Source organism: Rhinolophus sinicus, chromosome 1 (assembly GCF_057876585.1).
Source record: "Rhinolophus sinicus isolate RSI-liver-muscle chromosome 1, RSI-T2T, whole genome shotgun sequence".
Classification (NCBI taxonomy): Eukaryota; Metazoa; Chordata; class Mammalia; order Chiroptera; family Rhinolophidae; genus Rhinolophus; species Rhinolophus sinicus.
The window spans coordinates 29,469,964-29,576,531 of NC_142501.1; the positions used below are offsets into that span (position 1 = coordinate 29,469,964).

General features: G+C 41.7%; 3 protein-coding genes and 1 long non-coding RNA gene across 6 annotated transcripts; 3 read left to right on the forward strand and 1 right to left on the reverse strand.

The window, feature by feature from the left end:
- The first annotated feature begins 341 nt into the window (after positions 1-341).
- On the forward strand, positions 342-5,875 carry CDKN1B (cyclin dependent kinase inhibitor 1B). The gene is made up of 3 exons (XM_019744772.3): positions 342-1,712; positions 2,247-2,376; positions 4,542-5,875. Exons 1-2 carry the CDS (start codon positions 1,238-1,240, stop codon positions 2,366-2,368), a joined length of 597 nt encoding a protein of 198 aa, XP_019600331.2. The 5' UTR covers positions 342-1,237; the 3' UTR covers positions 2,369-2,376; positions 4,542-5,875.
- A 3,484-nt stretch (positions 5,876-9,359) lies between these two features.
- On the forward strand, positions 9,360-49,835 carry APOLD1 (apolipoprotein L domain containing 1). Of its 2 annotated transcripts, none has more exons than XM_019744790.3 (8): positions 9,360-9,591; positions 11,245-11,321; positions 13,089-13,156; positions 34,191-34,357; positions 39,166-39,300; positions 43,078-43,145; positions 44,544-44,726; positions 46,043-49,835. In XM_019744790.3, exon 8 carries the CDS (start codon positions 46,046-46,048, stop codon positions 46,784-46,786), a length of 741 nt encoding a protein of 246 aa, XP_019600349.3. In that variant the 5' UTR covers positions 9,360-9,591; positions 11,245-11,321; positions 13,089-13,156; positions 34,191-34,357; positions 39,166-39,300; positions 43,078-43,145; positions 44,544-44,726; positions 46,043-46,045; the 3' UTR covers positions 46,787-49,835. The 2 variants fall into 2 exon arrangements, with proteins under 2 accessions (XP_019600349.3, XP_019600354.3); XM_019744795.3 differs by having other exon boundaries at positions 44,544-44,719.
- Positions 22,586-28,657, reverse strand: LOC109454298 (uncharacterized). Of its 2 annotated transcripts, none has more exons than XR_016021223.1 (3): positions 28,371-28,657; positions 27,080-27,158; positions 22,586-24,110 (listed from the first exon to the last, which is right to left on the reverse strand). It is a non-coding gene; the product is annotated as an uncharacterized LOC109454298 (long non-coding RNA). The 2 variants fall into 2 exon arrangements; XR_002138456.3 differs by lacking the exon at positions 22,586-24,110 and adding an exon at positions 25,276-25,718 and having other exon boundaries at positions 28,371-28,655.
- Positions 49,836-61,409: 11,574 nt separating the features above from the next.
- DDX47 (DEAD-box helicase 47) lies at positions 61,410-73,987 on the forward strand. Its single transcript, XM_019744770.3, has 12 exons — positions 61,410-61,552; positions 62,242-62,335; positions 65,885-66,073; positions 66,328-66,399; positions 66,605-66,723; positions 67,328-67,399; positions 67,546-67,662; positions 68,209-68,355; positions 69,164-69,301; positions 71,282-71,352; positions 71,872-72,001; positions 73,417-73,987. Exons 1-12 carry the CDS (start codon positions 61,469-61,471, stop codon positions 73,546-73,548), a joined length of 1,365 nt encoding a protein of 454 aa, XP_019600329.1. The 5' UTR covers positions 61,410-61,468; the 3' UTR covers positions 73,549-73,987.
- The last annotated feature ends 32,581 nt before the right edge of the window (positions 73,988-106,568 follow it).

Consider the following 106,568-nt stretch of genomic DNA (forward strand, 5'->3'; position numbering starts at 1 on the left):
AGGGAGAGCTTGGGTTCAGAATATACAGTATTATAAATGCTGAGCCTACTCCAGGCTAATTTGTAGAAAGACGTTCGCCCTGGCTTCTTCCCTAAGCCCCTGTGCATCCCCTAGAGCAGCAGAGATCCCAAGGTTCGGGGTGAGCTAACCACTGCTCACCCGGGGCTCTCAGCCCCTCAGCCAATACTTCTCCGCCTCCCCCGCAGTGCGAGAAGTTTGTGCAGCGGGTGAGAAACCAGCTGCGGGCAGAGCTCCCACCGTCAGCCTCCGCCCCCCAGCTGCCCGCAGTGCGGAGCAAACTAGATCGCCACCGAGGCACACATCGAGGGGCCAGCAACCTTCGAGATCTTCTGCTCCAGCCCGTTCGCTTCCCTGGCGAGGAACGCGAGGGAGGTCGGGGCTTCGGGACCGTCGCGCGCCCGCCAGCGCCGCGCGGGGACCAGAACCCAAGGCCCCGCCACCCAGGCCCCTCCCCAGCTTCCCAGCCGTTTGGCTAGCTTGTTTGTCTTATTTTTAATTTCTCCGAGGCCAGCTAGAGCAGGTTTGTTGGCAGCAGTATACCTCCAGCAATCACGCGACCAGCCAATCTCCGGGCGGCGCTCTCGGAGTCGGCGCGCTCGGGGAGGCGGGGAGGCGGCGGGACCGCGCCGGGGCCACCTTAAGGCCGCGCTCGCCAGCCTCGGCTGGGCGGCTCCCGGCGCCGCGACCAATGGATCTCCTCCTCTGTTTAAATAGACTTGCAGTGTCAATCATTTTCTTCTTCGTCAGCCTCCCTTCCACCGCCATATTGGGCAACTAAGAAAAGGGGGCTCGTCTTTTCAGGGTGTTTTTCTTCCCCTCCCCTCTCCCCACTTTCTCGCCGCCCGGAGACTCCGACGCCGGCAAGGTTTGGAGAGCCGCTCGGTTCGCGGGACCGCGGGCTTGCACCAGCCTGGACTTGGACGGGCTTTGCCACCCCCGCCTCTTGCCTCTCCCCTCCCCTCCCCGCCCTCTCGCTCGCCGGTACACTTGATCCGCGGAGACTTTCGGCTGCCGAGTCCGGGCTTCCTCTCACCCCCTCTCCAGACCCAGCGCGCTCCTGGCGCTCGCCAGTTACTTGTTGGGGTTTGTTTTTGTTGGCTCCTAGGGCAGTCGCAGGACTTATAAGAGGGGTTCGGGCTGGGTCGGGGCGTTTTGTTTTGTTCGGTTTTGTTTTCCGAGAGCGCGCGAGAGGCGGTCGTAAAGACTCAGGAGGAAGATGTCAAACGTGCGAGTGTCTAACGGGAGCCCTAGCCTGGAGCGGATGGACGCCAGACAGGCGGAGTACCCCAAACCCTCCGCCTGCAGAAACCTCTTCGGCCCGGTGAATCACGAAGAGTTAACCCGGGACTTGGAGAAGCACTGCCGAGACATGGAAGAGGCAAGCCAGCGAAAGTGGAATTTTGATTTTCAGAATCACAAACCCCTGCCGGGCAGATACGAATGGCAGGAGGTGGAAAAGAGCAGCGTGCCCGAGTTCTACTCCAGACCCCCGCGGCCACCCAAAGACGCCTGCAAGGTGCCAGCGCAGGAGAGTCAGGATGTCAGCGGGAACCGCCAGGCGGTGTCTTTAATTGGGTCTCAGGCAAACTCAGAGGACACACACTTGGTAGACCAAAAGACTGATGCATCGGACGGCCAGACAGGCTTAGCCGAGCCGTGCACTGGGATAAGGAAGCGACCTGCAAATGACGGTAATGACCCTCTCAAAACCATAAAATGTCTGTCTGGGGCACCGCCTTGCCTGCTTGGGGGTCTTAATCTCTCAGTTTGCAGCGTATTCTGATGTAGCTTTTTGGGAACCCAGTTTCGTAATCTTAGGTTGTGAGTGCTATCTGACTGCTTGTCTGTCTATGATTTGTAAGTCAGAGGCCTGAGATTGTATTATCTGATAATTTCACTAAGCGAAAACATCGCTGTCCCCTCCCCCCCCCCCCCCCCCCCCCGCCCCGTCTACACGGCAGTAGGTTTGGACAACGTTGGGATGTTTATCAGCGGCCTCCCTCTTCGCTATGGAGAGAGAGAGCTTTGGGGCGTAGCAAACACTGTTCTGTGAAAACAACCTCATTTTGTGCCCTTAAAGGCCACTCAGAGTGATGGGTCCAGGATTGTGGGTGGAGGTGGTGGGTTTTTCATCCCCTGACTACTGGGCCAACTTTTGTTAGCCATTGTTTTTTTGATAAAGATTACTTGTGTGTGTTCTTTTGAAAATTCCCTCTTGTCCTTAGATGCCTCTCCTCAAAACAAAAGAGCCAACAGAACAGAAGAAAATGTTTCAGATGCTTCCCCGAACGCGGGGTCGGTGGAGCAGACGCCAAAGAAGCCAGGCCTCAGAAGACGTCAAACGTAAACTGCTCGGTGGGTTGATTACTAAGAGCAAATTACTGACACCCGAATTGGGCTGCTGGAACTCGTGGCCTTTCAAACCTCAAGATACCCATCTTAGTTGCTGGCGGATGAGAGCTGTGGGTTGTTATTTTGTTTATATTTTGTGAAGTCGAAAAAGTAGGAATGGCTAGGAGTCACCGTGGGGATACTGTATTTCTAAACAGTTTCCACGTCCTGAGATCATTTTCCCCTGAAACACGAAAGGACTAGAGCAAGTGTTCCAGGCAAGTACTTGTAATCAGGACCCTGTGGATAGTAGGACGGTCAGTTCCTGTGAGCCCCACCAAAACATGTTGGGAACAATAGGGTCTTTCCCCATCTGAACAAGAGCTGGGCTGTGGTCTCAGTTCCTCTTCATGAGAATTCATTTCCCAGAGGTTTAAGTGGAGTAACACATTTTTGGGCCATACATGGAAAAAATGGCAACTGAATGATTACATTTAAATTTTGAGGGCATTGTTAGGTACACATGGCTCATATTTGGTTAATCAAATGGTTAGAAATGTGAAAAGAGAGCTATGTTGTGTTCTTTTATCTTTATCATTTTCATAAAAGGTCATTTTCCCTGTGTTCTTATAAGTTCTGGGGACAGAGAAGGAACCTTTGTATTTAAAAAAAAAAGCCAAAATAGAAAGTTTCAAAATACTAAGGTTCCTACAGAATTTCTGATAACACTAAAGTTTCAAAGCAGAAGTTAAATTAACTCTGCCAAAGTAAGCAATCCAGGAACACGTCAGCATGTGTATGCTAATCTTACTATAACAGGATGATTTGGATATTTGTAGGGGAAATGAATAGTAGATATCAGGGCTGGCAGGATAGGTCTGCCCCGCACAAGGGAAGTGGAGATTTTTCCATCTACTAAAATCTGATCAACACGAATAGCTAATTTGAATAATTCAGCCGCCAACTTTACGTGGATTGGCTATCCATAAAGATCAAAGTACATATTTTTTTCCCCCCAAAGTACGTGTATTAATAGTCTGTAAACATCTTATAGACAGAGACTGGGACTTCTTTTTTTTTTTTTTTCCCCCAAAACACACTCATAGCCTAGCATATAAAGAGATCTTAATACATATTGATAGTAACTTTTCAAATCCTCATTTATAAACATCTAAAAAGAAATGAAAGGACATAGGGATTAAGGTGGGATTCAAATTTGTTGTGTTTTTAAATCACATATGTAACTTCTTTACATACATCTGATATTTTCAGAGCTTATACAAAATGGCATTATAGAACTTCTGTATTATAGCTATATATGTAGTGGGAAAATTGAATAAATTGAATAAAAAATTGTTCTGACGCAACCTTACCATCTGCAGGCGTTGTTGGTTTGAAACTTGTGGCCTGGCTCATCAGATGAGCCAGAGTGAATCAGACCTACTGGATTTTGACCTGGTCCCATTCTGATTTAGAGAGGCATTTGTTAGTAAATATTGCCAGTTCAAAGAATACTAGAAATAGTAGTAAGGCCCTATGCAGAAGCATTCATGTGTATATTCTGCATATGACTAAGAAACTAGAATATTTTGAAAAAAAAAAGTGTTAATAGAATTTTCTTTGGAGAGCCTTTATAAGTTATATTTTCAATTGTTTTTCAAATATAGAAATTTTGCTACTCTTAAGTATTACAGTTTCTTAATTTTCCTATCTCTGTTTTTTTCTACCATGTTTGAGACCGGTTCTCTAGACCAAGTTTTCTCAACCTGTGCACTATTGACATTTTGGGCCAAATAATTCTTTGTTGTGAGAGGCTGTCCTGTGCATTGTCGAATGTTTGGCAGCACCTCTGGCCTCTCCAATTAGATGCAAGTACCCTTTTTCCCCAGTATGACAAGCAAAAATGTCTCTAAACATTTCCAAATCTCCCGGGGCGGGGTGGGTGGTGGGTGGGGGGGCGCAGTATTGGGAACCACTGCTGTAGACAAAAGTACACAACACAGAGGAGAGCAAAAATCCAGTGAAGGAAACGTTGGATGGAGAAGACTACAACCATCAACTATTAGTACATACATTTCTGTCACTCACGTATTTCCCAACCAAGACAGTGACAAAATAATTCCTGAACTTTATTGGTAATGTTATTTTAGTGGCATTCTCCTAATTCTTTCTTCTTGTTTCTTTTGCAGAATTGAGAGTATGTTTCCTTGTTTATCAGATACATCATTGCTTGATGAAGCAAGGAAGATATAAATTAAAAATTTTAAATACATATCCCTGACTCCATGGAATGGACGTCCTGTATAAGCACTGAAAAGAACAACATAACACTAAAATTTTAGGCACTCTTAAATGATCTGCCTCTAAAAGCGTTGGATGTAGCATTGTGCAATTAGGTTTTTCCTTATTTGCTTCATTGTACTACCTGTGTATATAGTTTTTACCTTTTATGTAGCACATAAATTTTGGGGAAGGGAGGGCAGGGTGGGGCTGAGGAATTGGCATGGGGGTATGAAGAGCTCGCTTCAATTTAGAGCAAGGAGAAAAATATTAGACTTGCATGAAGAGAAGCAGTTTGTGGGGAGGGGTTGAATTGTTTTCTTTAAAGATGTAATGTCCCTTTCAGTGAGAACTGATACTTCATTGTAAAAATCCTCCAAATTTGAACACTGGCTACAAATAATTGCTGTTTATTTTTACATGAAGCTATGTCTCATTTGGGAGCTCTGATGATTCCGTTATGTAGCAGCAAATGGCTTTTTTAAAAAAAATAACAAAACTATCCTTCTTCGTGCTCCCCACTAAACCCCTTTAAAATTTGAATTTACCAGTTAATTATTTAGCAGATAGGTAATCACTGCAGGTAATTCTGGGCAAAAATCTGGGAGGTGTATGGGGGTAGTTCTGAATGCTCGGACTCGACCATTTAATTTTTATCAGATGTGCTGAGAAAATTTCTGAATTTTCTTTTCACTTTGGGCTGTTTAGACACGGTCAAAATAATTCTAAATCATTGGATATTTAAAAAAAAAATCTGTTAAGTAATTTAACATAAAAAATAATGAAATAATTTTAAATTTAAAACTTTTCATTCTATTTGTTAATTTGTCCAAAGAACATTGTTTTTACAAAAGTGTATAGAAAAGAGTCCATATGTTATAAGTGAAATGGATACTACATCTTTAAACAGTATTTTTACATTGCCTGTGTATGTGTATGAAACAAAACCATTTGAAGTGTACCTGTGTACATAACTCTGTAAAGACACTGAAAATTATACTAACTTATTTATGTTAAAAAGAGATTTTTTTTTTAATCTAGGCAATATACAAGCCAAAGTGGCATGTTTTGTGCATTTGTAAATGCTGTATTGGGTAGAATAGATTTTTCCCCCTTCTGTTAAATAATATGGCTATGCTTAAAAGATTGCATACTGAGCCAAGTATAATTTTTTGTAATGTGTGAAAAAGATAGCAATTATTGTTACACATCAAACAATCAATAAAGAAAACTTCCATAGCTATTCATTGAGTTGAACTATGCTGTACTTTACTAAGCTTGAGGCATTCGACCTGGCATTCTACTCATATTTACAGTAATATAATATGAAGTGACAAATGTCGAGATAATTTAGGCCCACAACTCAGATGATGTTTATATGGCTCTGGATATAGTAGTCACTGTTTTCCACATACTTCTGTATGGGTGGACAAAGCTTTAGAAGTACAAAGTGGAAAAGCCCCATATTCATAGAAATAAGATTGTCAAAGTCTCCATTAGTTTAAATATTTATGTCTTCTAGGATATGAATGTCAGAACCAGAAATTCTTGCATAAGTGTACACTGATCACACATTTGCAAGATTGAAAATGAAAGTAACATTGATGACTTCTCTAAATTCTGTATTTACACATGCAAAGTGTTGTGAGGAGTTAGAGCAATTGTTCAGACCATCTAATCCACACCTCTTGTCCAAAATATTTAAATATATAAGTCCTTTAGAAATTGGCATGCATTCCACACTAATTTAGATAAAAACGGTATTCTTCAAACCAAACTGGTCATCACACACAAATTCCTCAGTGTCTAAATTCCCTGCTAGGTAATCTACCCAACCAAAAACATTAAATAACAAATCTGAGGGTTTTGAGTCCCTGTATCCCCATAGCAGAGAGAGATATTTTTTTACTTAAATAATAATAATTAAAAAAAATTTTTTAAGTCAGATTTACTAAAATGATTCCTGTAATTTCACACTTCAAAAATGTGGTTAAGGTGTAAAAGTAAATTATTTTCTCTAGGAATCTGCAAATGGTTAAATCGAAAAAATCTGAATTTGGGTTAAATTGTTTCCCTCAAATAGTTACATTTACATTGTTGCACCCCAAAAGGAGCTCTAAACAAGATAATTTCAGCGTATTTTGACTCGAAGTTACTTTTTTTTTTTTTTTTTTTTTACAGCAGGGTTGACCTTACAGCTGCCGGGAAGAGAAAAGTAGGTCCTTTGCTGGGCTACATCTTCCAAGTAGACATTATTTTAATTAAAGACTAAAGGGTGTTTTTGTGATTCTATTCAAAACACGCATACAGAGTGTTTTTCAGAAGACACTGAGAAATCAAGAAAAACAATTCAAAACAGGGAGGAAGGAGTTGAGTCAGGAAATAATGAAATAAGATTAAAGTTTCTCTGAGCCAAAATGGGTATTTTTTAAAAAAGTGTCTCTAACAAAAGGGAAAAAATCCTCTTAATATTTTCATGTACCCTATTTTCCTTTAATAAAGAGGCATCTTTAATGTGAATTTTTAGAGATTGCATTTTAGGAGTGCTGGGCCAGGAAGTGGTGGATGCTCGCTGCGCCAGGCACGTTCACCGGAACGCAGTCCCTAAGTCGCCGGGTCGATCCATTACACTCTGTGTCAAGTCTCCAAGTGCGTCCCCGCGATTCCGAGTCCGCTACCCGAGCCAATGCGCCGTCGTCTCCCCAAATGGCCCCGCAGCCCGGCGCCCGCTCCCCGCCGCAGTTGCGGGGTCAGGCTGGCCGGCGCCTCGAGACGAAAAGGCCATCAAATCTGGCTCCTGGTCTGAAACTTGCAGCTCCCGCACGGCCTGGGTCGCTGCGCGCAGTTCCCGCGCCGGGGGCGCCAGAAGGCCATGGAGGGCGGCTGCGCCTAGGCCAGCGCAGACGGGCTGGACGGTTTCTCAGAAACTTGCCTCCCTCATCCTCTCTCCTCTGGGCTAAGAAAGAAGCGAAAGCCCCCATTCCTCTCCACAGACCCTCCGCATCAGTATCCTGCCAGCTCCAGAGCGGTGGGAGGAAATGAGTGAAGGGGAGAATCTTTCTGAATTCGTGGACCCTCCAGGGCAGCAGCCCGCTCCCACCCCCACCCCCACCCCGGGCTCCAATGATCCACAGCCCCGCGCATTTCGAAAGGCTTCCCCGCTCGCTGGCGGCAAGAAGGGCCGCAGCGTCTCGCAGGAGGGCCAAGCGCCACCGCCGCTTGCGGGGGTCGCTTCCTCCTTTTCACTCGCTTTGCGAAGTTTCCCCATCGCATCCCTCGCTGACCAGCGCGGGGGACTGGAGCAGGAAAGAACTAGGAAAATGTGGGTCCGGGGGCATAATTGGGGGACGGAGGGGAGCGTGGAAATCAACAGGAGCGGAGTGGGGTGGGCGGCCTTTCGGGCCACGGTGCGCCCACCGCCTCGGCCCCGCGGAACGACCTTTTCTGGCGGCCGTGTAGTGCTGCCTTCGCCATTTCATCTTCATCATCATTAGTGTCGACACTTGCTCTTCATAAGGTTTTTTAGATTGAAAAGGGTGTTTTAAGAGCTCAACTAGGCTCTCCGATCTGTTTTACAGATTATGAATTTTGTTTAAAAATTTCATCTCTTTCACCTGAGCCACACCCTACGCTCGCTCCCCTCCCTCCCCGCCACATTTAAGGTAAAAATCCTGCAAGCGAAGTGGTGTGGGGAGACGGGAACGAGGGCCCACGGTCATGCTAGAACCCCCCGCCCCCCGCCGGGGAGGAGAATCTCGGGGATCTCGGCTCGCGTGGGGGTGGGGTGGGGTCATCCTCAGTCAGACCCCGAAAATGTGTTTACAGGTAAACTGAAGTCCCTGTGTATATCCCCACTCGCGTACCAGGCCTGTCTCGCGTGGGGGCAAACAGAGTAGGCACAAATCAGAAACTAAAAGATACGAAAAGAAATCGCTGCGTGTTGGGCGCGAAACTTCGACGCGCCTCAAAGGAACGTGAAGAAAAGGCAGGGAGAAGGCGAGCGGCCGGACCCGAGGCCGGAGGATTGCATCATTGCAGCTCCCCCGCCAGAAAATGGGCTCCGAACCGCAGCCACCATCATGGCGCTCGCGCTGGGCTGCGCTTCCCGCGCGCCTTCCCGGAGCGCTCGGGCCACGGGCACCGAGCCTCCAGCCAGCATTTTGCAAACATTTCCTCTCGCGCGCGCTGTAGCGCGCGCGCGCGCCTATTCCCCCCACCCCCTCCTTCCTTTTGTGTGCTTGTGTAAGTGCGTGCGTCCGTGTGAGTGTGGGGACTGGAGAACTTGAGGGTTGTTTTTTTCCTCTCTTTTTTTTCCCTCCCGTGCTGGTGGTTGTAAACTTGATTGGCATTGGCTGCGCCCACTGACCCCTGCGCCGAGTCCACTGAAGATTTAAGGTGGATCCGAGAGGCTGCAACTACAGGCGGAGTCTCGCACTAGAGCTGGTTTTGGAGGAAAAAAAAAAAAGCCCAAACCGAGCGCCCGCCGCGTTTTTACGCATCCCCTGCGGTACCAGCCCCAGCCCGCCCCTCCCGCCCCGCACTTCCTCCGCCCACCGCCCGCTTCTTCCCCATTGGCCGGTGAGTGCAGTTTGAATTTTTTTTTTTTTTTTTTGATACTTGTTTTCTTGTGAAAAGTACACTACTCAGCTCTTGTGACGAAACCCGTTTCGGCGGCCCAAGGTGTGGTGTTTAGCTGGTTTTGTGGAAGCCGGAGGGAGGCGGGTGGGCGGAGCTTCTGTTTCAAAAATTTCTCCCCGAGTGCGGTTGACAGTGTGCAGGCGGGTAGGGGATCGTGGGGCCGCGGACAACAACCAGGAGAAGCCTCGGCAGGGACAGAGATGTAGTATAAAACGTTAATGGATGTCCAAGGTGCGCCGTTTCGCCGGTTGCTGGCCAGAGGTACTAGGGAGGCGCTGGCAAGAGCCCTGGCGAGGATGCACCTTCCCCTGCCTTGGCAAGGTAGAATTGGGGAGGACGGGAGGCCGACGGTGCCTGGAAAAGAACACCTCACTACCAACAGGGGGAAAAAGAAACAGAAGAAATGCAAATACAGCACAAATGTATTATTTCAGGAGACACCCAGTCAGAATGCATCATATGGCAGTTGATGTCATTTTTACTCAATTTGAAACTAAGTTTTCTGTCTCTGATTTCCAGTAAGGAAAAGGTTAAAAGAAAATCAAGAGGGAATAAGACTTTGAAAGTGTCTTTCATTTCTGGGCCTGAAAATTAATTCTTTTGATAAAGTAGTTTAAGATTGAGGATAATGTTATTTGTATTGCAGCCTAATGCACAGAATATCATTCATTAAGTATGACCCAATTATGTTTTATTTTACCGTGAAAAAAATTTTAAGTTTTACCATAATTCAAATTATTCTCCAAATTACTCTATCTCCAGATTAGTGAAGTTAGCATATATACATAGTTTGTTTTTGTCTGTTACTCTTGCTGTGTAGCTGAGGATTTGAACCAGATGTCAGCCTCAGCCTCCAGTCTAACAGTTCCTATGCCCACCTCACCGTCCATTTTTTAGTTCTTAACTCCCCCAATACTTCCTAACTCAACGAACCCCTTAAGATTGGCTAAACCCAACTAAGCTCTTCAAACCACTATAAACCAACCTGTTTGTACTCTTAGCAAGGAATTTTTGAGTTAAGATTGTCCCCCAATAGACTGGCTAGCCTCAGGAAGCAGTGAACTCATCATCCCTGGAAATGTGAGTCAAGCACTAGTCTGGGTGAGGCCTTGATTTGTAGAAAAGATTCAAATGCAGATGAATATTAGGACTCGTGATTTTTAAAGTCTGTTACAGGCCCTTGAGATACTATATTTCCAATCTTGGAGTTTCTGGGTTTTGATTAAATTAAGCAGTTTTCCTTGCTCATTACCATTTTCTAGAATTGTCCTGTCCAGTATGGTAGCCAGAAGCCATAGTTGGCTACTGAGCACTTGAATTTGGCTAATCCAAATTGAGATGTGCTGTAAGTGTGACATACTCATATAGGCCAGGTTTCCAAGAATTAGTATGAAAAATAATGTTGAATATCTCAATTTTTATGTTGATTACATATTGAAATGATCATACTTTTGATATATTGAATTAAATAAAAATATTATTAAATTTAATTTCACCTGTTTCTTTTTACTTTTTTTTTAGTGTGGGTATTAAACAATTTCAATTTATAGATGTGGCTCGCATTATATTTTTCTTGGACATTGCTGTTTTAGACCAACACCCATGGTAACTCAAAGCCCTATCTTTGAGATTGGGCGGGTAATAATACCGAGTAGATGGTAAGTTCCAGCTGCCATCCTGGTTAAATCAAGGCCTAAGTTAAATCAAGGCCCAAACTCAGCCTCTGGAACCTTTAAAAAGAATTCTGCCAACACCTAACACCTGCTATTTAATCTTTAACACTTAGCATTGAGTTTGAGCCCAGACTATGGAAATATGGTACAGATATGTCTGATTAAGTCAGACTTGATCACAGCTTTCATATTTTGTAAATAGAGTGACTAGGAAGTCCAATATGTTAGGAATAACTTTGGAAAAAAAATTAGATCCCAAACAAAGCCTCCCCAGGTAACTTTTTACTAACTTCTTCAGCAGACAGGAAGGTGGTGGAGAGATGGGACAGTGTTCTCATTTTAAGATTGTATATCTAACAGAAGACTTCAAATGAAAAGGTGCGTCATATTCTTGGATAAACATGATAAAGATGGCAGTAAATTTATACCTTTTAAATTAAATTTACACCTTTACACTAAATTCTGATAAGTTCTGATCATCCTATTTCATTCCATTGTTCTATCAGTTTCAGCATTCAGGACCAAATTATGTTAATAACTGTAAATTAGAATGTTTTCATTTCTAGTAGCACTAATTCTCCACACCCCAACCAGTCTCCTTTTCAGAATTTTCCTGGCTTCTTTTGCTTGCCTTCCCCCCCCCCATATGAATTTAAAATGAATTTGTCTAGTTGCAAATATAATTTCTATTGGCATTAAAAAAATAATAAAGAGGCATCCTTATCTCACACTTCATGCCAGGATAAATTCCTGAAGGATTTAAGAGTGAAGTGTAAAAAAAATGAAACCATAGACATACCAGAAGAAACTGCAGAAGATTTAAAACTATATAATCTCAGAGTGGGCAAGGTCTTTCTAAGCGTGACACAAAACATAGAATCCATAAAATATAACATTGATCAATTTGATGACAAAAATAAAAATGTTTTGCATGGCAAAACTTGCCATAGCAAAGTGACAAGACAATGACATGGCGGTGACGTTGCACAACCACATGAGTGTCCTTGATGCCACTGAACTGTATACTTAAACATGGTTCAAATGGTAAATTTTACATTATGCCTAACTACAATAGTGAAAAAATAAATAAATACACAACTACTGGCAAAATTTTAAAGTTCGTCCATTTTCTATCCAAAACAATCTCAGACAGTGTTCTGGGTCCCATCCTTTTGAGATAGACGTTGGGACAGTGGTTTGACTTCAGGCTCTGGAGTCAGACTGCTGGGGTTTGAGTCCCAGTTACCTAATTTATTGCCTGTGAGACCTTTGGCAAGTTACTTCATCATTTCAAGTTTCTGTTTCTTTGGCTATATGTTATATAATGAGGATGCTTATAGCTCTCTCATAGGATTATTAAAGCTATTGAGCAGGATAATGTATGTGCAGTACTTAGCGTAGTACCTGGTATATAATAAATAATTATCAGTATATATTTATAAACAATACAATTAACAGAGACATCCAGTTCTTATTTTGGATTCTCAAGTAACTACAACCAACACTATATTAACCTTGTAAATACGTTTTCTCATTTTTAAATACTGCTGTTATTACCCTTAAGAAGAACAAATGATTTTTTATTGGGCATTTAATAAAGATAATATATTGCAAAAAGTGGCTGAAATGGTAAATTTTATGACATGTATATTTTACCACATTTTTTTTTTAAAAAAAAAAGCTTTAGAAAATAAGGCATTTGTTGAGTTTAGGGCCATCTCTAATTATCTCAGTAAGGCCCTGGTATAGATTTGTTTGTGGTACTAAATCAGTAATACTCACAACCGAAACATATACAAAGACAATGGCAAACTAGGAAAAATGTTTGCAATCCATATATCAAAAGGCTAATTTCCCTGATAAATAGTGTCTACAAATCAATGAGGAAAAGCAAACAAACCAATAGAAAAATAAGCAAAAGCTATGAACACCGTTTTCATAAGAGGAAATACAAAAGGCTTCTAAAATGTGAAAACATGTTCAGGTGTAGTTTGAAACTTTGGGGATACAAATTATATACAGAATACGTACATTTAAGTAACTAGAGTTACATTCGGATACAAAGGTGGCCATTATTCTTTCTTGATAGTTTAACTTTTACTTCCCTCCTTTCTATCCAACCCTGACTGATTTTTTTTTTTCCAGCTTCATTGGCGACCGGAGAAGCAAGGAGTTTGCATGTGTGGAAGCCATGACCACCTTTCGAGTTCAATGTAAAATCCTTCTTATCCAAATTGATTGTTGGCTTACTGGTATCACTGTGCTTTACCCTTAGAAGTCCCCTAAATCAGCTTCTTCCTGCAGATACAATGACCTTTTTCCACACATCTTCTCCATTCCTAGTCTTACTGGCCTGTATATAGGCCTACAATCTGACTCTCCCAAATCATTACTTCTGGCTTTGCCTTCAAGTTCTCTATTCTCTTAAAAGCTTCAAGCAGAATTTATTATATGATAAATATGAAATGTCAAAGCAGTAGAGTGAGAGTATATGATGCAATAAATGGTGTTAAGTTATAGCTAACCATGTGGGAAAATGTTAAATCCCTCCTACACACGCATACACACATACGAGTACATATTGTGTTTTATATTATATGCTGTAGGTTGATCCTGATTTAGCAGTTCCTCTTCTACAAATTTACTTTTGGGAAATGATCAGATGTGTGACTAAAGAAATATTCACCAGCATGATCATTGTAAAGTTATACATTAGACTTTACAAAGAAACAAAAAAGTAAACAACCAAGCAACATCCTCTTAGATATAGGATTAAAGGATTGATTATTTAATTGAACCAACCGTAGTATATCCAAGAATGATGCAGATGGCAGCCATTAAAACACCCCAGGTAGCTTTATATATATTAATATGAAAAGTTGTCCATAATATTAAACCAGGCACAACAACATTTATGGTATGACCCCATTTTTGTAAAAAAAAATAGTAAATTCATGTAGATATGCATAGAACCAGCTTGAAAGGTAACCCCTCACATTAATAGTTTCAATTTCTCAGCATAGAATCATGAAGAAACTTTCATTTTATTAAGTATTGATTGCATTTTTAGTAACAGATTTTAAAAAGAAAAAAACCAAAGATATTTCAAATTAAAAAAAATTATCCTTACAATTCTTTAACACAGTAAGTTTCTTTTTGTGTCTCACATACAGTCTTTCTCCTCAGACATCAGCAGAGAACAAGGCATTTCTGTAATTCATTTCCCCTCCATTTTCCTGTCTAGATAGTTTCAGATATCATTCAATCCATGTATGAATTATGAGGAGTGTATGTGTTTAGGTATATGGTTTTTCTTCCAGGGCACATAAGCAAGGTATAAATATCACCCCATTAACTCAGGGATATCTTAACAAACCATGGAAAATTGAGCCTATTCCATCTTTTTGCCTCATGGGATCCTGTTGGTAACATTATCCCAAACCTCACATTCCTTGATCTTTGGCATTTGGCACACCCCAGGATTTGGCCAGGAATTCAACAGCTCAACTCCCTGCCCATCGTTTAGTAACTTAGGACTCAGTGCGGGGGAGATTGTTTTAAATTTCAAGTTAGCAGACCAATCTTGAGCTGTCACTCTCCATGGGACTGACCTGGGCAAATCTTAGCATCTCAGAAAACCAGGTATGGGAGATCACTACACCCAGTTTTCATTTTACAGAAGAGAAAATTCTAATCCTTGATTTTCTGTGAAGTGGGGAAGTTAAACAAGATGATTTATAGGTTCCTTTTGGCTCACAAGTCTGTGATTCCTAGTCGAGATCACGCAGTCCATCCTTGTAGATCAGGCGTTTTTCCCAGAGAAGCTATATTCCTGATTTTTGGCCACAAGCCACGTATTCACAGGAGTCAAAGGAAGATAATACTACAATCGTGTAGGCTGAAGAGTGAACATTTGTTATCTTACTAGAAAAAAGCACGTGAATGTATAACTGAATGTGTGCTTAGTGATACTACACACTGCTTTGCTGTTGCATGCATACTCCTCGCGGAAGCCCCGCGAAGGGCCAGGCTCCGTGTCTGCAACATGACAAACAGGAGCCTTGCCCTCATGGAGCTATGGGCTGGGCTGTTGGAGGAGATAGACAAGGACTTACAGCTGGAATTATGTAATGGAATTTAGGTGGGCGTTCTGAAGGATAAGTGCTGGGAAGGGACCTTGGAGCTTCTGCTTTATGCGCCTACAAAAGGGTCCAGCTGAGGGGGCAAGCAGGCTCCTGAAATCCAAACTCTTTCCCCAGGCCAGGCTGTGTTTACCCAAGAGAAAAACCTATAAAAATCCATCCCCGTGCAGTGCCTTCTGCAGATTGTTGAAAGTCCCCTATTGTAGTGGCCATCATGCAGGATGCCAAAAAAGTTTGAAAAGGGGGGGGGGGGCTCACCTGGTAATGGAGGCTGGTAGGCCCCTCTTAAGGAAATGACCTTCAAGCTAAGAGCTGGAGGCTGAGGAGGAATTAACCAGTTGAAGGCAGGAGAGAAAGAAGAGTGATCCGGGCAAAGTACGTACAGTACAAGTGAAAGAAGGTGTTTGTGGCTGGGATGCCAAGAATCGAAGGCAGCAGGAATGGGTGCTATGATTGGCGTGCTGGGAATGTTCAAATGGGGATGGGCGTTTTACGCCATGATAAGAATTTTGGACTTTACTTCAAAGCAATGGGGAGCCTTTGGATAATTGAAGAGAGTGACTTGAGCAGCTTCAATTAAACCTGCTTATTTCCTCATTTTATCTTATTCTAGTCAAAAACCTTAGTCTTGTATTGGGATCATTCCCATAGTATGTGGCAAAGAAAGTTGAGGCTTTTATATTTCCTGGTGAACATACACAATATATATATAAAAAAATGTTTTAAAACCCTGGGTGTATGGCTTTTCAGTAAATGAAGGACATGTGAAGTTTTTGGACCATCAGAACAGATACTGAGCACAATTGATATATTTCAGGTTTTAAAGGAGGACCCAGGCAAGCATCATGGCTGGGTGTCAGGCTGCTGAAGCAGCAGGCTGAACAAGCCGGTGTCACCACCATGCTCCTCCACACCACAGGCTTAGCTTGCAGTCTTTTTTCATTGTCATAAGGAGCCAGTTGCTTGTGTCATTTTAGGAGCCAGCTCATGTTTTCAAAAGAGGGATAATAAAAATGAAAACCCACAGGGACTTTTGTTGGTTTTTTTAAATGGAAGATTAGTAAAAGAGCGACCTCTGCTGGCTAAACTGGTATAACACCCTAGATAGAGTTGGTCTGTGACCCAGCGAGAAGCTAGCTGTCCTTCACATTTCCATAGGTGTTAGCAAATTGATTACTTGCTGTTCATTTCCTCACCTCTCAACTCAGGTTCTTTGGAGCTAATCTAAGTGACCTATAATTCCCAGCTCCAATCACAGTTGTTTCTGTTTCTGTCTTTAGGAAAAGTCTTAGTCTTTCATAGCTCTCAAAAATGATAGCTCTCAATATCAGCCTCAGCCAAAACCCAGACCTGAAATAACTCCTGCATTCTATTTTCTTTGTCTCCTTTCTCTCTTCTGCCCTTCACCTCCCCTCATCCCTTCCACGAGTAAAACCAAATAAAACAAACCTTCACTCAAAAGAGTATTGCTGATGGAAAGTGAGAAGGAGGGAACTTATCTCTAGCGTATCCTCTCAACTGAGTGTCCAGGCTTGGGGCCCAGGGTTGGGGTTATACACCTGAGTAGAGTTGTGAAATCCATTAGTATCTTCTGCTGCATTTGCTCAGCCATGGGAATGTGGGTGCACAGCGGTGGAGTGAGGTTCCGAGAATGAGAGACCCAACACTGGAGAATGTAGAGGGTGGTTAGGTAGGAGGAGAAAGGGGAACGTCTCCCTGAGACCTTTGGTTTGTCAACAATGAATGACGAGGATGAGTGCCTACTATGTGCCAGACCCTGGGCCCAGTCCTTTCCGTACCTTTACTCTGTTTCTTGCGTTGCCTCTCACTTCATAATCTTAAGAACATCTTTGTCTGGAAAATATATTTAATATATGGTAAGAATTTAGAACAAGACCTGTGTAAAAATAGTAGTAATGTGTGTGTGTGTTTGCTATGTTATTATATTTTTACTCTGGAATATGCTCCAACTCCTATACATGAGAAGAAGCCTTCCTCAGGCTTGCTAGAGTAAGTCCTAAAGTTACTTCTAAAATGACACCTCCAGCTCTCTGGGGCAGAGCAGCAGAGAGATATCTTTGGTTTGGCATGTTGTTGCTACACAGTGGCTCCCATGCCCTGTCTTCCCATGCCTAATGGGCTCTTACTCCTTAAATAGTCATTCTCATACTTTCAACAACCTCTTGCAGATTGTCTAAAGCATGAGCATACTAGTATCAAGGGATATCATTTTAATGCTGTTAAAGGACCTGAAATTATTAACCTCTCCTTTAAGAAAACTGAAGCCCAGAGAGGTTGTCGGTTGTCCGAGGTTACCCACCTAGTGGGCAGCAAAGGCAGGACTGGAACCCAGAGCTCCCAAATCCTTGATGTAACACCTCCTGTATGACACCCTTACTGTCCTTGGTCTACATTGTGCAACAGATGGTTTTTCCTTATCCTTTCTGCTGCTTTTCTCAGGTTGCCTGTCACCCCCCTTTTCTATGCTCTCCACCTCTTCCTGCTGCACACAGGCAACCCGGAACCATTAGTGCAGACAGCAGGCAGCTTCTCTGACCAGCCTGAGCAGATTTCCCTCCCACTCCTAAACTTATTTATTCCGTTTGGGCCTTGTTAGGGCACTAACAAATCACTTGACTCACAAATTTATCAAAAGATGTTCATAGATTTTTATCCTTCTCTGAGATGACTATTGATCTCGGTATTTTTGTGCTGCTTAATAGTGTTGAGTATTTTTGCATCTGCCTTACGTTTGTACGTGCCTTATACTTATTTGAACTCTCCCTGTTCCCTCAGCATAATACAGTGCCTTTTATTGGAAATACAGTTTATTAGCCCAACAGAATAAATCTCTAATTCTGGGAGTTCCAGCACTGTGGCAAGTCAATTGTATAGATATTTTAAAGGAAAGTTTCCTTTTAAGACTTTCAAACAATACCCTGTAGTTTCTAATATGGTACCCTGAGTACACTGTTTACTCAAATTTAATGAATGTTAAATTGCCCTACTTCAGTACAGCCACAGAATTAATTCATTCATGGATCTGGCAGTTATTTTAGGAGTGCTCACGAAGTATGTTGGACTGTGTTGGACCCTGAAGGCATTTGCAGAGAAGTTTGACATCTGCCTGTCTGTCCCCTTCTGTCTGCCTAGAAGGTAGATAAGATGGATGCAACTTGAGGAGGCATCCTTTGTTCCTAAGGATAGAAGGTGCATTGTGGAGCAGAAAGATACAGGAACTATAGGCGATGCCACACCAGCTTTGCATTGCTTATCTCCAGAATTCCTTTACAGAAAAGAAAAATAAACTTTTATCTTGCTCAAGCCACTATTATTTCTGGGCTCTGTTACTAGCTGCCAAATGCAAATCTTAACTGATACAGAAGTCCTTGAGGATTTTTGAGCAAGGCACTGATTCTGATTGGTAGCTATGCAAGAGACAGTTTCAGGGAGGGCAGGTGTTCCGGGGAATACAAAGAGATAAAGTTGGCTTGGCAGGTGGGGACAGATAGTGTGGGGAGACTCTGAATGAGGAGAATACACATCTTGCACAGGGTCATTGATTTTGGTTTTTTTCCCAGGACACCTCTGCTAAACTCCTATTATACAGTGGTCATGTAAATATGTAGTTGTTGAGTAATTTGCACTCTGCTATTGTCAAGTTGCCTGAAAGCTAGGAAGATTGAGAAGATGGGTACTCTTTGTGTCTTAAAAAGAGGCAGGCAAAAGCTGGAACAGGAAGAGTATCAGTGTTACAGAAAAGTGAAGTTATTATGTATTCTGAACTCTTGCAGACATTTTCAAGGAAAGGAACTTTTGTTACATGTGATTGTCTAATCGAGATACATTTGAAATGTATCCTTTACTGGATTGCAACTGTAAATAATATTTTAAAATTATATTTTGGAGTGACTTGCAGGGTAAAGATCATTTTGTATGCTAAAAATTTCGAAAAGGGGAAAAATATCTATTTTGTTAGCTTACGCTAAGCTTCATGTGATCACAGTGAGTAATAGCTGTCTCTTCATAGTGAACTTTTCATCTTGAGGTTGGGCAGGTAATTTCACACCTCTTAGATTAGAAGACATTTAATTATTGTTTACATGGGTTATAAAATATGATAATATAGCTATAACATAGCATAGCTTTCCTCTGAACTAGGTGTGTTAACTCAATATCCCAGTCTCTGTTTCCATAAGAATGGGTTGGCAATTCTAAAGTTCCTCCCAAACCTGTCTCGAACAGGTAATTAGAAGCCTTAACACAACCGCAAATTTCAAGGTCCCTCAAGGCAGTGGCCTTCAGCCTTTCTCCCTTTGCACATGGAAAGGCAGATGCGCCCTGTATTACCTGAAAATTCTCACTCATTAATTATGTCTCCCCACTCTTTCCCCTCATTTAGATAAAATATATACTGGTATGCTACTGAATATTACGTTGTAACCTGGACTGTCTTGCACATTTCCATGCTTTTTCTACCAACTCCATTTTAAAGTCATATATGATTGATTGCCCTCTGTTAATAGTGGGAAGAAATATTTTTTAAATGATTCTAAATATTAGGTTTTTGAATTGCACCTCCCTGAAGTGCCAAGTTTACATTTTCCTACAATTTTTTCCCCGGGGGGGGGGGGGGGGCAAACACCCACTAGTCTGATAAGCAGATGTTCTCTTTCTACAGTTAAGTAAATAATAACAGTAGCCAACATTTATGATGTGTGTTAAGCCACTTATCTACATTGTTTCTTTTAATCCTGATGAAAATTCTGAGAAGTTTCTGTATCGATGAGGAAACGGAGCCTTGGAACTATTGCTCCAGGTCACATTAAACAGCTGAACAAGGGCTCAAATTTAGGTCCTGCTGACTCTCAGCCTCTCAGGATGGAGAGCCTGCCCTGTTATTCTTGTAAATAATCTCAATGAGAAGAAGGCCAACTGGCTCAGTCTGACACTTGATCATTCTCTTTCACTTTCTGCCAGATTGGAAGACGGTATAGTGATTAAATATTTCTGGCCAGCAATATCTTGCCATTTATGGAAAAACGATACTCCCAAATCTTTAATAATTGTTTCATTAGGAACAAAAACAAAGCCCCTGCTAAACTTTGGAATGAGTGCAGTAAGGTCTCTGTACTCCACACCTTAGACTCTCCTCAGGCAAGATGGAAAGAACAGTATCACTTTCCAAGTGGCTTTGGGAAGGAGATAAACAGTGGGTGCTACTTAGTTATCATGAGTAGACATTTTTTTGTGGCAGACTACAACTAACATTTTAAGGTTAGGAAACTCCTTCTCAAGGGATGAGGGCCTTTTTATGGCAGAGAAACTCCGAAGGCTCAAGGAGGGAGTTTCTAAAAATATGTATGGGCGTGCCTCTCAATCTCTTTTTGCTTTTTTAGCTCCACGTAGATTCAGGGGTCTCTCAGAGGCCAACTTCTTGCAAGGTGGGTGAGAAGACTCCTCCAAAGCTTTATATTTGCTAAACTTGTTTGTGTTGGTTTCCTACATGATTTGATTGGGGCGGGCGGAGCGGTCCAGCTTACTTTCGGGGGACATGAGAGCCCAGTGATGTTTGCTAAATTGTTTATTAAGTGAGGGGGTCTCATTTTTAAAAGGTCATTTCTTTTGTGTGATTAAAGAGCTTCCAGGGAAGTTTTCTCATTTATTTGCTTTTCAGTTGCCATTTTGGAGGTAATTCTGTAAAGAATGTTTGAGTCCTAGGTCTTCTTTTCAGCCGTCAGACCCTGGAAAGGCCACTTGCTTTTTCGGTGGGACTACACCCAAAGCTGGGGGTGGGTGGGAGGAAGATCAGTCTCATTAGTTGAATTCAAAGGCAGTGTTCCAGAGTGGGACATCTGCAATGTCACCATCAGCTGGACCACAACAAACGCATAGGTTGGGTCATTATTTTTGTGTAGGATGCCTAGCCTAACCTGTCTAAGCTTTTGAGGGAAACTGATAACCTCCTCAAAGGTTGTTATTGTCAACTGAAATATTTTATCTGAAAGTGCTTTCTAAATATATTATTATAATGTATGAAAATGGTGGCTAACGGAAGTGCTTCAAAATGTCCGCCATTATTGATAGGAGTGCAAGTCACTAGAATGCCTAACTGGAGGAAGCTGGTGTATACACACATGTGGCAACTTTTCAAAACATATTCCTCTCCTACCCGTTCACTGATACTCTTCAGCATCCAGTGCCATCACTCCCTGTTCTCTGTCAATTTGCATAGTGTGTTCACAGAAACACGTCCTCCCATTCAGTTTTAGCAGCTGGAGCATTGCATTTGTTTTCCTTGGCCGTTCTATTCTGTATGACGTGAACATTGATGACACATTATTCTTTACTTTGGGAACACTGAGAACAATTCAAAGCCAAGGCCATGTTGTACCGCTCCTTAATAATCTGATGTAACATGGCCCATGCTGGGAATAATAGGTATGTTTTCTTCAGGGCTGGTGGGTGAGACCTGCTTCCTAGGGCCAGTGCCTCATTCCTAAGCTCAGTATCTCTTGATCAATCCAATGAGAAGCAGGCCCTGTGGGTCTGGTGGAACTGCATTTGTGCTTGGCACAGTCTGCGGCACGATTCTGGGGTCACCTGGTGGAGTCATTAAGACAGCTCCAGTAAGTGTGTGGGCTGTGGCTCTCATACCTGGTGTGAGGTAGAAGTGCCTAATGTAGCTCTGAGGACGCACGTTTGTGCTGAGTTCAGGTAAATATCTAGCTGGGAAGGAGTTCCGTATCAGTCGATTTTCTTCCTTCCTTCCCTCCCTCCCTCCCTCCCTCCCTCCCTCCCTCCCTCCCTCCCTTCCTTTCTTCCTTCCTTCCAATAAAAACGTGTTGAGTACCTACTGTATGCTAAGTATTTGAAATGAAAAACATTGTCCCTGCCCTCAAGCCCTTAAGGAGCTCAGAGGTGTGTGTGTGTATGCGTGTGAGAGAGAGTGATCACAGTATGATGAGTTAGGAACAATAAAAAGGGTTTGAACAACCTTTTGGGAAAGGACTACTCAGGGAAGGCTTTCCTGGGGAGATGTGATTTTAAGTATTAAGGATAAATAGGAATTTGCCCAAGACCAACAAACAAAAACGTAGGGGGGAGGTTGTCCCCGTGGCTGAGCAGTACCTGCTGAGGCACTGAGGTTTGCAGCCATGTGACTGGGAAACATGATGCACAGTCTGGTGTTCCTAGCGCCTGCCTAGCAGTGTGTCTCACAGAATTAGGCATTTTGTGGATGTGCTCCAGCATTTTCTCTATGGCTACGGTAACTGTCTGCTAACATCTGCTTTCCGTAGGCCAAAATTATTTTTTTGCTTCATGTCATAGTGTGGAATTTTGGAGGATCAGCTGAGCTCTTGTAAGTCAATTCTCTGTCTGGAGACAGACATGAGTGAAACTCTGAACCCTTGAATCCACTCCTAGTTGCCTACTGCCACTAAAGGGGAAACATGCAGCGTATACTCCAGGCGAAATCACTTTATATCATTTGAATTTCCTGTTCTGGTAAATAATGGATTTCAAGAGTCACAGCAACCCCTTTGGCCTAAACTAGAGTCAAGCCTGTGTGGCTCCCCCCATCTCTTTTGTCATGTACTGCAAGCTATTTCCTACTGATTATCTACAACAGAGCCCTCCCCATCAATGAAAGCAGTCCCCCCGTCCATCTTAGTATGGGTTTGAAAGGATATACAGAACAGAAGTGCAATAAATAAGAGCTCCAAGATAGGAAAAGCCAGGAGTGAGTCACGTGGGAAGAGCAGCCAGAGTTGTGTCACGGCTCCCAGGTATTGTCTTACCTTAGTATCACTGCTGCACTCAATCATTGGCTGGGAGCAGCCTTGGGGAGCGTGACCGTAGCACAAACTCAATGATGGATTGCAGGTGACTTTGGCTTGAGGACTCTCCAGTGGCCTTGCTGAACTCTCTCTAGAGCTGAACTGCAGTCTAAGATGCTTTCACTGTGTTCCTCCCTTCCCTCTCTTTCACTCAGGGTCAGACCCGCATTATGGTCTCATGGCCTTCCCAACCTCTCTTGGCTCCTTCTCATTTCCTCTACAGACATTTTCCCTAATAAATTTCGTGCATGTCTAAGTCCATCTTGGTGGCTGCTTCTTGGGGGACCAGGAATAATATTGGATGGAAAGGGCAAAGGAATGTTTTTAGTTCTACGCTCTTTAATACCGAGATTCAAAAGTAAGGCAATGTATTACTTTGATCAAAAGAAAAAGTAAAACAAAAGGGCCAAAAAATGTACCAAGTAAATAAATCAAAAGAAAGCTTTTGAACAATACGATTATTAAAGTTAGATAAAATATGGATAATAGGGAATGAGATACAAGAAGACATAATTTTAACATGCATGTTTGCAAAAGCATGACACTGGGTGTGGGGATTGGGGAGGATAATAAGAATGGAATCATATGTGATGTCACACTGTTTCCTGAGGTCTATTTAGCGGGAGTAGTCTCATTCATCCCTGGTTCAGTCTTGGGTTTCCCCTTTAGCTTGCTAGCTCACCCTTATATAATAAAAATCCTCTCTCACTGTGTCAATTCAGTAACTAAATTGTTCAGTTTGATGGTTACCCAAAACTCAATCTTCATTCAAAGGGGAAACTTCTCTTTATCTATCAGCAGGAATAAAAACCATCCCATGGTCCCTTAAGTTCTGGACAGAACTGGTGATCTGTCACTTCTGCTTTATTTTGTTTGTCAAAGCAAGTCACATGGCCAACTCCAAAGTTAAAATTTGAGAACATCTACCAAATCCTGAGTGAGAAAAAGTACAAAGTTACATGGTAGAGGGTGTGGATAGAGAGAGGAGCAAAAATTAGGGCCAGTAATTCAATCTTCCATAGCACCAAAGGGAGAAAGTCTAATCGGCTTGCTTGGCTCCTGTGTGTCCTTGACCATTCCTGGTGGGCAGGGTGGGGACATGGTAGTATGATGGGCAACTATAATAGGACCAGGTACTTGAGCGAGTAGGGGGAGCTGTTGCCCACTTGAAGGAGATGGTGATCCTGGAAGAAAGGGGGAGAGCTAGACAAGTAAACAAGCAGTATCCGTTACCACACCCTCCATTCCTGTCTCATCCGTCCCTATCATCACGCTTTCCCTTAGGTGCTGCTAATATCTTCTTTTCATACTTGAGTAAATTGGGGTTAAGAGAGGTTATATAACTGGCTCAGGGTGACACAACTTGAGTGATGGAGATTTTTCCATTAAAAATAGATTTATCTGTTCAACAAAGCTCCAGTAATCAAAAGAGTGGTTTTCATAGGGAGAGACACAAAGATCAATGGAACAGAAGAGTCCAGAAATAGATCTACCTGTTAATTGTCAACTAATTTTGGACAAAAGTCCAAAACCAATTCAATGTATAAAGGATCATCTTTTCAGTAGATGGTATTGGAACAAGTAACAACCTTGTGCAAAAAAAAAAAAAAAAAAAAAGAAAAGAAAAGGAACCTTAATCTATACCTTTCATCTTATGCAAAAATCACCTCAAACTATATCATAAGCCTGAATATAAAATGTAAAACTATAAAACTTCTAGAAGAAAACATAGGGAAAAAAATCTTTGACCTTGGATGAAGTAAGGGGTTCTTCGAGATGACACTGAGAGCATGTTCCATGAATGAAAAAATTCATAAATTGGACTGCATCAAAATTAAAAACTTTTGCTTTGTGAAAAACACTGTTAAAAGAATGAAAAGACAAGCCACAAAGTCAGAGAAATATTTTCAAATCACACATTAGACAGAGGGCTTATATGTAGAATATACGTGAACTTTTAAAACTTACTGATAAGAAAACAAACAACCCAATCAAAAATGGATGAAAGATTTTGAACAGATACTTCATGAAAGAAGATATATGGATGTCAAATAAACACATGAAAATATACTCAACATTATTAGTAATTAGGGAATTGTGAATTAAAACCACAATGAGATAATATCAGATACCTATTAGAATGGCTAAAAACCCAAACCAAACCGAACTGAAAGAAAACAAAAACTGACAACACTAACAGCTAGCAAGGACATAGAGCAACTGAAGCTCTCATACATTGTTTGTAGCAATGCAAAATGGTACAGCCACTTTAGAAAAGAGTGTGGCAGTTTCTTATAAAGACAAACATACACTTACCATATGACCAGTAATCCTAGATGTTTACCCAAGAGAAATGAAAACTTTCACACAAAGCACTGTACATGAATGTTCATTGCAACTTTATTCATAATTACCAAAAATGGGAAACCCAAATGTCTATCAACAATCGAATGGATAAACAAACTGTGGCACATCCGTACAACGGAATACTACTCAGCAATAAAAAGGTAGGAACTATTGATAACACACAACAATATGGGTGGATCTCAAGTGCATTTTGCTAAGTGAAAGAATCCCAAACCAAAAGACTACAGACCATATGATTCCATTCACATGGCATTTTCAGAAAGGCAAAAAGTAAAGGGGTGGAGACCATATGAGTGGATGCCAGGGTCTTAGGGTGAGGAGATGTGTTGACTACATAGAGGCAACACCAGGGCATTACTTGGGCTGATGTAACTCTTTTGCATCTGGATGGTGATGGTGATGGCATCATACAGCTGCTTCACTTCCTGGTCAAAGGAAGGATGCACACATTTTTCCAGTCTAGGGAACTAATAGTGAAACATCTTAACTTCTGCTTTCTGATTAATTGAAATAATCATATCTACAGGTTGAATTCTCTGCAAGGGATTTTGACAGAGCACCAGTTGGAAATTTCAGAGTCACTGACAAGCTTAGATGCCTAGAAAATTCCATCATAGATAAGATGTGGCACACAGAACAATGGCTCTCCAAAGAGGTCGACACCCTAATCACTGGAACCTGTGACTGTTACGTTAAGTGGCAAAAGAGTCTTTACATGTGTGATTAATGGTAAGACCCTTGGGATGGGGGAATAGTTTGGATTATCCAGTTGGGCCCAATCAAATCAAACAAATCCTTAAAAGCGAAAAACAGAGAAGCTTTCCAGCATTGGTCAGAGGGAGACATGACTCTGGTTACTCACTCTCCCCAATCCTTGCTTTGTTTTTCTCCATAGTACTTATCACCATTTGGTAGGCAGCATCCTGGCTCCCCTAAGATGTACGTGTCTTAACCCCCACAATCCATGCACATGTTATGTGACATGGCAAAGGGGAGTTAAGGTTGAAGATGGAACTAAGTTTGCTAAAATGCTGACCCTCAAATAGGGAGATTATGTTGGATTAGCCCTGTGGACCCAGTGTAATCCCAAGGGCCTTGAAAAGTAGAAGAGGAAGGCAGAGTAGGTCAGCGTGAAGTGATGAGAAGACTCAACCTGCTCCCTCTGGCTGTGAAGAGGGCGGAATGGGCCATAAGCCACGGAATGGTGATGGCCTCTAGAAGCTGGAAAAGGCAAGAGAAAGGCTTCTCCCCAGAGCCCAGAAAGGCACACAGCCCTGTCAACACCTTGATGTCAGTCCAGTGAGACCTGTATTGGACTTCCAGCCTACGGTACTGTTTGTGTGGATTCAGGCCACTACGTTTGTGGTCACTTGTTACAGCAGCAATAGAAAGCTAATACATACAGAGCATGTATTATTCTTAAGGATGAGGAGGAAGTGTTAGGAGTAGGGAACTGCTTGGCTTCCTGGGTGCTCAACCTTGGACTCTACGTGGGTGATCTGTGTGTCCACTTTCAGAATCAGTCTATGGCCACAGGGATCGGTTGTGATCCTGGCAATAAATCCGAGGGGTGTTTATTGAGTGTAATATTTACTGAGTATTAAACTGCACTCCTGGTGCCCGTGCCCAGTGTTCCTGAAAACCCTTTCTCAGCTCCTGGCCTCCTCTTGCACAGGTGATTTGGCCTCATTTGAACCCAGTTCTATGCAGTGTCTGCCCCTGCCTTAGGATCCGCGTTCCTGGTCGGCTTTCCCTTCACCGGCTATCACGGCAGACTTGTGCTTACCTGGATGCCATATTTGCTTCACGCCGACACAGCGTTTTCTTCCCTCCACTTACTGCCTGCTTGGGATTTTGTTTTATGCCTGTGGGACAGAGGGAAAATGTTTTAAAATGATGTACTGGCAATACCTCCCTTCTTGTCTCTGAGGAAGAATGAATGCTTTGTGTACTCAGCTCACTAGAGGGCCTTTCTTGAGTTAAGCAGGGTATTGGCAGTGAGGGGAATTAAAATGCCAAGAGGAGACCAAATTGCTCAGCTCACCACAGAATGAGGGCGATACTGGGAAGAAATTTTTATGAGAAGATTGAAGAGAAGAGAAAGTAGAGATGGATGAGCTATAAGCCATAGAACGTTTGAGGAAAGAGAAAGAAATCCAAAGAACATTTAAAAGGAAGGTTTTCTATATCATGTGGAATGTAATGGTCTCTTTGCCTCCCTAAGAAACACTCAGTAAGTGTTAGGTTTGTGGGATTTTGGAGGCATTAATCACTGAGATGGGCCTTAAACTGAGGCTCCCAGCCCAAATAGTTTCAGGTGGTGAGAGTGAGGAAAAAGGGAAGGAAGGATGCAAAGTGGTCTTTCCAATACTAGCAGACCTTTCAGCGGGTGTGTTTGCTAAGTACTCAGGAATTCTTCAGAAAGGTTGTGGAAAGAAACTGCACCAGGATAATCCAAGAAAGAGAGAAAGAAGAGGGCATTTATCTGCCTGCTCCCTGCTGTCTCCTTTTCCTTGGCCAAGGTTTATCCTACACAGAGCTAAATTCCCTGATCTCCCAGACGGTGTCATCTGGCTGCTCTGTGACCACTCAGGAAATTAGTTTTACACTTTGTAGTGTGGCCATTTCATTCAAGTCTGGAAGTGGGAAGAGCTTCATGTGGGTGGAGCATAGATAAAAGGAATAGAAGGGGCAAGGGGAGGGATCTGAGAAGGCTGAAAACATTTATCTCTGTGATTGAGAAAAACTTTTGTTTAAATCTTGCCCCAAATTGTGAATCAGGTTTTTAAGGGCATGGCTAATAAATGTACAAACTTAAGTGTTTTCGTAAAGACATATGGAAAACTATTTAAAAGAGTGGGAAATCATCCCCTAATGCTCATTGATAATACCTGATAAATCTTACCCGCAGACCTCCAGATTATAACCATAGCACCCTAGTCCCACCCGGTAGCAGCATCTACTATCTTAGTTTAATAAAAAACAAGTTATTTAGTTAAAATCAAGTTATTACCCACGTAATACCTACATGTATTTTACTAGTAAAAAAAAAAAAATTAAAAAATTCAAACACTGACCTTCCAGGTGAAGGGAGTTACATTCGTGTAACACCTGGTTTTTCTCTGCCCTTTCTTAACTCTGCCCTGAACTGAGGAGGGCATGATTTAGTTGGCAAGTTTGGGGAAAATGAAGTGGGCATGCTCAGCTCGTTCCCGGCCCCTTCCCTTTTTGGAATCCAGCCAGTACAAAGTGTGCTCTGGGGCAGGCTGCTTCCCCCACCCCTGACAAGGCAAGTCGACTTTGGACCAGAGTTGTTGCAGCTTATTCTGCGGCTTACTGTTGGGAAACTCTTCTGACTCACATATGAAACGGCATCGTGCAACCCAGCTTTGTAAGGAATTAAGTAATAATTTGGCCTTCTTCTTCCATTCCTTTATCTTATTTCTTCATTTGTTTTGGACTCAGAAAAGGAGGGAGGGTGCTTTTTATTGGGTGTCCCTTCCGTGTTCCAACATTTGATGCATTTGGCCAGAAAATTGATATGAAAGAAATCAGGAGCACAATTAAGGAGAAGTAAATGAATACACACAGAGTGAGGGCGCCTTCTGGAGTGGCAGGGGATTGGCCTTGGTCCTGCGGTCTTGTTCTTGAGTGTGTGTACAGGGCATTTCAATCTTGGCCATGTGGATAGGCTTCTGTTGGGCCAGGTAGGCCTTTATGGTGGAGCAGTTGGCTCTTAACAGCTGTGGCCTGGGGAAAAAGACCTTAGAAAAGCCACTCAGAGGCCGTAAGAGGGCCTTGGCACGGGCACAGGGACCAGGAGAGGGCCTTGCAGGGGCCAGCAGGCTGAAGAGGATTTAATAAACAGTTAGAGCTGAGGCAAGGATTCAATTATAGGGAGAAATAAACAGTCTTTTCATATACTGTCCTTTCAGATATTAAAGGAGTGGGAAAATATTTGCTGTTTTTAAACCATGGGGCAGCTGGGTACTCGGGACCACAAAGCATTAGTGAGAGATTAATTTTCAATGTGCTACTGCTAGGGCTAGGTGGGTAATGTAAACAAACAGCCCAAATTTTAATTCCTTGTTCATGTTATTTTGAACTTACTTTAAGGGCAAAAGAGGGCAGGGTGGATGGACTGTTTGCATTCATGTGGCTCACGGATCGTTCCCTTTCCTGGAACCCAAGACTGCTAGAAACTGGTTACTTAAATGTGATGGAGAAACCCTCCGCAGGTGATGGTTTTCTTAGGCCTCAGGAATTCCACAGAGGGAGGCAGGGGAAACAGCCACGGCAGCACAGGGTAAAAATGTTCACTCGTTCGTGTGGGAGCTCTGTTACTAGACAGAGTTCACCTCCGTTGCAGCGCTGCCGGGCAGGCACCAAAAGATCAAAGGGGACATGGGGATGAAAAGGCTTTGAATTCTGGGTGGGAAAGCACAGCTCCGCAAATAAGGTCTGATGATGGAGGATGTTGCCATTGCACGTTTCTAAACTTTGCAAGAAGGCAATGCCCCCTCAGGTGCTCTGCCTGAGAGAAGAGACAGTATCCTGAGTGGAGCTTCATGGAAATGGTGACTACAGGGTGCCACAGTGCAGGAGTTTCCCTGTAGCTAGCACAGATTTCTCCTAACTGGATTTTAATTCACAGGCGACAGATTCCGGATTCTTGGTAGCAATCAGTTGACATCTTGGTGAGGCTGTGGTCTCTACAACAGTCTTTGACCACACAAAGTACTCTTAGCAACCCAAGTGACTAATTCTGTGTATATTTTGCTTGGCGTGCCTGCTCGGAATTCACTTGTTTTATGAATATGGTGGGTGGGGAACTAGTACTAGAATCATGTTGCATGTTCTACTAAAGCTATAGACTCTTTAGAGGGAGAGAGAAAAAAGGTACATTACAGACTTGCTGGTATTATTGTTTTCTAACTTGGAGAGTCTGTGGAAACTGCCCCCATTCCAGTGAGATACAGCTTACGCTGCAGTTGCTGAAAGATCTCTGACTTTCTCTGAGGCGTTGAAATCCCCTCCAGCTGAAACAGAGCAGAATAAGAAATTGGGGAAGATGAATTTTGGATTTTAACTTCCTTGAGTTTTAACTCACAAAAACAAGATCATTTTGTTTTAAACGTTACTTTCCTTGAACTTTAATGTCTCATGATTTTGATTTCATTTCTTGGATATTAATTTCTCCCTGGATATTTGATGAAGGGAAGAGGTTTATGTTAAAAACTTTTTTCTGAGCATTATTGGCATTTTGTTATTGAAGTTTCATGTGCATATTATTATTGAAATAGTGTCCTTTTGTCATTTAATCTCATTGCTGGCCCTCTGATGTGCTATGTGGACAATATGGATAGGCATAATAAAAATGGGTAATAGGAAAACGAATAAAATTTCAGCCTTGGCTACAGGATGGCATTGAATGATTTAATTAATGCATTAGAGGGAGCTATTTTGGAACCTTTCAGGAGCAAAATCTCCCTTGCTCACCAGTATCCTGAGGAAGGTACAAAGTTGATTGATGTAAGAGGGAAGGGTCGCCTCATGAAGGTGGGGCAGGACTACCTTGTAGGCCACTGAGATCCTCTCTTGAGGCTATCAGACACACCTCTGCTTGACGCGAGCTTAATAGCTAAATGAATGGTTTAAGAGAACAAGAATCAAGGGAATATTAGTGGGGAATCATTCTTAACCAATTCTTGGTATTACTTCCTGTCATAAGCTGAGTAATGGTGCCCCAAACATGTCCACGTCCTAATTCCCAGAACCTGTGACTACATGACCTTATGTGGCAAAAAGAGCTGTGCAGATGTGCTTAAGTTAAGGATCCTGAGGTGGGGAGGTTATCCTGGGTTATCTGGTTGGCTTGCTATGATCACAAGGGTCCTTATAAGAAGGCCACAGGAGGAGTCAGAGGCACACAAGAAGGTGATGTGGTGACAGAAGCAGAGATGGGAGTGACGAACCTTGGAGATGGAGGAAGGAGCCACCAAGTCCAGAAATACAGGTGACCACTAGAAGCTGAACAAGGCAAGAAAACAGATTCTCCCTCAGAGCGTCCAGGAGGCACCAGCCCTATCAATGCCTTGACTTTAGCTCGGCTAAGTGGATTTTGGACCTCCGACCTCCAGAACTATTAGAAAATAAATTTGTGTTGTTTTAAAGTAACTATGCTTGTGGTAATTTGTTACAGTGGCAACAGGAGATGAATTCATCTTTCAAGTGAAGGAACTCGATTTAGTATATCTTCTGTGTTCTTGGAGGCGGTGATTTATCTGATTGGTGCATTTGAAATAATAAATTGAGCATGATGGGCTTGGTTTCATTCTCTTCTTTGGGAGCCAGTCAGCCCCAGAAAATGCAAGTGCTACTTCTTGTAGGGCAGGATAATACCCCTGTGATGAGACCTGCCTGTCGGTGCTGCTGGGCGTGGCTGGTTACGTTTATATAATTGTGTGGTTCAGTATCAGAAAGCTCACTTGGCTTTCATGCGAAGCTAACTCTCCCGCGGCTTTTATCAGGATAAGTCGATATTGTGGTCTCCACTGACCACTTCTTTGTTTTATGTCTCTCTTTGTACATAACTCAAATATGGCAAAAAGGTGCATTTGAAGATTCAGTAGTCCCCCTTATCTGTGGTTTTACTTTCACGGTTTTGGTTACCTGCGATGAACCGCAGTCCAAAAAATATTAAATAGAACATTCCAGAAATCACAATTCTTTTTCATAACCAACAGATAAACAAAAAGTTTTAAACTGTGTCGTTCCGAGCATGATGAAATCTTGAGCATCCCAGTCTTCATCCTGTCTGGAATGTGAATCATCCCTTTGCCCAGGGTGTCCATGCTGTAGATACTTACTACCCATCCTTTAGTGACTTAGTAGCTGTCTGGATTATCAGATTGACTGCCGTGATACCCCAGTGCTTGTGTTCAAGTAACCCTTATTAATGCCTCATTGACATAACTTTTATTACATTGTTCTATTTCTTGTTATCGTTGTTAATCTCTTATTGTGCCTATTTTATAAATTAAACTTGATCACAGGTTTGTACGTATATGAAAAAACTTAGTATATGTAGATAGGGTACAGTACTAGCCACAGTTTCAGGCATCCACTCAGGGTCTTGGAATGTATCCTCTGTGGATATGGGGGGCTACTATAGTCGAGGAAAAAGTAATTCCCGGGGCCGGCCTGGTGGCTCAGGTGGTTGAAGCTCCGTGCTCCTAACTCCGAAGGCTGCCGGTTCGATTCCCACATGGGCCAGTGGGCTCTCAACCACAAGGTTGCCAGTTCAATTCCTCGAGTCCCACAAGGGATGGTGGGCTCCGCCCCCTGCAACTAAGATTGAACACGACACCTTGAGCTGAGCTGCCGCTGAGCTCCCAGATGGCTCAGTTGGTTGGAGCGCAGGCTCTCAACCACAAGGTTGCCAGTTCGATTCCTTGAGTCCCGCAAGGGGTGGTGGGCAGCGCCCCTTGCAACTAGCAACAGCTACTGCACCTGGAGCTGAGCTGCACCCTCCACAACTAAGACTGAAAGGACAACAACTTGAAGCTGAATGGCACCCTCCACAACCGAAATTGAAGGGACAACTTGACTTGGAAAAAAGTCTTGGAAGTACACACTGTTCCCCAATAAAGTCCTGTTCCCCTTCAATAAAATCTTAAAAAAAAAAAAAAAAAAGTAATTCCCATCCTATCCAAGCCATTCCAGAGCACAGAATAAAATGCAAAGCTGTGTGATATGAAATATGCCTGGCTTATCTCTGATATCGGGACAAAGACAGCACAAGAAAAAAAACAGGCCCAATCCCATATAGGAACAGAGAAGAACTGATCAGTCACTCAATAAGTACATTTAATTTAGACATTCTGAAAGAGTAATGCACCATAACAAATTACAATTTATCTTAGAATGCAAGAAGAGTCTAAAATAACATTATTACCTAAACATCAACAGATTTATTCAACAAATATTTATGGAGCTCCTATTACATGCCAGGTACTCTTCTGGGAGATGGGAAAACAGCAGTAAACCAATAACTTTTTAAAAAATGTTTAAATTAACTTTACTTACAAAACATATCATAAGAATCACAATTCTGTAAGTCTTCCATTTGAGTAAAGATATAATCACTTAAGTAATAGCAATTCCCTAAACTAAAAATGAGCAACAATTCAAAATTAATTTTGCAAAGAGATTTAAAAAAAAATCTCTTGTTCAGTAAGATGTTTGATTGAAAGCTGAATCAACCCTGAAGAGAACCCAACATGTCAAGATATAGGGATGATAGAGTGAAATAGTACATGGGAGAATAAAATGAGGTAAATGTTTTGGTGGATAGATATTTCTCTTTGTGCTAAAGGATGCGGTAGGCCAGGGAAAAATTCTTTGGTGGAAAGGATTCTGGGATATTCCATGATTTCTGGAGAAGCAGGAGGGAGAAGAGGCCCCCTTGGTCCACCAACAAAGCACTGTGACCTGGAGAATGAGGCACGTGGTGTTAATTATACGTGTCAATGTGGCTAGGCTATGGTGCCCAGTTGTTTGCTCAAACACTAGTCTAGATGTTGCTATGAAGGTATTTTTTTTTTTTTTGATGTGATCTACATTTAAATCAATAGACTTTGAGTAAAGCAGATCATTCTCCATAATGTAGGTGGGTCTCATCTAATCAGTTGAAGGCCTTGAAAGCACAGACAAGTTTTCCAAAGAATTGTCTACTCCTGTCTGAATTTCTGGCCTGCAAATTGCACTCAAAATTGCAACATCAACTCTTCCCTGAATGTCTAGGCTGCCAGCCTGCTTTACAAATTTCAGAGCTGCCCTCCCTACAATCGTATGAGCCAATTATTTAAAAGCAATCTTTCTCTCTCTATTTATAGATTCTGTTTCTCTGGACAATCCCAACGAATACAAGGCAGAAGAACAAAGTCTGAGAGCGAAGAGGAGACTCTGAATGGAGAGGTGTAAAAAGATCTCCTCTCAGATGAAGCTGACCCTGTGGTGAAGAGCTATCCAGTAGAATATGCTGCCAGCTGAACAAGTCCAAGTGAGTGCATGGATTTTGATTTCTGTTCTAGAGCTTTTCCCTTTCTTATAATGCCAGCAATCGATTTTTTTTCCCGATTCTTTTCTGTCAAACCTGTTTTATCACAGAACACAGAATTGAACCTGTATAGCTTCTCCTCAATAGCCTCCAGATTTGCTGCTCCCCATGACTCTTTATGAAGGCTGGCATCTTTTCAGGATAATTCTAGACCCTATAAATTTCTTAATATGGTTAATCTTTTCAAGAATGTTTACATTTTCCTTCAATTCGTTTATTAAGTCATATAGGGAGCCTCCCCTCCTTCTTCTACAGTTGCTTTCTGTACAGTTTTGTGGTATTTTTTTTATTGTGGTAAGATACACATAACATCAAATTTAGCATTTTAACCATTTTTTCGTGTACAGCTTAGTGGCGTTAGGTATATTAACAACATTGTACAATGTTTTATAAGCCTGGCTTAACTCTGATACCAACGAGGACAAGAACAGCACAAGAACAGGAACAAGAAAATTGGTAGAGCAGACTGGCAGGCTACCAATTGGTAGAGCAGACTGGCAGGCTAGAAATTCAGGGAAAAGTGGATGTTGCAATTTTGAATGTGAAATTGGCCGGCTGGAAACTCAGGCAGGAGTGGACATGGCAATCTTGAGGCAGGTTTGCTTATTCTTTGGAAAACTTCAGTCTTTGGTTTTAAGGTCTTCAACCGATTAGACGAGACCCACCCACATTATGGAGAATAATCTGCTTTACTCAGAGTCTATTGATTGAAATGTGAACCACATCTATCCATTTCCATAATGGTTTCATCATCCCAAACAGGAGCTCTGTACCCATTAAACAAAAGCTTCCTGTTTCTTCCTCCCAATAGTCCCTGGTAACCACTATTCTACTTTCTTTCTATGAATTTGCCTAGTTAAGATACCTCATTTAAAAGGAATCAGACAGCATTTGCCTTTCTACAGCTGTTTTTTAACTGAGTAAAACCTTCTCTAAAACAAGATAACTATTAAAAAAAAAATCCAGTAATTGTTGCCCACACCATCATCTCCAAGGAAATTCGAAGAGATTGGACCCTGAACTCATATTTCCAGGCAACAAGGCTCAGTGAAGAATTAGCCCCGGGCTCCTGCTTCTCACCCACTCTTTCAATAGTAATGATTTACTTCACTTATTACTGAAAAATAAAGCACAAATTAGAAAACTGCACAGGACAAATTATTATAATGAGAACATATTTGTAACCACCACCCAGGTCAAGAAGTAGAATCTTGTTAGCCACCCCAGAAGCCCCTCTGTGTGTCCTATTCCCCATCTCAACTCTCTTCCTTCCTCCAAAGTAACCACTCTCTTGACTTTCTTGAACCACTTTATAGAGATGTAATTCACACACCATACAATTCACTTATTTAAAGAGTATAATTCAATGGTTTTAGTGTATTCACAGAGTTGTGCAAACCTCTCCTGCCTTTTATAGCTCTTCCTTGCTCCTAGTGGTAAAGTTCATAGAGGAAAGGCAGGATAAATCCTTGCTCTGTCCTTTTATTTACCAGTTTCCAAGATATTGCATTAGTTTCCTTCTATCCTCCAAAAGTGACCGGTTAGTTGGGGGGGTGCGGGGAAGGTTTGTTTTCTGGATTTAAAAAAACCCATTATGAACTCATGGTTTTATATATGTTTGATGGATTTCAATTCATTGCAATTATTTTCCTTGGTGAAGCTCTAATTGTCCCGCTATCTACCCAGCATTGCCTCGTGGGTCACTTTGACACAACTCTAGTTGTCTTGGATAACTTCCTTGCTATCTGGTATGATGAGCTGATATAAAGCCTACACAGCCTTTAGCAATTTAAACAATGTGGTATTGATGTAGGAATGGACAAATAAATTAATAGAAATATGGGGACTTAGTAAGTCATAAGGTTATACGGTGGACATCTGTTTTTTGTTTTGTTTTGTTTTGTTTTGTTTTTTGCTGTCAGCACTTATTGTACTTTCTACAAGGAATAGTTTTCCAGAATTTATTTTGGATACTACGCCTCATTCATTCAGTTTATTGAGAGGGACTGACCCCATCATTAGCTCTAGTTGCTGCCTCGATCGACTTAAACGAATCAGCATATCCAGTCAGCCTGTCCACAGTGACCAGTTTAGAGATGGGCATGACCAGAGTCCATGAAAGACAAGAAGATGGGGCTTCTGGGAAAGATGTTGGGATAGTCGGCCTTCCATTTGGAAGAAGATACTAAATTTCTACTTCTTACTATTCACAAATATTAATTGAAGTGGTATTAAGAGCCTAGAAGAGTCTATTATCATTGTTATTAGAAGATACAGAAAAGCAAAAAGCCATATTGATAGATTCATAATTTGGTTACATGATGTGAGGACCACAAAACACCAGGAGTAAAATTAAAGCAAACTGAATGGAAGAAAAAGAAAATATTTGCTACATACGTAACAAGAATTAGTATCTATATCATAGTAAACCTTCTATATGTGGATAAGAAAAAAAAGCAACACAATAGAAATTTGGGCAAAAGATATGAGCAAATAATCCATATAGGAAGATATGGGCCCCAAACCACTGTAAGCATCTGAAAAGTGCTCAACCTCACTATCAAGGAAGTACATTTTAAAACTGCAGCACAATATTCCATAGTATGGAAACACTAAAGTTTAATCATTTCCCTACTGATGGAAATTTAGATTTTTAATTTATTATATTCAGTGCTCAATGCACATCTCTATCTTGCCTCCTTGAACCCACCCTCCTTTTTGAGGTATTCAGCCTTGTAAACTTAAATCTACAGTGTGATAGTCAACATCTTGGTTTCTGGGCGCCAAAGAAAAGTTATATAGTATGTGGATGTATTCTGAAACTTACCGTCAGAATGTTTTTTGGATTTTTTTGCTTAATCATGTGCTTAATCTAGTATACTTATGGACTACTGAAACTTTTCCTGGTCGGATTAGTTCAAATAGTCAGAAATTGTTCTCTTTCCTTGAAATAAAGCTGATTGAAGGATTACATTGTCTGAATAGCTGTAGGATTTAGAAATGCCCTTATAAAGACTTACTGTATTTTTTAAAAAATCCATGATTTCTTTGGATTAATGGTCTAATCTGCATGTTTTACTGGAGCTTTACTTTTTTTGTTTTTTAAAACCAGAGCCTCACTTAGCTATAGCTTGTTTGTTGCTCATTAGATGTAAGTATATTCCCGGGAAAGGAAATTGTTGACTCTCGGCCTAGGAGGGAGAGAAAATATTTCTCAAATTCAAAATATGTATGCCATTTATCAAGTTCAAAACATGTAACATTCCAATTTTAGGACTCTCTCCTACAGAAAATACCAAGTGTGTACACACACATACACACACATACCCAACGCAAGGAGGTTCAATGTAGCATTGTTTCTAATAAACAAGTCAATTGAAAATATGATAAATGTCCATCAATAATGGAATGAATAAATCAACTGAGACCTGTCAATACATTGAGTGACAGCTATGAGTCTCACCTAGGAAAAATGTCTGTATAAGAAAGGGTCCTGGCAGGAAAAAGAACACACCCCAGGTGTTTCAAGTGGCGAGATTTAAGGAAAAGTTTCCTTATAAGAGGTTGAGCAGTGTTAAGCCAACAAAGAGGAGATGGGGAGGTACCTACAGATCTGCAATGGAGGAAAGCTATTACCATTCCTACAGCTTACAGTACATAGGAGAGGACATATGTAAACTGGAGCCCAGTGAAACTTGAAACCATAGAGTCAGGGCCATCCAATGGAACTATAGCCAAAGAGGGATACAGTTACTGCAAAAGACGGAGCTGAAGTGAGGGAAAACAGGAAAGGAATACTCTGACTTCTTTCCTCTCATGCTCCAGTCTCTTGCTGGTGCTTTCCATTGGCAATCGAAAGCGTCCGGCCAGGGAGCCTGAGTGAGGCGGTCCACAGGAGTAAGCCTGCTGGGGCACAGAACAGGCCAGAGAGAAAGGGCAGAAAATGATCTATGGGGATAGAACCACAGACTCAGGACTCAAGCGCCATGTTTTCATTCTATACATAGAGATCTACCTTATAGAAACCACTGTCCTGTTTTTTCAAAGGTCATTTAACATTTTTTTTTTTTAGCATAGAAAGTAAGGGCAGAAATAAATTTTAAAGTGCTAAATTTGTAAGGAAAAAGGGTGGACTACAAAAGTTATTTTTTCACCTAATTCAAAAGCAAGTAGAGTTGAAAACCCAATAAAGAAACCATTTGTTAGAAAAAAAGCAACAACAAATAACTAGGGCAATAACAATCAACTTTCAGGGTGTTGGAAGATACACCCTTGCTTCACTATCATGTTTAATGTGAAATGACTGAATTCTTCTATTAAAAATAGGCTTTAAGCAAAGTTAAAAAGAAAAAGAAAACCAATATTCAACATTCTCTTGTCTGGAAGAGACACACTAAAAATGAAGCTGTTCAAGTTGTCTAAAAGTTGAGGGAGGGCTTAAGACTTATTATGGCTCTGTATGTACGAAACAAGCAGATGTTATAATCCAGGTTGCAGTGATTGTTGTATATGTCTGAGAACTTGAGAGATAATGACTAAGCCTGGGAAAGGGAGAGACAAAGGTGATAGTTTCCTGGTGTCCTGGTAGATAAAAGAATCTTCATGGCTACCAGAGGGGTGTGGACTCAGCTGCAGTCTTTCTGGCACCAGAGGAAAAGGCATATGGTAAAGAAGATATGCTGTAATAAGGCCCATGGGGCCAACGCTTCTATATTAATGATGTGATGTATGTTTCACCCATATCATCCCAGGTGTTCTGGTGTGCAGGTGTGCATACCTGTGGAGGAGGAAGTGGAACAAACTTAAACTGACTTCAGTTGATCACAGTGGGAGACTGAGGCAATTGAAGAGTTACCAGTGTCAGCTTTGTCCAAAAGAATAAGCAAGTAAGAGTACATTTTTTTCCAGAAAAAGAAAAACGGTGATAAATTCTCCCTTTAAAAATAAAAATCCCATTATGAAGCAGTGATTTTCAAAATTATATCCTGCTGAATTAAAAACAGGTACATTGATCAGTGAAAGAGAATAACATTTCTAGAAGTAGATGTGAACAATGGTAACAAATCAATATGACAAAGACAGCAATAATACATCTATAAAAGCGCATATTGCTATTTTATTAAAATGATCAGCCTGGAGAAGAATTAGCTACACTCCCACCATGCACTATAGTAAACTTCAGGTGGGTCAAATTAGATCGAGAGGTTTATTGTGGATGTTTTCTTTTCCTTTTCCTTTTTTCCCCCTGAGCATCAGTTTTCCTCTCCCTAATATGCCACCCCCACTATAATTTCCACTATGAAATGTTTTCTCCCTGACTATATGTACTATTGGTGGGAGGGTGAAGTTCTGGTACCATCTTTCATTTGGAAGCTGAAGGTGATTCACGCCCTTCCTTTCTTTATCCAGTACAGTCAGGGGGTGGACACTTGACCTAAGCTCAGCCAACCCAGTGGTCAGTCCTAGAACTTTGATTCTTAAGCTGACACAAGGACAGGAAAGAACAGTGGTTGGTCATTGGAATCTAAACAGGCTCTTCCAACTACAAAACAGCTGCTACCCTCCTATCTTTGGTTCTCCAGAATTTCCTTGGTCCCTTCCCATTCTCAACCATGTTCCCCCAGAATCATAGCAATAGTTTGTTTATACTAGTCAGAGTGAGATTCTTTCTACATTCATACGGGGGCACCAGAGAAATAACTGAGGAGGAAGAGAGTATATGAGATGATTGGTGGTTTCACATTCACCTTGGAATATCTCCCCTCTAAGGAAAGCACTCTGATAGATGGTCTGATGATTTTCATTTCTTCCTCTTGCCTCCCCCATGAGAGGAGTACACTTTTCTATCCCATTGATGTTGGCTTGGCCACATGACTTGATTGAACATAGAATATAAGTGGATATGATGGGTACCATATCTGAGCAGAAGTTTTAAGTATGATTTGCCAATTTTGCTTCTAAAATATGTATTTTATTTTATCTACTCCATTCTTATACCAAACTGCCAACACTGTCCTAATCCATGACAGTCTTGTTCATTTACTTCAAGAGCCTCCTAACTCTTCTCCTGGCTTTTAGCTGTGTACCTTGAAAATCCATCCTTCATACAACTGTTAGCGATGTCATATCTAACCCTGTAAGGTCATAGATTAAAAGCCTTCAATGGCTCCCTCTGCCCTACATGGCATTTGAGAACCATCATGACTCGCCTCCTACATACCTCTTCAGCCTCTTCCTTACACAGTCCCAGTTTCCCACTTTGTGCTCAGCAATACTAAACTGCCTGAAGCATCCTGGACACTCCACCGTGCCTTTGTCCATTCTGTTCATTTAGCAGGCCTTCCTCAGCCTCCTAAATTTTGTCCAAATAATTGCTATTCAATTCTCAAGGTTCAGCTCAGTATCACTGCTTCCAGAAATTCTTCCTCAGTACTTTGTGGGTATGCACTTTCCCTGGGCTTCTTTAGTGCACATACCTGTGGCACTTTGCATATTGACTTGAAATGATTTGTTCTGCATCTTTCTCTCCAATGGACTGTCATCTTCTGGAGGGCAGGGTTGGTATCTTATTCAGCTTTTTATCCTTAGAATGGAGGATAACGTCTGGCACACAGTAGGTACTCACTACATGCTCGTGGAGCTGGAATAAACCAAACAAAACTTTGAGCAGTCTCACAGCCTGCAGCTGAGATTATTACAAAGCTAATGACATTATAAATTGGTTCTTCTGGAAAGTAATATAGCAACGTGGAACCAAAACCATGAAAATACTCATTCTCCTTCATCTGGTATTTTTCCCATTTGTGAATGTTTCCCCAAAGAAATAATCCACGGGGGGGAAGTTTACACAGATGTTCCTGGCAACTCAAGTTATAATAGGGAAAAAACTGGAAGCAATCCAACTGTCTAATATGGAAATGACTAAGCAAACAATAGGATTATTACATAGCTATTAAAAATGACAAGAGGTGAGGACTGTGTCAACATAGAGAAGTGTGTATCTGCAGGAACTTTAAGTGGAAAAAAGAACACAGAGCAATGTTTAAACACTAGTGGTTAAGGATGTATGTGTACATTAACAAAGATTGTAGGCCAATCTGGAGAAAAGAAAATGGCTGGAGTTCAGTGTTCACTGGGTCTTATTTTTCCTGTGCAATTCTATGAGTTTAGGACAATAATAGTTGAGATGTCGTGCGATGTAGATATCCTGAAAGTCCTCTGCAGAATAACGGCTGTAAGTTTCCTACCAGATTGTATAGTACAAGAGATAATTTCATGCCAAATTCTCATCAAATTATTATGAAAATAATGGCATTTCTTCAAGAGAACAAAGTGCTTTTCTTTAGCTTAATTCAATAAGCAATTTGAGAGCTTAAGTATGTGCTGGAACACTTACAGTTTCATGAAATTGACAAAAACATGGGCAAAATCCTCAGATGGATATGTGTTATTACTTTAACTTCTATTTTTTTGAGTAATTGTACACATTAGGACCTATTACAAAGGAAAGTCTCAAAGACCTTTGGCCTAAACCTCACATTCATAAATTGTCTTGATTTTACACTTTTGATGTTGTCTCCTAAAGGGGTTCTATGGATAATCACTGAGCTATATTGATAAACATTAAAAGGAAAAAGTCGTCGTCATATAATGCTAAACTTGTGTCACATTGCCACTATATGACACATAATTCATTATTACACTATGAATTAGTATTTTATAAACCCCGTGGTTATCTTGTCAATAGCAAAATACTGACATTGCAAGATATACGCATATTACATTGCAATTAAAAGAATTAAACCATAAGTTTTTATATCTTATTTTAGAATTTCTTCATTTTTTGTTAATTCACCAAGAGCCTCAAAATAAGGACATGGCCCAGGCCTCTCTAGATCTCTAGGAGGTCCCGATCATCATTATCACTTCATCTTTAAAAAGTAATAGTATTAACCAGGGACCCAAAATGAATGGGTTGTTAATAACATAACTGTATGAACACCTAACTAACAAACTGCTATCTACTAGCCCTGTTGTTCCTGCTGCTGTGTAACTAGTGGTCAGAAAATTCACAGCTTCTAGAGCAGTGGTTCACAACCCAGATGCAGGTCAGAATCACACCTACATTTGCCCAGACACCACACCAGACCTCCTGATTCAGACTCACCAGGCCTGGAGTCTGGAGATCCCTGTGCTTAGAAAAGCTCTCTTCCTCTCTTCTTTGTTGCACTGTATTTCCTGTGGATCCAGGACTCAAAATTCAAGCTGGTACCGTTAATGGCATGGTTTAGCTGCATCCTGGATTTAATAGCTCTGAAGGTTAATCTGAGGGTCACCCACCATTTTCAGTGCAGTCTCTCTTAGGTAATGTGTTACAAGTGCCCCAAAAAACAAATTAGAAAAGAAGTTTGAGGGTGCTGTGTGTAGACTTCGTGTGTGTGTGTGTGTAGGGAGGAACTGCCCACATAAAATTTTTGATTAAACTATTTTCAGTTATTCTTCACATTTCTTATTGTGCTTAAATAGATGAAAGTAAATAAATGCTGTCAAAAGTGTCATGTTTGTGTCAATTTTTGTAAATAATGCGAAGTACCAAGTTTTACAGTCAGTAAAACTTCAACTAGCGCACACTGTCAAATGACTGGATTCTTTTTGCTCCATAGAGAAACAAATATGAAGCAAATTGGTATACAACACAGAGAAAAACAAATTCCTCAGAATATGGCATGAGGTGAGTACACATGCTGTCCATTCTCCTATACCTTCTACTTTCTCATCCTAGCTCTGTTCTATGATTACTGATGCTCTAAAGATGATGACCCTCTCTGTATCCCAGCAAATGCCTCATCCATGAAATAAAGATTTAATTGTATCCATCTAAACCCAACATACACATGTCCGGGGAAGTTGGAAGAGCATATGGGAACCGAAGAATCAGGGTACGGTCCCTCCTGGCCCACAGCCTCCCCACCCTCAGTTCTGGCTTACATCCCATTTGGAATGATTATGTCTGTGGGGACAGAGAAAGATATTTTCCCACCTCTTACTTCAAAAGTGCAGGTAATATTGAAGGCATCTTGACTAAGGTTATATTTATTCTTTGAGGAGTTATAACCAGAACATTTGGACTTGGACCAAATTCAGAAAAATCAGGTTCAAAAGGACCATGGTTGTGAGTAGTAGCAAATGGCCTGTGTTGATAAATACAAAGTACAGTTATAAAGGTGGGGAAGTTAATTGTGTTTCAGAAAGATATGGCTGTTAAGACTTTCCAGGTGAACCAGAGAGTTGAGACAATAATTATTTAAGTGAGAAACAAATTTGGCCTTCCTTATTTGAATGTAGTGTTAAAAGGATGATGTATTTGGGATCCTGTGGTCAGAGGCTTCCAGGCTGAGCTCCAGCTACCTATGTGTATGCCCCAGAAAGCATCCACAAACGCTGTACTCCTTTTTCCCTCCTGAATTATTCAGAGAACTGCCCACGCTTCATTAACCTGGGGATAGAATCCGTTCATTTAACTGTTGCATGGGCTACAATTGCTACTTAAATGAAAACCCGGGAAGGCGAATCCCGGCTGCTGTTGAAAGTGTATAATTAGCTCCCTGTGCAGCCTGACCCCACAGATTTTTCTGACGTATTTGGCCTGCAGTGTGCCCTTTCTGAGACCTCCAAAATCTTCTCTCAGCTGGAGATGCCCCAAACTGCACGCAGCACTTCCTGTGGGTGTGGCCTTTCTGGGTTTTTTAAGGCTTCATGCTGATTGGATCACATGTTTCAACCACTTAAAGATTCACAATGCTTTTTAAAATACAGGAGTGGACTTAAGTAACTATGTCAAACATAAGAGTTGTCCCCTGCCCGTCCCCTTTTTCTTTAAAAAAAAAAAAAAAGACTTTATAATGGTGGCCTCTCAAGAAACACTATAATTGGTCAGCCTGGGGTGCCTTTGATGCCCTCCCAGATAACGTCATTAGCTATTCTCAGGAGAGGAAAGGCAGGGTATACCCCCTGGGAGAATGACAACACTTGTTTCAAGTTGGGGAAGAGCCTGCAGTTCTTTTCCTGCGTTTGGGGGAAAGCAACAATGTTCATTTCCTAAATACGGGATGTACTGTGTGCTTGGCAGGTCATTTTCCACCATGTCACATCCTTCTGGATGAAGGCAGCAGGAGCCAGGACAGGAAATGGCAAATTCTCAGAATGAGACAAGGCTTTCCCAGGGCAGTCATTGGTTCTCTGAAACTATAAAGCATGCTCATCCAGAAACAGCCTCAGATTTCTCTTTCCTGGAGATAGCCAAAAGTGAGTGGTAAGTGGGGAGCCTAAAGGGATATTATCTGAAAAATAGCTATTGGACTTGTAATAATGGGTTATATATGTACATATATCCTTGGTCCATGAGATATTTTGAGTGACTTTTTCTCATTTTGCTAAGAGATGTCTTTACTTGGAAATTTATTACTGGTGGGTGGAATTTTGTAGGCATGCAAGTAAAATTAAGACCTAGAAGTCAGTAGACCAAGATTCTAGACTGGGCTCTGTGAAAAATCAACTACATCTAAAACTGGTCTGTGTTTCAATTTCCTCATCTTTCAAGTGAGAATAATTTCTGCTCTGATATCTCACAAGATTGAAATGCTCTATTTCCATGGCTTATTTGCCACTTTTAAGAAGTTCCTATTAATGATAAGTACAGTAGATATGAAGATGGGAATTTTTGGCAACTAGGAAGGATGTACTTTTATCCAAGGATATATAGTTTTCTTTGTTAGTCATCTGCAATTGGCTTCAATTGAACTTGGTACAAGGTAGCCCTCGATGAGTTGTTAAACAAAAAAATTGGAGCCACTTTATTTTATTCAACTGTTACTCATTTTTAAAAGGAAGCTTTCTTAATAAAGACAGTGATATTAATTTAATATAATTTAGTTTTAATTAAGCACCCATCAAAGAGTGAGACCTGATGAGCTTGAGTTTGAATAAATAGTGCAAACCACATTTTAGGCTTAATTCTAAGATAAGAGCCTGAAAGAATAACAGGTAGAAGGGTTGCTTCAGGCAAGCATCTAACTTAGATTAGTTTCTTACATTTGATAGACAATGTGAGTTTTGAGTTTTTGGTGACATATTTTTCACTCATCAGTGAGGGGGAAAAACTGTATTGCAAAACTGTTAAGATCCAAGTCTTCATGTCACAAAAGGACTTTGTAAACGGGTCCAACCTACCACTTGTAGTGTTATCTTTCAAATAGAGCAGAGGCCTGAGTATTGCAGTAGCTTTCTAACATCACCACTCTCTCCTCCCTGAGTTTACATCTTATTTAACATGTAGTTAATAAAGTCCATCCTTAGCGTTCTCTGGGAGAAAAGCAGAGGATAGCAATATTCTTATTTGCACATGTGGATTTAAGGTCCTGAAAATTTGTGAAAGTTGTCCCAGCTTACAGAACTGATCTTTGAGAACTTGACACATGACTCACTGGAAAATGACCCGTTTCCCCTTGTGTGAAAGTAGCTGTTATATTTAACTTTTGCCAACTCCCCGCTTGCGTAGGCGAACCCGCGGGCGGGAGCCACCATTAAGCACGGAGACTGCGGGCTAACTGCGTGTCTGTGTCCCTGCAGGGCATGGAGGCGCCGGCGGCCTGGGAGCTGCAGGGCACCGAAGCGCTGCGGCGCTTCCACGGTCTGTTGCTGGACCGCCGGGGCCGACTGCACGGCCAGCTGCTGCGCCTGCGCGAGGTGGCCCGGCGTCTCGAGCGCCTCCGCAGGCGCTCCCTGGCGGCGAACGTGGCGGGCAGCTCGCTGAGCGCGGTGGGCGCCGTCACCGCCATCGTGGGGCTCTCGCTCAGCCCGGTCACCCTGGGGGTCTCGCTCCTGGCATCGGCTGTGGGGCTGGGGGTGGCCACCGCCGGAGGGGCAGTCACCATCACGTCTGACCTCTCCCTGATCTTCTGCAACTCCCGGGAGGTGCGGAGGGTGCAGGAGATCGCCGCCACCTGCCAGGACCAGATGCGTGAGCTCCTAAGCTGCCTCGAGTTCTTCTGCCGCTGGCAGGGCTGCGGGGACCGCCAGCTGCTGCAGTGCGGCAGGAACGCCTCCATCGCTCTGTACAACTCCGTCTACTTCGTTGTCTTCTTCGGCTCACGTGGCTTCCTCATCCCCAGGCAGGCCGAGGGGGCCACCAAGGTTAGCCAGGCCGTGCTGAAGGCCAAGATTCAGAAACTGGCAGAGAGCCTGGAGTCCTGCACGGGGGCTCTGGATGAACTCAGTGAGCAGCTGGAGTCCAGAGTGCAGTTCTGCACGAAGTCCAGCCGTGGCCACCACCTAAAGACCTCTGCTGACCAGCTCTCAGCGCTGTTTTTCTGAGAACATCCTTTCCCCTAATGACCGAGGCCAGAAACCATCCCCGTGGGATGCTCCAGATTTGTAGGTCCCTCAGGAAAACACCAAGCTGCGTTAGGAGCTGAATGCAAAGGATGAGAAAAACTTTTCTTGAAGTGTGTGTATGGGGGGGAGGGGTCCTCACGTCCCTACTTTTCCCATCACTGTGACATCCTGCCTGGGGTTGAGTGCTAGGGACTTTTTACTTGCCCTATCCTAGTAGGATATGTGACCTGAAAACTAGTTTTCCTGTATCAAAACCATTCAGGCTTCACATCATTGGGCACTCCTGTTTTAAGTTCGTGTGTGATCCCTGCCCCCGTGCCCTTGGTTTGAGCCAAGGCTGGAGAGGGTGTGCAGACATGGCCAAGTCCTGATCCTCTCCAAGCCCCACTAGGCTCTGAGGTCCACGGAATGCCTGTGAAAGGAGATATTAACTTTAAAACCTTTCTTCTAGAGTTTCTGAGTATGAAAACCTCCAGAGTCCAGAGCAAGCAATCTCTGAACAGTGTAGGAGGGTTCAGGACCCATGAGAGGCCCCTCTGCTGACATGTTGTCCCCACTTCTCAGCTTATGCACTCACAGGTCCAGCCTAGGCATAGTGTGGACCTCCCTGGATGGCTTCATGTCCAGACCTCCAGGTTATCTGAGGTGGTAAACCAACCAAGCAGTCAACTAAGTGCTGCTCCTTTGCAGGAAGAAGCTGAGGAAAGGAAGATGAAGTGACTAATAGCCTCCTTTACTGACAGCGTAGTGTAGAGAAGAAAGCAATGGTGTTGAGTTAGACAGTCCTGGGTTTATTACAGACTTCTTCACTACTGTGTGATCTTAGCCACTTAATCTCTCTGAGACTTGGCTTCCTGGTCTGTAAAACAGATGCTAAAACCTCATCCTGTTGTATTATGTGAGATCAAGGGCCTAGTCCAATGTCCGGCTCACAAAGAATGGCCGCTGACAGCATTAGCATCACCTGGGAACTTGTTAGGAAGCCAGATTCTTGGGCTCAACCCCTCACTTACGGAATCAGAAACTGCAGGTGGGGCCCAGCAAACTGTATTTAAACAAGGCCACAGGGTGATTCTGATGCCTACTAAAGTTTGAAAACCACTGCAACAGATGTTAGTTTCTGATCCCCTCAATGAGCTTTCACGAAGTCTCATGCCCTCTCTAGGAGCTCCATGGTCTTCAGAGTCATTCACTGAAGGTCAAGAACAGACTGTGTCCCAGAAGTAAAAGAAGAATGTGTGTGCACACTGGTCATTGCATCCTGAGGCACTTTCCCATCAGGTGAACTAAGGGATGTAACATAATAAGCCCTTTAGAGGGCAGTGTTGCCCACTCATTGTATTATAGAAACTGGTACAGAAAGGAATGTGAATTTACTGGAAATTGACCTTTATTCTTTGAAAACTGCCGTGCCATGTATTTTTTAATTTATTTTAAGTTTTTTTTATTTAACTACTGTTTATTATTTGCATTTAATTTTATTTAATCATCATATTTAGAAAATAATAGGAATTGCAAGTTTCTGAATGGGAGACTACTGAGGCTCTTTTCAGATAAGGCTGAGTTTGACTTTCTGAGGCCAGGCATGAGCTGGAAATAGCATCGCTCTTCTGGAATAAGTCTCTCTCCTTTCCACGTGAAGTACATGTGGGAAGTCCTGAATAGAGAGACCAGGAAACGAGTTTAAGCTTCTAAATGGAGGCTTGACTTCAGGGATACAGAAATGATGCAAGTATATTTAACCTGAAGGTACTTTGCCAATAGATAACACTTGACCTGAAAAGAGAACCTATTTAGTTCAGGGGGAAAAACCCAACTGGGGCATGTGAAGGAAGCACTTAGACCTTGGAAGCCTGATGTCCTGTGAAGTTGTGTCTTATGGGTGATAGACAAAATAGCTTGTGTTATAGTGGCGATGTGTCATGTTTTCACTTTGAGAAGTATAAGAAATCTGTAAGCTGTCTCTGAGAAAATACTTATAATTTCCTCAATTTCTGTTCCTACCACTGTAATGTTGAAAGATATGTTGCAAAGTCTTTGGGGCCACACACGCAAAACTTGGCTGTATTATTTAATTATTTAATATGCTTTGAATTTTGCCAGTTTCCTTTCATGCTTCCCAATGATGGCAGTGTGTCTGAGGAAGTATGACTTCAGTCCTAGGGGAGGGGTTAGTAGTTCTATATTTTAATTTTTCCTATAAATTGCAACCAATCGATATCCTGGTTTATTTTGAAGTTGGTACTGGTTTCTTTTTAAACTGGTGTCATTTCCTAGACTGCCTTGCATTTTAGATCATCAGAATGTACTTCACATTGTCGTTTGAGTTATGTCATAAAGGTACAACCACTCCTTAACTCCATCTTTTATTAATGCTTAAGTTAGAATTATATTCTTCCAACGCCTGAGCTGTTCCCTAGAAATAAACTGGGTACTTTAGGCAGCAGCAGCAGCAGCAGCAAACATTTCCTGTCATTAGGATACTTGAGTGTCTCAAAGTCCTAAACTCCTGAAGTTATTTCAGTGGCCGACTTTATATCTAAGGAAGAGTGCCTTTGGAACAATATTTTGCACATAATAGGAGCTCAATAAGTGCATCTGAATAATTTAATGAACTGCTTAGCTATATTTATAGGAATTTATTGATAATGGACTATCCATCCTCTTACGTGTCTTTTATTAGGACTGGTGCCTCTACCAGGATTGGTGCGTCTACTCAGGCCTAGAGACAAATCTTTCTTTCTTTCTTTTGTGGGAATGTGAATAAGGCTTTCCTTAAGGCTTTCATCCTATAAACAAACAGATTAAAATGGTATGTTGTAAAGGAAGAAGGGAGAAGGGTATTTAGATCATAAGTGTATTTTAGACAAATGTCTGAGTTTGAGAAATAAATATGTTTGTACTAAAGGTTTAAGTGCTTCTGTTAATTTCTGGGGTTTATAATTGTTTGGATTGTTTTCTTTCTCAATAAATGAGATTTATTTGGTTCTACACTTCAAGGATTCAATAAAAACTAGTTACATTGTGCTCTGTTTTAAAAAGTAATCCTTAGCAAACAGTTCTGATCCTAACTGCTTCTATGCATTTGCCCTCAGGCACCTGTCATTTCCAATATTGTAAATGTCAAAGTCAAAAATATTTACCGGGAGATTAAAGAGAGAGAAGAGTGGTGTAGAAGCCACTCTAGATCAGATATGTCAAACAATCAGTTAACTTGATATATTTCTCATTCAATACCATGGTGTGAAAAGAAAGTAGAGGGAATTGAGACATTAAGATAAAGACATTGTGCAGCGATAAATAGGGATACAGTTAAATGCAGCAATTTTTGAATTCCACACTTTTTCCCACTGTAGCAAAATTAGTTCTTTCCCTTTGTTGAAATAAATTGCCCATTTCTCAGACTTTTTGATCTTTCTGTAATTAATTCCCTAATCTCATGTTTGCCTGTGTATGAATTAGCAACTTAAAAAAGGGCAGATGTTTAATTATTTTTACTTAGAATATTCTGTATCTAACTGTACAAATCAATTTTTAAAAAGCAATCAACTCATATACAGGAACACTCTTACTACCTAGAAATCAGAGTTCCAGCAGTTTCAAAACCTAGCATAATTACAACCTGGGAAGTAATCAAAAGGAAACCTAGAATCAGCCAAATTAGCCTTCACAAAACCTAGAGAGAGGCAGACAGAAAGGGTGAGGGGCAACATCTATATTAGGAAGGGAAAATTTTCCCAGAAACCTCTAGGGAACTTTACCTTGCAAGTCACTGATCTTTACCACCACGCAAGGCAGGCTGGGAAATGAGCTAATTTTTAGCTTAGAATTGGCTGATCCCAGTATACCTAGGATTCTGTTTGTAAGGAAGAAAAGGAAGGTAGACATTGGGGAGGGGGTCCAGCAATCCAAAAACAGGGCCTATAGTGGTTGGTCTAGTCTGTTAAGAACTGCTGCTCTCAGGTGATCTCCCTGTCTGAGTGCCAGCCTCTGAGTCTCCACCTTGGAAACAGCCCTGGGTCCGGATGTGGCACTGTTAATGAGTGTGCAACCAAAAAAAAAAAAAAAGGCTGTTGGCAGGATGGTGACTGTTTGCAAAGGCCAGCCACAAACTGGAATCCTATTTTTGCTGAAGCATATGTATTCCTGTCATAACAAGTATCCTTTTAGTTAATTGCAATAAATCTCTCCTTGTTGAGTTGACAGGAGTTAGGATGTTACTTTTTGCTCCTGGCAAATTCATAAGAAAGTAAACCCTGCTGTGGTCTGGAGTAGGACAAAGAGTGAGCCTTAAGATATGGAAATAATCCCTTAGTAACCAGAGAGTTGTTAGGAGAGGGGAAATCATGCTGATGAAGCAAGGCCCCTCTAGGGGCCAGGAAGGAACTTTAGGGACCCTCAGCACCCCCAATCCTGACTGGCATTAGCATTAGATTGTGGAAACAAGGCTCTCCAATGTGGTCTTGACTGCAGAGGTACAGCTTGTCTATACGAAGCTACACCTGCAGAGAATGATGTTTAATCCCATTTTCATTTCCATTGTAACACGAGGGATGGGAGTGCAGGCAGATCTGCCATCTGATTTGCCCAGAACTTTAGCAATGAGTCACAGCCAAAGCCTCTGCCTCCCAACACACAGGAACAGTCATAGCATGACCTATTCCAGCATTTGTGTGGATACAGTTGCCAAGTTTACCAACATGGTTGTAATTAGGAGAAGGGTTTTGTATAGCTGGAGTTGGCGAGGGACACTGATGTCTAAAACCTTTCTTTTAGGCTAAAAAGTTATTTTTCCACGTTCCATGGTTGATATGCAGACATCTGCTCTGTCTTCACCTTGTTATTAAAACTGCACTGTCAAAATGCCATTGAGGAACAATACTTAGTTCAGTGCTTACATAAAACGACATTTAAATGAACATAGAAAATAAATGTAGATATTTAATGATAATAATAATAGCTAACATTTACTGAAAATGTATTAGGTACTATTCCAAGTACAATTTCACATGTATTATCACATTTACAAAAATCTCATAAGGGGGACTCTATAATTGCTCCATATTATTAAAGAAAATAAGGAACTGAGAGGTCACACAGCTAGCAAGAGCTGTCCCAGGATTTGAGTCCTGGCTGCCTGACCCCAGAGTTATGCTCTTAGCTCTTGTGAGAGTAAGTTATTTTCCAACGTAAAATAATAGCTCATGAAAGTGACGGCATTAATAACACACTGAGAAATTCATTCATTTATTCATTCACTCATCCAGAAAACATTTATGGAGTACTCACTCATCTTGTCCCGCCTGTTGTCATTTGTGTGTGATACAGACAGGGGTCAGATCTTATGAGCCTAACAATCTAGTAATCTAGATAGGGTAATCGTATACCAGTAGGTTAACCAATAAGAAATTAAAATGTAGTCTTACAGATGGCTAGTATTTGCAAAACAACAATGGGGGTGCGATTTGAAAACGATCAAACTTCAGCTTTGATTAGAAAAATTTGTGCGCAGATATTTCGTAGTGCTGCCCAGATACCCTAAACATGGCAAGATTCGTGTGAACAAAGCACCTGGGATGGAAAGACATGACGAAATAGAACTTTTCGTTAGCTGCTGATATGCTTAGGAATGAAGGTATCGACAGCGGTCACACAACATGAATAAAGGAATTACTGGCTCAACAGGCCTTTCCAGATCTTGAATGAAAACCTCTGAAAATGAAACTTCTTAAGGTGATTCCATCGAAACTACCACTGAACCTGCTCTTGGGTTTTCTTCTTGTTAGGGGTGTGTCAATTTCAGTATGACAGCTATGCGCTAAAACTGCTGGAGACTTGTCAGTGACGAGACAGGTGTGAGTAGGAGTAAGACGTTAGGTATCAAACAACTATTCAAAATAATAATGCTTTGTCTGTGGATGATTTGTGTTTAACATTGTTACCTGAGCTTTTGCATACTTAACCCTGGGAATCGTTGGACTCTGATTCTTTCTAACTTCTCTGTAGGCATTTGATATTGTTGACTCCCCAATTCTGAAAAACACTTTTCTCTCTTGAATTCCATGATCTCAGCCTTTCTTGTTTGTCTCTTGAGAGCTTTTCTTCCTCCTCCATCCCTAAACTGCACGCGTTCCCTGAGCCTCGGACCCCGGTGGCTTTCCCTCTCACCTCCTGTACATAGTCCTTCAGGGAGCCTGTCTCGTCCATTCCCAGTGTCTTGGCAATCCTGGGTTGGATGTTGCTATGGATGAGACCAGCGCTAAAGCATTCTCTTAGGTCAGTTTCAGTTTGTTGGGTTTTAGATGAGATGAAAACAAAGGTGACGATCCCTGACTGAGTAAAGCAGGTTGCAGGGAGCCTGTACAAAAAAGAAAGTCTTGCTGTGTTCCTCCCACCCCTACCCCCTCATTGGAGCGCTACATTTGATTTCAGCCAGATGTGTTCTTGCTCTTATCAGAATCTCTAAGAGCAATCTGCTTGTGTCTCTTATACAGACTTAACACATGATACCCTTTATCAGAGATGTTTGTGTCTACCCCAAGGCTCTTAAGGGCAGAAACGATATCTCAGTTATCATTAAGCCTGCCCATGGTGTTTTTTCAGCCCGCGCTGCAGGAGATGCTCCATAAGCATTGAATGAATGGACAAATGGACACGTACTCTTGATCCCCAGGGATATACTGGCATTGCATCCAAGCACATCTAAAGCTAAAAGTATGCTCTTTCTCTGCAAATCTCGCCCCGTTTCAGAACCCATCTGCCTCAATCAAGGTGGGCGGCATCAGTATGCCAGTGCCTCCCTTGAAATCTCATTGTTGTCTCCAAATCTTTCTGTTCTTTATTTCTCTGATAGAGCTTTGCCAACATATATAGCCTTTCCATGAAATGTCTCTCTCATGCATTTTGATCCATTCCACGGCTACCGCAACCCACCTAGGCTTTTACGCCCTAACACCTGCTACAACCGTCAAGCTGGTTTTCCTGATTCCAGGTTCTTTCTGCTCAAATTCATGTTATACTCCAATCATTGATTCATTTACATAAATCATGGATTTCCCTGTTTTCCAATCTAATGGATTGTGTGCCCTACCTAAAACTGGAATGTGAATTTGAGTACCCACCCCAGCAAAGTGCTGAATTCCTGTGGTGTTTGTGGTATTTTAACAGTGTATTATGATGGGTGCTATTGTGAAGGGCTAAGATAAACTTAATTCTGTGGTTTTAATGGAAAAGTAATGATGTAGTTTAGACATTTTACAAAAAGGGCTGAATCAGGAAGAAAATGTCCAAGGGTGGATGTAGGGGGAAGCCTTGGGATGGAAATGAAGGTGGAAAGCCGAGGGAAAGCAGCCAGAAAAGGCCAGATCAGGCCATCACTGGGTGGGTATCCTCCATGAAATCGCAGGCCTAGTGATTCTCAGTGATCGGGAGAGGAAAATGAGACCATCACACACCACCAAAGCAATCTGTTTCAGGACCTTTAGTGGTGAGAAACAGGAGCAGAGAGAAAAGGTAGTTCTATATTGAACCTGATGTCCCAACTCCACTTAAGAGGCTCACCACCTCTTAAACGTATGGGGTTGGCATAAAACACACAAGCCCAGCCCTAGGCCAGCACTAACTTCCTTGCCAAACCTGTTGCATTTCGTGGTTGAATTACAAATCTATGACGCTGACAATGAACTTCCTGACCTCTGACAGCTTTCCTCCTCAGAGTAGCCTCCTTTGTCAGGGATGGTATCTAAAGAGGGGGAGACTTCAGAGTAATCTGTGGTATCATTTCCCACCTCTCCAGGATGACCAGTTCTGTATGCTCTCTCGGGAAGTTGGTAATTCACATTTACCTCTCAGAATAGGATGGGAGGACACAATTTCCTTTGGCGTGCAGGCGCTATTAAGAGAGATTTTTCTTTTGTGTACTACAGTCAAGATGGACCTTGTCCCCACCCCGCTGACTTACATATGGAAAGCTGCTGGGCTTCTTCTGTCTTTGTCAGGGTAAAGCAACCTTGGCCCAGGGTAATAACCTGTCTCCAGAAGCTCAGTTTAGTTGACTACTTTCTTTACACATAAGCATATGACCTGCTGCTTCATCTCTTCTTTCTTCATCCCCTCGCAAACACACTGCAAATCTACAGACAAAGATATTCATTCATTCAACAAAATATTTATTGAGTACCTGCTATAAGCTAAGTATATTTCTAGGCACTGAACATACAGTGGTGAACAAAACGGTCAAATATCTCTGCTGTCATTGAGTTTGTATTCCAGTGATGACAGGGAATGCAGACATAAGAAAGAAGTAAATAGCTAGTTTGTGAGATGGTGTGTATTTGTTTCCTATTGCTGCTGTAACAGATTCCTCCCAACTTAGTGGCTTAAAACAACACAAATTTATTTTCTTACAGTCAGAAGTCTGACGCGGACCTCACTGAGCTAAAATAAAGTCGTCATCAGGGCCGTGCTCCTTTCTGGAGGCTCTGGGGGAGGATCTGGTTTCTTGCCTTTTCCACCTGCAAAAGGCTGCTGTGTTCTTCGCCCCTGACCCTCTTCCTCTCTCTTCAAAGCCTGCCATGCTGGGTTGAGTGCTACCTTCACTGCATTACTCTGCCCTCATCTTCTGCCTTTTTTTTCACTTTTCTGGACCCTTGTGAATACATTCAGCCCGCCTAAACAATCCAAGATAATTTCCCTATTTTAAGGTCCGTTGATCAGCAACCTGAATTCCATCTGCAACCCAATTCTCCGTTGCCATGGAACATGACATGTTCACAGATTCTGGCGATTTGGGTGTGCACATCTTCAGGGGCCAATCTTCTGCTTACCATATATGTGCTGTGGAGAAAAACAAAGCAGGGATGGGAGGGAGTGCTGTGGGGGAAGGGTTGCAAGGCCTCAATTCAAGGTGACATTTGAGTGAAGACCTGAAGTTGGTGTGGGAGGGTGCCATGCGGGTATCTGAGGAAAGAGCATGCCAGGCAGAAGGAGCAGAAAGAACAGGCTCTGAGGCAGAAGCATGCCCAATATGTTGAGGAAACAGTGAGGCCAGCCTGGCTGGAGGGGAGTGTGGTGTGGGCGATGAGTTCAGAAGGTGGCCGGGCCTGAACATGTAGGGTTGTATAGACTGTTGTAAAGACTTTGACTTTGACTCTGAGTAAGATGGAAAGTTATTGAAGGTTTGGAGCAGAGGAAGGAGCTGATCAGTCTTCTGTTTTAAAAAGATCCCTTGGCTGTTATGTTGAGAATTCACTGCTAAGGGGTAAGAGCGAGGCAAGAAGACCAGTGAGGAGGCTATTGCAGGAAATCCAGGTGAGAGATGTTGGTAGCTGAGAGTGGAGAAAAGTAGCTAGATTCCAGATATATTATGAAGGTAGACCAACGGGAGGGTGGGAGAGTGAACTTCTGGTTTTTACGTAAGAAGAAGGATTTGCACTGGAAGACCTCTGCCCATCATTGGAAAACTGTTCAAAAGATGTTGGGCTATCACCAAGCAAAAGAAATGTCCAGGATAGCAGTTAATGTTTTACTTGTTTGGTTCAAACAATTTGGTATCAAACTCCTTATATTTAAAATCACATGCTTCTATTGGAAAGTGTGGCTGGAAGCTGCTGTGTATTATACTTATGTCATAGTGACAATAGTATCTGGATTGCCAAGGAATTGTATATAAACATCTCCATTTATAATAATTTTTTGTTTTTTAAAATGTGTATGCATTAAAAAACAAAACACAACAACACTCGTATGAAAGGAATATAAAATAACCAGGAAACCAGGAAATGAGACAAAGCTGCCCTTTATTACCCATGCCATAGTATGAAGTGACCTTGAGACACTAGTCTTTGCAGTTTTCTCTGTAAGGTTTATAACATAATATTTGAATTTCCTGCTTGTTGTTGACTTCAGGGTATACCCAGTCCTACGTATCTTATTTATATCTTAAGATCATTTTTGTCCTTTTCACTGTATTCTCAGTGTGAGGCACCAGATTTTTTTAGGTACCGGACATAAATATCTCTTATCCTAAAGATCCTTGGTAGTGGACCAAGGGGTTCCAGCTAATGTTCAAGGGGCCACATGGCAGGTACGGTAGAGAAGTTTGGTTTACAGCCACGCTGAGCTGCTCCTAACCATGGCCTGTGGGGTGATGTCCATGTTGGTCCTAACTATTCAGGTCCCTACCTATACCTGCAGCTTCATCATAAGTGACCACTTCATAATCTCTGTGAGCTCCGTTTGACTTTTTCCACTGCAAGGCCTAATCTGGAAAGTTTTTTCTGTCTGTAAACCACTCCCTACTCTCCATCTTGCTAGTAAGAGCTGTACGTCTTTTCGTTCTCAGTTTCAAAGTCACTTCCGCAAGGAAAGTGTCCACGATTCACAGAGAAATGTCCGTGATCACACATTGCTCTAGCATCTTGCTTTCCTCCTTGGTACCACTCATCTCACTTGTGATTGCTTCTTTGGGTCTGTCCCACTTGATTGTGAGGATTTGTTTATTATTATTATTTTTAAAATAGGCTGCCTCCTCCACTGGAACATAGGTTTCAAGCTTATTTGGGAATCCTAATGTCTGGCCATTGGTCTGTCACTGTGTCTGAGAATATTTGTTGAATAAAAAAGGAAACAAATACAGATTTTCTGTATTTTAAGAAAACTTTAAAACTAAAAGCAAAACGAAAAAGAAACCAGTAAATAACCAGGACTAGGTATCCTTTTTCCCTGGACATAAATTGGGATAACTAAATTAATTTGTCAGTCAATTCTCCTTTTTCTAGGTTCCATGTAGACTGTCCTTTTCTCTCCACCTCATTATTACATCATCAATGTCCTGTTTTCACTAGAACATACATATTTATAAGAGATGATAATTCATAAGTTAAAGATAATTGTCTGAGTGACTAAAAGTTGCATCGGTTCCTTCTTGATGAATGTAGAGCACTTTGCTATAAGTGAATGTTCTCCGAAACAGATTGGAGGTCATGAGATTTCTGGGAGGTTTTTGAGCAGAAGCTGACTGATAAAGGATTCTGGTTTGAGTCCTCCGCAGAACTCTAGTCCCTTAGTGTAAGGGCTCATTTTATTTTTAGTTCAGGGGCACCATTATCCTAACATGCTCTCACCCCGCAGCAGCCCACTGTCACGGGCCTGTTGAAAGCTTCCCCAAGGTCCTCATGCCCTTCCCTATCCACCAGACACGGTACCCACAGCGCCTACAGCACATTATGCTTCTAGAGGCCCCCAAGAAAGGTTTTAATCTGTTTTAAAACCACAAGAAAAAAACTGAACTTTGAAATAAAAATAAAAGGCTTAAGCCATAATGTTGATGTATTTGTGTTTATACCAATGCAGTTGTAAACTCTACTTTTTCATATTTTTTGTGAAGGAGGGGGCCCACGAAGGCAGAAGTACCTAGGGCCTGTGAAAACCTGTCAGAGTAAGATGGGGTCAGACCCTTTGACCTCTCCTTCTGGTGCCAGTATATAGTTTCAGGCTTGCTTTGCTTCCCCGCTTGAGTGTTTATTTGGATTTCCTCTTTAACCTTCCTCATTGTTCTGAAAGTACAGGATGTGACACGGCTCAGTTACTAGAATGGACCTCTATTATTTCCATGACCCGAAGGTGAATATCCAAACTATTCCAAATCTGTAGAAACAGTCAAAAACAGACAATCCTCTCAGCGGATGCAGGTTTTTCTCTTTGGAACCCACCTGTGGTCACCCTGTCGGTCTCACATGAATCCTTTCACTGAGGTGGCCCTGGGTAAGGCCCAAACCTTGCCGGTGCCCTGGACCAGGGAATGGAGGGACGCTTCTGCGACCGTCATTGCCATATCCTCTTGGCGTCCAGTGGCGCCTCAGGGGCTCTGGCACCAGAGGAAGTTTTAAAAATAGCCAATGTCTGAATTATCCAAGAACAAACAGAAAAGATTTTTGCTTGACTAAAATGGACAGAGTTTAATATTATAATGCCATTGAGTGATTTAAATCAGTTTCCCTTTAGAGCAGCACCAGACCCTTAGAAATCTTGTGATTTTTTTTTTTCTTTCCTGTAAAAATTATAACAAAGCTCAGGTAGTTTTAGACCCTATATTACATACAGTTTTATAGTCCTTCCAATTGTTTCCACCTGGGTCCGGGTTTCAGGCCTCTTAGCTCTGCTTCCTCTCACTCCCCAGTCATGTCTTTCACCTTCTTTCAGCACTTTTCATTTCTCATTCCACTCTCCTAGATGAAATCAGAGAATGAGTCTAAGGGAAGCAAAATAAATACGTTAGCTGCTTCTGTTTTTACAGAAAAATATGTGTGGCAGAGGAATTCTGCATGTGACTATTCAGGAGAAAGCTGCTTGTCACCAAAGCGATGTTTTCTTCAGTAAAAGCATTGCTCTGAGCCTCGAGAGGCTTGGATTCTATTCTTGTCTCTGTGACCTTGCTGTGTGACTTGTCTCTTTACCCTCTGGGACTCGAGTTCCTCATTTGTCAAACTAGGAGCACAAATTTCCCAGCAGGTCTACAAAGCCCAGTACTGGATGAGGAAAAGCCAGAGCTAGTTTGATAGACTTTCTTTGGGACAGTCAACTTCTCCTTATCTCGAAGCCTATTATCCACTTTAAACATCCTCTAAAATGGCATAATTCCCAGTCCTCGTAAAATGGAGAGCGTACCCATGAGGGACAGCTAAACAGAAAGCCAGAGAGCCTTAGACTGTGTTGGCATGAGCATGTGCTAGTGACTGCCTGAGGGAAGCAATGTCAAGGTGACCTCTTCATTTATACAGTGTGTCTTCTCTCCTTTTCTTTTATTTGGAGTAGACAGATGTAAAAAGACCAAAGTTCCCAGACTATTCTGCGGGAGTGTAATCTTAAAGATGGAAACAACTTCACTCTCTAAAGAACCAGTGAAGTCCTTCCTGATCTGCCATCGTACCTGGTCACAACACTTTGCTGAGTTGTGATTCATCCAGAAAGCAATTATCAAGCACCCATTTTTATGTCAGGCCATGTGCTTAGAGCTGGGGGCATAAAGACAATCTCTTGCCTCTTGGGTGATCTCCTTTTTCTATTCTTTCCTCTCTACTACAATTTGTCTCCATAAGGACAATGGTATTTAAAATACCTAGATCATATTACTTCCTGCTTAAAACCCTCCAGTGGCTTCCTTTTGTATTCAGAATAACATCCAAACTCTATACCTTTTAGTCTAGAGTCCTGCAGGGTGTGAGCTGAGCCTACTTCTCTGACCTCACCCCACCTTGTTTTGTTGTTGCAGACACTATGATTCCTAAATGAGGGCCTTTTTTGGCGAGGTGGTTGGAAGGCCCTCAGGCACACTGAATTTTTTTAAAAAAATGTTTATTTCCCAATTACAGTTGACACTCAATATTATATTAATTTCAGGTATACAGCATAGTGGTTAGACATTTATATAACTTACGAAGTGATCCCCCCAATAAGTCAGGCACACTGCGGACAGTGCTCAGGTCAAGGCACATTGTCATCACAAGTGCCCTTTCTTGCTTTGTATACGTGTCGTCTTTTATCCTCAGTTTCCCAATTCCTCTCCTTCTACTAACAACCGTTCTAAAATGTTTAAAGTGTATTTTTCTGTTTGTATGTGTTTCAGCAGAAGCTGATATCTTGTGGGCATATATTTTAAATGTACACGATATATTTTATACTTTTCTCACTCAAAACGAGGTTTTTGAGAGATAGCCATATTGTTATGGGCATGTTTGTTCACACCCCGTACACATTTTAACTCTCCACTCTCCCAGTGACAGACAGCACTTGCTTCCATCTCCCCACCGAAATACTGCTGCAATGAACACCCCAGCACCATGTGAGAACCTGCAGGCTGGGCCACAGGAGGGTGTTTGCTGGGCACAGGGGGTACAACATACTGACTGAATTTGCCTCAGTGGTGGCAGACTGCTTTCTGGAACAGCCTCACCAGCTACACACTCTCAGGCCCTTTGCACTCGCTGTTCCCTCAGTCTGAAATTACTAACTGTCTGCTGGGCTCTTAAAGGGACTTCTGCTCATCAGCGAAGTCACAGCTCAAATATCACTGCTTCAGAGAGGTCTTCCCCAGTCTTGCCGTTATGCCCACAGCTCACCTCCCCACGTTACTCTCCATTATTTTTACTTCTGTTACATCACAGCACTTTGCACAATTTGAAAGGATCTATGATCACTTATTTATTATCTGTCTTCTTCACGAGGGCAGAGGTCGCCGTCCTGATCACTAAACGTCTAGCATAGCCTTAGCATATGGTAAGCACTCAACAAATACTTTAATAAACGAATGAGATTATAATAAATAGAACTATGATATCAACCTGTTTAAAACTCTGTGGTTAGAAAAGCGAGGAACATAACGGGTGTGAGAGGTGAGGAAAGCTTTTTAAAAGGGCCTAAAGGGCAGACTGGAGGCCCTGGTCAGCCGCTTCTGTACTGGACTCAATTCCACAAGTCCACACGCTTATGTGCAACCCTAACTTTTTCACTACATTTCCATGAAGGCGCACTCTCCCGGTCGGCTGGTGCAAAGCCCGGCAAGCCCACAGGGGGGCGCCCAGAACACGCCTTCAAGGGAGAACTACGACTACATTTACCGGCGTCCCGCGCGCCGCCGATCCACTTCCGGAGCCCGCGGACGACATGGCGGCGCCCGAGGAGCACGATTCTCCATCTGAAGACCCCCAGCCGGCGGTGGAGGAAGAAACTAAAACGTTTAAAGACCTGGTGAGAGGGGATGACGCTGGCTTCTTTTTGTACTGCTAGCGCCAGGCGCAAGCAGAGACCGGTTGCCTTAGGTCCCAGCTGCTGGAGTGCAGAAACAGCGGGGGCCTAGCTTAGGTTTCTGGTTTCTCCCAGGATTTCTGAAGCTCGAGTTGCGGACGCGCACCCTTAGCGTCTGAGTTTGGCTGGTGGGAGGGCTGCCGGTCCTGGAGAGCCCCCATTTGCGCTCTTTTTCGTTTTGGTGTGGCGATGTTTGTCGTACTTGCGGCGAATCGGCTTTTTAAAATATTTAAAAATTTTATTTAGATCTTTTGGGCTTTGGAATACGATATTAAACCAGGTATGAATTCTGACCTAGTCTCAATAGAGGCAACTTGTTACCCCTCTGTGCCTCACCTTCCGCATCTGCAAATTGGGGACAATACCTCGTAGAATTGAGGATGAAATGAAATTATACATGTAAAGAACTTGGCTTTGTCCCTGGTGAATAGAAGGTGTTCGTTAAGTCTTGAGCTACTGTCATAGTACTTATAGAAGAGCAGACTGAGTAGGAGCACAATAGAGAATTACCGTTTGAATCCAAGTGTAAGGAATTCACATGTAACCAGGAAGGTGGCTCTGACAGTCATTTAATTAGGAGAAAGGCAGATGTGTATTGTTCTTTGCTAAAGCGTGTTTTTCTGAATTCTAAGGGTGTGACAGATGTGTTGTGTGAAGCTTGTGACCAGTTGGGATGGACGAAGCCCACCAAGATCCAGATTGAAGCTATTCCTCTGGCCTTACAAGGTAGGTTAAAATGAAGTGTGTGGCCTGGTACAGACTGAATACGGTGCTGTACTCAATTAAATACTTAGCACTTTTGAGGCATATTTCAGTGAAATAAAAATACGGTCACTAAAGATACAAAGTTTGTGGTTTATTGGCCTTTGAAAAAGTACTCCAATTACTGAGCTTACTTTCTATAAGGGGGTTTAGTGTCTGCAGCAGATGCTGGCTTTAAGGGAGCAGTGGATTAAAGTGTGTTAACAAGAAACTTGTTAGAAATTATGAATCAGTAAGTGCAGATTTACATAAGGGTGTCTGGGAGCTAGGTTAGTATCCAGAGGTTTTGAGAGCTTGTGCTGTGAGACATGTTTATCAGATTTGCGGAAGAATGTTTAAAGTGTTGGCTGATGGGAGTGAAACTAACAAGATGAACTTTAATAGGAATACAGGTGAAGTCTTATTCTTAGACTTCCAAAACTTCATAGGACTTGGGTGGGTGGTAAAGAGACCCAGAAATGTTAACTGAAATTTATTAAGATTCTCAGAGAAAGTGAATTAGTCTTATCTATATTATTATAAGAGGAGGGTGACATTTTTGGGGTTTCTTATCCCTTTGAGAATCAAATAGAAAGATTTTCTTCTCAGAAAAAGTGTGTAAATATATCTACACATAAAAATTTCCCCTTGCCCTGAATTCCTCTCCCACAAGTCCCAGGTTAAAAACTCCCGAACTAGCTTTAGAGAGAGAACAGTACTTTATTTTGCATTGTTTAGAACACACCTAGAATACTATCAGTTCGGGTGCCAGTTTTCAGGGACCAACTGAGCAGCCGTAAGTGTGGTGTAGTATCAAGAATAGCCACAAATAGTTAAAGGAAGTGAGTGCATAGTCTGGAGAAGAGTAGAGTTAGGGGGTAAGATGTGATAATTGGCTTTAATGATTTGAAGAGCTGTCATGTGGAAAAATAATTAAGTTATTCTGTGCAATTCCATTTGTTTCTTCCATAAATACTTAACTAAGTAGCTGATACAAGTATAAAGCACTGGGAATTAAGATTCCACCCTCTTCAAGAGCTTGCAGTCTAGTAGGAAACAATTATAAATTTATTACAAGGTGAACAGGGACATGAGGAAATTACATTCAAAGTGCACTGAGGGAGTAGAACAGATTACCTCTAATTGGAACGTATTAAAGAAAATTTCTTTCATTTTTTTGGCAGGGGAGGTTGGAAAGACATTTGAGCCAAAGCTTGAAGACTGAATAGGATTCATACATGTACATATGATGGGAGGGGAGGACTTTTTGGCATAGGGAACAGCATGAAAAAAGCCCAACGTGGCTGGAAGACGTGGGGATAGGTGGAGACTCGCGAGTACTTAACAGAGCGGTGGGAAAGATCGGTCAGGTGATGGGGGCTGGATCAAGAAGGACTTAAATGCTGGGTAAAGGAATTTGGTCTTTGCTCCATAGGCAGTGGAGCAACTTTAGAGATTATTTGTTAGTAGAAGAATGAAATCCTTAGTTATATCCTCGAAAGATTAACCTCAATGAAAGAAAGAAAGATTAATCTCATAGCTGTGTAAGGTAGCAGGTAGGAGGTCACTGCAGTAATTTTGGCAATAAATAATAGCTAGGGTAGTGGTAGTGAGAATGAAAAAGAGAAAGTGATTTAAAAAAAAAGAATCATCATCATTTTATAACCATATTGTTGACGTGGAAGGCAGGGGGTGGGGAAATCTCATATTGCAAGGTTCTAGCCCTGGTGTTTAGAACACATTATTGATGTACCAGTGATATAAAAAGCAAGCATAGGAGGAAGAGTAATTTCAGGAAAGATGAGTTCAGTTGGGAATAATTTCAGGTATTAAAGAGATTCACTTGATAAATGCATCGTTGGAATATAGGGATTAAAGCTTGAGTGAGAGGCCAGAACTGGATATAGACATCGTGTCCAACGAGGTTGTAGCTGAAAACTGTGCAAATGGGTGAGGTTGCCAGGTGAAGGCGAGAGAGGATAGAGAGGAGGATCGGTAGAGGGTTGACGATCATGAGAGTACAATTTCACACAAATGAGGTCAGGGAGAGTGTTTCAAGGAGGGGATAGTAAACACTATCAACTTGTTTAGAGAAGTGGGGAGAGTGAGGACTGTATAACGGCCACTAGTGGGGAAGAAGTCGCAGCGGTCAGCAGTGCCAGGGTTGCTTTCAAATAACAAAAAGAAGGGCTGGTGCATTCTGACTTTTTCTTGCTTAGCCTGTGATGTAGGTGGGATGAAGGAAGGAAAATTCGGTGGTTTTGGTAATTCTAAACTTATTCATAACGTTTTCAGTCAAAAGTTTGTATTTAATGCAGAGAAAATAGGACTCAGTGAGAGATCACCAGGGATTTAGTAACTGACATAGTCACCATGGAAAATGTATTTATTCTTATTCTTGAGCTTGTTTCACTTTAATGAGCAGTTTGCAAATGCTTCACTTGAATCTATAGAGTCTGGCCCAAAGCAAATGATTTAGCTAAGTAAATCTAACAAAGCTTTTTTCTTTGTTGTTTTCTCATTCTCACTTGTTCCTATCCTCACCGCCTTGCCTCAGTTCAGACCCCCATCATAGCTCCTCTGGGATCCTAACTGAGCTCTTTCCTGCGTGTTCCCCGTTCTGGTTGTGTAGGTTTTAGGAACAGTCATGTTCAGGTTAAATTCAGGTTACTTCAGGGAAAGGGTTTATTTTCGGGTTAATGTCTAAGTAAGGCAACCTCAGCAGTTATACAGTCAAGGAAGCATGGGAGCCTCAGCCGGGGGGGTCTTCTCTCAGTAGGAAGCTGCCCACTGGGCACTGTTCTAGTGCTCATGGCTTGGGAGTTAATTTCCAAATCTTATCAGTAGTGTCTTGATTGGAGATAACCATGGGGGCCTATTCTTAAGGAGTTACAACATTCTTCCCTCGGAAGGAGCAGTGCGAATGGTCTGCACTGTTAAGCTCCTTTGCTCCTAGGGTTTATCTTCCTACAGAATAGTATTGGTCATGATACTCCTTGCTTCAAATCCTTCAGTTCCTCTCTTAGAGGAAGACATAAAACTTAGGCATGGCATATGTGTTTCCTTTCTAGCTTTATTCTTCTTCCTTTCCCTCTTAAGACATCTGTGTTGCAGCAACATTGTACTTCTCACTCTCCCTAAACAAGCTGTGTGGGCGTTAAAGCCTCCATCCTCCCTCGTCATACAGGAATGTGCTTCCTTTCCTTCTTGGCTTGTTTCTGGATTTAATGTACCCATCACCTCTGTTAGCCTTTCCTGACTCCTTAGGGCAGTAAGTGACTCCTTCCTTTGTGTTCTCACTGTATTTTGCTTTATGTTAAAGTCCTTATCATGTTATAACGTATTTGTGTATCTCATCCCTGGATTTTGAGCTTATCTGGGGCAAAGACCATGTTTTCTGTCTATTGAACCTTCCTCTCCTCCCAGTTCATCAAATATTCAGTGTCTGCTTTGTGCCCAGCATTGTGTCATTTTAGAAAAAAGGGGGAAATGCAGAGAGAATTTCTTTGCTAGTAGCTGTTTTCTTTCTTCTAGGTCGTGATATCATTGGACTGGCGGAAACTGGCTCTGGAAAAACGGGGGCCTTCGCTTTGCCCATTCTGAATGCGCTGCTGGAGACACCCCAGCGTTTGTTTGCCTTAGTTCTCACCCCCACCCGTGAACTGGCCTTTCAGATTTCAGAGCAGTTTGAAGCCCTAGGATCTTCTATTGGAGTGCAGAGTGGTAAGCGTCTGAGAGGAAAGGAATCTTAGGGTTTCTTCACAACGACAATGAGTGTGAAATGAGAGTAGAAGGAAGTATTTTAGCACAAGTTTATTGATCTAAAAGAGCTGATTTGGTATTTTAGCTTGGGGGTAAGTGGTAAATTTAAGGGAAGAAGAAATTTAAGTAGAAATCCAGTATTGGCTTTAAAAGCTGTCCTATGAACTGTGGAAAAATTTAAAGATATCTTTTCTATGTTCTTTTTATTTCTGTAGCTGTGATTGTAGGTGGAATCGATTCAATGTCCCAATCTCTCGCCCTGGCAAAAAAACCACATATAGTAATAGGTGAGTGATTAACAAAGGTAGGACACTGGCAGTGATGAATTGGAGAAAATCTACCAGTGTTGGGTGTAACTTACTTGGTGTGGAAAGACTTTGAAGAATGGATTTTTGTAATCCTGTTTAATTTTGGGGGGATGGGGGAGGCTTGGTAACTGTCTTTCTTTTTTCATGGTTCCTAAACATTGCTCTTGTCAACCTTTCTCGGTAGCAACTCCTGGTCGACTGATTGACCATTTGGAGAATACAAAAGGTTTCAACTTAAGAGCTCTGAAATACTTGGTCATGGATGAAGCAGATCGCATACTGAATATGGATTTTGAGACAGAGGTGAGCTCTCAATTTCTTTCCTCCTCTTAGAGCATCTCAAATGCCCTGTTAACAAAACTCAGTTCATTGCACACCTGCTTTATGTGGAGCAGTGCGCCAGCATCTGCCGATCTAAGCATCTCTGCTGCCTTTTTTCATTCTCAGTGCTCTTCCCCTTGGCAGTGCCTCAGCATCCTCTTTAGAACATAGTCTGGCTCCGGTTTCAGAGATGAGAAATAGCAAAACCAGATTTTCTTTTCCATATAATTTGATTTAGACCTTTACCGTAAACCTTGAAATACCTGTTCTCTTTGATGACCTTACTCATCATAGTTTATCTAATTGGTTAATACTTATTCTTGACTTTTCTTTTAGATTAGTTCTAATCTACTAATCTAAACTGTTCTTTTCCCTGAATTGCTTTTTTTTTTTTTTTTTTTTTTTTACACAGCATCTGGTGTGGTATCAGATAGTAAATGTTAGCTGAACTGAATTGAATTTTTGAGTCCCCATCCCCCCCAGTGATGTATTTAGTTTGTTGCTCTATTCTCTCTCCTTCACAAAGAGGATTTGCAGGTGACCCGTCTAAGTGTGAAATTGCTACCCTTTCCTCTTCGTGCCTTAGGTTGACAAGATCCTCAAAGTGATTCCCCGAGATCGGAAAACACTTCTCTTCTCTGCCACCATGACCAAGAAGGTGACATTTTTCTAGCACTTCTGTTTTCTTCCTTATAAGAATTGAAATGAAATTCAATTAAATGAAAACAATAATAACAATAACAATAGTAAAAATAGAAGGGGCTTTCTGTTTTCAGTGTACAATACCAGGTTTTTTTCCTTTAGGTGCAAAAACTGCAGCGAGCAGCACTGAAGAATCCTGTGAAATGTGCTGTTTCATCTAAATACCAGACGGTTGAGAAATTACAGCAATATTATCTTTTTATTCCCTCCAAATTCAAGGTAAAGTGTTTACTTTGATCATTCCTGCCTCTCCCTCTCCTTCCTCACCAAAGCATCTGAAAATGTGTCAACTCTTGATTAGCTAAGAGCTGTGCTACAGATTGGAGCCCTTGTTTGTTCTAGGGCCCGTGCTGTGCTTATAGTTATCGCTGATAAAGTCAAACATTCTGGGAATTCACAAATTAAATAAACTTCCATAATGAAGTCATGATATAACTCCTGCCCAACCCCACCCTCGAGGTAGTTTTTCTTGTGTGTGCTTATTATATGGCTTTTTTGTAGTCGAGGGACCCTAGGCTTGTGCTTTGATGGAAGGACTTTTCCTGGTTGCTGAGCACAGATCTCCTTGTGCTTGGCTTCAGGCTGTATGTGGAATTCATGGTGAAGAGATGATAGTGCCAGTTAAGGAGTGCAGAGGTGGCAGCTGGAGGTCTGGATGGTGGCAAAGCAACAATAGGCTGAGTCTTTTGTGTAATTTATATGCCCAGGACTCCAACCTTTTCTTCCAGGTTCAATTACATATATTGTTTTGGGTTTGTAATTTAGGATACCTACCTGGTTTATATTCTAAATGAACTGGCTGGAAACTCCTTTATGATATTCTGCAGCACCTGTAATAATACTCAGAGAACAGCTTTGCTACTCCGAAATCTTGGATTCACTGCCATCCCTCTCCATGGACAGATGAGTCAGGTACAGATTCTTTGGCGTCATTAGTGGTGGACGGGTGGCATGAGAAATAAACATAGCAGTAGATTTATGCAGTAACAACACAAGACATTAATGCATCTTCCCGTAATTGTTCTGATTTTGTGGGCTTTGATGTATTGCTCTGGATGCCTGCTTCCTCCATTCAGGACAGCAAGAGGCCCAGATCAGGGTGTCCCATGGGCAGTTGTCTGGTGTGGGAATGGGTCTCTTTAGCCCTGCTGGTAATACCGTGTTTCCTCGAAAATAAGACCTAGCCGGACCATCAGCTCTAATGCGTGTTTTGGAGCAAAAATTAATAAGAACTGGTCTTATTTTAACCTAAGACCGGGTCTTATATAATATAATGTAATATAAGACTGGGTATAATACAACGTAATGTGATATAATATAATATATAATGTAATATAATATAACATAACAAGATAATATAACACTGGGTCTTATATTAATTTTTGCTCCAAAAGACGCATTAGAGCTGATGGTGCGGCTAGGTCTTATTTTCGGGGAAACACAGTAGTGATTCTCTGGCCTCTAATGACTTTTAATAAATAATTTCCCAATTATCTTTCTATCATGTCAAGTAATCTCCACTTCACATTAGTATTTTCTAGCCTTAGTCTTAAATATTTTTTGTTGCTTCCATGTTTCCTTTTGATCTGTGAAGTCCAGTCTGGACTTAGGGGGAAGAATCCTTTTAAAAATTTCTGTCTCTTATTTATTGTGTCTAGTCCATTTGTCTTGGATTCCAAGATTCCCTAATTATTTTCATTTCTTTCCTTCATCATCTCAGAGCAAGCGCCTAGGATCCCTTAATAAATTTAAGGCAAAGGCTCGTTCCATTCTTCTAGCAACTGATGTTGCAAGCCGGGGTTTGGATATACCTCATGTGGATGTAGTTGTCAACTTTGACATTCCTACCCATTCCAAGGTGAGTCCTGTGGCTGACCTGACTTTCTAGTCCCAAAATGTATTTCTTTCTTTCTTTCTTTTTTTTTAAATTGAGGTAAAATTGAGGTATAATATTATGTTTTAGGTATATGACATGATTCAATATTTGTATATTGCAAAATTATCTCAATAAGTCAACATCCATCACCACACAGTTAAAAATTTTTTTTGTGTGCTGAGAACTTTTAAGATCTCTCAGCAATTTTCAAATATGTAATACAGTATTACTAACTATAGTCACCATGCTATACGTTACATGCCCAGGACTTAACTTATTTTATAACTGGGAATTTGTACTTTTTGACTCCCCTTTACCCATTTTACTTTCCCACTCTCCACTCCCCACCTCTGGCAACCACCAAATCTGTTTTATGTATTGGAGCTCAGTTTTTGTTTTTGTTTTTAGATTGCATATATAAGCAAGATCACCATATTTTGCCATGTATAATGCACACCCACATTTTTGGCCCAAACTTTTAGGGAAAAAATATCTTTCGTTTTAATTTTTTAATTAAAAATTTTATTTGTTTACATTTAGGTACTTGTTTTTTTGTATTAAAGTAATTTTAGCATTTATTTTTTAACATATTATGATACAAGAAATTTTATGTAAAACAAGTAATCACAAAACACAAGAGCACATACAAGGTACAAGAAATTTTATGTACCGGTAATAAATTTACGATATTTATGCATCATAGAAGGCCAAAAAATCTTCATCGTTGGAAGTCCGTCGTAAGTTCAACAAAACCATCGTATTCTAGGTATCATTTTGTATAAGAATGTCATTGATTTCTAGAGTTACACTTTTAACTCATAAGTATAAATAAAAGAATTAAAAACATTTATATAGATACGGAATTAGTACTACCAATGTATAATGCGCATCCTTATTTTTCCCTCGCAAATTTGGGCAAAATGCACATTACACATAGCAAAATACAGTATATGGTATTTTGTTTGTCTCTGTCTGATGTATTTCACTTAGCATGATGCCCTCAGGGTCCATCCATCTATATTCCCATAAATGGCAAGATTTAATTCTTGTCTCATTGCTGAGTAATATTCCATTATTTCCAGAGTGTATTTCTTAATGAAATGTTTTCTGTCTTTCCTTAGTTACGACATTTTTGTTTTGTTTTTGGTCCTTGATTTAGTCAAGTATCAAAAACTGGGGAAGCTCCTGATTTATTCATTCTCATTTTGCACATGTCTGGGGATATAATATTAACAAATGTGAATAAAGACAGAGGTATTCAATCCTCACAGTCATAGGGACAGATGCAGCACACAGTCTCATTTCTTTAGAAGTGACAGTTTGTGGTTCCTAGTGTGTCTCAGGATTTCTCAACCTTGGCACTACTAACATTTGGGGCCAGTGAATTCTTTGTTGTGGGGACTGTCCATTGCATTATAGGATGCATAGCAGCATTCCTGGCCTCTACCCACAGGTGACATTGTAGCAATCAGATACGTTTCCAGACTTTTCCAAATGTTCCCTGGGGAGTACAAAACCGCCTCTGGTTGAGAACAGCTGGTGTCTCTTGGCTTTGTACTTAACTGCTGTAGATACAGCGCTGCCTCACTTGACTGCTGCAATAACCACATTTCTACCCAATTTATAGATAGACACTGAGGTTCAGAGAGCTCGTGTGACTTGCGGACAGTTGTGTAGCTGGTGGTGATAAAACCGAAGCTTTGACCCAGGTCTGCCTCTGATCCAATGCTAACGCTGTGTAGATCTGTCTCTATAGAGGAAATGAAAAAATGGGGTTCATTTGGTACTGCAAGGAGAATAAAAAACATGAAGTAGATTTATCTCAACAAATTGCCCAATCCGTTTTTCTTCATGTTCCAATACAAATCTGTTTTCTTTCAGAGGTTTGCAATAAGACTTTACGTACTAGTTTTTTAATTTATAGTCCATATAACTCAAATTTATTGACCCTTTTTGTTTCAGGATTACATCCATCGAGTAGGTCGAACAGCTCGAGCTGGGCGCTCTGGAAAGTCTATTACCTTTGTCACACAGTAAGTAAATGGGACTTCAGGGGCAGAGTTGTGTAGAGAAAAGAGCAGACTGACTTGGAACCTGACTCTGCCATTTACTATAATAGTTACTTAACCTCCCTCACCCGATTTTCATCATTTTTAAAAATGGAAATAGTAATACGTACCTAGCAGGGATTTCATGAAGATTAAAGATGGGAGATATATATGTAAAAGAGCTAATATAGTATTTGGCATATACAAGGAAAAAGCAACCCTCTTATTTCTTTCAACTGCTAGAGCTGGAGAGCAATGACCTTTCCCTCAACTCAGAGAGTTAGAATAAACTATTTCTGATTTTGTTTTTAAAGGAACACATTTTGTGCACCCAAGTCTTTCCTGGGAGTCAAGACTATGTTGGGTGATTTTCTAATGGGCTGTGTGCAGACAATTGCATGTAATCAGTGTTCTGAAAAGGGACAATAGACTCCATACAGTTTGAGAATGGGCTGACATTTGCATTGTCAGTCAACCAAAGCCATGCCGATTTTCCTTCCTCAGATATGATGTGGAACTCTTCCAGCGCATAGAACAATTAATTGGGAAGAAACTGCCCGTTTTTCCAACACAGGATGATGAGGTTATGATGCTGACAGAACGTGTGACTGAAGCCCAAAGATTTGCCCGAATGGTATGCAACTTATTGTTTCACCAGCTTCTATGCAAATGCTATTAACTGTGTGCTAAAAACTGTATTGCATTAATTCTCCTAATAAACTGCAGGCGCTGAAGAGTAGTTTATTCCAAATTTAAGATGAGCATGCTAAAGAGAGATGGAGGTCCATCATTAGGCCATACAACTTAGTGGTTGAATCAGAGTTTAGACTCAGTCTGACCGCAGTGACCACATTCTTAGCTGCTGCTTGTGTTTTCACACATGACAAGGAAACCTTTGGGCTTGAGATCAGAAGACCAGCTGTGAGCTGGGGCAGTACCTGACCTCTCAGAATCCGTTCCTGACCTGTGAATTGGGAATAATACTCACAGGGTGGTTTTATGAGCACCAGATAAGCTGCTATAAACTGCATAGTTGCTAATGGTAGCAACCATGTATTGGAGATAAGAAGATTCTAAAGGAGAGTGCTTGTAAGTGAGTGGTCTCTGCTCCTCGGAGTTCTGGTCTGAGGGATGGGAAACGGGTGCCTTCTGAGTAGCTGAAGTGTACACTTGTTTTTGTTTTTCTTCCAACATGGAATTCTTTGTTTAGTATTTTTGTTTATAAAAGTATTGCATGTACATTGGGGGAAGATTCAGAAAATATAGAAAAGATTAAAAGCGTGAGTGAGACAAATAAGCCACCTGCCACAGAATCGCTGGTAACCTTTGGCTATTTTTTCCGTTAGCTATAATTAGACTTTATCTAATTTATATGATTAGCAGCTTTTGATTTCAGCAAATATGGATCCATGTGATCATTTCATAATGGTTACAAAGAATTCTGTTATGACTATGTAGCATGATTTACATTGATATGTTTTTTCAGATTTTTTTGTATTTTAACTAGTACTGGCTGGGATGAACATCTAGGATATATAGCTTTGTATACTTGTCTTGCTTCCTTAGAATAAAATCCTAGAAGTAGAATTGTTGGGCTGAGGTAGATATATGTGTGTGTGTGTGTGTGTGTGTGTGTATATATATATATATATATATATATATATATATATATATATATATATAAATATAGTTAAAATTCGAATTTAGACAGAATGCCCCATTACCCCTTTAGAAAAGCAGTACCAGTTTATATTGTCAGCGACAGGATATGTGATTGTTCTCACGCCTTGACCAGCACTAGGCATTGCCATTCTCTTAAATCTTTGCTAGTCTGCCATGTGAAAATAATAGCTTATTGTTTTAATTTCCATGTCTTTGATTACTAACAAGGTTAATATTTTTGGGTATTAGAATTTTGGTTTTATTCCTTTGCCAATGTGAAGTATTGGGGCATTCCTCAGTGTTTGATTTTCAGCAGGGGAGACCAGGATGTGTCACCCTCAATGACAGTAGTTCATTTTTGACCCTGTCCTTTGTGTTTTCTTGCAGGAGTTGAGGGAGCATGGAGAAAAGAAGAAACGTCCACGGGAAGCTCCTGGGGACAACGATGACACAGAGGGTGCTATTGGCGTCAGGAACAAGGTGGCGGGAGGAAAAATGAAGAAACGGAAAGGCCGTTAATCTCTTTTATAAAGACTTGATTTCTGCCTTCTGTTCTGTAAAAGGGGATTAAAGAAGAGAAAGAAATCTCCTCCAACAGAGTTCTTCGGACTGAAATCTGTCAGAATTATGTCCAGAACCTGCTCAGCCGATTCATTACTTACTCCGTTTCCATGTGTTGAAGTTTCATTCTGCAGAATAGTTTTTGCAGTGCTCGTGTCAGATGATTACTGTTCAGCTTTGGTTCCCTGCTCATGACATGAGTAGGAGGTGCTCTGTCACTTCACACAGACCTTTTGCTTTTTTCAGCTACACATCAAGATTGAAACACTTGACCTGTAATTATAAAGGAAAGAAGCTTCTCCATCTATAAAATGGTGATACTTAAGCAATCTCAGCTTGTGCTTCATTAGACTGAATGTGAAATAATAAATTTAAATATTATTTTTAAAAGATTCAACCTTCTTGAAGACCTTATAGGTTAAAGGACTATAGACTTAACTAAGATCTTGTTCATAGGTAAGAAACTGACTGTGGCTGTTACAGGGCAAATTCATTGGTGTCCTTAATTTAAGATAAACGTTATTTATGACTTTAAAAATTAATCAGCAAAGGAACAAGATGATGGATGGCTTTGAAAGGAAGTTCTGCTTAAAAGGAGGTTGGTTGTATTTTCTTGGGGATGGAGCAAAGTCCATAAGTAAGACTATAGTGTCTCTTAGATTCCTAAATAGATTCACTTCCCTGGCTTCTCGGCTTAAGCAGGTAGTTAGGAAGACTAGTTCTTACATAGACTCTTATCCCCAGGTGACTAGAGTAAAATCAGGAAGCATCACAAATACAGGGGAATCTCAAGACTCAATTTCATCCACTGTCGTTGGTGCCCACTGAACAATATTTCCTTTCTTTTGTCCCCATCTATTGGTTGATTTAATTCAGAAGATGTAAAGCTGGCCATCAGCTCCTGGGGAGAAAGTGCACATGGTCACTGCAGGGACCGGTGGGGTCGGGGGGAGTTGATGGACATCAGAAACGACTGAGCTTCGCCATCGTGTGCTCTGACGGCTTTTGCACATGGGAGATGCCTAATCATTTTTATTGAATATAGCAGTTTTATTAGAAGAGGGCGTGTCTGAAGCGGCAGAACCAGGTGAAGCAATTCCAGTGGCTTAAGATTGAGAATGAGTTTTGGCAGAAGAGAAACTTTCCATGTTCATTGTAATGGAAAAGTGCATGGTTCAAGGATTGTGTTTCTTAGAGTCACAGTGTCCGGTGAGAAGTGAAAAGTAGATGTCAGTAAAATTCCCTGGTCGTCAAGTGTGAACTGTTGATTGCAGGAAGATCTTTGTAAATATAGGGGTAGGTTGCTTTCTGCCACATGTATCCTACGATGGGTGCCCATGGATAAGGCATTTAAAGTTAATTGGAACCTAACACATGGCTTATTTTGTTGTTTAGTTTGCTCCGAATTTCTTTGCTACCCATTATGGTGCATTTGAGTGAAGGATAAATTAGAACAGCCAGAAGGCAGTAAAAAAGGAGAGGCAAATGTTTTGAGTGGAGGCCATACTTGTGACTATTTGTTAGGAGTTGTGCCTACCACTGGAAGCTAATTCTCACTAATGTCACATTTTCTTAATGTGACTCTTCAGGGTGGCTTAGAATAATGGCAACTCTCTCTGAGCCAGTGGGTGAAAGCAAATAGATGGTTGCTGTTTCAACTCAGTGGAGGACCACAGAAGCAAGCTGAAATTGAATTGGGGTGTGGGTAGTGGGTAAGATGGATGAGGAATTATCCTGAAGGAGTCTGAACTTTCTAAATACGCAGGGTCTCTCACTGAGGGTCTGGACCCCTGAGGTATGTGCATATTTCTGGGGAGACTAAAAAGCTTAAAACTACTGCTTTAAAGCCTAGTTGTTGTCTCTAAAGTATATACTTAATTATGCTTTCCTAGGCTGGGAAGATGGGACATTATGGGGAGAAATGGGAACAGTATGTCTTCAAGTGTATTAGTAGGTCCAGCCCACAAACGAGTCCCAAACAGAACAAGTGGAGATGTCTTTGTGAAGGGCATGAGGCACAGAAATAAATGAATGTGATCCATTAGTAAACGAGGACACCATTGTGGGTTTGTGCCGTTATTCAGAGCTATTTTTTTTTCCAGATTAGTAAGCGGAACATTTTATTAGATGCTCCACAAAGATAACATATGCATAGCAGAACTATTCTTTATGCTCTTATCCTCTAAGGCAAGGTTGTGAAATCTTGCTTCTGAAACCTTTATTGAGGTGTGTATTAGTTTCCTAGGGCTGCTGTAGCAAAGTACCACAAACTGGGTGGCTTACAACAACAGAAACTTACTGCCCCCCAGTTCTGGCGGCTGAAAGTCTGAGATCGAGGTGTTGGTAGGCCATGCTCCATCTGAAACCTCTGGAGAAGAATCTTTCCTCGCCTCTTCCTAGCTTCCGGTGGTTGCTGGCAGCGGGTGTTCCTTGGCTCATGGCAACATAACCCCAATCTCTGCCTCCATCTTCACATAACCATTGTGTGTCTTCACGTGGCCTTCTTACAAGGATACCAGGCATTGGATTTAGGGTACACCTGAACCCAGTTTGACCTCATCGTGACTATTAGGTTGGTGCAAAAGTAATTGCGGTTTTTGCAGTTACTTTTAACCTGTTGAACCGCAATTACCTTTGCATCACCCTAATAATTACAGTTGAACCATGAACAACATGGGTTTGATCTGCACAGGTCCACTTAACACTCGGATGTTTTTCAATAAATTAACAGTTGGACCTCTATCCCCAGGTTTCGCATCTGTGGAGTCAACTAACTGGATTGAAAACAGTATTTGCGATCCAGGGTTGGGAATCCATGGATGTTGTGGCCCAACTGTATGCTTTCTATACCATTTTATGTAAGGGATTTGAGATTCTGCGGATTTTGGTATGGGGGGGCGGGGGTTGCCTGGAACCAATTCCCCATGGATACCAAGGGACGAGTAGTTAATTTGGGGGGGAGTCAAAGTTACATGTAGATTAACTTTGACTTGGGTAGGTTGCACCCCTAACTCCTGTGTTGTTCAAGGGTGAACTGTATGTCCACAAAGAGCCTATTTCCAAACAAGGTCACATTCTGGGGTCCGGGTCGATGTGAACTCTGAGGATACACTGTTCAACCCAATACAAACTTTGTGGCCTCCTACGCTCTTTGGGGTTGAAGATTGCATTGTGGAGTAGAATGGTAGAGTTGATTACGAGGAGAATGGAGAAAAGGCAGGAGATAGGTTTTAGAAATGGTGGGAGGGGTAGAAATATTGATGTTTAAACTGACCTCTCTTAAATAAAATGTAAGTTGTCTTTGCAGTCAAGGTACGAAAGGCTCTAGTTTAGGAGTAGGGAAGGAGACCTCTGCCCTTTCTTCTCCTACTCCCTCCTGTCTGGGCATAATTCCTTAGTTCGCTTTTCTTGATGTAAGAAACAGCTTCAAACAACCAACCAACCTCTCACCCTTCCCCAATGGCAAACAACCTGACTTAAGACTTACAGCGCATATTCAGTAATCATGTAATGCTGGCCCAGAGAAAAATTTCCCCTTATTTCTCACCTGAATCATGCAGCCACTTTATGCAGTATTCATTGTATCATGGATTCATGATACTAGCTAGCCTGGTTTTACCTCATCTGTACAGAGCGAAGGTGAGATGAAGAAAACACCTGCGCCTTATGAAGGGTTCCTAGGACCCAGTGAGCAGGTTTCAGTTGGAGAGGCTATTCCAGGCGTCAGGCCCAGGATTCCAGGCACTCGAATTTAAGGGCACTCTGAGGGGATTCCAGTGGTTGCCAGGAGGGGTCTAGACTCAACTAGATCATGATGATTCTCAGCCCCTAAAAAATGTAATGAATATCCTACAACTTGGCTGACTATATCACGACATCTGGCTTAACAGCCAGTGTTTTCCAGCTTCTAACCTGCAGATATATCAAAAAAATCTAAATCAGATACTCTGTCTTCCCCAGGTCCTTCCAAGGCCTGGGAAATGGGACCAGAATGAACCACAGGCAGTGGTATTGGTTACAGAAAACGAAGGCCTCCAATTTATCAAAAGCAGGTAACAAAATAACATCAAGAAAGTATGTTCCAGAGACTTGAATACAAAATTAGAGAATTTACAAGGAGTTTTAATCCACCTAGTTCTTAAGGTGAAATCTAGCCTGAGGGCAGATAATGAATCAGGGTGTGAGTCACCCCACTTTGGCTGGAATGACAAGAGACCCAGACCTTAGCACTAGAGATTCAAGGGTTACCCACACCCACATTCCTTTTCATGCCTCACCTGTCCCAGGTATGCAGTAAAACTCCAGCTAAAAATAACTGCAGAAACCTGAACTCTGAGAAATAGCCCTGAACAGTCTCACCCAGAGGAAAGAGCTGATTCGTGCCAAATGGAAGAGACAGGAAGAAAATGGGCTCATGTAAAGACCATGTAATCTCTAGGATGTGGGCCCCGATGTCTGCTCGTATTCTTGAAGTTTTTATCTGCTTTTAGCTATCCTTCCACTTGATACTTTCCACAAAATACTGCCCTTCATGAACCTGTGGATGCCATCTAGGAGCTGGCCGAAACCAGAGGGATGGGAGAATTCAGCGAAGTGCGGGGAAGTGTTAGTCAAGAGACCTGTTCACTCTGTTGCTTTGTGATCTTGTGTGAGTGTTACTGAACCTCCAGTTCTCTGATTTGTTAATAGGGAAATAAGACCATCTATCCATCTCACTCAGAATCTTGAACCTAGTTTTATTTTATTTTTAAATTCTATTCCTTCCATCCCTTCCTCCCTGCTACACTGTTTCCCCGAAAATAAGACCTAGTCGGACCATCAGCTCTAATGCGTCTTTCGGAGCAAAAATTAATATAAGATCCGGTCTTATTTTACTATATATAAGACTGGGTCTTATATTAATTTTTGCTATAAGACCGGGTCTTACATTAATTTTTGCTCCGAAAGGAGCATTAGAGCTGATGGTCCAGCTAGGTCTTATTTTCGGGGAAACAGTTTATCCCAGCACCTGTGCCAGGTATGTGGAAGACAATACAGAAGAGAAAAAAGGCAGACGTTGTCTTTGCCGAACTCTTAACTGGATCAATCTTAGCATCGTGTTGTGATCGTGCTTGCCTGGAGAGCAGCCCTGCTTGCCACAGCTCATTCACAGATGTAACTAAGATCTTGCAGGGTCCAGCACACAGGGAATGTTTAGTATTTGTCATTTTCTGAACTGTACTCTGTGTCGACAGCTTTACATGTGTTGCCTCTCGTTCCTTGAACAATCCTGAAAGGTGGATATCATTGTTGCTATTAGGAACTTTGGAGCCAGACTGTCAGATCTGCTCCTTACTAGCTGTGAGACCTAGGGCCAGTTAGTTATTCAACCTCTTTGTGTTTCAGTCTCCTTATCTGGAGAAACGGTAATATATCTACCTTACAGGGTTGTGAGGTTTAAATGAACTGCACTGTGGCTCATCATAATGATTAATAAGTGTTAGCCATTATAATTATCGTTATTATTACTGTTATCACAGATGAAGAGTGGCTGAGTAGCTTGCCCAGGTCGTACAGGTGTCAAGGGCCTAAGTAAAAATTGGAAGCCAAATTTGATTTCATGCCTCTATACATACTATGTACACTATGTTTATATGTGTATACATTTCATGTTATGTTATTCAGTAAGTGCTTATTGAATGAATGATTAAACCATCATTTATAATATATATTTTTTTTCTTTGGAAAAATATCTTCCGCATAACAAATAAGTATTACACAAGGAGCTTTCAGACTCCAACCTCTTCACACAAGTCAGGGAGCCAAGTGAGAGAACATGATATTTTCATTTCCACCACTAGATGGCAGAAGGAAGAACAGATACCCCTGAATGGGAAGTTTTCATTTTGAGCGGTATTATTAGTGAGCAGTGACAGACGCTGTGGCTGATTTAAAAAGCTCTTTGTGTAATGTTTGGCCCACAGTGACGAAGGGGTGGGGGTCAAGGTGGGTATGAGAACTACTTACAGGTATTTGAAGGGTGTCAGCCTTCAAGAAGATCTACTAGGTTGTCCCAGAAGATGGAGACTGGGAAAGTGAAATAAACTGAAGTTCAGATACAGTAAAAGAACAGGTTGCGTTCCACTATTATCTCTTCTTCACCGTCCCATTCAGTGTTTTCACCTTGTCTCCTATAAGCAGCTTTGTTCTTTTCACAGTCTGTCTTTCTGGGATTTTGATGAAGCCACTGCCCTCTGCTTATGCCCTCCCCCAACCTTCACCCCAGTCTGTAACCTAGAAGTACCGTTAAATTCTCAGAGACCTTAATCCCTTTCCATTGTCTCTAACTCCATCAAGTAAGCTTCGTCCACAGCTCTCACTGCTCCATCAAATATGCTTGGTGCTAGTCAGCTGGTGAGCCATCTGTTTGTTGGTTCTGTCCTAAAGACAAGTCTTTCAGCTCCAAGTGGTGGGGAATTGTCCCCCTAGTGCTGAAAGAATATTAGCCGCAGTCAGGTGTGGTGGTCAGAGATACTGGGCTACCTCCACTCCTCTGTTTCTGTGCTGGCTCTTTCCTCCCAACATTCCTTTTGGGGAGGAGTCTACTCCTGCTCCACACCTGACCTCTTAGGAACTCTCTAACCCAAGCTATTAAATCCAATGCCAACTCCCAACCAAAATCCTTGTTTTCTGGATGAGTCAAGAGAGTGGGGACCATGAGAAGGTTTCTTATTTGATGTATTTGTCTTTGTACATTTGAAATGGTTTGCTTGTGATTCTTTCCAATAAGGCCGTGGAGAGCCTGCTGTGCTAGGCATGGCTAGGTGCTTGCTATCCAGTATTTCATTTCCTGGAGGAAATGAGTCATTTCTTGAGGAAACACTGAAAAGCTTGTTTGTGATATTTTAAAACCACAGCCTGGTCATTCCTTATTCTGTTTCTTCCTTCATTTCCTAAACTCATCCATGGGTGTTCAGGAACTTTGCAGGGTGGACTCGCTTGCAAAATGAAGTAGAGGTGTGGTCGCATCAGAGTTAATCTATGGCTTCTGTTTCTAATTCACTGATTTTGGTGGAATTCAAAGGCCTAGAGGTGAGAAGCAAGTGGGAAAGACGCCCTGCTCCCCCAGAGTTTTATATTTTCACCAAGTCTAGAAAATGAGTGTTTGACATTTGGACTCTACCATAATATTCATGTGGAACCTCACACAAAATCAGAATGTTAGGGTTTGACGGGACCATGGTGATCAACCAGATTGTTCATTTTTCCTTTGAGGATACCTAAGGGAATTATGTGTGTTTATCAGTTTGTGTATATTTTATAATGTGTAGGTTTGTGTATGTGTTACAATGTGCTCTTGTGGTTACAGGTCTTTAAAGAGATACACTAAAGTAGACTCTTAGTCTTCAAAAAAGTTCTAGTGGAATTTTGTTTATAATACCTGCCCAAGGAAAAAAACGTTTGCTTTTCAGGACTAGTGTCTTACAATTGGAGTCTCCTTTTTGAGACTAGTGATGAAAGATGTTCAGGGACAAAAGTGTGTTTTCAATCACCCTGGTTAGTCTAACTAATTTTTCTAATAAATGCCAGTGTTGTCCCCAGCCAGGTTCTAAGTGCTGTCTCGGGACTTACTGTACAGCTAAGTCCAGTTTCTTATCTCACCTCTTCAGCATTTTATCCAATTCATGTGTGATCGCCAAGGGCATCCTGGAAGGAGGCAGAAAGCCCCATAATGACAATTTCAGGCTGAGAAGTTTATGTGGGAATGGGAGAAGAGAAGCCCGTGTTTATATTGATCACCTGGGGAGGGTGGAGAGAGAGAAGTGTATCATGTAAGATTTATAGCCGGACATAAACTTCCGAGTTTTATGGTCCTCAGCAGCAGTACAGTCATTTCCTGCCCCTTCTCCTCCACTCTCCAGACTCCCTGAGTCACTCACTGGCCAGAGGCCTGCTCATCTCTTCCCCATGGCCTAGAGGAGTGGTTTCCGCAGTGAGACGGATGCATCTGGGGAGTGCCTGACAGCTTGCTGGGGTGCGGGAAGAAGATACAGAAGTTTTACTTATGTTTATTTTCACTCATCCTTTTCTAATTTCTATTTTTGTATATGTTTTTTAATGTGCATAAGTATTATAATAACAATTTAAAATAAATATATACAAAAATGGAAGTATATTTAGAATGTTATATTAAATAAGGGTACACCATCAGGAAAATTGAGACTAAAACCCTAGGAAATTATTCTGACAGCAGTCCTTTAAAAGAATTACTTTTATGTTTCAGCCTGAAATTAATTTTCCAACAAAACTTTGATATAGACTTTCTTTTAAAGACTTAAGCTTTTTAGAGCAGTTTTAGGTTCACTGCAAAATTGAGTGGAAGGTGCAGAGGTTTCCCATGTACCCCCACCCCCCCACACACAGCCTCCCCCATTACCAACACCCCCCACCAGAGAGGTGCATTTGTTACAATCAGTGAACCTACACTTACAGTCACCCAAAGTCCATAGTTTACCCGAGGCTTCACTCTTGCTGTGGGTTTGGACAAATGTACAATGACATGTATCTACCATTATTGTATCATGCAGAGTATTTTCACTGCCCTAAAAATCCTCTATGCTCGGCCTCGTCATCCCTCCCTGCTCCGCCAAACCCTGGCAACCACTGGTATTGGTATTGTTACCATCTCCATAGTTTTGCCTTTTGTAGAATGTTGTGTAGTTCGAATCATTACAGTATCTAGCCTTTTAAGATTGGCTTCTTTCACTTAGTAACATGCATTTAAGGTTCCTCCATGTCTTTCCATGGCTTGATACCTCATTTTTTTTTTTTTTTTTGCGTTGAATAGTATTCCATTGTCTGGATGTATCAGTTTAGCTATTCACCTGCTAAAGCACGTCTTGGTTGCTCCCAAGTTTTGGCAGTTTTAAATAAAGCTTCTATAAACATCTACATGCAAGGGTTTCCCCCCACTTTTTCTAATGTGGTAAAGACTCATAAAATGTACTATCTTAACCATTTTTAAGTATACAGTTCTGTGATATTAAATAATTTACATTTACATTGTGCAACCACTACCACCATCCATCCCCAGAACTCTTTCATCTTGTAAACCTGAAACTCCTTACCCCTTAAACAGTAACTCTCCATTCTCCCCTCGCCCCAGCCCCTGGCAACCACCATTATACTTTCTGTCTTTATGATTTTGACTAAGTATCTCATCTAAGTGGCATCAAACAGTATTTGTCATCTTGTGACTGGCTTATTTCAGTTAGCATGGTGTCCTCAAGGTTCATCCATGTTGCAGCATATTGCCGAATTTCCTTTTTAAGGCTGGACAATACTCCCGTGGTATGTATAGACCACATTTTGCTTATCCATCCACACTGGGGTTGCTTCCATGTTTTATATTGTGAATAGGCTGCTATGAACATGGGTGTACAGATATCTCTTCAAGACCTGCTTTCAATTCTTTTGGGTATATACCCAGAAGTGGAATCTCTGGATCATATGATAACTTTATTCTTAATTTTTTAGAAGCACCAAACTTTTCCGTAACTGTTGTACCGTATTACATTCCCACCAACAGTGCCTAAAGGTTCCAGTTTCTCTACATCCTTGTCAACACTGTTGTTTTCTGTTTTTCTGATAGCAGCTATCCTAATAGGTGTAAGTGCCAAACTCATCACAGGCTTAGTTTGTTCTTTTTCTCGTTCCTTAAGTTGTAAAATTAGGCTGTTGATTTTAGATCTTTTTTTTTTTCCTTCTCCATCACTTTTCTTTATCATGTCATTGTATTTAAAGTAGATTTCTTATAGGCAACATACCGTGTTTCCCTGAAAATAAGGCCGGGTCTTATATTAATTTTTGCTCCAAAAGACACATTAGGGCTTATGTTCAGGGGATGTCATCCTGAAAAATCATGCTAGGGCTTACTTTCTGGTTAGGTCTTATTTTCGGGGAAACACGGTATTATTAGGTGTTTTTTTTTTGTCTACTCTGACAGTCTCTGTCTTTTAATTGGTGTTTTTAGACCATTCACATTGAAAGTGATATAGTTATGTGAATGATTATCATGTGTAACTGTTTTCTGACCATTGCATTTTTCCTTTGTTTCTATTTTTATCTTCTCCTCTTTTGGCTCTCTCTTTTTTTTCTTTTTCCCCACTTTCTTCCACCTCTCCCCGCCTCACTCTTGTGTAAACCGTTGTTTCTCAGTCTAGTTGTGTAGGACACAATTCCCTGGCCCATGCTGGTATTATGAGCCTTGCACTACCCCTGGCTGAGGCAGTTGGTCTCCGGTAGTTGGTCGGCCACTCACAGCGGCTCACGGCAGCTCTCGCCGGCTGCCAGCCGCTCACGATGGCTGCCGACCTCAGCGTTAGGAGCACAGCGCTCCAACCACCTGAACCACTGGGCCGGACCTTTTTTTTTTAATGTATTTATAGCTATACATTTCCCCCATGACACCATTTTCTGTGCATTTCATAAGTTTCATTTTCATTCATTGCTAAGTTGTGTTTTCATTTTCATTCATCTCTAAGTATTTTCTAATTTCACTTGTGAATTCTCCTTTGATTGATTGGTTGTTTTAAAAAAAGTATTGTTTAGTTTCTATAATTTTGTGAATTTTCCATTTTGTTATCAATTCCTAACTTTATCCAGTTGTGGTCAGATCATACTTTGTATGTATACTTTGTATATCTATGTTTTAAATCTATTGAGACTTAATTTGTGGCCTAACATATGGTCTATCCTGGAAAATGTCCCCATAAGCACTTGAGAAGAATGTGTATGTTGTTGTCGGGTAGCGTGCTGTGCATGTCTGTTAGATCGTGTTGTTTGAGTCCTCTTTTTTCTTATCTTCTGTCTGATTGTTCTGTCCTTTACTGTGAGTGGGGTATTGAAGTCTCCAACTGTTATTGTAGAAACGTCTGTTTCTCCCTTCAGTTATGCTAGTTTGGACTTCATATATTTTGATGGTCTGTTATTAGGTGTAAATGTTTATAATTGTTATATTTTCTTGGTGTATTGAACTGTTCATTAATATATAATGTCCTTTGTTACTTATAACTTTTTTTGATTGAAAGTCTTTTTTGTCTGGTTATTTGTATAGAAACTCTGGCTTTCCTTTGGTTACTATTTGGATGGGATATCTTTTTTCATCTCTTTACTTTCAACCTGTTTGTGTCCTTGGATCTCAAGTGAGTCTCTTGTAGACAGCATACCGTGTTTCCTCAAAAATAAGACCTAGCCGGACCATCAGCTCTAACGCATCTTTTGGAGCAAAAATTAATATAAGACTGGTCTTATTTTACTATAATATCAGACCTGGTATATAATATAATATAATATAATATAATATAATATAATATAATATAATATAATATTAATATAATATAATTTAATATAGTATAAAATACCGGGTCTTATATTAATTTTTGCTCCAAAAGATGCATTAGAGCTGATGATCCAGCTAGGTCTTATTTTCGGGGAAACAGGGTAGAGTTGGATCATATGTTTTTATCCATTCTGCCAATCTTTCTCTTTGGAGATTGTCTTTGGAAGGTTTAATTCATTTACATTTAAAGTGATTACTGTTAAGTAGGGACTTAGTTCTGTCATTATGCTATTTGTGTTTTATATGCCTTATGGCTTTTTTGTCCCTCATTTCCTATATTACTATCTTCTTACATGTGTAGTTGATTTTTTATAGTTTAATGTAAATTCCTTTATCATTTCCTTTTGTGTATATTCTGTAGTTTTTTTCTTTGTCTTCACCATGGGATTAAAGTTATAAAATTCTAATTTGAATTTATACTATCGTAATTTCAATAATATACAAAAACTGCTCCTTTACAGCTCTATCCCCACCCCTTTTGGTTTTGATGTCACAAAGTACATCTTTATACATTGTGTGTCTCAAAACATAAGCTAATAATTCTTTTAAGTGCATTAGTCTCTTAAATTATGTAGAAAACGAGATTTGGAGTTACAAACAGTTATATTAATACTAGCTTTTGCACTAATATATTTTTCTTTAAATGTATTTAGTCTGTTAAATCAAATAGAAAACAAACAGTGCAGTTACAAACCATTGTTACAATAATTACTAGCTTCTGTAATTGCCCAGGTGTTTACCTTTACTGAGATCTTTATTTCTCCATATGTCTTTGACTTACAGTCTAGTGTCCTTTTATTTCATCTTTCAGGACTCTTTTAAGCATTTCTTGCAGAATAGGCTTAGTGGTCATGAAGTCCCTTAGCTTTTGTTTATCTGAGAATGACTTAATTTCTCTCTGACTTTTGAAGGATGGCTTTGCTGCATTGCATATAGGATTCGTGGCTCACAGTTTGTTTGTTTGTTTGTTTGTTTGTTTTAGCATTTAAAAGAGTTGAATTGTAGTTAACATACAATATTATTTTAGTTTCAGGTGTACAACATAGTGATTCAATATTTTTATACATCATAAAATGATCACCATGATGTCTAATTACCATCTGTCACCAAAGTTATTACAGTATTATTGACTATATTCCCCATGCTTACATTACATCCTGTGACTTTTTTATTTTATAGCTGGAAGTTTTTCACTCTCAGTGTTGTCCACTCTGAGCCTCCAGCAATTCATCAATTAAAATTCAGGCTTTTCTACCCACCAGCACTGGTTGGTTCTCACAGTGGTTTCTTCCTTTGAGTCTCCCCTCCAGGAAGCTGGGACTTTCTCTATTCTCCTCTGTCTCTCTAATCTTGGGAGCAGGAGCTTGACATGTATTCTCATCTGTCTTACATATCCTAGAAGTGTTGATTTTTCACTGTGTGCAGCTTTTTACTTGGTAGGATGGGGTGGTGACTTCCAAGCTCCTTACATGTGGAACTGGAAATAAGAAAATATAAGCCCAGCTTTACATTTTTAGGCTCATAGGTTGTTAGAACTGAGTATGGCTTCCAAGTTATGGTTTCAAACCAGAGATTTTCCTCCAGTTACCTAAGAGCTTACAAGAGGCATGTGAGCTATTTTTGCTATTTCTAGAGCCTAATAAAAATCTTATATTTACTCAAAATAAGACTGCATAGGTCAACTTAAAGGTCAAGTGCTTTGTGTTGGTTAGATGTATTATGTAGTTGGAGTGGTCCTCTTATGCTGATCAGGAGACATAGCTTGTAGTTATGGGGATGGAGTTGACATTTGCTATTTTTTTGACTGCCCAGCCTCCCAATCTCCCTTCTATTTTGAGAATGAAATGGGGGACACCATCCCACATCATGATCCTGGGCAGCTCTAAGTTTAGGTCTGAGACCTTCCCCAGGCCCAGCTCTTCAGAAATGTCACACTTTGGAGTGAGTGTCTTAAAATTTTCTAAGTACCCCTTCGTCTTTGTGTCTGTATATTTCTAATGTGTTTCTTGTAAACAGCAGCTCCTTGGGGGTTGTCCCTAGTGTAATAATGTCTGTTTTCTAATTGGGTGCGCTAGTCTATTTACATTTAATGCATTATTTGATATGTTTAGGTTTTAGTCTAACACATTGGTTAGATGCTATTTTGTTCCTTCTTGTCCAATCTATTGTTTATTTCTCGGTTTCTCTTTTTCTGCCCTCTTTTGGGCAAATTGAATATTTTAAAATATGTCATTGACTTTTTAGCTAAGCATCATCTATTATATTTGAGTTTATAAGTATTTTAATAAATATTTTTAGTTTTTCACAGTCTGCCTTTAAATAGCATTATTCTACTTCTCAAACAATATGTGATTCTTGTAACACTATAATTCTACTTACTAACCTCCCATCTGAGTTCTTGTTCTCATCTGTTTTACTTCTATGTGCTCTCTACTGTGTAATAGGTTGTTACTGTATTCTTTAACAAACAATAGCCTTTAAAAAATGTATAGGTGTCTTTTATTTTTAGCTTCATAGTTTAGCTTCATAGTTTTCCTCCAGATCTGTGCTTCCATCTGGCATCATTTCCCTTAATCATTTCTTGTAGAGCAGGTTTTCTGGACGTGAATTCTCCCTGCTTTTGTCTGAAAATGTTTACCGTCATGTTTGAAATATACGTAGATTTCTAGGTTTACAGTTATTTTTTGTCTTTAAAGAAGATTTCTGTTATCTTCTGACCTCCCCTGTTTCTGATGAGAAGTCAGCCATAGTTCATAATTGTTCTTTTTTCTTTGAATACTTTTAAGGTTTTATTTTCATCTTTGATTCGTAGCATGTTGACTACGTTGTGCCTAGGATTGGCTTCCTTTGTATTTATCCTGCTTGGAGTTTACTGATTATTGGTGCAATAATTCCTTTATCAAAGAGATGAAGCACTATAGGCACTAATGCTCCCAAATGGTTTATTGTTTAGTTATATGACCCATTTCCTAATGGTTTGGTACATTGAACTTCCCCCCACTTCATCTGCCTCCCTCTACCCCCACACCCATTCAAGCCTTAGTTTCTCAGTCTAGTTGTATAGGACCCAGCTCCCTGGCCCATGCTGGTGTTATGAGCCTTGCGCTACCCCCGCCTGAGGCAGTCGGTCACCGGTCGTCAGTCGGCTGCTCACAGCAGCTCACGGCAGCTCTCGTCGGCAGCCGGCTGCTGGCCACTCACGCTGGCTGTCGGCCACTCTCACTGGCCACCGGCCATTCACGGTGGCACATGGTAGCCCGCGGTAGCACACAGCAGCCAGCAACAGCAAACGGCAGTTCACAGTGACCTCCAGCTGCTCAAGGCAGCCCAGCTCCAGGGAGAGCCGTTGTTCACAATCTTAGGTGTGGAGGGCGCAGCTTACTTGCCCATGTGGCCTCCTCGGTGTTAGAAGCACGTGCTCCAACCACCTGAGCCACCAGGCTCTCCCTGAATTTTTGTTAATTATCAGATTCAGGGTCCTAGGCTGATTCTGCCTCTGTTCCAGATACCCCCTATCTTCCCATCTTACCTCCCCCTTATCCTCTGGTCTGGGAATCATTCATATTTTTTTTTAATGTTTAACAGCTTGTTGAGGTATCATTTGTGTAGTAAAAAAAATCACCCATTTCAATTGTACAATTTGGTGAGTTTTAACGTTAATGCAATCATCACCATAATCCAGTTTTAGAGCACTTCCATCACCCCAAAAAGTTTCCTTGTGCCCATTTGTTTTCTGTTCCTATTGTTTTCTTGTATATTTTTTAAAGAGGAAAAAAATGTGACTTCATACAGCTGTTTTCAATTCTGGTCATCCTATAGGTGGCATCTTCTTTTGCCACACCTTGTAAATCAGAGACAGGTTTGGCTGGTGTCAAAACTGAACCTGGGATTACCACCCTGTTAAATGGTGCGTGGTGACCCTCCCACTTTGCTTTGGAAGAGTTACTTAACCGATGCTAACAATACTCATTTATCTCCTCCACCTCTCTGTCAATTCAACTTGGAGTGGTTTGGCTCAGTTTCTTTTTCATACCCTGAGTTTGGAAAAATGCTAAGGCATAAAGTGAGGATCTCTTCTGCAAGTCAGAAGCCAAAATAAATGCAGTGATGCCACACTGAGGTTTTCTAATTTAACTTTTATCAGATGCCAAAATGCACAAAGTACTGTACAAAGCACAGCATTAAACCGAGTCATTAGCTACCGGGGTGCCGTGGGAAAGAGGCCAGGAAACCTAGGAAATGTATGGCACGGCCTCACCCCGTCCCAGTGGCTGAGAGCAGTTAATATGGACAATAGCTGTGTCTCACTTCTACACTGGGCAAGTGTTGATTTCTGATGAGAGTTCCTTCTTTTCACCTCTCATTTTCCTAATTAGGAAATTACGAATGGAGAATTCGGGTGATTTGCCTTAAACTTTTAGCTGGGTGGAGCAGAGCATGAACTTGCTTACCGGGCAGCTCACTGCTGCCTGTGGTGCAGGCCAAATGCAGGTGAGACAACGAAGGAATGGGGAAGGCGAAGGGATATCCTGCTCAGACCCAAGGCTGGTGGCAGGAATCACAGTCCTCTATATGACTTCGATGACATGATTCTGCTACTTGTGGGTTGTCACACTTGGTGTTTAAACTCTCTGCACTGCTGTACCTTTCCTTATTGTCCGATGGGGGGAATAATAATAATATCACCCTCACAGAGTTGTTATGAGGATTAAAAGAGTGAATTCGTGTACATCGTAGCCACTCAGTAAATGGTAACTCATGATGATGACGATGCTTCTGGTTTCTGGGTCCTGAGAAGTTTCTGTCACCCTGGCATCTGTTCTTTGGACCACTGCACCCTGAAGATAAGTGCTCACGATCAGAGCCAGAGTCCCTTCCATCTCTGTTCAGCAGCCCACATCATGCTTCCACCTTCCTATGTGGTCTCCGTCATTCAAAAGAAATGGAGTAGGTGCAGATCGAACTCTGAAGAACTACTCAGTCAACAAATATTAAGATCCGCAGCTTGTTGGATGTTGGGAGAGCTAACAATTTTTGCCTTTAAGAAGCTTTTGGTTTTAATTGGAGGGTTAGAATTAAGAAGTGCACAATGAAAGGCTGGTTCAAGAAAATTAAAGCGGAGTACTGATTACATGGTATAAGTAATTAAAGAATAAACCAATAGACAACATGATACTTAAGAGGTAATAATAAAGTAACGACGGCTAATATTTCTGAGCCCATGCTATACACTGTGTCTCCCCGAAAATAAGACCTAATCGGAAAATAAGCCCTAGCGTGATTTTTCAGAATGACATCCCTTGAACATAAGCCCTAATGCGTCTTTTGGAGCAAAAATTAATGTAAGACCTGGTCTTATTTTCAGGGAAACATGCTTTTCTAAGTGTTTTATGTGCATGGTTTAATTTAATTTGCACAGTTCTCTAAGGTAGCTGCTATTAATATCTTTTTTTTTTCAGAAGAAGTGAAAGCTCAAACAAGTAGCTTGCTCAACGTTACACAGCTGGTAAACTGAGGAAGGGAGAACACAAATAATACAGAGTAAATAAGTTCAGAGGAGGCAATGTGTCAACCCAAGGAGATATTTGTCACTAATTCTGGTCTTTTTCCAGAGTTCCCCACTAGAAGAAGCAACCCTTTTCAATCCTCAAAAAGACAAAGTAACTAACCCACCCACCCACCACCCTTCAGTGTCTTCCCCTTGCTCTTTGGAGGAAGGAAAGACAGAACCACTTAGCATGGCTTCCAGCAACTCTTCCACTTGTCTTCCCTCCCCCAGTCCCTAAACTCCTGCCTGCCTCGGGGCCTTTGCACATGCTATTTTCTCTACCCGCTCTTCTTCTGCCCTCTTCACCTGTGCAAACCAGCATCCTTGGCAATATGCCACCCCACCCTAGTACTGCAGCGGCCCCTCTTTCTAGGCACTCAATCTGCTGTTTCTACTAAAGGGTCAGTAGCTAGGGCATAAGCTTCCTGATTGCTGGGGGATGTCAGTGCATTTTGAGCCGAGATGTGGAAGACAGTGAGAATGGCCTCAGGCTCTTGCAGGTGAACCCAAATATCCTTTCACACATCCTGACCCCACAAGGACACACTCATGATCATCCATCCACCTCCCCCATCCCCATTGTGCAAGCAGTAGGGTTAATCTCTTTAGAACAACCCAACTGTCAGTGCAAAGGGTCAATGGCCGGGGCTCATGAGTGAGCACCAGCCAAACTGCTGCCGGTTCATTTCTTCCTGAGAGGCTCCACGCAGAACACTGCGCACACTGATAGCAGCTGGGCTCAATGGGAGCAGAACCGGTTTCTGCCCCTTCCCCAAGCGGGGACCAAAATCCTGGGCGTCCTCTCTCCTTCCGTTGTCTCTGCCACAGGGCCTGACCCGTACCAGCCAGAATCACAGACACGTCTAAGTCAAATGGTAGTGCTGCGTGGGAGATGCCCAGAGCTTTAATCTGCTTCACTAGTATGTTTGTCTTCACAAAGGCAGCTTGCTGCTCTCATCCCCAGTCCCACACATGCCAGAGGACATAAGGGACAGAGGCACTGTACCAGGTGGGAAATAAAAGTCCTTCAAAATCCCCAAATCCCTACAAATGTTCCTCCTTTACATTCTGAAGGGTTGGATAGGCTTGCCAAACGTAGCTTCTGGGATAATCCACATCTTCCCCAACCAAACGACTCCCAAAATCTTATGGCGGTGCCTGGGCCTCATATTTTCTGTGGGTTCACGTCCTATTTTCTCCCTCACAGATGTTCCAGCAAAGCCTAGCGTGTCCAGCAGCAGAGACAAGTATTCACATGTTAACCTTATATCATTAGTGCAGTGGGCCTGTTTTACTGATTTGGAGAACGAACGATCCCAGACATGTTGTGGGGCGGTGCAGGTAGCCTTGGGGGAACACTTGAAAGGTTCATTATTGTCCCTCCCACATGAAGGCAAATGGACCTTATCAGAAACTTGTGCTTGTCAGTCTTTCCACGAATCTCCTTGGAGATGAAGCACTTTGGCAGGAACAGCTTTGCAAAAGCATCAGAGTAAGACAGTAACTATCTGTAAATAACAACAGACTTAAAAATGGCCATAGTTAAATATCTGGTGAGACTTCACACACACACACACACTAAATGATACAATTCACTGAGTTACCCTTTCCAATCTTAGGCAGGTTGACCACACAAAATTCTTTACTCAATATCCCTTTTCCCATGCGCCTCTCCAACTTCCCCAAACTTTCTGCAACTGTCACATACCTTTCAACTTTTGTCCTATCTTATTTCTTCTTATTTTGAAATAATCAATTTACTTTGGGACAAAATTACTTTCTTTTACCAAAAAAAAAAGAAAAGAAAAAAAAGTCCTTTATATCTTTCCTTATGTTAACATAAGAAACGTCCAAACCTCGAGAATTTTTGTAAGAGTTTATTTGAGCCAAACTGATGACATATGCTGTGGAGCAAGAAGATCTCAAAGGCTCTGGAAAATAACAAGTTTGAAGCCTCTTTTAAGCATTTGAAATTAAGGAGGGAACTAAGGAAGACTGTATTATAGGCTAGTTAACAAGACTGTACTTTCTTGAGGGTGGTTGGGGTTTATTTCAAAGGTGTATTAATCTAGATAAGTAGAAACAATGGACAGAGATTGCTTAAGGGAAAGGTAAACCTTTTAAGTAAAAGCTTACATGCCTGGGGCGTAACTACCTACTATGACCTTCCCAGTTAGGAACTTATGGTCAGGTCAGCCTGTGAGGTTCCTATCCTTAGAACTCTTATTGCATCCACACGTTCCTTCCCTCAACAAAATTGCATCATCTTTTTTCATACCTTCTTTTACTGAAAACATATCCTACTTTTCATACAGTTTTTTTTCTTTTTCATCCTTATTGTTTTCTAGTAGTTTTGTAAAAACAAACAAACAAACAAAAAAACCTTAGCTCTTTTACAAATCAGTTTTGACAAGGGACCTGTCCACAGCAGTCTACATTTAAAAAAAGGTCTCTCTCTCTCCCTCCTTCCCTGCCCCACTCCCTCCAATTGCCTGGGTCCAGCTTGTGGGTCAACCTGGCTGTCACATTGTCTAGTTGACCTTCCCCAACAGTTCTCTTCCTCGTTCTGGTGCACTGAGATTTGCATTTCTTGCTCTTGCTTCACCCACAGTCAGTGTTGTGGGTCTGTGAGCCCAGTGGTGCTCTGCCCGTGTATGCCCGGGATGAACAGTCTCTTGGAGACCACGCGGGCCCACGGAGCACCTTCCTGTGGCCCTCCCTCTGAGGTTCTGCATGCTCCGTGCCTGCAGTGGCCTCTGCAGACTGCGCTCCCGGTGCACACCTGCCCACCAGCCTCAGCTCACCTGCACCCTGGAGAGGTGTTTCCTGCTCACCTAGGGATTGTGAACCAGCTCTGTCCTGGGCAACCCAGGGACCTTCACCATCCGGTAGGCTGCAACCATTTCTCTTCCAGTGAGACCTAAAGCCCAGCCTTTGGGATGGGGCCTCCCCTCCAAGTTTGTCTTTTCTTGGCTATTTATTCTCCCTCAGCTCTAATGTATCCTTTAGAGTTCTCTTTACATCTTATAGTTACGCTTCTATCATAGCTTCATAATTCTTTACATTAAACATTCCTTGTTTAAATTACTGTGTGAACCTCCTAACCCAGACTGGTTGATATGGGTCCATTCTCTCTTTGACAGGAAGCTAAAATGCAGAGCCTTCTTTTTTACTAGAGAGGTTCTTTGTCTGCTGACATCTAGCTTGATCTCCGGATTGGAATTCCTGTCATCCACTAATTGCAAATATGCAGTTAGTGTCTTGCCGGGGTCTACATGCCTGGCCCTCATTCTGCTCCAGTTACTGGATAGTTATCTCAGCTACTTTGCCTTCACATGCTTATCGTACCTTTCAAAGGTTATTCACATATTTATGTAAAGATTGGAAGGTAAACTCTGTGTGGCAGTGAGAGTCTTCTCTCAAGCCAGTTGAGTCAAGCCATGCTTTTCGTTTCTGAAAAATACCATACCCCATTTGTGGTACAAATACTATTAAGCAAGGTATTGCATGCTGAAAAGTGGTTTCAGTCAGAAGTAACTATATTGCTTGTATCACAGGGTGGTTATGGGAAGGAAATGAGATAGTTTAGGTAAAGTGCTCGGCCTAGTTTGGGCATGTTGTATGTACTACTGTGAGTCCTTTTCATTCATTCATTCATCCATTCACTCATTCATTCATTCAACTTATACATGGTAAGCAGCTACCATGTACCAGGTGCTATTATTAGCATGGGGATATGAAGATGAACAAGATTCATTTTCTGCCCTCAAAGAGTGGCCAATCTAGTCTCCTTTTTAGTACACACCAAAGTATAAGGAATAATCCTTCTCTTCAATGTCTCCCAAAGATATGGGCTTTCAAGTAAATGGAATATAATTAAAGATTTAGTCATAAAATGTACAACATGGAGGTAAGTTCACATGTCTAGAGAGAATTTTCTGCTGTGCTGATTTGACGTGAGCTTTGACAAGCCCAGGTTATCATTGGGCCATTTAATTTTTTCATAATTACCTATAAATGTATTTATTTAGTCACATGTGATATAGATGTTATGTATAAAATGTCACCATATAGCAGGCTATGTGATAAACATTACAAACAGTACTTAATTTCATCCTTATAACTGTCTTTTAAATGAAGCATTATTATCCCTATTTTATGGATGAATGAAGGTGATGATGCTCAGGCTGTTTGAGAAATTTTCCTTAAGTCACTCAAAAGGCAAGTGCAAAGCCAGGATTCAGACAACTCCACCTGACTCAAAAGTGCATGCTTTTGTCAACCACACCGTTCTGCTTTCTTTTGTTGATTTTCAGCTTGGTTGTGCCAAGGACTGGACTGTCATCCCCTCCCCCTCTCCACCACCCAGATTCATCACACTGTGCTCTACTTGCCTGTTTGCTTGACCGTGTTTTCCATTAGACTAAGATTTCCTTGAGTGTAGATGCCATCTATTGTTTACCACTCTATCCCCATTGTTCTGGTTGTTTATTGCTGCTTAACAAAACCACCCTAAAGATTAGTGGCTTAAAATAACAAGTCACAGTTCAGTGGGTTTGACTGGACCTAGCTACCTGGTTCCCCTCTTGGGGTCTCTCAGACCACTGCAGTAGACTGGTGGCGGAGGCTGGTGTTACCTGAAGGCTCAACCAAGCTGGACATCCATGGTGGTTTCTTTAGCACATATCTGGTACGTGGCCTTGGATGGCTGGAACAGCGAGGGTTGGCTGGGCATCTGTCTGTCTACGTAGTTTTCCATGTGGCTGGCTACCCTGGCTCCCTCACAGTATGAGGTACTTCTCACATGGTGTCTGATTTGCCCCAGAGTGAGCATTCCAGGAGATTTGAGTGGAAGCTGCCAGGCTTTTTATGACCTAGGCCCGGAAGTCACTCAGTATTACATCTACCTAATGCGAGTCACAAGGCCAGCTGAAATTCGATACGTGAGGACACTACGTCAGGGCATGAGTATTGGGAGGCGTCATTCATTAGGGATCATTTTCGGAAACTAACTGCCACTGAGGGGAGAGGGCATTCTGGGAAGGGAAAGCTCAGAGGAGGCGCTATGTACGCGGGGACTCTCAGACGAAGAGTAGGAGTTAGCCAAGTGAAGAAAGGGTGGGGTGGGAAAGAGAAATGATGAGAGAGGAAATGATCTTCCAGGCAGAGGGAACTCCCTGTACAAAGACTTGGAGATAGAAGGAGTGAGGGGATGATGCATGATTAGTTGCTGGGTAACCCTGGATAATTATCTAACCTTTCTGCATTTTGGTGTGAAAGGGAGATTATCATAGTTATTATCTAGTAGTGTTGTAAAGATTAAATTAGTTAACACATGAAGAGTTCTTTGGAACAATATTTGGTACATAGAAAATAATAAGTGCTGGTTATTGTTAGTGTTATACAGGGAAACATGGCTGGAATGTTGGACTCCGGGTGGGGAAGGGAAAGATATGAGTCGGGAACAGTAAGTAGGGTCCAGAGCACAACTTTGTAATTATACAAAGGTGTTTGAATTTGATCCTAGAGTCAATGAAGAGATGTTGCCCGTTTTAAGGAGAGAGTTGACCAGATTTGGGATCTTAGGATACTCGCTATGCTAAAGGTCTCTAGAATGGAATACTTGGGGAAGGAGAAAAACTAGCAATAGAGATCAGTTAGAAGTGATTGTAGTTTAGGAGAGGGACACAGTGGCCTGGCCTGAGGTTATGGCAACAAGGATGGAGAGAAGTGGACCTGCTAAAGGTCACAGTGCTGCTTAGTGACAGAGCAGGGACTGGAGCAGCTGACTAATTACACAGAAATTTCTTGCCAGGAAATTAACCTTTTTTACTTGTTTATTTAGGTACGAATTTAATATGAGCTATTTGATAGAGACAGGTAAGTAGTTACAAGTAACTGGGTAGGGATGGGGCAGCTGGGAGGTACGATCTCCATTTTCATTGCTTATGCCCGCAGTTACTAATCATAAATAGATATTCTCCCATAAATCACTTCACCCAAGGGAAACTCAGCAAGGTGAGTGATTTTCTTTGAAGGAGTTGTTTTTTGTTTTTTCCCAACTCTACTGGAAGGGTCACACCCCATCTTCTCCTAACTGTCTCATCTATTCTTCTTGGGTCACACTGGAAGTGTTTATTTGCTTTTTCTGGTTTATTTGGCACGTGAAACCCTAGTAAGCTCTGACTGACTACTCTGTTGGGGCACCCTTGGCCTTTCAAGCTATATTTCTCAAACATTCTCTGTGAACATAGGTTGGTCATGGAGCCCACAGTTCTTAGAAAAGTTGGAAACAGTTGATCCCAGCCTGCTACTTGTAGGAGTGGGCTCTTGAAAAGACACTTTTGAGGCAGCAAGCATGGCTGCTGGAACCACAGGCAAAGAAGGAACCTGGTGGTGTTCTCATCCACTGAGTTAGGGAACCCTAAGGTCTAAGATTATATTCTAAATGACCCCAGACAGCATCCACTCTAATCTCTTCTCTTGTCCATGAGCACCCCATGCTTGTTCATGATTCCATATGGGATCAGAGAGTCCTATGTCTTTAGAGTCCGACATGTTCTTCGAGGTACAGCTCAGGTCCCACCTCTGTGGGAGCCTCTCCTCACTGTTCCAGCCTGTGACTCACCCTTCCACTCACCCCTGCCCTTTGAACAAACACAGAGGAAGAGTAGGCATCATATAAGTCACACTTACTCACATGCTATGTGTATTGTACTCCCAATAGGGTGCTACTCTTAGCCTCTCCCAGCTTTACTGGAAGTCTTAGCAGTGCTGATGGCTTTTCCTCCTTTGTCCCTACAACACTTCTCAGCATTTTCAGGCAGCCTCTGTTGATTGACAGATCCAGAAATGTGGAAGATGTCTTAGCCCTAATTTACAGATTGAGAAGCTGAGGAGGAAAGGGTTAAGTCACCTGCCCAAGGTTCTGAAGGTTGACATTTATCCAGGAGCTAACCAGGAACAGTCCCAAGTTAAATATTTCACATACATTTGTGGTTGAATCTTTCCAACAGCCCTAAGAGGTAGTTCTTACTACCCGGATTTCACCTCTGAGGAAACTGAAGCTTAGGTTTTTAAATAACTCCACCGCGTTTAAGTGCCAAACCCACCAGAACTAAAACCCAGACAGTCTTACTTGTAGCTGCTTCTTATTTTCAGCACTTCCTACATTGTAACACCCATTTACCTTCCTGTCTTTTCTACGAATTAGACGATTACCTTCTCTAAGGGTAGGTGCCATGCTTTTGTTTTTATTTTCATCTTGGTCACCCCTGAACCTCGCACAGAACCCGACGCCTACTCAATGTTCAATAAGTGGTTGTTAAATGATTGTTACATGAATAAAAAGCCAATGATAAAGGTTACTTTGAGTGCCGGTCAGTACTGACTCCCTGCGAAGGCTAGGTTGGTCTGGCCCCTGTCAGAGTGGGATCTCTCGGAGTCTCTGTTCTGCTCAGAGTGACACTGTCAGACACCTGGTGTGAGGAGCAGCTTCCTTTGAAAGCCCCATGGGAGGAGGTTGGAGCTGAGGTGAGCACACAGCTCCACTGGAGAACGCAGGGAGCCTTCAGACCTGCAGGGCTGGACCTCCCTCTGCCTTTCCTCTGTGCAAAGAGATCTGGTTTCTATCCACAGAAGCCATGACAGAGTGACCATCATTCTCAACCTATGGTGGTGATGAAAAGTCCAGACTCTGGCTAGAGGCTTGGGGTGGGTCCTGGCTCATCCCCTGGCTGGGTTTGTGGCCTTGAGCCAGTTATTTAACCTTATGGAAACCTCGGTTTCCTCCTTGTAAAGTGGGGATTCAAATAATGCCCATTTCAAGGGCTGTTGTGAGGATTAAATGAGAAAACGTGTGCGTGGCCCTTCTCACAGCGCGCAGTAGATGGAAGCCATGGTTATCGAAAGAGTAACAATAACAACCTTGGGCAGTGCAGGGTGCTTTGCCAATTGCTCTTCAAATACCGGGTCTCAGGCCTCTGTGTTCCTCCTCAAAGGGCCTTCCCAAGGCAACACCGTCAAACAGTGGGAGTTTGTTTTCCAAGTCTTGCCATTTTTCCCTCTTTGGCTTCCTGGTGCAGTGTCTCTTCTGTTTCTACCTATAGATCAGGCTCCCAGGGAGAGCTCAGTGGGACAGCTGGACAGGGCAGAAAGGCAGAAGCCAAGTAAGATGCAATCTCAAGTCAAGCCTGCAGAGAGCAGCCTCTGCAGGGCCTGTCAGGTAGTGGGATGGGGAGTACCGTGTTTCCCCGAAAATAAGGCCTAGCCGGGCCATCAGCTCTATTGCGTCTTTTGGAGCAGAAATTAATATAAGACTGGGTCTCATATATTACATTATATTATATGAGATCCGGTCTTACATTATATTATATAAGACCCGGTCTTATATATTATATTAAAATAAGACCAGGTCTTACATTAATTTTTGCTCCAAAAGATGCATTAGAGCCGATGGTCCAGCTAGGTCTTATTTTCGGGGAAACATGGTAAGTAGACTTGAGCCTACCTGAGACAAGGAAGTTGGAGCTTTCATACTCCTGCTTCTGTACTTGCACCAGTCAGTGGTCAGCCAGGCTTTGTTCAGGACAAGGGATAGGCATTAATTCTCAGATACTGCTCACCAGTACAGGCAAAGTGGATCCCCAAGGGGAAAGATAGTTGGCAACCATTAGGAGAGAATTGGATTACAATTTATAAACAAGTTATGAATAATAATAACCTAATGACTGGATTAATATACTAGCATTTCAAAGCATATTAGCATTTCAAAATAAGACTCTTATGGCCCACCCTTGGGTGAATGACCGGGTTCTGGCAGGAGATTTAGGGGTTAGAAGGGCCTTCCTGCCATAGCTCATTATCAAAGGCTGCTTTCATTTAGCCAGAAATGGGAATAGACTTTAACTTGTCTTATAATGTGCCTGAGTTCTGGAACCCCTGCTTGTAAAGTGCCCTCCACCCCAGCCAGGGTGTTTGCAATGCAAATTATCTTTCTCACTCTGGAGAGAGGGGCCTGGGCATACCAGGAGGTGTTTTGACTATGCATTGTTACTATCACCGAGTTGGGAACCATGTTTCCCCGAAAATAAGACCTAGCCGGACCATCAGCTCTAATGCGTCTTTTGGAGCAAAAATTAATGTAGTACCGCGGTCTTAAGACTGGATATAATATAATATAATATAATATAATATAATATAATATAATATAATATAATATAATATAATATAATACCAGGTCTTATATTAATTTTTGCTCCAAAAGACGCATTAGACCTGACGGTCCGGCTAGGTCTTATTTTTGGGGAAACATGGAAGTTAGTGCTTAGCACTCATAGGTGTTGGGTTAGTAGTTGTTGAGCGAATGCCTGTGGGAATGAAAGACAACCCTCTAGAGGGACAACATATATTAAATGTCTTCTCTGTTATGTCTGGTCCAAACTTATTCTTCAGCTCATAGGTCATCCCTACTGTGAAATCTTTCCTGCCTTCTTTATCCCTCCAGGAGAAATTGCCCTCTTTCTTTTGCACTGTGCTTATTTACTTCTTTGCATGTAACTCACTATACTGTAATCATGTGCTCATATGTCTGTTTCTCCTATTAGTCTGGGAGGGCCTCTAGGACAGGACCTCCCTTATCCATGACCTTAACTCCAGAGCCTGGCTCCAGGTAGGATAATACATGGTGATTGAATGCGTGAATGAATGAACCAGATGGCTAAGCCAGATGTCTGTTGTCTTAAATTCCAATATGATTATATGTACACGTGTGTATGCTTAAAATTGTTTATCTTGATGACTCCCTTCACTCAAGGCAACTGTAGCCCAGGAAACAAATTAAATAGTTGACTTATAAGAGGTAACGGTAAGTGAACACCAAATGCACAAGGCTAAATAAGAGGTCAGTCAGTTCCTGGGCCTTCCAACTTAGTCACGCGCCTTAGGTCCAGTACCATAGACAACCACTACTTTTGTTTGAGTCCAGAGTGATGCTCCATGACCAGAGGAGAGAGTGAAGGTGGGTAGAGCCCTTCTGTTCCACTTGGTTATGGCTTGCCTCCATGACAGATGGTAACGGAGAAAGGGGACTTCGTTTTTGTATGTGCTTATACATTAGTTCTGTTTTTATGTTCATTCTTTTTACAAAGTATCTTAACATCTGGGGATTTATCTTAAATCTGTAAAGCAATCATTCTTAACCTCTAGTGAGTTGAAGAACCTTGAAATTCTCAGAAAGATAGGAAACTTCCTCCCTGAAAAATGTAAAAAGACATTCACGAACTTTCTAGTTTTGAGAGTTCAGGAGCCTCCTTTGTGTAGAGATCTTTGTGTTGCAAGGTTAGTACAATGCCCTCACACAGGAGGTGCTTAATTATGTACCATCGTGTTGAACTGAACTGAGTAATGATACTTGCCAATGGAAACAGTCTTGCAAAAGAGAGACAGGTGAACACCTGATACCATGATTCAAGGTCTTACAGGAAGACATCTGCAGTCTACCAAACTGAACCAAACCCTGCATTCCTTCCTTACCTGACTTACTAATACTTTTATATTTACAACAGGCTCACGTGCTGGCATAGGTCTGGTTTCCACTTAAAGTGCCCCAGGGTTAACCCATTTAAACGTATCTGTCCTGTATTTCTTGCCATGAACGTTTATCAGCTTCTTCCTGGGAGGCGAAAATGATTGAGATGATGGATATAAAGCACGTAAGGCAGTGCCTGGAATAAGAAAGTGCTCAACAGATGTTAGCTTAAAACAGAAAGAGAGAAAAAGAACAGATTAGAAGTGGGAAGGTGTTTAGCAGACAGAGGAGAGATATGGGAAGGGTATGGAATTAGTGAGTGTGGGGAGGGGGGCAGGAGACCCAGGACTGAGAGTGCCCCTTCCCAGCTCATTCTAGACTAGAGTAGCCTTGCCTGCTAGAAGCCCTTAAAATTATAGGTGAGCTGGAACCCAACAAATGAGGTAAAGTCCCTGACTAACACCAGCTAAAGATACAGCCATTTGATAGTTCTGTTATGCATCTTAGAATGTGTAGAAATACAATAATAGCACCAAATATGAATCATGGAAAATAAGCTGTGAATGGAGATATTTGCTAAGAGATGCCAGCCTGGCCCCAGGAAAGTCAATTTGTCAGCTCTTTTCACTTGGGACAGATAAATTAAGGGAGGAGCTGCAGCCCCTGCCAAACCTAAATGTCTAAAAAGCAGACTGTTAAAGGCTGCAGGGCAAAACCAGCTGCAAATGAGCTCAGCAGGGTGAGGCTGGCAGAGAAGCCGCACAGAGCTCTCCAGGGGAAACATGGCACAGAGCATGGCCCCTAGTACCCCTGCAACGTCAGCCACATGCTAGGCCAAGGGGGCCAAGGGATACAGGGGAAGAATGGCCTGACTCTAGAGTTGGGCCCTGGGCTGTGTGGGCCCTGTACCACTTCCTGAAAGTTGAACAATGTGCAGGCCACTTGCCCCTCTGAGCTTCAGTTTCTCATCTGTAAAATGAGGATAACATTTGCTTTGAAGAGTTTTTATAAAGGTTGAGAATGAGACAAAGCACAAGTGCTGTGGAAACTGTAAAAGCTCTGGATGTCAGTTGTCGTTATCATGAAAAATAACTAAACTTGTTGTATTAGTCGGCTGGCCTGCCATAACAAAATACCATAGACTGGGCAGCTCAAACAACTGAAATTTATTTTCTCACAGTTCTGGAGACTGGAAATCTGAGATCAGGGTGCCAGCAGCTAGTTTCATTCTGAGGTCTCCCCTCTTGGCTGACAGGTGACAACCATCTTGCTGGGGGCTCAAGTGCCCCCTTTTTTGTGCACAGAGAGAGAGAGAGAGAGAGAGAGAGAGAGTGAGCTCTATGGTATCTCCTCTTATAAGGGCCCTGATCCCTTTGTGGGGGCTCTACTTTCCTGACCTCATCTAACCCTCATTACGTCCCTAAGACCCCATCTCCAAATGTCACATTTGAGAGTTAGGGCTTCAACAGATGAATTTGGAGGGGATACAAACATCCGGTCCATAACATTGGTTAAAAAGAAACTGTTGCTTTTTTTATGAATATTCCATGATATACTTTAGCGAGAGAAAAACCCTTGGTAATAAGCAAATAGGCTTTAAATAAAATGCCAGAATAGGGAAGTGCTCATCCCCTCGGCCGATCCTGCATTTCTCAGCCAGGCCTCTTTGTTGGTCTGTCGGTGCTGTATCCTTGCGGTCACTTGTAAAGGCATCCTTTTAAAAACCGAGAGCCAGGGAAAGCCTGATCTATACTGGCAAGTACAATATAAAGAGGTAAATAGTGGTGCTAACCTCTATTCCTCCATGGATACCTTTGAGAATGTGATAAAGCTATGGACATTTTCTCAAGGAAAATGCACACACATTTCTCCCATCCAAGTACTATATAACTGGGCCTGATCCTGCTCAGCTTCTGAAATCTGGTGAGCTCAGGGGAGTAGACAAAATGCACACACATTTCTGACAATGGAGAGGGGCTCGCAAATGGAAATGCATCTTTGGATCCCTAGGGTGTGTGTATGGTCCCCGGACCTCAGGTTAGGAAGCCCCGCACTACAGAAAATAGGGAACGTTGCTGGTCCTTGAGAATATCAAGAAGAGTTTCTTCCACTTTTTGTGGGTGGGAGTAAAAATGCAAGATGTAAAAGATTTTGCTATCTAAATTATTATCCTTAAAGAAGTCTTGAAGTGGGAATTCGGGTGGTATAACAGCTGGATGCCTGCGACAGGAGTCTGGAGACCTGGGTTCTAGTCTTGAATCCCCAGTTAACTAGATTTGGGACCTAAGACACATCCCTTGGTCTCTCTGAATTTCAGTCCTCTTGTTGATCAGGCTTATTCCCACCTAGAGGTACTATTTACTGATACTATTTACTGATCATGGGCCAGACACACTATTCTAAGTGTTCCGCTCACCCCCAAATATTGTTAACTAATAGTTCAACATTGTAAACATATATATGTTCATGTATATCTATATCTCTCTCTCACACACAGAGTATTGTTATTATTGTATGGGAAGAGAGCCATAATTCTTTACAATGGGAAACCAAAATTTCCGTAGGTCTCAATTCAGATGTTCTTTCTCAGGGGATTTACCGTGTTTCCTTGAAAATAAGACCTAACCTGACCAACAGCTCTAATGCATCTTTTGGAACAAAAATTAACATAAGACCCAGTCTTATTTTACTATAATATAAGACTGGGTATAATGTCATATAGTATAGTATAGTAAAAATATAATATAAAGTAATATAATATAATATACCAGGTCTTACATTAATTTTTGCTCCAAAAGACGCATTAGAGCTGATTGTCCGGCTAGGTCTTATTTTCGGGGAAACATGGTAGGACATGCCTTGGTTATGGGGAACTGAGTAGTCATACCCAGAAATATCTGGGTCCTTCATCTTTAGTAAGATGAAGGCAGCTCGGTCTTCTCGCACTTTCCCTTAAAATAGTCTTCTTTTCTCAATACTCACCTTTGTCAGTGCCTATTTACACTGTTCCCTCCCAAGGTCACACCCATCAGTTTCTTGAAAAGCTGTTTCAAGCAGTAGTGGTTTGGGGTAGTACAAGAGAAATAAGGAAATGACTGGCAGGCAAGTGGCAGGCCCAATAGCACCCTTGTTCTGCTCTCCACCTGCCGCGGGCGAGGGTGGTTTAGAAGCTGCCATGTCTGTGTGTCCCTGCTGATTGGGGCCCCAGGGTGTTTCCTGAGTGCCAGCCCACAGTCTTTCCACAGGAGTTTCACTCTGGTTTGGGCTTGTGATTTCCTTGAATTAGCCAGTTAATCAGTTTCCTGTGTCCACTGCTGCCATTGGTCCATCTCTGGGATGAGGCCAGAACCAGACTCAGATGTGGCCTGGGGACCTCTCTCATTCCACCCCCTGTGGGGTACTAGCCTTTGGCCCATCACCACATTGAATAAACTTAGCAATTAAAGGAAGACAACACAAAGTAATAATCTGCTGATTTTCCAACCCAAGAGAGGAGACGAAAGACATTTTGATGCAAAGGTGATGCATTAATTTGGATGAAGTCCTTTTATTGATTCGGGTTCATCTGAAATGCTACATACACCTGGCACATAATAGGTATTTTGTATAAGTTTGTTGAGAGAATACATGGAGAGTTGTCTTTAATCCTATTACGTAAAAACGAGAGCTGGCACAAAGTAGACCTTCAATCAATATTTGGTTCCTACTTCTTTCTTCCTTCAGGTGCTTCATTCTTACTTCTCCTGACAACTCAGGAAATTATTATTAAGGCTCTATTAAAGAATATATATACATTTTAAAACCTCAGGCCAATCTGTATTGGAAAGCCAAATATTTCCCCTGCACTCAGGAGAATTGACTTAATTTAGTGCCCTTCTTATCTTGGTAGAATATTTTTCTGGCTTCCACTGTCTCATCAAATAAATTTCGGACAGGTCATCATCTTCTACGGGTCTCAGCCAAGCATACCACTTAGGGTCATAGAGCGATCCGGGCATTTCGTTTTATTTGAAAACACTTCACTTCACTTTAGAAGTGCAACTCTTCCGCGTCTTCCTAAGTTGAAACTCTGAAGTGCCCCCAATCACTGTGAATAGAAGTGTTTTCATTCCTCTCATTTTATTTGCTGGGAGATAAAAGTTGTGGATTGAAGGCAGAGGAAGGAATTCATGGTACTATGCTGGGAATCTAAATGAATCATCACTGTGAATAACTGTGGAAAAAAAGAAAAAAACATTCCAATGACTAAACTTGTGGAAGGAAGATGGAACCATAGAGGATAAAAACAAGGCAGAAAAAGTTATCCGTTATGCTTCTGTGATATTTTCCCCCTTTGACTAAATGAGCACTGACTTATTCTAAATCACCATAGGGACTGACAAACTTCATGTTAATTTCTAAATATTAATATTTGATAGTGTCACCAAACTCCTGCTTCACCATGAAATTATTCCAATCCTTCCAAGTCATCCACGTTGGTGCAAGTGACTTGAGCATGAAATAATTTGCAATTTCATGATCCTTTTGAGAACCAATGAGAAAGCATTTCTATAATTCTGTTGGGAAATGTTGGTGGTTATAACATTTCATGGAATCACCCCAGTTTCAAATCTTCTCCCCAGCACCGATTCCATAAACCTTTAAAATGTCTCAGAAATTTCAATATTTAGGTCTTTATATTTTTGAAACTGCCTCTTGCCCTTTGTGTGTGGCATCGAAACTGTTTGGTCATCCACAATGTTTCATTTTTATTTTGAAAATATGGCCATCTAATTTAAAGAAGAATTTAGTTACAAGGGCCCTAGTTGTTTCTTGACAATACCGATAACATAAAGATTTTCTTTTCAATTCTATCCAAAGCCTCAAACTTTGGAATCACCCTTGACTCCTTTTCTTTCTTTCATATCCCACATTTAATTCATTAAGTTCTGTTGGCTTTATCTTCTGAAAGCACGCAGAATCTGGTGCTTCCTACGACCCCCACTGCTGCGCCTGCTCCAACCTTCTCTGGCCATGGCCTCCCACTGGCCACCATTCGTCCAGACTTCACCAGCCCTGCCTTGAGGCCTCGTGTGCATTCTCTACACAAGGAGTGTGATCCTCGTAAACTGTAAGTCAGATCATGTCGTTTCTCACAGGCCAGTGGCTTCCCGTGTCACTCAGAGTGAAAGCCAAAGACCTTACAAGAATTCACAAGGCCCTACTTGATTTGTGCCCTCTTCCTTCCCCACTTGCTCTCTGACCTCAGCTCCTTCCACTCTGCCTTCCTCCTCAGTCACTCAGACCTCCTTGCTCTTCCGGGAGCATGCCATGCCAAGCATGGGGCCCTGCCTGATGTTCCCTCTGCCTGGCATGCCTTTCCCAGATACCTGCGCAAGGCAGTCACTCCCTCACGGCCTCCAGGTCTCTGCCTGAATGTCATTTTCTCACAGAGCGCTTCTTACATATTACCTCATGGAAAGCAGTACCTGTTCCCTCCAACCCTTCCCCCAACTCTGCTTGACAGAATATGTTTACTTAAC

Bases quoted from the DNA above. Each gene is read 5' to 3' on its own strand.
- CDKN1B (XM_019744772.3), top strand. From the start codon at position 1,238: ATGTCAAACGTGCGAGTGTCTAACGGGAGCCCTAGCCTGGAGCGGATG. The intron at 1,713-2,246 runs GTAATGACCCTC...TCTTGTCCTTAG, and splicing joins GAAGCGACCTGCAAATGACG to ATGCCTCTCCTCAAAACAAA.
- APOLD1 (XM_019744790.3), top strand. From the start codon at position 46,046: ATGGAGGCGCCGGCGGCCTGGGAGCTGCAGGGCACCGAAGCGCTGCGG.
- DDX47 (XM_019744770.3), top strand. From the start codon at position 61,469: ATGGCGGCGCCCGAGGAGCACGATTCTCCATCTGAAGACCCCCAGCCG. The intron at 61,553-62,241 runs GTGAGAGGGGAT...CTGAATTCTAAG, and splicing joins CTAAAACGTTTAAAGACCTG to GGTGTGACAGATGTGTTGTG. The intron at 66,724-67,327 runs GTGAGCTCTCAA...TTCGTGCCTTAG, and splicing joins ATATGGATTTTGAGACAGAG to GTTGACAAGATCCTCAAAGT.